Source organism: Aulostomus chinensis, chromosome 2, assembly GCF_037954235.1.
Source record: "Aulostomus chinensis isolate RoL2024-O1b breed Wild chromosome 2, RoL_Achi_v1.0, whole genome shotgun sequence".
Lineage (NCBI taxonomy): Eukaryota > Metazoa > Chordata > Actinopteri > Syngnathiformes > Aulostomidae > Aulostomus > Aulostomus chinensis.
In genome coordinates, this window is record NC_141321.1 from 26,768,279 (window position 1) to 26,878,351 (window position 110,073).

Sequence of the window (110,073 nt, forward strand, 5' to 3'; positions counted from 1 at the left end):
CCTATTTCTGGATATTTGGCTCAAGTTAAGTTTGTTCAGGTCTTTATGGGTTAAAAAGATGTGGCTGTGGAGACTCGTGGTGCCATCATGGAGGTCTTCTGTCACCTCTCCTGTGTTGTATCTCGTCTGTTTGAGTTTTTAACGATTCCCTCTACAGAGTTAGTGACAGCTACATTTGAACATCATCTAATCATAATGGTGTACTATCAAGGTAGAAATTTTTTTTTCTTGTGATCCAAGTATCGCAGTAGACGTGCATCCACAAAGCAAAGACCTCCGCCAAGGTCTGTGTGATATTTCTGGAAGAAATAAAGCGATATTGTTTTTGGCCAAAATTGTATTTTTTTGCCTTCTGTAACACTTCCAGAAGTCAGAAAGAGCCAGCCACAGTATTTAATTTGAAGCTGATGGCAAGCGACTGCTGACAGCAGCAATACGGCTGATAATGTCAATTTACAAACTAGTTTGTGTTCTTTATCCAGCTGTATGCTCAGTAACCCACAAACACTTTGACTTTGAGCAAATGAGATGATGAGCAAACGAGGGCGAGTGAGTTGGTTCCACTGAATGCGCCAGCTGGTTGCGTTTGATGCTCGTTCAGATGTGGATTGTACCTGATGATGCAATTAAGAGTTTGTAAATGGACCTTTTGGAGCAGTTTTCCTGTTGTCAGTAGTTGGCCCCTATTAGTTTGAGCTACCGGTAAATGTATGAAGCTGGCTCTCTCTGCGTTCTGGCGTAACTAAGAAGTGGTGCAGGGAGGGAAAAAATCCAAATCCCGATTCAGAAGTGATATTACAACTAGAACTACTGCACAATCTAAGCAAGTGTGTACCCTAGAGTTTTTTGGGGAATACACAGAAGTAAAATCATGTTAGGCAGCAAATAGGTGACGGACAAGATGGCGGGCCTGATGATTGGCAGTGTGCCAGACTGAGTTAATGTAGACTAACTGATATTTTGTACATAGCCGATGCTTTTAGAATCAATTTGCATAAAAGTTGGCATTTACACAAATTCATGACTTGTGTTCTGCTTGTCCATATGCATCAAAAGATTGTGCTCGTTCACCCCTTTCAGGCCTGAGAGGTTCAATGCATTTTTAAAGAGCACTTTTAAAGCGCTGATGTAACACTGGTTATCTTCTGATGGCTGGAGCTTTCAGTGCACTCAGGCCCCGAACAATTCATCAAGCAACAATCCAGTGCAGAGGAGCCCTCTTTAGAGTGCAGACCTCCAGCAAGGTCATGTTAATATGTACTGAACTTAATGAAAATGTCCAGACACAAGAGTCCCTAATGCTTTTTTATCAAAATCCTCACTGATTGATTGACACCTACATATACTATACCAGAGCTGCAGAAATGTCCTCATATGCAGGGTTGACTGGTCCCAGCATTGAAATGAACACGAGAGGCAGAAATCCAGCTACAAAACTAAAACATGATGAAATATCAGAAGAGAAGTTAGACTGACAGAAATGTCAGGCAGGAGTTTGGAAAACACCAGAGGCATCAGCAGAGTAATCCGCTTATAAACTTTTCCTTTGACTGAAATACATATTTGATTTCTTATTTGTATTGATGTACACTCCGGAGGTCTGTATGTTCATGTATCTTTTACACTCGGTGGTACGACATTTGTATTGTTGCTTTTTCTATGTATTTTACTGAACGACTGAAATGTGCTGAGTCACACTGGACGTTGGTTTGAGCGGTGCGCGACACATCCACCATGTCAGCCTATCAGGATGTAGCGTGTTCTTATTTTTCAGTGTTGCTAATTTCACCTAAGAACCCTTGTGATACTGTACAGTTTGCCTCTCTAGTGAAGACGTTGTGATTTGATGCGTCGTGTTCAGCTGGCAGCTTGCATGAGAGCGAGCAATCTTATTCACCTGGGTGAGAAAGAGGATCCACTCAGGTCGTGAGAGTCAATCCGGCTGTAGCACAAAGCTTAGATACAAACCTTGTGATTCGGTGGATGTGAGGATGTAAGCTGCACACCTGTTAGTGGTCTCTCCCTCAATCCTCGAAAAAGAGAGTGTTATATAGCCCGAGGTGAGTGGCAAACACAGGTGCTGCCTGTGTTTGATATGGACACCCTGACGGTGAAATCCACCCACCTGTATCCAAGTGGGTTTTACAGTACCTCTGATAAAAAGGCCGAGTCTTGAATAGAGTGAGACTGTTCAGAAAGATGAAAAAGATGTTAACCTGAGGCTTTCTTACCATCATAGCTTATATTATTCCCAGGTCAAGGAGGTTGTGTGATTGGTTCTGGTTGTCCTTATACCTGCAGGACTACGTAAAACGTTAAAGACTGGCCCTTTGATTGTGATACGTATCCAGTAATTTATTTTATTATTCCTTCACTGGGAATAACGTTATATTTTGTTCCATAGTCATACATTTCTTCATCAATATTACATGGGTCTTGATCCAAAAAAAAACCACTGACATATTTCTACTATTTTTGGAAACATTTTATGTTTTATGCAATGGCTTGTGGATTTGCATTTGTTTAACATTTGAAGCGTTGTGACTTTTTCATTCATTTCTGTCAGGATTTACAAATCTCGGTTTGTGAGCAGGGATCCCACACCTGGAGCTTGACTCAGGACTTGAGGCTTCAAGAAACCTCAAGCGTCCTCAAGTGTATCACTTTGTTGTTCATGCATTGACCAGGACAGCAAAGCTCATTTCCAATTGTTTGCATTCGTCTTATTGCCAGTCATGTTTTCAACTTTTACATTTTTCACGTTTCCCTTTTTTTTGGTGTATTCCTCCAACATTGTGTTGTTTTAGTTTTTGCACAATCAAGCTGACCAGCATGTTCTTTCGTCAAAGGAAATCTCCTCACCATTAAAACCCTTTAAATTAGAACAGGAGATTCTTTAACGTTGCGATCACATCAGCAAAATACACATACACATTAAAGTCTGACACTGACCTCTCATTTGCCACTGTGACCGATTCCTGTGAGACTGTTTCACACATGCTTTCAGTGTATCCTTTAAATCGGATCTGCCGAAGGTTATCCAATATCTTGTGGGTCAAAGGATGAGCCTGGTTTGATGCATCAGCACTTCCTGTTACCTCTGAGTCACTTTTACACTGAAAGACCAGTTGTATTCTTGAAAGAGAAGCCCTCGTTGATCACGTCTCCCTTAATCGTGGGTAGTAATGGCTTATTACTCATCTCCCCTTTCAAAGACTTACCTCCCACTTGTCATGTTGAGTTTTTATGGCCCTTAAACTGTGACTTCAGCTGAAGTGTTTGATTTTCTTGCGACATATGGAGTTAAACCAAAGGTAACTGAACACTGACTTACAGAACAAGGCTGGTACCAGTGATTAGTGAGCCTTCTTATCATTGACTAAAGTGTGTTTTAACTGAAATGTATCTTAATATGCTGTGGTTGTGAGTGAAACAGGCTATCTGGACTGCCATAAAATTGAAAATTCAGGTCCACAATCCCTTTCTGACTAAACAAGACCTGTCAGAATTGACGCATTAAACACAACGCAAATATTGTCTGAGCGTACGCCTTGATTTTTTTAATCGTGTGCTGTTTTCCTTCTTCTGCACACCTTTTGTTGACTTCTCAAGTACCCTCTTTTGGAATAAGAAGAGAGGAATACCACTGTTATTGTTTAACTACCACTGTTTGCGCACTTCTTAAGAATTCTTTAGGCAAGTACTTAGGTGTTTCAACGTCAAGTCTACGGCCATTTTATCACGTTAAATCCCACTGTTTGCTATCTAAATTATGGCCGTTAAATTCATAGATTGATCCAGATCAGATAAATTAACGGTTTAGAACTTTAGACTAAACTATTGATGCTCCCATCAGCTCTAACTTCCCATTGTTTTTAGTCCTAATTAGCAAATGTTAGTATGCTAAGGTGAAACTAAGGTGGTGGTCATAACAAAAATAGGTTATCTATAATATGGACACCTGATCATGACAATATTAACATTAGTTAGATGGTCAAAACCTACAACATAGTACTTTTAAATTCAAACTGTCTCAATAACATGAAATCTCTTACTTCTCTTCACTCTTTTAGTGTAATTAAACATCAACCAAGCTATTATAATATTATAAAAATATATATATAACAAGCAAACATGATAGGGTCTTCGCCTGAAGTACCTTCAGGCTCAGGCCCTAATAAAATACATAAATTGTGATGTTTATCCAAACACACTGTAAGGCATAAAGACATAAATAATAGAAATTGATTGTCAGTCTGACAATAATGCACAGGATAAGACAAACCTTTCTGGAAAATGAGTGTCAGCGAACATGTCATATGTTGAATCATCCCTCTCCCTTCCGGGCTGACTGGATTTATATGTGCTGGGATGGGCTTGGCTGGGCTGGACAGCAATGACGCTTCCCAGCAAGGTCAGAGCTCAATGGTGTTAAGAGTGTGTTTTCTCTGCTCTCCTTCTGTCTCTCTTCTCAGATGTGTCAGTCTATCAATGATTGATGCCTCATCCCCCCTGAGGACTTGACTCATCTTTCACCTGCAGCCTGCCTCACAGCTGCTCAGTGAGCTCAGTACTAGCCCACTACACTGAGTATGCTGCTCTGCACACTGGAATATAAGCTCCTCGGAGGGCATGCGGTTTTTGGAGAGTCCAATGTCTGATGTATCATGTACCCCTGTCTCTCTATGAATCACCTAAAATCCAACATTTCTCTCCCCCCACAGTTTTCTCCTCTTCCTTTTAGATGCAGGGTTGATAGATCAGCGCTGATGCAATACCTTTACTAATTGCTGCCATTGCATGTTTGCCTGAGAGTCCGTGCTTTCATGCAATATCCCACCCCTATTTGCCAGTCCCTGGAGCACAGAAATAAAAAGCCACTTTTCAGTTGCAGAGGCTGTAATTCCATGTTGTCAGAGCCCATTGTACTGCAGAAGCGGCATCTGTTCCTGTCTTGTATTGTCTATTGATGGTGTGAGAGCGGCAGACGGGAGCGCCTCAACGGGCACAATTATGCTGCTTCACAAACCAGCGAAACTGCATTTCCTTACACATGGATCAGCATTTTCCTGAAGCCAAAGGTTTGGAATGGCTGAATAAATATGTTTATCCTCCTCGGCAACGGACCTCAAAGCCTTATGCTAATGCTCAGATCTATGGTAACATATTCAATGTCATGCAAATATGATGGGCAGGTCATATACCCTCAGCACTGGTTTAGCTCCTCTGTTTGTTTGGCCAGAGATTATAATTCCTGTAAATTTACCAAGAATTTCTTATTTTAACAGACAGACCTGTTTGGAAAGAGGTAACCACGTCCCTCAAAGACGTGACAAGAAGCCTTTATTAGTATAATGTGTAATGCCCAATGATGATTTCTCCAAAAAGCCTCTTAAACATGCTTATTTGTCACTGCAGGATTTTAAAGACAGACAGACTGTTTTTTTGACTCTGCGACAACACTCAAGATATTTCTGTGCTTCACTGGATGTCTGTGGCAGGTTACCTGGTTGCATTGTGCGGTTACACATGCGGTAATACAACACAAATGTTGCAAAGTGTTAACCCAGTAGAGCAGAAAAAGCTGATATACAAACACAAAGCAAATCCGTTTTCTGTAACTAAATAACAACAAACATACAAAAAATTGTGCTCCCTTTAATATAATCAAACTGTGATTGATTGATTTATGGACTGTGACATGACTCTTCCCTATTTTTCGTGACATACAACACCACAACTCTCAAACTGACACGTTTCAGAGGTTTTACATCTTTTATATGTGTTTTTTTTTTTCTTTGTCTTAAAATGTTGCGGTGGATATTCCACAACTATGCAACTGTAGTTTACTGTCTAATTTCATTTTATTATGATTCCCTTTGTAACCACGTCTTGGAACGACATTCCCTCTTGTAAGAAACAAAAAAAAAGTTTGATGATGTACAGCTCAGATTAAGTTTTAGGGACAAAAAAACCCACTTGGTTAAGGTAAACACATTGCCCGTTAATATTGTAAAACACTGTATTGTGAGCGGGAATCAAATGCCCGTCTCCAGCCACCATCCCACATGCCTTTGAAGCAGACTGCTTCTTGTGTTGTAACAGGTTGTTCAGTAACCATCAACCGTTGTGTGACATTGTTAAACTTGGATATCTGTGTGCTGCCATGCAAGGAGGTGTTACAAGGATGTGGTCATGCCATAGATTTTCTGGGCAGGAAATATACTTCCATTTTAAATGTATTATGTGGGAAGTCATGCTGAGTGTCATGGGAAATCTGTGTCCATGTACACAGTACAGTCACTAAAAAATTTCGTGACTGTTACATAAACTGTAGCGAAACTGGGCTGGACATCCACAATAACAGCACTGCTCTCCAGTTGATATGAAACAGGACACCAACCTCCTTCATGTTTATTCCAGCTCTTTCTGCTCAAGCTTCCTTCTCTGTGTTGAACAAACGAGGGTTCGAAGATGGGAAAACTGAGATAATTTTGAAGGCATCGAGTTACCTTCACAATAACATGTAACTTAAGCTACAATCAAATCAGAATTGCTTTATTGGAGACAAAAAACAAACAAACAAAGCTCGCGAATTGAGTTACTGTTCTCGATGGTGGGGTCCTGACTCAATTGTTTCCTAGAAAACTGACACAACCCTCTCGTCCAGCAGGGAGGATCTGTGACCACTGTGCTCAGCCTCTCGTCTGAGAGCCAAATGAAGCAAAGCTTCACATTCCCACTGTCCATCTCATTTCACGTCTATGTTCCCATTAATCCTTTGAACCCAAAGACTGACGTATGTTCATCAACATGCTCCATTTGCATTGCCTGTATGCGAATATGGAAGTCAAACTAATTTCTCAGAGTCTATATATGGACTCTGAAAAACAGTTTTGTGGGGGCAATTCAGCAGACAAAATGCATTAGCATTTACTTCATCTACTAGATAATTTTGCTCATTACACAGTGAGGAAAAATAATGAGATTATTCATGCAGCTCTAAAGTCTTACAATTCTTTACGTGTCACAGATATCTTGTTCATAATTTGTGTGGCACATGGTAATTCTAGTCTGATGCAAGTGTCATCATTTATCTGTGTTAATGTTATTCAGCTGACATAATCTGTTTGCGGGGATTTCGTCACCTCATCCGTAATGCAACGTGATGATCACAAGCTTGAACATTTGTCTGTTGGAGTTGCTGTCACAGGCAAGTGGATCATACCAGGACACACTGAATCCTGAGCTGAGACACCCCAGAGACCAGCTGACAATGGGCTATCTTAGCACAGGAAGCGGCAGTGGCAGTGACTGGGAAGGTTAGCATTACCTCTACCAAAAGTCATAATCCACTTTTCTTTCTGATGTGATGGGTTGTAAATAATATTTGTAATTAAATCATTTTAAATTATGATATATTATCATTTTGGAATCTGACAAAATTAGGAACTACTTTCTTACCAAAGACTTTGGGTGCTGTGAATTCACACAGCACCTCAAAAGCCCCCTTGTACACCTAGACTGCTACTAATCATGGCCAAAGAGAGGATGAGGATGTTTACTTTTGGACAAACCAAGATCCTGAAGCTTATCTATCTGAAGCAGATTACACAGAGGAGGTCTTGGAGGCTCAACAGGCAGGATGAGGGTGTGCTAACCTGCCCACCCACCACCATTCTTTGTGCTAAGTTAACTAGCAGTCAGCTGATATCTGTGGGTCTCAGAACTCGACTGCATGCACAGAGGAGATAAGGGTATCAGTTGTCTTGTCTGCCTCTGGGGACGATGGCAAAGATGCGTAAATCCTAAAAACTTTGTGTCTTCCTTTAACCAAAGGAGGTCGGCTTTATCACACAAGCAGCCAATGAAGTCACCCGCCATCGGAAGTATTTTTGTGATTTGTTCATTGGTTTTATGTTGTAGACATTGTAGCCTCTTTATATTGGAAAAAATAACAGATGGATTACTTACAAATATTTATTTTGATGGTTTTATTCTGACTGTAATGCTCACTCCTAGATAAGATGATTGCTTTCAAATGTGTTTCCATTCCACAAAGTGAATACCAGAACAAGAGAGATTGTCTTTTGTGTGTTTTTCCATGTGAAATGAAGATGTGTTTGTGAGTTTGGGGGTTGGTGATGGGGGTGTAATAAATGCTTGGATTGTGTACTCTGGGGCGCGGGGGGGGGGGGGGGTGGGGGGGGAGTTCAGCAGGGAGACAGCTGCAGTGAGAAAACTACTCCTGAGTCTGCTGGTCCTGAGGCAGGGGCCTGTGCAGTGCCTCCTTGGAGGGACAAGGACAAACAGTCCATGGCTGGAACATGAGTTGTCAGTAACAGCAAGAGCATTTCGGTGATCTTTATGGCAATTTCAATGAATATATTAATTATATTAAATATATTCATTCTTGTAACATTATACTATATCAATATATTTAACTGATAAAAGGTACAGCTGCTGCAGAACTCCATTCTGTTACAGTATCAATGTAGTCAAAAGATTATCTGCAAAGGCAAACAAAACACAGCCAAAAACAGCCAGAATCTGTTCCCATTTATCCAGGAGGAAGTTGACCTCATCAACATGAGAATCGTCAGAAGGCTGACATCATGGGGAACCAATCCACCGCATTAATAATCCCCTTGTCACATCTCAAAGAGTTTCCTTTCCCTTTAGTCAGTGTGTAGCCCTGCTGTTTAGTTGGACAGTTGCAGAATATGTGTGTATTCATTCCTGGACTCCCTCTTGCACAAAATACTATTGAGCTGCATCCACCTCAGGCTTCCCTTGACGTCGCTTTGGTCACAATAAGACAATTGGTTACCAGGCCTTCCTCTACGGTGCTGTGAATGGATGTCTGCCACTGCTTGACAGGTCCTTTTGGTTCCAGGGAGTTTAATACCTTTAGCATTTAACTGGGCTCAGTGTGGCGGAGCTGACATTTGCTCATGACTCTGATGGATTATACACAACCAATCAGAGAGGAGTTTTCATGGTGCAATTCCAATTGACTGGAAGACGTATGATATAAGATCTCTCTTAGCTGGGGAGTTGTTTTTGACATGTACTAAGAGCGTGACCTCCCAGGTTGTCCAGTCTGAGGAAAGTACGGTAGCAAAAGCATCATATCAGCCACCATGATAGAAATTCACTTCTTTCTATTCTCTCTTTAACATTTTAGCTAAAAAGAACCCATCAACAAGTTTACATTAATCAGCATTTATCCCTATTAGAACCTATCAGCTCTGAATAACAGATCCTTGGGCAACGGAAACATTTTGAGGGCCTCCAGTGTAGACGGCACATATTCAGACGCAAACTTCCACTTTGTCACAAAAGTAGAGAGGCTGCAAAAAAAAAACAACATCAAAAAAACAACTCATTTCAAACATTGTGTTTCGGATCCTTTGCTCTCAATGCCGACTGCTCATCTGTATGGAATAACTGGTCAGTATCACTTAGCATACAAACATAAACCAGAATGCCTCCCAAAATCTTGCTCAGTTGGTCATTTACATTCAGCCTACTGCTTCCTCTCTGTAAATCCTCCTGAAATGTGTCAAGTTCTCCACATTTATGACAATATTTGTCCTCACTGTAGGAAAGTCTTCCGTCAGCTTTTTTCCTCTTTCCCTTATGTTCCCACTATATCATCAGTCTCGTGGATGACTTGCTGCCAAGCTCAATAATTGTCTGGCTGGGTGCTTTTCAGGCTGAGCAATAATGAGATCGTGTGACTGAAACATTAAGAACTGTGACTTACAGATGTCAGATTTAGTCAAATGATAAGGCTTTTTTATTATTATTATTATTATTATTATTATTATTATTATTATTATTATACATTTTAGATATTATGATCTCATCAGAATACCAAAACCAGCAATGCTTTAGTCTCCCTGCCTAGAGCCCACTGAGTCCTATAGAAGGTAAATTAAATCTAATGAATATTTAACATATTTGAAGAGGGTTCCTTATGAAACGCGCCCTGTGATACCAACCTGGGGAGATCTTCCCCTACCAAAGACTGGGATTTCTAAATGCCAGCTTGTTGATGCTCAACCCCTCCACACTGGAACAATCCAGGGACGTAGCAAACCACTCTGTAACAGAGGAAGCCTGTTAAACTATTAAAAATTGATGTCTCCAGAAAAGTTAGTTTTAGTTTTGGTAAACATTTAATTTTATTTAATTGTGAGAGATGAATATATTCTTCTGTAAATGCAACCCCCCCCCCCAAAAAAACCCAACTTTGAATAGTTTTTTTTTTTTTTTTTATTGAATCACCTGGGGCATCCCATAATGCCCATGATGCTGGTAGGACAGTGTTCACCGGTAAGCAACTTTTGAGTGTCATTGAAAAGTTTCCCAAAAGACTTAAACATTGTTCTATGATGCAGAGTTATTTTATTTTCAAACTCTCAGATGGCTTCCACCCATTTCTAGCAACAAAGCCTCAGAGAATGTCACTTGTTACCCTCAGGTCTATCGCCAAACCAGCACCTCTGCAGACTGCTGCAGACTTCAAGAGACTTCTTTCAGCTGCGTATGAATCCACATCTGACTATAGAGAGCATTTGGTGTATGTAGCAATCATCATAAAAAAAAGAAAAAAAAGAAATGTCACCCAGTTCAGCAGTGCGGTTTCTTATGTTTTTATTTGGGACAACAATGGAGCTGCATGACTCATATTCATGGGTCCATAAATACGAGAAAGCTCGGTGGGATCATTTTATCGTGGGTCTTTTCGAATGAAATTTGTTGACAGCAACAAAAATATAGAACATCTCCATGGTCCTTATGATTTAAATTATTATGTGTCTTCATATAAGGGCAACTGAGTGCAACCAAGTAGAATATGTTATGTAAGAATCAACCATGAAGTCCCAGAATCCCTTATAAGGTTGAGTTATATCCTGCTTTGGACCTTAAGTTAAGCCTGGGAGTTCTCAGTTGTTGTTAAAGAGCTGTCAAACTGATTGAGGCTGATGAAAGAGGTCAGGGGGGTACGGATGATCTTGTTCTCATCAAGCCTTTACTCATTGTTCACATCCACGACTGAATAATTATGGCATTAAGTTACTTAAGTGGTTTGTGTCTTTCATTGCCAGTGTCCACAAAACAAGCTGTTCCAGGAGATCTAGCTGTCACCCCGGGATGGTCAACAGCCACGGATCTTTCTAAGAAAACTCCATATTTGTCCTTTAGCTGCCTGGAAAGAGATTGGAGATATCATGTTTCTCTCTTCCTTCCTGTCTCTGTTGCACGCTTCACCAATAAAGGGCGTTATCTGTTTTGACTATCTGGAAACTAATAGATAGCAACTAATTGTCCAAAGTATCTGCAACTCAAGTTGATATCATAGATCCGCCAGGATAAATTCTTCAGTTCCTGAAAAGTACACAGGATAAACCTGAGGCTGCTTCTGCTCCTTTGTTACCTTAAACCCTGAAAGGCCCTTGACCACAGCCCTAAATGCTAGAAGATCATGTTCAGAACATAACAGTTTGTTACACCAAAGGGAGATAAACACCAGCGAGTAAATGTTCCCAAGAACACAAAAAAACAAGCAATTAAACTGATGGGTTACAGCTGAGGAGAGAAAGCGGTAACTGTTCTCCTGACACTTCATTAAATCACGGGGAACACAACATGTGAAGGAGCCCCCCACGTCAGTACGGGTTATCTTGAGATAGTATGAGACACGACACAACCGCTGCCCCGCAGCTATCAGCCTTGCATCTGGATTTCTCTCGTTGATGTGAGTGTGGAGCTTGTGAAAAGGGGCATGATTGGTGTTTTGTTCCAAAATGCAATTTTTTTTTTCTCTCAGCAATACCAATTCTGATAACAGATATCAGCTGATACAGAGTACTAATTTGATTAGTGTATCCAAGATATGATGTCATAATTGTTGTGAGGCCTTGCCAGGGAGAATAAAAGTCTAAGAGGGAAAACTCCGTTTTTTAAAACAACAGTGCTGCTGTCATTTTGGACCGAGTGAATCGATGGAAACTGCACTAACATCTGCAGAACAACAGGCAGATGAAAGTAGAACACGTGTAGTCAAAAGTGATATTATTATGTTCCTTAACAAGTCTCCACATTTCTGCTCAATTGTCCAGTAAGTTTTTCAGTGCAAAATGGCAGAGGGCACTGCACATCGGCGCTGCATTGGACCTCTCATGAGCTTTCCCAGTTCTCTGACCCAACTCAGCTTCAATTAGTTGTAAAACATTAACAAATACATCCAGAGAATAAAGCAATATAACATTGTTTTATCCCCTCCAAACTACAGCTTTGATCCTGTACACTTTTTTTACTGTTTGTATTATTTTATTGGTGGGACTCAAAAAAATATAAAATATTGCTGTATTGTCAACTAATGTTCAGTTCTTCTTTGCTGCTCTGAAAGCACAGAGTTGTCAAGAAGAATGTAATATTCATAAATTACTGAGCAAAGTGGGAAGTAGCAGAGTCAAAGTCCTGAAGTATACTGGATCAGTGCGGCGACTATATACTCATCCCTCATTTTAACTAGTGGCACAAATAATCTTTGAGTTTTTGAACCTTTTGAACTTTGAATAAGGTGTCAAATGAAGCAGTCTTTGTTGGCATTTGTTGATGTCACTTTTAAATTTTGCTCACCGTTGCATTTCCCACAATTCCTGCCGACTAGCGTTAGGAGATCTTGTTATGGTCTACAGCGCAGAACCTGGCGTGTCTGAACATGGAGACGTAATATATATTTATCCCTCAATTTCAAGCGTTAGATCCGGTCCTGAGTGTATCTGTGGAGTAAGGAACAGGAGTCAGGAGGTTACTAAGCAATAGGTTTGCTATGCTAAGAAATATATACTTAGAAGCACCTCTAAATTCTAATTATCAATACTATGAGTAATGGCTGTTTCATGTACAATAACTGAATCCTGTATGAACCATTATTTAAGGACTAACAATTTGTCCGTCCACACAGCAGCATGTCTGGGAAGCATCTCTGGCTGCATGGCAACACTCACAACAAGACCCTGCACCCTACAGATGTTTGCCAAAAAATAGCTCCAGCACATAACTCCCTTTAAATTCCAGAATATTAGTTTTATATATCTGTTTTCACTGGGTTCAGTAAAGAATGCAACATAACAGCGTGACTGGTCGTAAATACTCTTACATAAGACTGGCATTTGTCTTTCCATTTTTCTCAAGGAAAGCAAATATTTCCCAGAACGTTGAACTACTACACTCTTGTGCACCACACATGCGAAATGAAGTGAAACTAGAAGCAGTTATGTACAGTCTTTTTTTTGTAATATTTACACTGGAAAACACATCACTGTGTGTATTCATGATACATTTGATGCAGTTTTACCACAGTGTTTTCAACGGAGCAGTAGTTGACCTTTGCATTCGGGTTATAAACTCACTTGCCAACAGTTCCGTCTCATTCATATCAATTGCTGTTGACAAAATATTGGGAACTCCTCTAAGTATAGTGCACTTCAACAGCAACACAAATTACAGCCTCCAAAATGACCATTAAAATAAATCTGCTCCTCTCGAAAAGATTCAGTCAAAGGAGGCCTGTTTCTTATTCTGCACCAGCTTTTACCGTCGTGTACTGTACAAATTGGCAAGCAATTGTATAAGCAGTGCAATTTTCAGCATCACATAATGTATAAAAAAAAAAGCTTTATGCAGCTGAGTGGAGTTATTTCTCTGTTTGTGTTCATATAAGTGTCTCACTGGGAGCAGAAGAAAAGGACAAGCACATACCCTTTTCTTAGCAAACCTTAGCGAGTCCTTCAGCTGCTTGGGGGCGAGAACAGAAGTCACTGTGTACCCAGAGAGAGAGAGAGAGAGAGAGCGAGAGAGAGAGAGAGAGAGAGAGAGGCCTGGCTAGCTGTAAGGTTGCCAAGGCAACAGGGAACAGTGCAGGCATGGTGGTGAAAGAAGACGGGGCCTGGACTGATAGGGATAGCTGGAGACGCCAGGGGACACCTTTGTGTATTCAAGATCCTCCACGCTCCCTTCTGAGGAAGAAAAAGTGACAATTTTTTAAACCAAACTGAATTAAACTATAAATGCTGCTGGTTAGGCAGTGTCTGAAATTGAGGAGCGTATTATCAAGAACTGTACCTCACGGGCAGACACAGAGCATTTTACGGTATCCAGAGCAGGATGGATGAGTACTTTGATCTACGTCTGCTTTATTAGATACATGGTCAGCAGCATACTGAAAATGGACACACTTGAAATTGTGTGACGTTATTCAAATCATTAAAGTAAAATGCACCCTCAATACACTTTACGCTGTGTGTTACACTGCACCACAGAAGTTAGTGTCAGTCTACTCCTGGTTTCTGCTGTACACATGGGGTAGAGATCTGAGGTATTTCACCTACAACTTGCAGATGGCACCCCAGGGGCCATCACTGAGACCCAGCCACATTCTAAAAACCCAAACTTGTTTCCTAAAACTTTCAGAGGTCCAAAGCATATCTATGTATTAATTACACTGTGCCAACAGCAGGCAGTATTCAGGCTGTTGCCCTGCGTGCTTGGCATATTTAATTTAGATGCACATATATTTCATTCTACATTCCTGGCATACAGACAGGAAGCACTTATGTTTTGTGTTCATGCGTGAAAAATATCAGCATTTACAACTTTTCTATGAATACAAATGAAATCACGAGTCAGGCACGTAGCAGTGGAATATATTTTCATTCTCATGTCAGTGGTCTGCAGAGCCTGGGAACCCTGCCACCATGTTGACGTTGGATGTCCCCACAAACGGAGCATTGTTTCTTTATTCTGAGGTGAGGGAGATACAGCGCCCTTACACATGACGAGCTGACCACAATCAGCAAGATAATGAAGAAATGTAACAGCTTCAGGCGGCTCTTTATCTTTTAATTAAAGCCTCACCTCAACAACTTGAAACTTTGCCAAACACTGAATTCTCATGAATCCTGTTTGTTTCATCCAAAGCTCTGACACCATCTACTCTGATAAAACAAAAAACAAAAAAAAAACATGATATTCCACCACATTGTATCATTTACATTTAATTCTATCTGGGCTACACCAAAAGACGGTCTTCTTCTCCAGCGAGGAGGCCGTGGAGAGTGACATTTTCCAGATAGACACTCGCTTTATTGCACTCTTGTGATGAAAGTATAGCCGAACCGGAAGGAAAAGCTCTCAGTCTACCGCTGAGGCTTCGTTCCTACTTTCATACACGGTCATCATATGTGAGTCATGACCAAACAAGATCACGACTAGCCAAATGACGTCTCCCTCAGGGGTAAGGTGATAAGGCGCTTGTGCACTCGCTGTAGAGCTGCAGCTCCATTGAGTTGGCTGGCCTTTGCCACGTTTCATGGTGAGTCAAGAAAATTTCGTGGCTCATGATATAAAAATAGACTGACTCACCTCAGAGAAGTTAAACTGAGTTAAACTGATAACATGTGGAATTACAGGGCACTCAGAGAGTTCGTTCCTCCGCCAAGTCATCCTGCTGACAGACTGACGCTTGGAGAATAAAGACCCCAGCCAAACCAAATGTAAAAAAAAAAGAAAAAAAGACAAATTTCACAACAATGCCTCTGCACCAAAACTGAATGGGCTCTTCCTCGGCACATGCTATACACCTCCACCAAGTTTGGGTCATTCCGCTAAAAGACAGACAAAGAAGCAGATGCCCCCGATCACGTGACCTCCTTGGTAGAGGTAAAAATGGTTGATATTACTATAAACGCACAATGGGGAAAATAGTTTAAATAGCACCTCAGTTGCAATCTTTTGAAATCTGGCAAACTCCCTCACAGAAGATGGATGGAGCGTGCCCAGTCAGCAGTTCTTACGTGAGGGTTGAGAGGACATGACAGGAGGTCATTCTTTAACCATTTCCTGACCGAGGCAAAAAAAAAACCTTTAACTTGAAATCTGTGGCAAGAATCATGTAATTGTGTGTGTGTGTGTGTGTGTGTGTGTGTGTGTGTGTGTGTGTGTGTGTGTGTGTGTGTGTGTAAGTAAACATTCAGTGCCTCTATAAAACTGCATTGGCTGGAGAGGTAAAAGTAACAGTTCCTCTATGAACTTTACAGTAAATGTGCCAAAAAATTGTAATTTTTTTTTTTTTTTACAAGCAGAAAAAAGGTCATCCACCATTTTAAATTGACGTTTTACTTTGGAACTGCAAAAGGGAAGTTCTGCTATTTTTCAGTCAGAGCCCTGTGTGAATGAAATTATTGATTGGACAGGAGAAATTATTTGAATTGTTCACATATTGACCAGGAACGTTACTGTCTGACAACTGCAGAACAACTGCAACTAGCACACATGTCATGGTGCTATTGTTTGAGTCAGAGACTGTGCACTAAAAGGGTGTGTTTTTTGCCCCTGATAGATTCTTATCATCGGTGACATCATCATTGATTGCATCCCCACAGAGAGTGTCTAACATGTAACTAAAGTCCTGCTCTACAATCTCACTTACTCGATGGATAGTTTCCCGTGATCCCTCTGGTCTCAGCTGTCTGTCCCAGTTTATTTTGGCCACATGAAAGATTTTCTCAAGCGCAGTGATTAGAGGGATGAAATGCATTGATGCGGTCACACAGTGTTGTGCCGTGTCTCATCACTGCTGGACTGCAGAATACTCGTATAATAACAGGTTGAGCAGGTTCCTCTATGTTGCAGGTGCCTAAATGCACAATTACAACTTAACTTCTCCTATACCCATCAAACACATGCAAGTACAAGGAAAGTGTAAAAAGAGGGAGGAACATCAATCATTTTTAAAGCAAACAAAACACTCCTTCCAAAATGTGTCCCTTGTTAAGAATTCACACTCTCACACTTCGCATTGTCTCTAGAAAGCAGAGGGAGACACCATACCTATGTAGCTTGATGCTAGTTAACAAATGAGAACAAAAACGAAACAAATTATAAACAACAGAAAAACTCTCCAATAATGTTTGTTTACAAGTGTGTCATCTGATATAATTCACATTGGCTGTATCCAGCATATGCCTAGCAAGCTACAAACACTTTGATTTGAACCAAAAGCAAACAGGCGATAAGAATTCTACAGTGAAGGATTTCGAACGAGCAGGAGCTCAACACCACCAGGATGGAGCGCTGAACCGCAACTGTTTGTTTCTTTTATGCTCACATCAAACCTTTTGTGAATTACTGAGCATATGGCTGAATAAAGAAGATGTGTATTACACCAGATGATGCTCTGAATACTTTTTAACTGACATTTTTGGATCGTTTTGTTGTTGTTAGCCGCTAGTCGGCGTTAGCTTCAGGCTAAATGTATGTGACTGGCTCTTTCTGCATTCTGGAGTTATGAAGAAGTGATGCAGCTGTGCAAAAAAATATCCTTGTGAGCTCAAAACAGGTATTTGTGAATACTTGAAAAGTAAATTACAGTTTTTGGTGGGGAATTGCTTTAATGATGTTGTCAGACACTAAGTAACAATCTGAGCCTGTCAGAGGGAAAAAAAATCAACGTCTTCAGTGAACAGATTTGGACACTGATGATGTCCAGATATAACTTTCTTACTAAATATTGGAACAAATCAAATAAAATATGTTACTAATGCTCAATTTGATCAGGTTGAATGAATACCAGAATATGTCTTTAATCCAAAATACTGCTGATCTTTTATCTTTAGTGTTTGCATCATCTACAATCAAAATGTATTTGTTCAGGCATCTCTAAGGGAAGAGACAGGAGGTGGATACATCTTCATCTACATCCTGAATGAACAAAACAACTTGATATGCGTTCTCACAGGCCTGCAGGGCTAAACACAGACACCAGTGAACTCAATTCATAAAGAGGCCTGGTAGAAGCGACTTCCTTATCTTCGTGTTTCTGCCACCTGCTATCTGGTTTTCTGCGTGTCTTGTGTCACATCGGTACAGACAGAGCAGAGGTGCTAGGATGACCCTGAGCTGTCATTGTTCTCCTCCTAACACCCTTTTCCCTCCTTCTTTCTCTCCTCTCTGTTCTGACTCTGTTCCTTTTTAGGGATGGCAGGCTGCACAGACACAGTTGATAGATGCTGTTTAAAAAGAAAAAAAAGTGTGTTATTTTCTCTTTGGTTTAGAAATCTGGTTAATCAATGCTTGTGTTTTGAAATACCTTAAATTTACAAGAAGGCTATTAACCAGAAGCTGCCCTAAATGTCCATCTGCTGAAAACTATTAGCCTGAATGACATTAGTGGGACAGACAAAGGGATGGGCTAACAGCATCTGTGCAAGAAAGCTGTGAGGAGACTTATTTATAGGTTTCATGAGACTTACACCGTCAATGAAATGTGATGCATCCAGTTGTGTTTTTTTATACCTTCTTGATTATGTTCAGCTCATTTGTGCACAAAAGTAAAACTGCCATGACGAGACTGAAACATCGACGCTATCTTTAATCATCCTCTGGTTGGCAGCAGAAGGAAATATACACTGATGGTGATGCAGACGCACAAAACAAGGGCGCGCGCGCACACACACACACACACACACACACACACACACCTTCCCCCACCCGCAGCCCACCCCCTGCAAACCTACCATTCCCTAGTCCATGATGTAATGCTATCAGACCCCTCCTCTGCTGTCTCTCCCTCCCTCCTTCTCTCACACACTCCTCTCTCTCCCTGCATCTGCTGGATCAACTCTCACTCCCTGCACACACACACACTTACACACACACATACACACATACATGTACACACATGCACTCACACACATTTACACATACACTACCAGGGGGATTCCTCCGCCACTGCAGCCTCTGCTCACTCCACCTGGATCTGGCATTGGGGGAAAGCACGGTGAGTCCCTCCTTTCTGAGATATGACAGCAGGCGATGTGGCTCACAACAAGACAAAAGGATGAAGGGACGGGGCTTTTTGTGCAGAGAGTGGCGTAAAAACACCGGGAGGCATTGCTGCTACTGCAGCCTGGAAGGAGAGGCTCGCAGCTGAGTTTGTGCTTGGATTAATGAAGTGATGTGGTTGCTCAGTTACTACAGATAACAGTCGTCCTGGCGCTGGGTGTCGTGGCAATAGATCACATTCAGTCAGGTTCTTGGCTCATTCTGTGTGTGTCTGTGTCCTGGGAGGCTGCGCTGAGGTGCACGTGTGTAGAAATCTGCCTGTTGTTCACAAGTGTGTGTGTGTGTGTGTGTGTGTGTGTGTGTGTGTGTATGTGTGTGTGTGTGTGTGTCACTTTCCACACTGAATAAGGAGGCTCACATTCGCTTCAGGATGTTGTGCTGTGTTCACTTTGACGAACGCCAGTCACCTTGTTGTGAGATAACAGAGATGGATGTACAGCCAGAGCTTCTGATGAGGCTTTGAGAGTGAGGGTGTAGTTTGCTGTGACTCCTGCCAGCAGCACAATGAGGATATATTGGCTACAATAAAGCCCTGACAGTCTCATTATGAACATATAGATTGTTCCTGTTGTGTCACTGACAAAACAGGGTGTGTGTCCCAGTGATGCGAACTCCTGCTTGTGACATCTGGATACTTGCGATGTGTCTGCTCCTCCTCTCTTATGTGCGCTGGGCTCTTTCACTATGAGGCTCTTCAATGAGTCTAATAGGAAACGTAATTCTATTATTGCCTCAGCTTTCGCCTGCTAAATGACACATTCATGATAATGGAACCGAGGAATGAAGTCACTGGTGCATTTTTCTTCCAGGAGGTTGACCAAATTGCATTTTGTGTAGCAATGCACTGCAGCCCAACCTCTAACATCCACTGTGTTAAAATGTTAATATTTTATATGGTTGTCTGCTTCACATGTGGACACTCTCATAACTATTTCATCCAGCCGTTGTTCCATTTTATTTCACATGGAGCTGACAGACAGGATTCACTGCTGTTCCGTTTCTGTATAAATGCCTAAAATTTGTATGGAATAATATTTTACTTGTTTAATTTGACTCCTTTTGTACATTTTTTATTTGCCCACACATGGAATGCACACAAATCCAGTTGAAGCCAGTTGTTTCTTCTTTCAAGTACTCACAAATAGGTGTCTTGAGCTCAGAGAGAAGTTTTTCCCTTCTGCAATGTATCTTATATTTCATGCCAGTTACATATATTTAGCTAGAAGCTAATTGCCTACAATCCACAAAAAACAACAACAACAACAACAACAACAGTAACTCTTCAAAAATGTCCATTTATAAACTCTGGGGTACATCACCTGGTATGATCCACATCACCATTATCCAGCTGTTTACTCAGTTACAACACTTTACACTCTACACTTTAATTTGAGCCGAGAGCTACTGCAGCTATTGTTACCACTCTTGTTCACAGTACATCTGCATGTGAACTAACTACTTGCATTCATTCACGGCTGCAGCAAACAGGACATTTTGGACAGTTTTGCTGTTGTTTGGAGCTGATTGCTGTGGGCTGCCATGAGTTTCAAGCTAAATAGCCATGGTTGGCTCTTTCTCCAGCGGGAAAACATCTTTGTGAGCCCACAACACAAATTTCTTTCGCTCCTGAAAGACAAAATAGACATTTTGGGTGAAGTATCACTTTAGGAGATGTGGGAAGAGTGGTCCAGGAGCGTCAGGCTTATACGGAAGACCACTCTCATATTTAAGAAGAAAAGCAAAACAGCTTTAATTAAATAACAATGGTGAGGGAGATTTGATGTATCTGCATCCTGTTTAGCTATTTATGCTTTGGTTGCCAGAGGCAGGATTCATAAGTCAAACACACATCAAATAATATGGAAGCCAGCGCAATCCATCAGAGGCCAGCAGCTCAGTGGCAGCAAACCAAATAATATATTTTCCATCCTAGATTATCTGTATGCTGGTCTTCAATTAACCCACAAATCACTTAGTTTCATTATGCCTCACAACCAGCACATAATTAACAGTGATTGCAGCTGTAACCACACATAAAAGAAGAAAACCTAAGAAGATATTTCAGAGGTCGTCGGCTGTTTAACTCCCATACACTCTGAAATGGAGACTGATTAGGATGGCGGTTCAACCACAGTCTATCAGACCAATAAACAACTGTGTACACTGCATAGTCATTGTCTGCTCAGCCTATTTGGCTCCTTTCTGACACCTCCTGTGACGCAGGGATGTCACTGGGGTATCTACTCTGATGCCATAATAATGAGCTGGCTCCTCTGTGTTGTGGGCAGTGTTTGTGTTTTGCACCCAGGGGCTTGGGTTCAAGACCAGGGCAGAGTGGCAACACTCTGTCTTTTCTTCAGCTCCTAAACAGCTTTATGTATGGTCATACTGAGGTACTTTATTGATTTCTTGCCGCTGGAATTCCGTTATAGCTGACAACAGACACAGCGGCTCCTCACTGCCCCAAAGATCTTTAAAGGTAAGACCAAGAACTACTGTTGCTGTCATATACTGCTCTTCTGGGACCAGGACAGAGATTCTAAGCCTTCTTCCTGTGAAGTTTACAGATATTTGATGTAGCTTTGGATGTGCAACAAATTAAGGTGGACAAATTCTGAATCCTCTGAGTATCCTGATGTCAAACCTGCCAATATAACTAAAGAATTGTTGACTCAAGGTAGAACAGTGACAGACCAGCTGTGGAATCAATTTGTATCTTTAATACAAAACAAAAACAACAACTACATGCCATCTTGTGGAGGGCTGGTGTTGGCTTTCAGTCAGTTGTATTGATTTTAATGGATTACTTCCATAGACAGAATACATCACTTACTTGTTGAGTTGACTCGTCTGTAGATTCAGATCAGGCTGTTGGATGATAAAGTGAAGGTGAGCGGAAGTGTGTGTGGGTGTGTGTTGTGCCTGTAGGTGGAATTCAAACAGTTCAGTGTGCAAAACAATATGGATTCAGCCTCCTGGGCCTTTAGTGGAGGTAAAATGGCTTCTACAATATTTGTTTCTTGTGGTTGAAATCGCTTTATTTTTATTTTTTTGACCCTCTGACACTACAATTATTCCCCAAAACATTGCGAAAAACAAAAACATGATGTTATGGGCCTACAAGGAAAAGCTCCACTAAAGAGGAAATAATCCTGAATAATATGACGCTGCAGACTGATGTAGCATCAAAATATTTTCATTTTTTTACAAGGATACTTGGTATCGTACTGTGGTTCGACTGAAGAGACTAAACACTGAAGAGAAGGTAACTCACAAGGCAAAACATGTCTAATTTGTCTGCTTCTGTATGGCAACTGTGATAAAATGTCCACTTCCCCAAATCTTTCCTACTGGGTCCTTCAAGTATGAGATTACTTCTTATTTTCTAAAGCATTAAGAGCCCTCCTATTTTGCACTGCTATCCAAACAGCTGATAATAACTCAAGTCTTTTCTTGAGTGCTGTTTTTCTTTAAATTCTTCAAACCTCTAAAGAGTTGCACTCAAAATGAAGCAGGTCCAGATTGTGATTCTCTGGACTGAAATTAAAAGAAGGTATCACAAAGAAAAAAAAAAGAAAAAAAACTGACTGGATAAACCTGCCATCTGACCTTAGAAATATAATTTCTTAAACTTAATGGCTTTCTCCTACTGCTGTGCCATATTTAATGTCAAGAGTAATAAAGTAATTTGCCCTGAAAAACTCATAAAAATCAAAAGCTCATTAATTCACAGTCGGCGCCTGGAGGCTTGCTTTCCTTAGCCGCCCAACCCCCCCCCCCCCCCCCCCCCTTCCCACTGTGCAGCTGTGCAGGACCTTCACCTATGCCCTCTAACTGCACCATCCACAGCTTCAAAACCCACAAAGAAAGAGCCAGATAAAGGAAATCTATAGGTCTTGAGTAAACATATACATCAGCGTCTTCATTTAAATTGCACTGGGCGTCATCTCCAAGCGCTCACAGAACAAACTAACCACGTATAAAGCTGTATTTATCTGCTAATATCCTATCTTAGAACAAGCTTAAACTCTATTTATGTGCTTTGTGGTATTTCTATTCAATTTTACATGTCGTAGTCAAGGAGTTACTGAATTGATTCTCTTTATAGGATCATTGCTATTATGGTTTTAGCCACTGTGTAGAAGAAGAAAAAAAATTGTCCCAGATCATGCAAACAGATCTGGGAGCTGCTGAGTCATTATTGATTTATTTTGGGTATTTTTTTCAGGTAAACCAGGCCTCAAGCACCGTCAGGGCTTGTGAGGTTAAAAAGACCCCACAAGACAAGGCTGTTCATTAGTAATCACTGTGCAGTCAGACATTACGATCTGTTCTCTACGATGAGTTTTATAGAGGGTGTGTTTGCTGACGTCACTTTTATTACCGGAATACGCCTCCTTTGTTGAGCTGAGCGGAAAAAAAACATGCTGCCAGCAACATCAGCACCATCAGAACAGGAGACAATAGAGATCTTTTACACCTTAGGAAAGAATCATTGGTGCAAGAGTTACGGACGCTCAGTGCTGATACAGCCTCTAAAATGAACAAATGATTCGCTGTCACAATTATGGTTTGGTGATTTGTTTTTTGTAATAATTGTTACCACTTAAAACATCTGGAAACACTTACATTTTATTTTAGAGCCACATTAGTTACATAAGTTTACACAGGCCTTGGGAAATAGAAGTTCCTCTCCATATTTACAAGACAAGGGAGGAACTTGTCACAGATTGATTGCTGTTTGTTTTTGTTTTTTAACCAATAGCACAAGGAGACTGGGAGACCATTTACTTGGGGAAGACTAAGATATATGTTGCTGTAAGAAGAAACCACATTTCATTAAACCTTCAATGTAATTTGCACTTCTGTGGATCCAAAATATGTCACAGGTTGAGCAACAGTGGGTCAGACAAGAGGAGCGGCTCGCAAGCTAAAAATAGTACGCAGCTTTTAGTAGGTAAGTGCTGTTGGGTTTTAGCGAAATTGACAGCAGTAGAACAAAAATCGAAATAATAAACACGCCATCTGGTCCAAGAGACGGTGCTAAACATGAGGAAAATATATGGTGAGAGGTCACAGGTATCAGAGTATCTGGCAGGCGTCTCTGTCTGTGATATACGACCAGCGTCACAACAAACTGCCTCCAGATCGTTTACAGAGGAAGCAATTTGGGAAACTGGAGCGCTGCATCCATTGAATAGTCGTGAATCATCAGCGCAGAGAGACGGCTTCCTGATAGGGATGAGTGAAACGTGGGGACGTTTAGTGGGACAGTTGGAGCAGGATGAGGAGAGGATGACTCACCTGCTCTCATGGGGATAAATGGACTTTTTGATCTTGTTCAGGTTCTTATTTTCGTCGTCAGCCTTGTTCACCGAAGAATAACAACTCCCCCAGCTTGACTCTGTTTTTAGCTGTTGCTATTTAGTATTTGTTGAGTAGGTAAATCCACAAAACATTCATTAAATCTAGTGTTGGGTATTACCGGAAGAGTTGGTCACATACTTAACCCCAATAAAGGCTCCACGGGTGCCTCTGACCTTAATATGAATGGTGGCGCGTTCGCGTGCCATGACAGGGGGATGTTATTTAAGTGCAGATTAAGTGAGATGTGGTCAACAATTGAGCTTTTGTGAAATTCAACCTCCGCGACCTTAAAGTGCCTGAAGCGATTAGCAGTTCTGTTTTATTGGAGCTGTATCTCCAAACTAGATATCATGTCCTCTAAGTGTGAAAGAGTCCAGACAAACTCCGTCTTGCTCACCAGGAGGCCTCTTAGTTCTTATCAGTGATTTAAATGAGTCCACACACCTACTCAGTGTCTTGTTGTTGCATCTTCACTTTGAGGGCTCATACTTTCATCCTTTTTTTTTTTTCTTTTAAATAAAAGCTAATTTGCTCTTATATTTTCTGTAAGATGAATGAGTTCATATGTCATCACAGCCCATATTTAGAGAAATTCACAGTCTGGAGTGTCCCCCCCATCTTGCTGCAAACCATTTTCATAGGGTGGAAGATTTTAATCTTCCCAGAAGTAATCCTTGACTCAATTTGAGGGATTACCGAGGGCTCAGCTGATAAAAGGGAGCAACTTTGATCTGGCGTCTGTCTGTCATAGAAAATGACAGAGAGGAACATGCATGAAGTCAAACCGAAAGAAAGACAAGGACAGAGGCTCCTAGCACAGAATCTTCTAGAGGTTCTGGAACACTCGCCTTTGCTCAGCCTTGGCTGTCATCACACTTGTTGGTGTGAATACTCAAAATATCTGATACACTCTGTCATTGTTGCATATCAGTGGAGGCACGGAGCTGCAGATTAATTATCATTATGCATGAAGTGGTTTGTGAGATGGTGATCATTTTGGTGATCTGACTGGATGTCCTGAGCGGAGCTGGGGGGGGGGGGGGGGGCAGCGGTGGCCACCACCACCACCTCGCTTGTCTGTTGATGTGACACAGTTCATCTCTGACCAGACTTTTTGCTCCTTTCCAGGGGCAGAGAGAGATTACATGAATGGCTGAGTTTGGTCGTGTTCAAGTCTTTGCCTATGCACATAATCCCTTGTAATTCTTTTTGTGGTTGTCAGTCTTTGTTCGAAGGCTGCAGAGTCGCCCCTCGAAGAAACAGAGAGGCTCACTGATACACAGGACAACAGAGCCGGAAAAGTTTCTCTCAGGAAAGAAGGCCTGAGCCGTGGAGGCTCACGGAGAGACAAAATATGTTGTGTTCACAAGACAAATGTGGTTCCCACACTTAAATTAATTTGTGGCCACAAGATCAGACTCGGGACTACGAGATATAACATTCTTACAATATTATTTTGTGGCAACAATATGTAAATTGTACCAATTTCTCAATTTTTGACGGTGATATAACTCACTGCTACGACTTGATGAAGTAATGACTGAAATCCAACTTGGTCTGACGAAGTGATTCATTTGTGGCCCTGAGATGTGACTTGTTGCCTCATTTTGATGAATTCATAGCTGATGCTGTACAGATTAATTTGCCTGCATGCAAATTCCATGTCAGTTTTTTTTGTTTTTGGCCAGATTCTCTCATGATCTGATCAGTCAGACGCCCCCAGACCTCCTCTTCAGACCAGAAGCAGAAACAAAAGGGAAAATGGTCTCGTAGACTGCGTCTGATGTAATAAGTCCACAATATTTTGGATGGCAGTGAGGGGTTTTGTGGAGGATGTGGGGGTCGAGGCTCCTGTGCAGGTCTCAGATTGCAGGCAGAGGCAGCGCGTGCTGTGGGAGGAGCTAAAGTTTGCAGGCTTGAGAGGAGCAGCGGCGTCACTCTGCAGCGGAGAAGGCTCGTCCGCTCCGCAGTTGTACGCTGGCCGGATTTCACGTTCATGGATTCAAGCTTGAGCGCTTTTGCTGGATTTATCTGATATTCCCAGCGATCTCCGATATTTTTCAACACCAGTGAAGACTTGGACTGTGAGTGTGTGTTTGTTTTGGTTTTTGGGGTTTTTTTTTGCGCCGCAGTTTTTCATTCTCAGCTCGAGATGGTGAGTTCGAGTCTTTTCTGCCTACTCGGGGGTGTAAAGTGTGTGTGTGTGTGTGTGGGGGGGGGGGTTACCTGGCATTGACGTAGGCACATTTTTGTGCGTTTTTTTTAAATAAAACAATCTTTTTTTTTGTTTTTACGCTGGCAGAGCTTTGCTCTATTTGTGCTGTCGATATTATCTTAATATATAACCCTTCATATAGTTTGTGGGCTTTCACCTCGTTCGCATCATGGATGTGCTGTGTCATGTTGATTGAACTGAAACCTCATCGGGATTTAAAAAAAACTGAATTGAAATGCGCAGTTTTGTGGGGGAAAAAACGCCTTCTTAAGTTAGAGGATGTTTTCTATTTGCTCCCATGTGTGAAAACCTGCATCCAAGCCAAAGAAACAGCAGAGTAGTGTGAACACATGTGTGGCGGCCGAGTCCAACAGGTCTGTTAACACCATGTGGAGCCTTTTTAGAAATGATTCTGTGCAACTTTGCACTTGCTGAATGACACCTCACATGTTTCCTGTTACCTCTCTAATCGCTGCTTGGGTGCTGTAGTGGGTGTTGACATGCCTCCCACAGCAAGCTGCGTTTCCATCAAAATCCCTAGATTCTGCTGTTTGTGGTCAGTATCTGTGGAAAAAGTCTGCAAATGACCAGCGGTCCTGCTCCGTGACTGTAAATAAAACTAGTAACAATTCCTTGAAGCCCTTGTAAAGCATCTCCTGTGTTTCCCCTCCCTCTTTGAAAAAAGACACACACACACACACACACACACACATGCCCTTACAGACCCCCAGACACAATCACACACTCATTCAAACACTCAAAACAAACACACAGGCTCCACCCAGCATCACTCCACCCACAACTACAAAGGAGTGGTCAGCATGTGGAGAGGCTGTGGTGGTGGAGAGTACATGATGAGGTGAGACTCCAACCCCCAGAGAGGTTAATGATATCCCAGAGTCTCCTGGGGGACTCAGCTTGCTCCACTGATGGGAACTAGTGAGTCCCTGTGCAGCCTCTTGTTTACCACTGAGATGTGGGAAACCAGTCATCTAACTGGGATGGAGCCAGGATAGAGCAGGAATGGAGCCAGCTAGCTGCTTTGACATCAGCTTTGAGTTTGTGCAGATGAGTTAAGCACACGTCATTTTTTCTCAGCTAAGAAAATGAGTTGATTGCGTGCGTGAAATGTTCTTTTTTCCCCAAGATTTTCCTGCAGAACATTTTGCTTGTCAGTTTCAAGAATTTGAGGAACTTAAACTGTGAAAATTTACACTTCACACATGGGCCTTTAGGTCTCAAGGTTCACATTTGCATTCACTAAAAACCTGGCTGGAGCCCCGTCTGCTCTGCTGTCCCTGCGGAGCCTGTGCATAGCTTTGTCTGCCAGTTGTAAGGCTATTCATATTCAACATGACCTGCAGGGCTTGTAGGGTGCCTGTTCGGGCCCAGCAGGGGTTACGATTTTGAGCTCTGGATGCAGGGGGATGTTCCACTGAAAATACACTGTAGATGTCTTTACCTTCTGTCTGTCTTTCAAAACAAAATTCAATATAATTGGTTGCAGAAAAATCAAAGGCATAAGAAATTGTCACAATCATGAAGTGGATTCATATGCACAGCACACCTTTTTTATGCAAGTTTCTCCCGCGGACTTCTGTCAGGATGCGACTCACCACTGAGTCGTTACCGAGCACCTGGCTTTCCAGGGTTTGGTGGACTTTTGGTTCAGATTACTAATTGAAAAAGGTCCTTCAGATAAATTTCTCCCCCAAGAGTCAGTAAATCCCAGTTATACTCGATGTAATATTATAATAAAGATAATAAAACATTTTATTTATACGCGCCTTTCGGAGCTCTCAAGGTAACCATACAATAAAAGAAAATTAAAACAGGCCTGCCTGCTGAGGATGAACCTGATTTTTTGGGCTCTGAGAGGGTCTCTCATCACTCAAACATCTCTCTCACAAACTGAGCTCTTCTTCTTGATCGTGAAAGCGCGGAGCAGATTTCCCTGTCAATGAGATGAGGAACTGTAACCGTAAAATGTTTGTCATTTTTAGGCGCGATCAAAATAGTTGTCAGTTTGCTTTGTGTTGCTCAACTAATTTTCTACATTCAACCCATGAATGGCAGATTGTAAGACATTCGGTGAAACAGTGACTGTGTATTTTGTCACTGATTGAAAAGTGATGAGTCTGAGATTGAGAAGAGAACAGTTGCTGCTTGAGAAGATGGCGGTATCTACATCTGTTGGAGCACTGAAACTCGTCATTAATCCTATACGTGTGTGGGACTGTGCGTGTGTCCTTTTATAATAAAGCTGGGTGTTGACATATCACATTAAAATCACAGATTTATGGTAAATGCGGTTTATATCTCAACACCGTGGAGGTCTGACGGAGGTGTAAGTTTGTCAGAAGTGCCATGTGCATCAGTTCGAATGAGGCTTTATCTGAAGCGCCTGTCTCGAGATGGAAATTTATTATGCAACATGTTCCTCTCCAGAGACAAATTAATGTCTCGTCCATTTTCCTTCTCTTGTTTTCAGACTAATGCAGAGAAAAGATAAACTGTTACTTTGTAATGGAAAACAGACTTTCTGTGGGTCTGGAATGTGTTTCTTTGTGAATCTGCTGATCTCGCTCCAAGATCGTAGTGGGCTACGATATTTCCACGACAAATGAAACTCTTATTATTGCGCGACGTTAGTGCAAGTTGCAGGAGGTGAAAGGTTATCACATACCTAACAAGTGCAGAAGGTGTCTCATTTCAAAGACGCCTAAACAAACATCTGTGTGTTCTGTGCTACCTCTGTCTATGTGGCCCTTCCCTCTTTAATACACTCAAATCAATCCAAAATCAATGAAAGGAGACCAGATGGTGCGTCTGCTCTCCATATTATATTAAAATAGATTTTTTGATGTGGTATAAGTCTACACGCATGTATTCATGAAAGCTCTTAGTAGAAAAGACCCATATACCTAAATTGATTTAATAATATTGCAGATTATTTGTACCAGAATCCCTTTTATAGATGCTTGAATTCATCGTATTAGAGATCCCTGTCAGTGGCGTGTATCCGCTGTTATCAGCAGGCCTGTTGCCAGGAGGGGCCACTCGGTCGACTTCTTACTTCCTGTATTGGCAGCGAAGACAAAGACAGAGCCCCTACCTGACAGTAAACAAAGCTGAAGTGCTTCAGCTGTTCCTTTTGAAGATGACATGCTTACTCAGAGTAAACAGCCAACTGCCTCGCTGCAGCCTGCCAGCCTCATGACTCAGACCGAGGCCCCGTCCAGACCTGGTGTGAAGGCGTGTCCCGGGGGGCAGACGGCTCTGGTGCAGGTGTAAAGCACTGAGACTTCCATAGGTGGTCCAGGACGCATTTTATTAGCGGCTAATGTGTCCTGGGCGACATTGAAGGTCTGGGTCATCTACTGATGTCCTTTGTTTAAGCAGAAATGCACATGGATTCACAAACCAACTGCAGAATATTGATATTAGTATTATTATTGCTGATATTATCATTATTAATAATAATAAATAACATCTGATCTTTTGATCAAAGAGACTGTGAGTTGTCGAACATCTTGGCCAGTTTGGCTGCCCAGGAACACGCCGAGGAACAGACCCAGCACGCATTCTTATGATTTCTCTCCCTCTGCTTTGAATTTGCGACTAATAGACTTGTTTAAGTGTCGCTGCGCCGCTCGCTCTCACTAAAAGTCAGTCTAACTCAGCAGCTGATTGTTTCCCCACCTTTTTTTTCTATTGACTTCATAAAATAACAAATAATAAAGCAGCTGGATCATCCAAACTATGTTAAACAAAATTAAAAGTGCTGAACTGAATTGATATGTTAGGTTGTGCACATGAAGATAAACACAAAATGGATGTTTAATTTCTGCACATTTTGAACAAAGCCTCTCGGATGTGTCACTTGTAATAATTACCAACTGTAACACACCGATTAACCCCAGCGTGCATCATGTAGTGATGTAATGTGGGCGTGTCTTCGTGTAAACGTAACCATTGTTGCCTCCCACCAGTTAAAAACAACAGGGTAAGTGACGTAATGTGTTTGCAAATAGAGCGAAGGAGTGACGGTTTTGTAAAGAATTTTATTTTGTTTCGTGTTTTTTTTTTTTTGAAGAGTTTGGAGGCTTTTGTGCTCCTCCTACCTGAACACACACACAAGGAGTTGCGGTGTCCATCTTGACAAGGTGAAGCAGAGGCCAGAAACAGAATATCCTCATCTGATACGCTCTGAAATCCTATTGCCCCGCTTGTCAAATCAGGTAAAGAAATGAGTCCTCACATCGGTTTAACTACATGGATTAATGGTGCCCCCCCACACACACACACACACACACACACACTTCTACAACTTGATGTTTAAGTCATGAGATGAATAGCCGGCTATGGACAGCCAAGTCTTTGGGTTTGATGGTGTAATTAGCAGATGAACTGTGATGCTAACCCAGCATGGTCCAGACCTCACAAAGACCTCTACTATGTAATTGCATGACTATAAATCTTTGGACTCTTCCCCCGCGGCCATGCTACACAGTTTGCTCACAGGCTTGACTGACATCATCATCAACACATGAATGCAGTGCTGTACTGTGTTGCAGCCTTTGTTTTAAATTAGCATGGAGACCAGAGTGACATGGAAAAAAAACCCGGAATGCATCATCTTTGGGCAACCGTTAAATTGCATTCTGTCGAGGCGGACAGTTTTAAGCAGGTATTAAAGTTTAAAATAAAGGGACTATTTTGTGTGTCTGATGTTCCCACCCCAAATAAAAGGCTCGGATCATTCGGATTTCCTGATTTTTTTTTTCTTTTTTTTCCTTCACAAGTTGAAATAGGTCATCAGGTCAAATGTGGAGAGTGGTTTTCAACCCCGAGGCACAGCGTAAACAAAAGGAGATTCATTTATTCTACTTCCACTGAGTTTCAAGTCTAATCATAATCATTTTTGAAGTGTCATTTCCACGTAAGTGTGCAGCCCTAAAGGTTTGTATAGTTTGTGTAACAGGTTCTGTGATCAAGTGGGAAATTGTGCCTCCTATCGCTGCGTGCTGACTGACACGCACGGCTCATTATTGACGCTTTGCAAGTTTTCCAAAAACCGATCTCCCACTGTTCCCCGTCAGGCTTGAATAATTTGAGGCAAGGGCAACTCTCTATCAGAGGGAATAAGATGACCCCAACTCTCCTTTAAGCATTTATCTCCTCTGCCAGTTCTGCTTCAGTCACTCGTTTGAAAAGATTATTGCTGCGCTCTTTCCTGGCTGGCAAAGCTGAGCCGTATGTACACTAATGAAAAAGAGAGTCGGAATATTCCTCAGAGCCTGTTCAAGATGAAAGTGATGCTCTTTGCTCTTCATTTCAATGCTGTGTGTGGGGACAGATGTCACAGTGGGACGAGTCCCATCACCAACCGAAAGATGGTGCCCATCTAAGATGTAAAGTGTATGCATCTGTAATTGAGCTGTGACTATTGAGTCATGGATACGATGAGATCATGGAAACGGTACATGTCATTCACATAGATCAGGCTGCTGCTTGAGGGCGGTGCAAACTAAGGACACGTTCATTGCCCTGCATGTGTTTCTTTAATTGAAGACGACAGCTTTGAATATGTAAAATTTAAAGTTGTCCGTAGCTTGTCTGGGAGTTCAGCTGTGCAACTTTGAAAAATATCTTATTGCCATTTATTTTATATTGATTTTGCAATCGTGATATCCTGTTTGTAACATTAGAGGTAGTGCTAAATCACAAATCTCATTTACTATGAAACCCCCCATGTAGTTTATTGCACATTTTCACACTAGAAAACGTTGATGAAATGCGAATATTTGCAAAATAGCTTTTAGGTTTTTGCATTTTCATTGTTTCCTGGAAATATCTTTGTTGAATAAGATCTGATGGAGCGACTCTTTAACTCTGGTGACTGACCATCTTAAATCACCATCTTCTGACCAACATGTACATTTAAGCTTTGCTCCAAACCTATCGACAGAAACACACTCGAGTCACATTTCCTTTCTGTAAAATTCACCTTTCAAATAATAGAAACATGGCAACTACAACTAAAAGCGATGTCCTGATGGGTTGTTGGACGACTGTCCTCTTGCAGAGCCCGTTGTCCTTGGAAGCCTGACTCATCTTGGTCTTTGACCTGGCGAGTCCCCATCATAGATCCTCCAACTGTCTCAGCCAGTAGCCAGCTGCTCCCGCCCTCCGACATCAATGGCTGCTGCCTGCAGATCTCTCTTACAGAAGTGTAGATGCGGAGGTCCGTGCACTCTCTTGCCTGTAGCCAGTTCACCATATAGCAGGTCCTCAGGGATCCCTCCATCTGGCATGTGGTGCATGCTGGGTGAACAGGATCTGGACTCCAGCTGGAGCAAGGACCTCACACTAATAATACACCAGTATCCCCATTATGAGCAGATCAGGACATATTCAGATTATTGTCCCCCTCTGAAACAGGTTTACTCACATAAGGATTATCTGAACATTACTGTTTATATTATATATATACACAGTATAACTGGGAACAAGCTTTCATGTTTATATTGGATTAGTCGACCTCAGGTTATTTGACTCTATATAATAAGATGATTGTTCTGTTTGTTCTGGTGCAAATTCAGATTAAATGGCAGATGGGTTATATTTCTATATTTTAGTCAATTTTCTCGACTATCAGCGGCTCATTTTAGGGTCATGAGAAGTTGATTTTATCTTGAATAAAATCCCAGTTACATCATCCTGTTATTTGGCTGTCGGACTTCCAGTCAGTCGTCATCGTGAAGTATTTGAACGCATCAGAGACGAACGCAGCAGGAAGCATTACAGCCAGTGATCAGCGGAAAGATGATTCTATGAATAATTAACAACATGCGCAGGAAAAGTAATTCCCTCCTATCACCTCTGGGGTTTCACACACATAAACACACGTCACAAATGTTGTTGATTTAAATTCTTAAAGATGTTCATGTTATGACTCTCACTCTGTAAGAGTCCTTTTTGAGGCACAAGTATCAAACTCCATACAAGGCGGCTTGGTGTTGTTCTTTATTAAAAAATTGGTGATGTGATGTGTTTTTCAATTGGCACTGAACTTTTTGTCAGTAACTGTGGGAAGAGGAGCTAAATGTGAGTGTCTGTGGTTTACTTTACCATTGTACCATATACTTCAGATATCTGCTGTTTACTCAGCCTTTTACCCTCTGGAGGTCATCAGTTGTCCTCAAGTGCTGCTGAAGCTCTTTTCTACAACAGCGAGATTTTTCTAACTGTTGCGCACGTGTTGTCAAATTGATGATGTCGTCAGTCTGTTTTCTGAAGTTACGCTGCATTGAGCTTTCAGTGCTGCTGTAGATTTCATCTAAGAAGCAAAAGTAAATAAATAGATCAAATAAAACCCAAACAGTATCTGAGCTGTTTTTTCAGGGCCTGCATTGTGTTCGGCGGGTTATGAGTTATGACGAAGTTTCCTTTAATAAAATCTGCTGGAAGGCTTCTTTGTGACAGGATATCCTGGAGATTTGTTTCTGATAGACGCATTACGCACAAGCTCCACTACGTTCTCAAGAAAAGCAGCAGGCCATTTTAGCAGCAACGCTGTAAGGATTTTAGTCATATCTTACTGTCGACTTCCTGTTTTTAAAATTCCACAGGCCATTCGAAAGGTTGGCTGGATGGTTTACAGTTAGTCAAGACGTTAGGGTTGATATAGGGATGTTGATGAAAGCCGCCCTGCGTGACTGCCCCTCTTCAGTCAGGCAGAAGGTTAAATACAGGTCAGACTCAACTACTTAAAATTTTTCAAGCTGCGGAACAACATTAAATTAATTATCCTATGTGAACGAGTCAAAACAAGTCGAAGATATCCTGCAGATCCGCTAGCTTACATGTATCCAGGTGTGTGAAGTCCATACCTGGCTGCACGTTATCTGCTTCGCATCATCTTTATCACCGAGCTCGTTCCTCCAGACATGCTGATTCATGCTTTGACATTGAGTTGAGCCACGTGCCTCAGTGATGCTGCCTTTACTATGAGCTCCGTCAGCCAGGAAACAATTGCTGCTGCCTTGACTGCTGCAAAGTGAGGTGATAGTTTATTTTTAACCCAGTCATGATTTATTTAGAAGTCTGCTTTCTAAATGCTGTGAGTTCAGCCGAAACTCTTCTCTTTACACCTCCCCCTCGTCCCACTCCCAAGTGGATAAGATGAAATGAGATATCCCATCCCCATTTTCATGCAGAGTTGTGTCCTTCATGCAGCAACTTCCCTATTTGTATCAAAGGCTGTACTTCTACGCACTTTGATTTTGAATCTTAAATGATTTCCAACCACAAAAGCAGTTGAGGGCCTCTTCAGAATGAATCACCGTCCAACACACCTGAGGATGTTTGGCTACGCTGGGCATTTACGTCACCGATCGTGCTTTCATGTCTTTTGAAAGTCCGGTTTAGTGGAAATAACACAAGGGAACAACTTTCTAACGTCATCTTCGGCATAGCCGGTGTTAAAACCTTTACTATGTGCTCTGCCTGCTTTTCTCTTGCCGACGTGTGAAAAAGAAGATGATAACAGAGGGCATTTCTCCCACATGACAGATTGGTTTGGTATGGTGTGTCACACAGATGCATTTTCACATAAGTAATTAATAGATTTCATGCTGTATAGCCTTTATGGTTCATTAAGGAGCTAATTTCCTCCATCCTGTTGCATTTGATTTTGCACACACCTGTGAGGCCAAATTTCCCTTTCCAGAGAAATAAAGTCTTCCTTTTGAAAAACTAAAAAGCAGAACAGTAGGTTTATCTAAAATATCTGTTGGTTTTTGAACAATCCACCATTGATTTTTGAGATATTATACCTCCTCTTCCTCCTTCTCTTCCTCCCCTCCCCCTGCCACAGCCTAGCAGGCTGGTCTAAGTGTGAGTTATACTGATAGACAAAGCAAGCTCACCTACTGAGCTCTTTTTTTTCCCAACATAATGGCTCCATAAATCTCTCTGAATAGTTACTGGAACCCTAGGTGCCATGTTGTTTTTAAGGTCACACTCAGGGGGGAAAAAAACAAACATCAGCAATATTGCAAGGCAAGGAAAAGTCATTTGGCCCCACGAAAACAATCAAAGTGTCTTTATATTGTCACTGATTTGCAATTTTACAAAGGCTCCTTTAAACCTGAGAAAACCTCTTGTGGTTCTGCAGTTGAATTCGAAAGCTTTTATAATTCTCTTTCAGCATGGATGTGGATGTACTCATGATACTGTTAATGGATTGGACAGTGGCCTAATCTAGCCTCATGTCAAACTCTGTGATGGAGCTCCCATCACGGGGTCCTGCCCGGCAGCTTATTATCTCCGTTAGTGCCTCGGTCCGTGCCAGAGACTAAATGAGAGACAAGTCACTTTGTAGAGATGAGTTATTGGGAGCACAAAGCACATTTATACAAATCTAGCCAAATGGTTAGCTTCCATGCTGCTCCCTAAACTCGCTGTGACCCAGCCAAGTGTGCATCGCCCAGTGTGTCTGTCACTTCCTTTCTTCTTCTCAACAGATGCAGGTACTAATACGAAGCCTCCGGGGTGGTTCGAAAGGTTAATGAATCTGTAGCCTTAAGCAATATGGCAGCAGATTCAGCCTTCGTAGATACAAGGAGCAGCAGACCCTCTCCTAGATGAGCAGATGGGTTCCGTGGCACTGAGCATCGTGGGTCGCCCGCAACAGCTCCAGTTTAATAGAGCTCTAATCCTATAAGTCCTATAGTTGTTGCCTCTAATACATCGCTTTCTTTGGTCTCGCTCTTGCTGTCAAATATGATTTAATGCTTATTAATATTCAATTCCCTTTCATAGCCATGCTACAATGTTCTTGAGAATGGATTTGGACGCTTCATGATTAATTTGACTAAAGTGCTTGTAGATGTGACATTGTAGACCCACACACACACACACACACACACACACAAAGCTGTGCGAAAGATGTCAGTTTACTTACCCTTCATGACCTTGCTAAGCTGCAACGAATCTTCCTCTGACGTGTATCCAGCTTGTCGTCCTCAGGTGCAAACCTCAGTTATATAGACATTAAAGGCATCGCATCCATGAGTCATTGTGTATTTTGGATTCTCCAGATACCTTATGTTCCCTCAGGCTGTTGCACGGGCCTCTTCTTATCGCCTCATTCATGAATAAACATTCCCATTTTTGTTTTTTTTTAATATTTTTTTTTCAAAGCTGATCCTGCATAAATCCTGCAAGTATGATTCGGTTTAGAAAACTCTATAGTTTCTTCCATCTTCATTTTTGGAAATACCTTTTAGATATTTTGACACACTAAAATTAAATAAATGGTCAGAGTAATTCATATGAAAATGTTTGACCAAATAAATCAAGTTTTCCCACCATTCAGGTTTTTTCCACGTGAAGTAACACACAACTTGTCACCTCCTTTGTGTTTATTTGAGGTGTTTCCTGTCTTTTTGTGCTCTTAAAGCTCTGTTTTGAGACATCTCTTTATGTATTAGAACCTACAAAATATAATCACCAGGAATAGCTCCCAATAACCCCCCCCCCTCCTTTTTTCTCATTTAAGGGATACTTCACCCAAAAATGAAAAGTTTCATTGTATTGCTGAAATATCCAAAACCATGTAAGTAAATGTGACTTATTTAAAAAGACAAAAAGACCAATAAAACCATAAGTTACTGCTGGACTGAAGTAATCCAAGTTGTTCTGAGAAACTTCTTTGTCTAAACATACAGTGTCAGTTATGTTGCATGTGTCAACACAACTTGCCACTAATTGATCTCCATCGACTTCAGTCGTCTGGAAGATTCGTGCGACGCTTTTCCCTGGGGAACTCCAGCTGTGTGTTGTGGAATAAAAAAGTTCACCCAACCTTCTATCGGCTTGAGCGTGAGAAGACAACGACCGAATATCCATTTTTGGTTGACCTTTCCCTTTAAAGTTGCGATCGCATGAGAAAACGCCTGGAGGAACTACGGTGCTGCCGTACTTGTTGCTGTCTCCACAGACCCGAGAGTGGTCGGCTAGATTTAGTGGAGTATTAGGAGCCATGCATGCTGGGAGTGAACTGGAAAGCGATACAGCCATATTGGCTTACTGCTTGAGACCCAGGGGATGGATGGAGACAAGGGTGTGATGGTGAGAAACAGATGCTGAGTTGAAGGAAATAAGTGGAGGTCAATGTTTTATTCAGTAAGCTAATGTGTAACTCTGCGTGGGGCAGACGACCTTAAAATATCCTCCACCTACCTGTAACAATCCAAGTCATTATACAAGACTGACAGCTTGCCATTCAGCTTGCTGACTGTCTGCTACCAACCAGACAGTCAGCAAGCTGATAATTCTGCTTGGTGTTGGTCTGAAAGTCTGATAACAGGTAGCAGGGAGGAAGGCTTGTTGATCTTATTCCGCTGTATCTTCAGGTTCGTTTGAAGTTGAAAGAGCTGGTCTACCTGAGGGCCCTTGCTATCTCACCAGACAACCTGGGGCCACTCAGTAACCCCCCCCCCCCCCCCCCCCCCCCGCCCGGCCGTATTGCACTGTTGTTGAATTTATTAGCTACCGTAAATATTTGAATGAGGTCTTGAGGGAGCTTTTCGCATCGATGGAAGCAGAGCCGACGTGTGCTCTCCAGTGTTTACTCTCTAAACGTCACCACCTATGTGGGGACCCCCGCCCGCGGAGACAGACTGTGTGTGCAGCAAGAGTTTATTTTGAATAACTTTCATTTCATTGATTTATTATTTTGTTATTTAGACTCTCCTCTTAAGAAAATAATTGAATTTGTGGCCAAATTTGAGCTAGTAACTGGCTCTGAGTGGGGAGGAGTCCTGGTATTGTTTTGAGCAATATGTTTTTTTAACCTTGCACTGAAGGGAACTGTTATTTATATTTTACTTTGTGTCAGTTGCTAATGTGGTAGGGGGCGGGGAGTCGTGTTCTAACATTCATAATTGACATGTTTAATAAATGACAGTGCAGAATGCTTTAAGCTGTCTTGGGAAATTTTGCTCTTATGCAATTATCTCAGCGATGATTCATGTTTGTCCTCAGTGTCATGGTTATACTGGGGGTTTGTAGCTTGCACACTGACACTACATCAACTCAAGCTCAAGACTTTGCTGTATTTTTCCTCATCTGCAAGTTTATCTGGGGGCAGGGACTTGGATGACGCTTTTGAGAGATTTTAAACTGACATTCTGGACCGTTTTCTTACTGCTTGTATGTACATGTAATCATTTGAAAAAGGCAAAAACCACCTCAAGTGAGCCCTTAAAGTATTTTTGTTAAATGTGTAGTTTTTTTAAATTATTTTGCTGTGTTGTCAACCTTTTCTAATGTGATGCTTGCTCAAATTAACCTCAAAATATGTTGATGGAAACACGCCCATGGAGTCGCATGTTAATGGGCAACTGTTTGCAAAAAGAAATAGTCAGTCAAATTTAAAAGCTCTTAATTTATCAATATTTTGTTGACCCACTCTTTCTTAGTGCAAAGGTAAAAAACAACAACATTTTGAACGCGTGTTTATGTGTTTCATGCTTTTATTAAAAAAGCCATCATCTAGAGAAAACAGTAATAAATCTCCACGTATATCTGCATAACTGTAACTTTATCTGAGCAGTCAGACTGAAGCCAGTGAAATTCAGAAAGCAGATGTGTTCATTGCGCCTCTTTGAGACAAATTAAAGAGTTGTCTCAGGAGTTGCTGCTCTTTCATTTATTTCTCCACATAGCCACAAAATTAGAGCCAAGTTCCCATATTATCTTGATCTCTCACCGATTGTTGATGACAGTGTAATTAACTACAGGGTTTAAAAGAAATCAAACAAACGTTTAATCTCGCAGGAAAACTTGGTGGGCATCAATGCAAAAAGAGCAAATTGGACATTCACTTCAACTTAAAAGTTGGGTGAAGCTCTCGTAGCTTTCACGTGTGTGTTGGTGCCAGCTGGTTGGTGGTCTCAAAGGCCTCTTTAGTTGGGTCTTTGGAAGTGCGGTGAGGGAGTAAAGAGAAGAAGCATAAATATGGGCCCAAGAAATCAGTGTTAATTTTTTCCAGATCCTGTTTTGCTTTTTTCATGCAATTTCTTATGATTTAAGAACATTGAATCATCAGACTGAAAGGAGTATATAATTGTGTGGTAGATACCGCAGTAAATAAATAAATAAAAAACTATTTAATAAGAAAGTACTCAAAGTCGAATCCCACATTGACTGAAACTGAAGTATATCAATAAATGCAACAAATGTTTTCAGAGGTTGTTCGTTTTAGTGGTCGCGGCCTCACCTGATAGACACGTAGAGAGAGAGAGAGAGAGAGAGAGAGAATCGTTGTTGACGATTCCGCTGTTTATGCTCAAGATTAATAAACAGAATCTCCTGAAATCATATTTTTATGTTCCTGCACCACCATCAAGAGTGAACTTCAGCCAAATGGATCCGCCCTTTTTGCATTTGTACTCCTAACGTAACAAGTTGGACATGGATCTGTTGATCTGGCTTGTGTTTCATCTTTATTTTAATGTTTACATGCTCTTGGCTCAGACATAAAGAAAGCGTCTCTCTCTGCTCTCTCCACAGATCCAAAATGACTTACTAAATGACCGTCGGTTGGCGCTTAGTGCTGATCCATCCACGAGCATCATGAGTAGATAAAGAGAAGCAGCCTTTAATCCAGAAAGGATTCCTCCTGTCTGTGTGAAGAGTCTCCTCACGGTGTGGGACGGCCTCTGGAACGACAAGAAACAAGTCAAGGACACGTTCACCCCCCTCAGCCTGCAGGAAGATGGGAATGAGAAAATAAAGCTCAGCGGTGTCGAGAGGAGCTTAATGAATTCTGGGGAATCTTAAAACAAACACGGTTGATTTGTGTGAGAGGATCAGACGGCCATGTGGACATCAGTTGCAATCATGCACCATCTCCTGGCTGCTGCCCTCCTATTGGCCAGCTGCCTCCAGTCAATGATGACCACGGCGGAGGATGTCACGCCGCGCATCAGCTTCCCCTATAGTAAGTAGAAATGACCATGCACGTTTGTACAGTCGCCATCATTCAAACTATTGTCAAAAACATTTCATTCCAATACTATCAAGCTTTTCTAAAAAAATGATTTACAACAGCAGTGACACAGTCAAAGAAGCTTTTTACATCTCCAAGGTCGACTCATCCTGGTTACATGCTTGATAGGGAAGGCTGATAAATGACTAGGGGTGTTTAGTGCCTTTGCTACGGTGATATGACATCATTAGATCCGGCTCTGGTTGGTTGATTTCCAAAAATCAAATCCATTGTTCCATAATCTGAATTCTGTCATCTAAATTCAATCAAAGTCATCCACAGATTTTTGAGTTATCCAACTTGCAGACAGACCAATGCTGGTGATCACATGACCTTGTTTTCAGTGTAGTTCATGAAAAAAAAAAAACATGGTTTACGAAAGCGATTATTCTCTATGTTAAATGGATCTGTTAGCCAGGTAGTTTTTGTGTAATCCTGCTAACAGACAATCTAACTGCACTCAAAACATGAATTCCACCAAAAAATGAAAGTAGTGGCTAAAGAGCCAACATGCTAATAAGTGGCATTAGTCTCAAGTTTCATCTCGATCTCATTCAACATTGATGCTTTTCAGCAGGCTACACCAAAGACAGAAGTTTGATATCAAAGTCTGCAGTCAGTAAGAAAATAATGAGACGAACTGATAAACAACCTGTTATGTTGTGTTTCACCCTAATGAAGGGAAGGTATCTGCAGTGGTATCCGTCTCCTCTCGTGGTGGCAGCTAACCACATCCTCAAAAGATAACTTCTGTGTTTCCAGGGTCCTAGTTTCTCAGGGTCCCAGATTTTTATGGGAACTTTGGGATATAAATATGCTCTTCCAGCCCAAAACTTCCACCTGAGGTACCTGAACAAAGATGCCAGGTTCTCACCTCTATTAAACTCTGAAAATGCTAACTTCCTGATTGGTCTACAAAATTATATCCTCTGTAGTATAACTGGAACAAATCTCTCTAAAGTACTTGAAGAACACTACTTTTTAGAGCGAGTTCGAATGTTCATGGCTGCTCAGGATCCATCCTCTGAGTGACAACAATTCTTATCTGAGATTGTTCTATTTTAGTTTCGTTCTACAGTCAAAAGCCTTTTGTCTTGTAACTTCATAAGTGAAACATGAACAATACCATCAGTATGAAATTTTAACTAATCTAACCAGTGCAGAACTGTTTGACAGAACAGTCATTTTCACACCAAATGACATTATCAGGGCTGATATTCAACCAACCCAGCAAAGACATCTGCAGTAAATGTGAGGCAGCCTCTGCAACAGTGTGTTCAGAGACGATCGGAAGCCTGTAAGTGCCTGTGGGCCTGCATGCACGCATGCAACTCGCCGGAGCCGGCACACATCTCAGAAATACACACAATTATAACTATGTTCCCCGAGGGCAGTTTGCAGGTTAGATGTCACACCGTGTGACTCCTCAGAGCTATTAGCAAATAAAGTGAAAACAATTAGAGCTTTAAAGTCTTTAGACCCTCGAAAGAGTCCACAATTTATCTTGCAGATACACCTAATGTCTCTTCCGGCGAGTTCACTGATTGAATGGAAGTGCTTTTTTATGCACCTGACTTTATCATTGCATGTAATTACTCCACTCACACACGACAGCGTTCTCATTACTGTGGATTAAACTTTCATAATTTAAAAACACTGCGCTGTTTTTCACTTTTTGTTCAGCTGACAGCTTTTGCTAATAGACTGATACATTATGGAAGCTTATGACAAATGAGGAGAGGAGAATTAAGGTAGCTGCTTGGTTGCAGCTCACAGGGGATGTTTCACTAACCATCTTGTGTTGCAGCTGTTGTCAAAGGACAGTTGGTTCTCCTCCTGTCCGTATGTCTGTTTTTGTAAAGCTGCTCATACAGGCAAGTACATGGATCCAGCTGAAGTAGCTTGCAGGGAGGTGAAGAGGTGACCTGTCTGAATTTGAAGTTCCTCGCACTGAAAACCACAATCTGATGCCTGTCCTCTTCACTTCTGAGCCTATACAGCGAGGCATTACGGCATTGTTCACCTCTCAAAACGGCATAACCCAAGAACAACCTTTTCACATACTTGAGCCATTCAATTTGTTTCTCAAATGGATCACGTCGGCCAATGGCTGGTTCCCAGCAAGCAGGTGGCAATTTTTTTTTCCTCCCACCTTCACTTTCCTCCACTCGGCATTCATACTCTTAATTTCATGGATTCAGCGGTTGGTGATTGAGATTCTCTCAACTGGAGAACTTAAGTAGAATGAAAGACGACGTGCTTTTCATTTGATAACATGGTGTGGAAACTTGTATTTGAGTGTCACCAACACTGCTTGTAAGCTATTCATTAGCAGTGCAGCTTTAAGGAAGCAGGAGATGACATGCTAAACATTTTGTAAATAACTAAAGCTCAGTTCAACTATTGAAACAAATCGTGTAAAACAGGTTGTAGTCTGAATTCTCTCTACGAAAAGGGGTGCAGGAGCTGTTTTATAGAGAAAGGACCCTTCCCTCAAAATGGCCCTTTTTCCAGGAAAGGCATCTCTTTTCTTTTTGTCCTTCTTCCATCTCCCTTCGCTCTTTCCTTCTCTCCTAATGAGCAGGCTAATCTCTTATGTGTAGTGAGTGGAGTTTTTTGTGGTTGCTGCAGTGAGAGAGCACGTCTGTTTTTCATTACCGAGAGGCAGCACAAAGGATCACGGGACATGAAGCAGTAAGCATCGGTTAGGCATGCTGCATGGATCACTGTTAGCTATCAGAAACATCTCAGGCAGGATGTTACTGTCTTTCTCCAGAGATACACACACAAGAAGATTTATTTTTCACTTGGAACAAGAAGGCCTAATTCAAGTTTTGAACTCAGAATAGTTTACATTAATGAGCAGGTTTGGGCTTTTGGAAGTTTTTAACTGTAGTTCATGAACTGTATGCTGGATTGTTTTTCACCCTGCTGCCGTCAATCTGATTTCTTGCAAGTAATTTTTTTCATATAAGGCCCTTTGCACACTGGATGTGACAAGTCGTAGATGTTCGATGCACAATTTTATTTAATTAGATGACTTTTTTTTTTTTTTTGTTCTACTTCTGGTTCTCTCTTGTTTCACTTGATGATAATTTCAGAGTCCCAGTCCTCTTCGTGACTGTTGTCATATAAGACAGCGTGTTAGGTAACCATCCCCTCATCTTGATGGCTTTTTTCCTGCATGCTCTTCCATTGTGATTTCAATTAAAGATAAACATTTGCAATTGAAAATGAGACCGTACCCGTAGCAGGTCAGCATGCCACAGTGCAGAGAGACTCAGTGGAACCCTTTGATCGGTCAGGTGACCATTTTTATGTGTGCTATCAAGCAAAAACAAGATTCTTGATGTGTAAAGACAAATATAAACCTGATGTAATGACCTGTCTGTAATGACCTACTAGGCTGAGCATTTCTCCACATCACAAATGAACAGGTTAGCTGTTAAAAATGTGTTTTTTGGAGGTTATGTTCCTGACTATTTCTTCGCAGCGTGCACCATCTTGTAGAATGGAGGGAGTTCAGCTCATGAGCACTGGTTTAAGGGTTGATCTAATCTGCAATGCTGTAGAGTCGGACACAGCCACTTACACCTTCACTCTCACCTAAAATAATCAGATGAATAAAGTCTGATATTAAACCGACCAGTACTAAAGAGCTGGAAATCTTTTCATCAAACGTACTGTAGTCAATGTCAAGCCTTTAACTCGAATATGAAAGTAATTTTAGTTAAGTAATAAGTTGTGATCAGTAAATCGTATGTATTTGTAACTCTAGTAATATCTGGAGCGAACCGCACAGCTCGACATCAGCCGGAGCGAACCGCACAGCTCGACATCAGCCGGAGCGAACCGCACAGCTCGACAACAGCCGGAGCTCTGCCCTCTTCTTGCAATCTGCAGTTCAACTCATATTAGGATCATATCAGCGATTTAATGTTATAGCCTTTGATATTCTTGAACCGATTTAATCAATATTTAAGTCAACGTTAACATCATAGTTGTTATTATAGGATTCCTCCTTTAGGGACACGTGTCAGCTTTGCGCCATATTGGGAGTAATTTTGCTTTTAATCAGAAATTTAATTGCTGCTGTTGTTTAATGATTGTTGACGTGACATGTACAAAGATAAAAATCGGAACTATCAAAGCCGCAGCATCACACACTCTGTTAGAGGTTTGTAATGGTGTGGATCTTTGTAAGAAGAGAGGGAACATTTTCTCACAAGCTGCTAGTGCCAGAGAGGGCCCATTACAATCGATGCCCTCTTAAACAGAACAGCCAAACCATCGAGCGCGCTGTGTATGCTCAGTGTACACTGTGTCCTTTCCCGCTTATGTTTGGTTTATGTTCGGCGAATATTGTGCGCTTTCTCTCATGCATGCTAATCCAATGACCTTGGCAGTGTGTGGATCGCAGTGCAGAGACCGAAGAGAGGCAGCGAGAGGGGGGTCAGGCCAAATACTAGTGAGGTTTTAGACATGCTCCGATGCCCACCTAAACCCAGCAAGGACACGCCCACTGATCCTGGACAGGAAAAAAAAAGTGGCTTCCAGCAGAGGTGGCTCTCAGAAGTGCCTGCATGTAACGCCGTAACAGGCGCAACAATGGAGTATAATTACAGCACATCATCTCCGTCTGGTTGCGACGTTTTAATGGCCTCATCACTTGCACGCTCCAGGGAATGTACAGAAAAGTTCAGTCCTTACAGATTTCAATCATGAACATTTGATTTGAAGAAAATGGCAAGTCAGCGGGAAATGACCGTGGAGCTGTTAATTGAGATGGACAAAGTGGAATGTGAGGGTAACGGGAGTCATTGGGTGTTCTCTTTCATCGCTGTGATTTAGTGTCTAAAATAGAAATGTGGTTAGACTCTATTAACATATCGCAACATTGATTTTTCATACTTTAACAGTTGCTTGGACACACACAAGGCCTATTTTATCCTGGACTGAATGAAACTTTTCATTGCATGATAGCATTTATTATCTGTGTGGCTTCTGTGGTGCTGGCTGGGAATGCTTCAGGCAGCCCTGGAAAGAAATTCACACGTCTTTAGATTTGAATTTGTGACACAAACAAATGCTTCCAAATACACAGCTTTTATCACACAGTCCTTTGAAGCATCTCTGAGTTACTGTCATTCAGCACATGTGCGCACATACAATTTTATCCAGATTTGCTGGATTAACATCAGTGAGTTGTTCAACTCCCTAAAAGCTGCTGTAGCAAAACAAGATCTCATCCACTGTTTCAATGTTTTTACCATAAAGTTGGAACAGAAACCCATCTAAATCTGCCACTGTTTACAGAATAGAGAAGAGATGTGTTACCAAAAAAGGTTTTTTGGAATCAGTTTCCATCCATTGTTACTAGAATACCTTGTTATTATGCTGGATCCCATAATGCTGTAAAAAAACAGGTACCTAGTTGCATTTTTTTCTGCATTTCAATTTCCCCTGATTGAGAAGTGATAACAGGAGTAGCATTAAAAACTAATTCTATTAAATGTTTTGAATAACTGCCAACTTCCCTGTTAACATATGATTGTCAGGAAATGCTGTCAGTGCGTAGCTTAATTTCTATTTTAACCTGATCAGTGGCGTCCCTTCCCGGGACAGAGGAAGCATGTGCTGGTCCGTGGTGCTCCTGAGAGAGCTGACCAGTAATGGCATCAGTTCTTGTGCTGGACTTGCTTGTGTGCTGCTCATAGATTCTCAGACTGTTGACAAAACTCCTGGTTTGGGTTAAAATGCCCACTTGGATCAAAATTAGTTAGGACTTCTGTTTCCGTGGTTACAATAATAACCACATAGTTAAGGTGATCAGAGGGTCCCACCTGCCGGTCCCACCCAGGTAGCAGACGATGAACCAGCTCCAGAGTTATCTTGGGTGGGTGTTGTGTACCTTTCCAAAATCATAATTCATCATGTTTCCACCACCAGTGGGTGTGACAGACATGTGGAGTGCAATACCAACAACTGTTACCAGACATAGTGGGTGAGTCCAGGTTAATCTGTTTTTTTGTTGTTGTTGTTGTTGTTATTTTTTGTTTTGTCGCACAAATTAAGAAAATATTTGTGGCTTTCTGCTGCTTGACTGTACAAGAAGTACAGTTTTATGAAAAGACCACAGTCCTGGCAGTCTTAAAACTATGTCAGAGCAGAATTCAATTAATGACCCACAATACAGAGACTGAAGCAGCTCTTGAGCCCAACATGGCTGCAGGAAATGAACGTGGCAGAACAGTAAGAGCTTACAGCTGTTCCACTGAGGAGGAGTGTGGAGGAAAAGTCATTAGCAGGCAACCAGTGTGCTTGACCACATCTTGTGGGTTACTTTGTGGTGGATGAGCAAAGAGCAGGAGACTCTGTACCACTACAGCCTGCTCTTCTCATGAAGTACCTCCACACACACACACACACACACACATACAGAGTAGAGTGTTGTATGCTGTGGTTGCTCATAAGTGTACTTAGTAAACTGCAAGTAGTTCCTCTGGTGCCCTAAAAATTGACAAGTGTGCAAACCAAAAAATGGCAGAAGAGGAGATGGAGCTACTTAGATTACATTCTTGTGAGTGTGACTGCAAGCATGTGCAGGCCAGCTGGATTTAGCTGATGCATTGTCAACACACATGACATTTTTCAGTCAAATTTTTTGGGATTAAGCCAGTATTTCTTGGTGTGTGTCTGTGAGGAAACCCATCCTGTTACTTTATCTTTGCTTTTGTTTTGGCCATCACCTCCAACAATCAGCCAGAGGGATTGGAGAGGCTTCCCACAAATGACACGCTCAGGCACGTCTGTTTTACATTGTGACTGAGGAAATTATATCAACACTCTCTCTCGCTCTCTCCGAATGTTTTGAATAGCTCACTCAGATACCACAAAGTGTGTGCCTCACCAAGCTTATATTCAGGATTCTGAAAGCTTTCAGCTCTGATAGACCACTGCACTCCATCGCTCTGCTGCCCTGAGTGCTGGGAGGGTTCATGCCGACCCAGAGTGCACCAGATTGACACCTAAGAGCCAATAATTATAGCGCCGTGCATCATGTTTGTGTCAGTGCCTTGTTCTGTGCTTTTGGAGGTATGCATGCAGCCTTTTATGTACTTACCTCATCTTTAGTGTATGTGTTGTGTTGTGTTGTTTTTTTCTGTTAGGGGAAGGCTGCAGACTCCAAAATTCCAAGGCCTCTGGAGTACACATTTGACATTTGGCAAATCTCAGTTATTTCATGGTTCCCTGCCCTGATGTGTCTCTATACATGTAAACCATGTGACACCTTACTGCTGCATAATCCTCACACACATCGGACCCTTGCACTGCCAAGTTCTGGTTATTATCTGCAAGGTGCAGCTGTCTCTCAGAATGGGGAGTAAACAAGTAAATATGAGCACAATACACGGGCGCACACACACACACACACACACACACGCATGCACGCACCCACGCATGCACACACACAGACAATTGTACCATCTCATTCAAACTCCTAGATATCGCTGGTGTCACACTCTTTTTCTGAAGCTGCTTCAGAGCTGCCAGTTCAGTAAAGATTTCTGCTTTCAGTTTTTTCATCTGTAACAGGCCAAAGCTGTCAACTAGCAGTATTTAGAATCTAGATACATGTCAATGTTAGGAATGTTAAAACCTGTGAGTAATCTTGGGACAGTAATGTGTGAATTTTACATGAATGCGTATTAATCACATGACAAAAGGCAGATGGTAACCAACAGGTGAGAAGCACACAGGAGAACCTCCCTCCAGGGTCCCTGTGTTGTACACATTCTACGGAGAGTTTTGTGTGTTTCTCCATGACAGCAAGTTTGGCAGCACTTTAGTTAAGTGCTGTAAAATAGTCAAACATTTCAGACCCAGTCCTGCAAACACAGCTGAGCTAAAAGTTCAGCAAACCTCTCATGGACAAGCAGAGGAGTCACTCATCCAGGACGTAACCACCCACGCTGGAATGCCAAGCACTCCTTCAGACTTTTTTTATTCAGCTAATTAGGAGATTTTGACAGAAGAGTCATCGAAGCTGAGCTGTCATTTATAAAGTTAAAAAATTGATTTCTCAAACTACTTTTTGTGTATTTTTGGTTCCAATAGCACATATGTATTTGCTTAATTCCCCCCCCAAAAAAATACAACATAATACTAATAGATTTAATCTTTTGCTTAATCAAGATGAATCCCAGGATATTAATGTAATTAACTTGATTACATTTTTAATTGATTCCCAGCACTAATAAATACACCCATCTGTTTCCTCATCAGAGGTCCATGTCCTCAGACTGTGCAGACTACCAGCATGTCTGTGCTGACTTGGCAGACATACTGCAGCTGCTTGAGCTTGCCAGCAATCACTAACAATAAAATAGCCTCCGTTTAGCCCAAATATTCTGAGGAGCGAAGCTGGGATGACCTTGAGGTGACCTCTGTTGGCTTCTGTCAGGAGCCACAGCGATCATTGTCAAATCACGTCAAAAAGAGAGCATCGAGGCTGCACGCTGTTGTGTAGCTTCATCTGGCAGAGGGCAGATAGTGTTTTGATAAATGTGTGTTGCATGTGAAGATAAGCAGATCCCAATGTGAGATTAATATCAACTGTGTTGCACTTTCTGTTACTTTGAGTTTTCTCAGGCCGAGTACCAGCGAACCCCTTTTGTCCTCGTTGCCCCCGTTGCCTTGTGACTTGGCTCATGCTGCTTTAGCAAATCTGGGGCATGTTTACAGTTGGGCCATTTAGGAGTGTCTTGGCAGGCATACACCTACCAAGCAGTCAGTCAATAGCCCCACCCCTGGAGTACTACTAAACTTTTTTTTTGTGTGTGAAAATGGCTGATTTTTTAAATATGATGCTGGCTAACATGCTGGATTGTATGTATTTGAGTTCTGAGCAACACTGTGTCCAAACTGGCATCTTCTGAACAATATTTTAATCCAAGCAGGCTTCCCTTCCTTAAAAGACATTGATACAAGACTCTTCCTCATCTGTTTGTTTTGAATAAAGACATTTGTAGATTTGTGTGTGCACACACAAAGATTTCTCTCATCATAGAGCAAACAGTGCTGTGATCACAGAGCAGCTGCTCTCTTAAGTCCTCGCTGATTCGATTTACTCCCGCTATCTTCTACCTCCACTGATTTTACTTTTTTTTTCATTGTGAAATGACTGCCAAAATTTAATTTCACCTAATTAATTGCTGAGAGGTTTTTCTGTTCCTGTGGAGAACAGACATTAAGCTCTTGAATGCTGTTTAAACGGCACAAAGACCCTGTTATCAAATGATGTACCTTTTTCAACCAACAAATTTGGGGCCAATAAACCAGAGTCACGCAGCTCCGAGGCTTTAACCACTCGGAAGAATATTAAGCACATATACTAAGAGATACACTGATATACCTCAAAACAATAAATAATGATAATTCACATCCAATTCTAATGCCTGAATTCTTAGGAAATGTGTTGAAACTGATATGGATCTTTTTACCCCCATAGAGGAGGTAATGTGACTGTTAGCAGGATTAAAGTTGATGAAATTTGGCTGGATGATTGAACTTAAATTGAGAAAAATGGATTACGTTTTGGAATTGATACGGATCCGATGATGTCATATGGCCTTGTTAGAGGTGTGCTCTCTCTGAGTGCCTGGTAATGTTTGTGTATTTTTTTTATACATAATTATTTTTTGTTTGTTTGTTGTCTGTTATTTTGGTTGAATGAATGAAATTTGTACTTTTGTGTCATACCAACACTGTAGGTACACGTAGCTAAATATTCTACGCCAGCCTCCGAACACGTCTAACCACGTCAGCTTCCTCGCATCACATTTCCTAAGGCTCATTTCTAACGGTCTCCTCAGCTCTTTCAGCCATTATATTCGTTTCAGCTCACCTGCACACAAACATAACAGCTTCATACTGTAGGGCAGGTGGGTAGGCTTGGTGTCGACCCGATGCACAAGAATATAATCAGCCTCCGTATCACAGCACCATGATTTGCTGATGTAAACAGCCAAGTCGCCCCTTCATTGGTTGTTGCTAATGACGCTACACTGTCAAGAGTGTCAGCCGTGTGTTGAGTGGACGTGTCTGAGGTGTTCTTATTTTACCGTAATATAAATGCAGCAGTCCATCACAGCGGGCGGAGAAGCTCTGAGAATACTAATGCAGTCTGTTCAGGTGACCAGATGAAATAGCTGCTTTCCTGCTTTAGCGTGGCTTCCCAGCCCTCTCGCTTCGCTTCGGATGATTCTGATTCATTTAATTCACATATATAAAACCCCAAATCATAGCAGAAGTTACATCCAGGCACATTTACTCTCTGCAAATGTATACATCACATAGCTTCAGGCAACACTGTAGATCTGAGCTACCATTTTACATTATCAGACTCCAGAATCTAGATCTGCACGTGGGTCTGCAACGTCATAACTGATAGTAAATTACATTGCTATTAACACCTGGTACAATATGAGATCTAATCAGTCCCGTCTCATTTTACCTCCAGGCTGACACACAAGTCCTCCCCTAATAACTAATTCAGCATGTTAGCACTGGTAATAAAGCAGCCATATTGAAGGAAGATGCGATGCAGTGAGGGTTAGCAGAGGTTGAGTGCTCAGGTTGTCGACAGCCAGCTGATTAAACAGGTGGGTGATGAATGAAGCTGGAGCCTGGCTGTGAAATAAATGTTGCTGCTGCTCTCCGTGGATGCCTGGAACTCTGCTGCGAGCATGTCAAAAGAAACTGCCGCAAAAAGGGCAGAAATCTCCTGAAAACTGTCTGTATAGATGATTAGAATAAAAAGGAATACTGCAGCCGGACAGAGAACTGATGTTTCTTACTGCCTGACCCTCTGCTCTTATCAAAAATCCATCTTTATGTACTTCGAGAAGAGTTGTTTGTTTTCGTCTGTGTGTTTCTTCATAGGTCAACATCTCAATCCAGTCTTCCTGGTTACCACAACTCCCACTCAGTGCCCCGACCTCAGCAACCCCTCCTGCTGTGGAGCTCTCAGAGTAAAAGTTTCATGAGTTTGCTCTCCTCTGCTCATTATTTCATTGTCTGCCTAAGAGGATGTCACTCTGATTTATGTCAGTTTTAATATGCTGAGGAAAGGCTGTTTTCAGTTCCAGAGAATGGCCCAAACCCTGGGGAGCTGTGACATTCAGGCTATGATATGTCCCCCTGTTGAGAGGGGAGATGGCACTCCTTTGTCTGCCAGCTACAGGGTCCGTTGGGACCCAGTATCACTCTTCATGAGCTTTTCAGAAAATCTTAAAGGATTTAATATACCTTGAAATAAACCCAGTTTTCCTTTTTGACACAGGGAAACTTCTATGTTTTCCTGTCTTGGTTGACCTTACGATGACAATAGGAAGTCTTTTTATGTCCAATCCCCTGATTTTAATGACAGGCCCCCTCTTCATTGACTCCAGATGTCATAATGTTTTAAACAGAATGAGGGCTGTTCATCTGGAAAGAGCCTAGATTTGATTTTGGACAAGATGAGGCTTGTGCAGCTGGGTTTCACTCCCATAAGGGGAAGATGATCATGTGCCAAAGCGCCTTGAGTGTTAGATGAAGCATTTGTTTGCGAGCATATTGGAAAGTTTAAGTCGTGGGTTGTAAACATTTATTGCAGTTTACTGGCTTTACTTGGCATTATTCTCCCATGCAGTACTTGGAGATAAAAATGTACTGCTGTCTAAGATTTGAAGTCAGTTTGCTGGTTCTACATGAAGGCTGTAAAAGCTTTAACTGAAGTAAATATTAGTGTTTACGACCTCAGATAGAGGCCAGTAATCGTATTTGGACAAGCAAATGGAGCCTCTGACCGCTAGCGTTTTGGCTTTGGGAGCTTAATGAGTTTATTTAATGTTTTTGCTTAGGAGGCAAAAGATAAACATTTACAAAGATGTACAAAAACTGAGAAGGATATGATGTAAGCGATTCATAAATGTTTAACTGAATTTATTACATTTCTTTGGAAATCCCTTGAGCCACGATAGAAGGTTTTTGACCATTTGATAATATTGACGCAACCAATGACAGTTGGGTCAAAACATGTCTGCCTCTCCAGGGTCGTGAATCCTCTGTTACAGTGTTAAGTCAAAGTGTAACAAGACCAATTTTCAGATTCATTGACCTTTTATTGAGAGTAGTCAGTTTTCAATCAGTCTTTTGCCACTGTTCAGTTCAGTTTAGTTTATTGTCATTCAAACCGATTAATAATGTGAAAGAATGAAATTCATTACCCAGGTCCTGCAGTGTGCAAAAAAAAAAAATCACATTTTGCTGTGCAATTGCTAAGATAGACCTATAATAAATAAATATTGATGTGCATTTGCAGGTATTGCATTAGAACAGTTGATAGACACAGCAAGATTCAAAAGTCCCTCAATTTTGCACATTTTTTTTTGAATCCTTGTGGTGTTTTCCTGGAAAAAGAGTAAATGTGCAAACGGGAGGTGACTCTCAAATCCACTTGACCGACCAGCTGCTTTCACCTCCGTTGTCCTCCAGGATATTTCCAAACCTCGTCTTGATCTCTGCCTTCTTTATTTACTTTTAAGCCTGTTGATAGAAACACACCTCATGTGTTGTGTGCAGTTTTCGTAATGTGACAATTGAACGGAAAAACAACAACGGCCTGCAAAGATCCCAACCAAAGGAAGCACTACTTTATGAAAAGCAGTAAAACGCTGCTGGAACTGTAGTGTCGCTTGTGATGCCAAGGATGTACATAAAATCTGTACTTCATCACAAGAATTATTTGAAGCTAGAGAGAGGGAGTGATGTGGGAAAAAGTAGCTCATTTGACTTATGGCCCACTGCTAAATAGATCTGTTTGAAGAGAGCTGGCAAGCAGCAGAATGAAGGAGATTTAGATTGGTGTTGAGTAGAAGAGGCTTTTACCCTGCTGCCAGTACAGATCTGAGTAGAGAGAGACAGAGAGAGAGCGCGCCAGCACAGAAAAGTGTTGATGTGGCACATTGGCACACATATGCCATGTTTTCACGGCGCTACAGTAGCTGCTGGATGCCACTGTGCAAGCAGAATAAATCAAGAGGACAGTGGCCACCAGGAGTCAGGGATATGGGAATGAAAACAAAGCCATGAGAGTTTTCCACTTCCACTAGCCTACATGTACTTGGCCGAACCTCATCGCTGTGGGTTGTAGTTTGATCATATCGGCTGATGTCTCGTTTTCTGTCGGACCTGTAAAGCCTTGACAGATAGATGGCATTATTCATCGCCGCCCTCAGCCGTCCAACAATGCAGCGTTGATTTGTATTTCCATTAAAGGTTAAAATGCACTGAATTGTTCAGGCTGAATCTTGCCCAACCCGACCCCAAGTCATCTTGACGGCCACGGCCGACTTTCAACGAGCCCCCTTTTCCCTCAAGCTTGTGTCAACTCATGCCTGTGAAGGAAAATCAGTTGAGGTCTTAGTACTTAACCAGTTTCTTATGATGGTTTAACGTCTTGTCTGATAGCTGCAGCATGGGTGTGTCATTACGTGACACATTTGCACGACTTAAAGTCTGTGAACAGTAATCAGAGTAGCAGTGTCATGCACCAAAAAGCCGTTTGTTAACCACCATTAAACAATGAATTAGAGGAAGATTTTCAGCTTCTGACACAAACCCTGTCCTCTATCCGGAGCAGAGTTTTTCAGCCTGGGTGTCACAGCAGTGATTAGTCTCTCTTCCATCTTCTCTGTTGCTCAGGAAACAGCAGATTGCTATAATGCTACATGGTAACCCATAATAAAGTGCTTCCTCCCGTGTGCGTCTTCTCGTCTGATTTCTGGTTTACAGGATTGGCTGCAGCAGCGTCACATCAGATTGCGGTTCTTCCATTCTGGTTGATTTTTTTTTTTCTGCTACAGCCCCCCCAAAACTCTCATTACTAAAACCTGACAAGGTGTGAAAGCAGCCAAGCAGATTGTCACACAATTTGTGTAATCACCATTTTACAGCTGTTCCACTTTTCCACATCATCCTGCTTCTTATTAGCGTCTCCTGCTCAAGACAAGGACAACATTCGTTAAAGACACACCTTCAAACAAGTGGCTAGTAATGAAGATGCAAATCCCTGCTGGGTTGGACTGATGCAGCATGTCCAACCAGTTCAGCAAAGCCAGCACACGTACAGAAAAAGCCTAACAGTAATCCTCGACTGGAGACGCTGCAAGTAAACTTAAGACTTTTTCAATTATTTCTAATTAAGAAGTCTTTTCTGGTTTGGAATGAAACCTGAGAGTGTAAAAACAATGAAAAAACTCACAAAAAATAATCAGGGTGTAGTGTTGTTGGCTCGCTGATACAGGATCCAGCTGAGGTTTGGAGCTTGAGTTGATTACTTCCATGTATTAACAAGTTGTTTTATGAACCTTCCAGCTTGTTGCTACCTTGATTCAACATGCCGTGATCAAGTTAAGCCCGTTAATGAACACATCTGAACACTCAGAAATAGCAGGTTGTATAAATCTAGTGACTCCATGTCCAGAGCTCCCTCTGGGTGTTAGAGTTGCATCTCTGAGGCTTTGATTAATCCCAAATGACAAAAAGAAGATAAGTCCCTACCTCAGGGAACAGTATCTCGCTTGCATACGTCTACATGTCAAAGTGTTTTGAACTTCAGATTTCACCTGTTGTGTGGATTTGGGTGAAATAATTCCAAGTCACCTTGAACAAAAGTAACTGGCGTATGAATGTGATGTATAATTGTAGTAGAACAAATAATCCAAGGGCTCACACACAGTTTCATACCTGTGAACCACATAATTCCTAACATTGATTATATTTCGCTTATCTGCCAGATGAGTCTGACCCACAGAACTCTGTATAAACCTCCGGTGGTATCAGCGGAATCTCATCGTTGAAATAAGATGGTGGTGGGGGGTCATCAAGGCGAGCAAAACTACAGCTAAAATGATGTGAGGAGGCAAATGTTATGCCATCTCAATTTATTGACAAAAAAGGTGAACTCTTCCAGATGCGGGCGCACGCACGTCTGCGGATGAATCAATTCTCCCACGTTCATGTTTACTGGGAAAATGAGTTCAATTAAATGACCTAGTCGAGCTGTAACTAGAGCTGGACTTCAACTGTGCATGGAAAACCTCTCACTGCTCAAAGTGCTTTTCTTTCCATCATACCTTCAAACAAGTGAATATAAACTCCCTCAAAAGGCCAAAATCTGGGTCATCACAAATTGGCAGGACTGTGACCGCAGTGATTTATCACCACTTTAAGAGCGTGTTTGTGAGCTCTTTTGTGTTCTTGTGCTTAAAGCAGCGGGTCATGTTCTGTACCACCGTTCCTCTCTGTGCTGCTCTGCTTGTAATAATGTTTTGTGTCTGTGTGTGTTCCAGATGCGAGGGAGAGATCGGCCAAGAGATTCTCTGTGGACGGCGTCTTCAATTACACCTCTCTGCTGCTCAGTCAGGAGGACGACATGCTATACGTCGGAGCCAGGGAGGCACTGTTTGCCCTCAGCCTCTCTGACATCAGCAAGACCAAGCTGCAAAAGAACGTGAGCACACAGCAGTTCTTTTTATCCATTTTTTTATATCCACTATCTCTCTTTTGAGATGTATCAACTGGGATCCCTGTGTTTGATTCATTCCTTCAGCTGACATGGGGCACTCCGGCAGGAAAGAGAGAGGAGTGCAGTTTCAAAGGAAAGAACCTGGAGGTGAGAGGCTGCATTACTCCCCAAGTCAAACATCCACTGATGGCAAAACCTCAGAAAAACATTCCTTAATAGTAATATCAAAAACAATTTTTTTCTGAGACGGGGTGGTGTTGGGGAATTACGAGGCAAAGATGAAATCAGATGTTCAGTTACAAGCCAAGTACATTTCACACAGCTGCTCAGTAGAGAGGAAATCAAGGTGCTACGCTACAGCAACAGAGACCTTTGGTTAATAGATATTCTCATTTAAGCTTTATGATTAGATCAGTTTCCATCCATAGTTTTAAATTATTTTCTATTTAACTTATTATATTTGTTACATTTCCATTTTAGTTTTGTTATACACTTGATTGAAATGTGCCAAAAAAGCTATTAATGACAGGAGCAAAGTTAACAAATATGATTTTTTTTTCATTAATTTGTTGTACAGAATCCTGAATAAAACAAGAAATGGGCCCTTCCATTCAGTGACATTTTATACTTTTTGAATTTGCAAAAATATGCTATGATGGGGATACACATCGTTATCTGGATATGAGTGGATCGGCATTGGATGTGAGATTCTGGTCATATTGTGCAGCCCTAAGCCCTGTTTTTTTTTTTTTTTTCAAATCTTATGACGTAGAAAAAGTGAGACAGCGTAAAATGGCACTAGCTAGTTAGCAAACGCACATATATTACCTTGAGTTAAGAGTGACGGGTGTCTGTGTAAGACGTCTGGTGAGTCTGAGTTACTTCCTCAGGGTTGTGATATCGAGTTCTGCTGTGATGACAAACCCCCCCCCCACCGGTAACAAATAGATCAAGTCATCCAGCGTGCAGGGAATATCTTTTCCTCTCTTTTTTCTGCAACGTACCTCACTGTCTTGCCTGCTGTTGTATCCCTGGGCGACAAGCCCCGCTAATCTGTGTGCTGCAGTGTACAACTCTGGTCTGTGTAATACAGAAGCTCAGCAGGCAACAGTTGTGTGATGATGGGAGGTTTTCCCTGAGAAGAAGGTTCCTTCCTGTTTTGTGTGGTTTCTATCGAGTGATTTCTTAAGAATATGTTGGTTTTGCTCTGAGAGATTTATTTGATGGATTTTATAACGCACGCACACATTTTATTTCAGGCAGAAAGAAAGAGCTCTCAAGAAAAATCCTGGTCCTCATGTTATATTCTTGTTCCCCATCTAGACTGATTGCTTCAATTACATCAAAATTCTTCTGCGGCTGAATAGCACTCACCTCTATGTCTGCGGCACCTATGCCTTCAGTCCAATCTGTGGCTACATAGTAAGTGTTCTTGTTCATTTTCTGTTGCTGTTAAAAAAAAAAAAAAATCATATTTCTCTCAACTTCTCTTCACCAGAGCAACCTTGAATTTTTATACATTTTCAGATTTAGAATCAAGCTCTTTTATCCACCATGTCAGTATTGGATCTGTTGTGAAGCATAACTGAGTCCTGCTGAGGCAATTTAGCCAGACAAGTCAACAGGGGGTACAAGAGCTGTGTGGTTTCCAGCAGTAGATCTGTTTATCTAGCGGAGGAACACATCGGGAGCGATAACCAACAGCAGGATGACATTGATTTCAGTGATGGGGGGGCAATTGAGCTTGGCGATATCTCAGCTCCTAAAACAGGGCATTAAACTTTCCCCTTTGACGTCAGACAGAAAGAATAACACAGGACGTATCACACTGAACATGACTTGGCAGGACTCAAGGGTCTGAACTCGGATTCCAGGCAGCTCTTGGCCCACTTGGTCCGAGTGAACCCTCATCATGTTGACACAGTGTAGAACTCAGTGCGTGGGTGTGTTTGCGTGTGTGTCACCCAGTCCATTCCTAGCTGGCCTTTCTCAGAGATAAATATTATTAACATTATTAAATGTTTTTGTAGAGCTCTTCTCAAAACAGTCAGAAGGGGTTTTACAAAATCAGAATCCTGAAGCCAAGATGAAGATACATTAAACAATCAAAGGACAGACTTAAAAGAAAAAGCTCTTGTGAACTCTAAAACAGTCATCGCTAACAATGAAGCATGGGAAGCCATCCGCTACGCTTCTGTTGTTTAATTAGGTGATAGGAAAATGATGCAGGGAGTTACAACTTGCCCTGATTCACTACAGAACAGCTGACAATGTTTCAGATTTATCATATGAACCTCTCACATTTTAAAATGCACAATGAAAAATTTCCGGCTGGTTGCTAAAAAAGCCTTGGAGCCTCTTGAAATTTATTTACGATAGTAGGAGGAAAAAAAACCCCATGACCCTCAACTCAAGAAAAAAAGTTAAAAGTTATATATAAAAAAGATGATGCACTCTGAGGCATTTCGGGAACCAGCCTTCTTCAGGGAGTTCATTGGCTGCTGTTTTCACTGTTGAGTCAATCATAGATGTGAACAAAAGAGGGTTTTGAATGGACAAAAGAAGGTTACACTCAGCGTTGTTCATGTCTATAATTCCGTGGTTCATCTGCCACAAAATGCTGACCGCTCACTCTCCTACGAGACAATAAATAGGTCCAGCACGAGCCACATTATTTCTGCTTTAATCACTGGCATTCAGATTTAGACATCTGTTAACCATGTAATTCAAATACAAACATTTGCTGGTTGTAGTTTCTCAAATGCAAACATTTGCCATGTTTCTCCATTTTGTATTATTGTAGACTGAGTATCCTCAGTCGAAACAAGTGAAGGCATCACCTCAGCTTCCCACATTGCATCACAGTTTAGTTTGACACTCCCTGACTACGACAACATCCGTCAAACTCCCTGGCCGGCGTTTGTAACACACCAGGACACACTGCACTGATGTCATTTTATATTTTCTCAGGCTGGATGAAGCTCCTCCAGAGCAAAACAGACATTCTTTTCCACTGGCTGTGTACATGTTAAATGTTCTATAACCTTCCGAGTGACAGTGTCTGATAATCAGTGAAGATTTTGTCTCTTTCATTCAAGGTGATAGCTTGACAAGATCAAACGTAACTTCTAACCAGCTCAATAACTGTCTAGGTCTTTATACAAACACTGACTTCTTTCACTATTTCAGTCGTGTCCATACCCACCGTGCACAACAGTGCATTCACCAGACAGAACTATTGCATGCACAAATGGCAAAACTCCCCAAACATCAGACCTGTCTTTGTATTTAAATGACAAAAATAGAGAGTGACTTTGCTTAGCTAACGTTGGCTCACCGTTTCTGTAAGTAGGATGTAATAGGGCTGTGCCTCAGGGACATTTGCTGTTTACGTCTGTCTCCAGAACACGTCAACATTCACACTGGAAAAAGACGAAGTGGGCGAGGTTGTAATGGAAGATGGGCGAAGCCGCTGTCCCTTTAATCCAGAGTACAAGTCCACTGCCATCATTGTTGGTATGTAGTCTTAAAAGACTTTTGTCTTTCCTCTGACATGCCATTTCAAACATTTAACCACCAAAGAACAAGGTGTCATTATTGTCTTGTGAAAACAGGCTCAGCTGCCCCTGAAGTGACTTTGATGTCACTCACAACTTTGATTCAGTAATGAGTCACGATGTGCCTGCTGATGATGTTTGTCTGCGTCAGTCCGTCTGGTAAATGGCCAACAGAGGCTGTTTGTGTTCAGCTTCTTTAACAAGCAATCAGTAAATAATTAGCTAGTTGTGAGTGGAAGAAATGATTTGTGTAATCCCCCATTCAGACTTTGTTGTTAGGGTGCCAACTGTACACTGTAGGATAGAAAGCCCTCCGATGATGATTTATTTATAATGGATTATGTGTGATCATTAGCTAATTAATTATTTCTCTTTCTTCAGATGGTGAATTGTACACTGGTACTGTCAGCAACTTCCAGGGGAATGAACCAGTCATTTACAAGAGTTTGGGTCAGGGGACTGCACTGAAGACAGAGAACTCCTTAAAATGGCTGCAAGGTAAACTTCACCCCATCAGTTGGTGCTGTGTTTTTCTTCTCTTACGTACAGCTCTGAAAGGTAGGGATCATTTGTGAGTCACAGTCGCTCAAACATGCTGTCCCAGTGTGTTCCCTGCCGTAGCTCCCCGTCGCAGAGAAAAACAAGCTACAAGCTCAGTAAAAAGCAGAACTGTGAGCGGTTCATCAGTTTTAATGCTTCTGGGCGAGTGAGGTTGGGTTTTAGCTCGCCTGGCAGTAGCATGAGACTGTAGCCAAACACTCATTGCCACACCATCAATACAACACACAGGTAGCAACACAGGTTGCCGGACATCGGCCTTCTAAGCCTGGTTGTATGGTCCCATCTGACCGTACGTTAAAAAACATTCATGTCCAGCTTGTTGTTTCACTCTCAAACTCTGCATTGTGCTGCTCTGTGGCTTGGATCAGGGCCACATAGAAATGTTTAAAGGAGCATTGCACCCTTTCATATCCTCCACTTCACAGGAAGATGACAACTTAGACTACTCAGCAGTCATTGCGCCTTACAGGAGCAACAAATCCCCACAGGAAATGACATATTTTAAGGTTAATGATGTTATCACCATAAAAAGCAATACCTTTTGTTATTAATCAGTTGCTCTAATATCTCTTGGAAGTTGGTGATTCATAGCCGCATGAATACAATAAACAAGCTTGACTTTGGTTCTCAATGCTAATGTTAGTTAAAAACACAACCAAACAGTTAAGTTTAGTTTTATTTGTCAGGGAACATGTACAAAATACTTAAATCTCAGTTATGGACAAATGGTGCGTTGCACCAGACACTACGAGCTGTTTTCCATCTGCGGCACATTGCTTATTATGCTTGCGGCAGCCTGTTGGTGAGGTCCAAGGTGTTAAGATCACCAGAGGAACAGAAGGAAGAAGTGATGTCTATGTTACGGATGTTGTAGGGGGTTTCAAATTGAGGGATTTGGTCGAGGTAAGTTCCCACAGCCTGTAAAAAAACAAACAAAAACACAACTGCACACTGCAACAAGGTGACATTTAAAGCAAATTGCTTTTCATCAGACTTACAGCAATACAAGATACCATCTCAATATACTTGTGATGGGGTCACAAGATTCACTGACTAATTTTTTAACTTTATTAAATTGTTTAGTTGAAATATTTGAGTCTGTATTGTACAAAGTTGTTGCTGACATATACAGTAGGCTCAGGCTCAGGCTGCATTCCACCATCAACGGGAAACTGTTAATGCACGCTGTTGATTGAAATGCAGCTCATGAGCAAAGACAAGCCCTCTTAGATTGCGAGAGCTCAAATTAATTGCAACACATGGACATCAAAACGGCCTCAGCCAGCTGGTTTGCCACAGTGTGCTGCACGTGGCACATGGTAAAGACCTCTTTTGTCTCCAGATCTCTAGGTAATTCATGCAGAGTGCCCCTGATGAGATCTCTGAGTATGGCTGCTGAATGCTGCTTCCTCTATTCCTGCAGGACTGTATGTCACAGCTCTACTGGGAAATTTTATACAGTGGTGATATTTTGTAGTTTGATGAAATGGCTGAAAAAGTAGTTCCCTTGCATGAATTATTAAAGCAAAACATGATGGACACTGAATGTTTCCTTTTGTCTCTCTCTCTCTCTACAGATCCAGTCTTTGTCGGCTCGGCTTTTATCGAGGAGAGTCAGCCGATGGGTAACCCTGTGGGAGACGACGACAAGATTTACTTCTTCTTTAGCGAGGCGGGGAAGGAATTTGACTTCTTTGACAACACCATTGTGTCGAGGATCGCTCGTGTGTGCAAGGTAAGGCACCTGGGTCATTTCACAAGACTGTCATGCACAAGTAAGAGGCACAGCAGCTTTCTGTCCTTAATCCTGATACAGTTTCCTCAAAACAAAACGGGGCATTCGCATGTCAAGGCGTGCCAGAATGCTTGTCACGCCGCCCGTGTTGATGCAGTGGAAATACTGTACGTCTGGTGCATTTGAGCTTTTTCTGTTTGACTGTACAAACATGTTTGCACAGTTTTGGTTTGCCCTAGCCTGAATCATCCTCCCCTACTCCCTCCCTTCCTTTTTCTCTGCAATGTCACCCCCCACCCCCTCCTCCTTCCATCTCTCACAATGTCAGCTGCACCCGTCCGTCCCTCTGGCTCGTTGCCTTTCTCCACCAACACTTTGAGCTTTGCAGGCATTATTAGTATTCAAGGGTGCTTTGCAGCAATATGAAATGCTTTTTCCACTCAACTGCGTGGGCTTTTTTTTTTTTTTTTTTAATTCTGCAAGCAAAGCATGCAGCGGCTACTTGTCTTTTAATTTGTCGATCCCCAGCTCCATTCTTGAGGCTTTAGTTTATCCGATCACCCCGAATAATCAGTGTCAGCCCTTTTCACCTGTCATCAGATCAATTAAATGGCAATGAAGCCGCTTGATATACATGCATTCAGCATCCCTCCCTGACTGATGCCTCCTGTTCATGGAGGCAGTAATGTGAATAATTGTGGGGACAGCATGTAATCTTAACTGACAGCTTAATGACTTAGTCCTGCTAGGCTTTGGCTCTCGCTGCTGCGACACCTCTTGCAGCCAGCGGAGCACCTCCTAGGTTCTATATATGGAAATCACTGACAGAATGGCCCCCAAACTGTGGCAACTTGCTGCAGACGAGCCGAATGGCATTCTCTGCTCTCTAAAGTGCTTTTATTTCACTGTGAGGCAGCAGACTGCTTTTTTTATTGACTGACATCTTTTCAGATGCTGTCGTGAGGTAGCACAGTCGTGCTGCGGGCAGTTTGCTCTCCTGTTTGTTCGGTTAATGCCTAGAAAATACATGCATTGAAACAAGTCACAGCGTGTTATTCAATTTCTTGATACATTTTATCTGATTTTATACAAACTACTGTACGACAAATTACAGGATTTAAAGCTCAAGATGTTGTAATGTCACCCAGGTTATAAAAGCACTTGGAATTCTTCGCATTGGAGGCTCTATTGAAGAGAGATTTATGAGAAAGTTCCCACTCTGCCAAGGAGGCAACGTGGATGCAGAAAATGAACTAAGTATCATTAAAATCTGTTCACGCATTTGTTCCCAACCAACCGCCAAAGATGGGTCTTTGAGATCACGATCCAGAACCCAGCTGAAAACCGGGGCTGTGCAATAAAATCAATACCACAATATACTGCAATATTTTTTTCACTATACTGTATGGATATTCCAGCCCATAGTATCAATATGTTATCTCTGTATATCGTAATAAAGTAGTACCTTGACATGCATCATTAAAGTACTCGTTAAAATCCATGGCCTTTCATAAAATATGCTTAGATTTTTTGGGGGAGGATATTGTTATTATATCAGAAAATTGTTTATCTGGGTCACACATCCAGAACAATAAGGATGATTCCTGGGATCATTTTTCATCCAACCATTTTAAAATTTGATTGGAATTTTTCAGTGACAAGTCCAGAAGTACCGCTAAAAGCTACTTCCTGCCAATGACCTAGAACAGTCTCCAGGATCCACAAGTTGATCTAGACTTCTTCCAAAAATTAATCAATTGTTCCTCCCAATATTATCTGTCACTCCACCAAATGTCATCCAAGTCTGTCCGTTAGTTTATGTACACTCCATACTGCATTTTCATTTTCAATGTACGTGTGCTGCTCCTCTGTCTGGCTCGGGTCTGCAATGCTGCAGGCTTTTACCAAATCCACATGTTTTTTTTTCTTCTCTGAAAAGTGGATCACATGTGAGCACACGCCCCGTGTACTCGTCCAGTGAAGAGAAACTCTTGAACTTGAACTGAGTTAAGTAACAGCGAGGTATTAAGTCTCCTCCCTGTTAGCTGGTATCTATAACACCCTGACAGAAAGCATGTGCACCTTCCCAAAGCCCCCCAAAAAAAAGTGTTTTTTTTTTTTTTGAAATATTTGAGACCGTTGGGGTGTGTTGGTTAATCTTGGGAGACACCTCAGAGAGAGTGTGCTAGATAAGATAAATGTGAGTGTCTTGAGTTTTTTTCATTATGCTAACTACTGTTTACTTGGGTTTGCCAAGTAATTCTGCTTCCGACTTGTTTTTCCTCCCTCTGTTCCTCTATGTCCTCCTCCCTACGCTCACTCCCTCTTGTCTTTTGTTTATTCAGGTGTGCACACTGAGGGGCTGTGCAAAGCAGGCAGATTATACACAATGTGGAACCGCTCTTCTTTACCTCCGTCTTTTTAAAAAGCAAGGAGTCTAGAATGTAAAGTTTAGACGTGATATAAAAGAGCGGTGTAATACAGCACAAAGCATGCCAGTCACCGAGGGAGTGGTCCATGTGTTTTGAAAGAACGAGCTGCCCAGCGGAGCACAGCAATAGACAGCTGAGAGGGCAGGAATGTGGTCTCCTCATTACGTGGACAGGCTACTACCACATCCTAGTAATTGGCTTCCAGGCCCTGCATCGGTCCCACGAGGGATTGTTTGTGTGGAAGAGTACATAGACGAGGACACAGAGGTAGTTATAGTTTTGCATTTTATTATCTCCTCAAGGGTGATTCACTCCCTGTGCTGTTACGGGGGAGTTGTTCAGGGTTTTAGAGACCGTCCTGCTGCTGCGGTGAACTGTCCTGAGACTGGGTGAGACCAGTTGTTTTGGTCGTGTTCTTCCTCCTCCTCCTCCTCCTCCTCATCCTCCTGTGTTTTCTAACTTGCTAGCTGTACTTGAGAGGAGTTTCCTTTGGTGTGTTTACGAGCTCTTTGATAATAACTAGCCTTGGCAAAGTCATCAGATTACTGTTTTTGTGACAGTTTGGTGGCCTCCAAATGCCTCCACGATATCTCAGAAGAGAAGTGATTTCAAAGAGTGAGTTCAAAAAGTTTAAATTGCCTTTCATTGACTCACCACTGGGGTCTCTTGAAGTCACAAAGAAGTTTCCATCCCTTTTGCGTGACTTTTTGGTGACTCCAGAATTCAGAAAGCGCAAACCACACATTTTTTAGCTTGATGCTACAGGGAGAAACAAATTTCACACACACACACATTTAGTTTCATGCAGTGTTTTACTAAATTAAGTGTACGTTTTTGTCTACACAACCTACATCAGAGCAATCAAGACTGAAAGATGGACAGGCAGGTGAATTAGGTGCACCATTATTGGCAGTATGCATAAGAAAACAGCCGAACTGTTCAAAACAACCATTTACAAACTCTGAAGTCTTCTTTATCGTCTGTGTGTGCAATACTGCACAAGCATTTTGTGTCCTAGGGTTGTTTTTTTATTCAGCTTAAATCCAAGTTTTTGCAGATTGCTGAGCTTAAGGAAAGATAACGACAACTTGGGTTAGACTGGACGAATCATGTGAGAGTTTTATCACTGACGTTTTTGGTTACGCACCTATGTATAAATATAGATATGAATTTCTAGAAATGTTCGTTTACCTTGTCCAACCTGTCAGCGAAAGCATTGGAGTCAGATTCCATGATTTGTACATCTACTTGCCCAATTAAATTATATTGGATCACGCTCTGATTCTGTTCTTATTTTTTCATACTTCATGTAAATAATTTTGGTAATTGTCTAATATAAAATTTTGTCTAATATTTTATTTTTGTTTTTTTTCATATTTCATAAATATTTTTTCTTTTTAAATTTATATTATCCTTCCTTCTTCTGTCTGTAAAGGCTGCTGAAACTATTTAATTTTCCCCAGTGTGGGATAAATAAGATATTCTTATTCTTATTCAGATGCATGTGGAGAGCTGCATTCTCCTCATGGTCAGGTTTAACTTTGACACTCAATATAAATACACCACACATAGTTTATGTTCCTCCAGAACAAATGATTCTAACACTTCAGCAGGACTTGGAATTCCTGCTTTTTGAGATTACACATCTTCAAAATCAGTAGACACTCTCATTTGCCTTCCTCCGGATTCCTGTTTGACCTCAACAGCACCCTCTAAAGAACAAAGAAGGGACTGCAGCTACGATGCAGAACGTTGCAAACCTGTTTTAACTGTTTTTAGCTGATTGTATTAAAGCTGGTCTGTTACCAGGTCAGAATCTTAATAGTGCTCCGACTTACTGATAGTTGGAGCAGTAAGCCATCAATCCTCTGGTGTGAGCAGTGTTGCACACTCATCTGTTTAATTTGGACATCCTTTGTTCATCCCCAGTAAAGATCATTCTCCAGCATTTCATGGTATTGATATTCATGCAGAGCCTCAATCCCCAGAGGATGATGCCTAGTTGCGTGTGGCCCACATTTCCTTCTCTTAAAGGAGACAAATGTCCCAGCATCCTCTTGTAGTTCACCTTCCTCGTCACAGCATCGCCGCCTGTCAGACACCCACTGACCTCAGTGTTTGCTCCCTCGGCACCGCCTCTCCTCTCATATCACCTCGTGCACCTTAACCAATGTTCAGTTCTGTGTGTTTATTTCGGTGTCTGATCTGTCAATGAATAACTTAGGTGACGTATCTGTGTGCAGGGTGATAAGGGAGGCGAGCGGGTACTGCAGAAGAAATGGACCACCTTCCTGAAGGCGCAGCTCTTGTGTTCCCTCCCTGACGATGGCTTCCCCTTCAACATCATCCAGGACATGTTTGTCCTGAAGCCCATGGGAGACAGCTGGGAGAGCACTGTCTTTTATGGCGTCTTCACATCCCAGTGGTAAGATAGCTGTGACAGTACTACTCACTTGGAAACAAAAAAATGACACAGTGGCTGAGAATAATAAAACACTTCCATCCGTCACACCGACTCCTTTATCTCAGACATGAAACAGTAAATGGTTTGCTAGGAGCTGATGTTCCCTGAATGTGTGAGCAGTTCACATATTGGCATACAAAGCCATTGCTTCTGCATGAACTTACTGTCTGTCTTTGTCATCAAATGTGATGATTCATTTATTTTATTTTCTTGGAGGCTTGAATGAACCTTTATTGGAATATATTTTGTGTTTTTTTTAACAAGTTTTATTGGTTTTCAACAGAAACACAAAAAATATTGCATTTTGCCATCATATCAATAACAGAGATAGATACAAAATAAAATGAAATATTGCCGTCCATCTATCAGTGAATTCAGTGCTTTAGTGGTATCTAAGCCATAGCATCAGTCATTTTTTACATCTTAATTACTAAATTCTAAGGGTAATTTGCAGAGTAAATGTGTTTTGTTCACTAACTGCTGCTGGCTCTGCAAAAGTAAAGAAATCAAAATATGCATTTTTTTTCAACTCTTGGTGAATTTGCGTGACCCTGGGTCACGACAGCCATTCAGGGCTGATATTCTCCAAACGTCCTGGTGGAGACGGGACTTCTCTGTCTTGTTCTGGGGCGGTTGGTGATCAGGAAGAGGACGGACGGTCGCCTGACTTGTCCTTCCCGGCCGATAGAGGCAAGCCCGCGCTACCGGAGGAACCGTTTGCCCGAAACGCCAACTGTACTGGACAACCGGGGCCAGCAGGGACCCTCAAATGGTGGGTCACCTGGTTAGGACCAGGTCTCTAGGACCTGGTGGGCAGGCTTGGTTGAATTACTAGAACCTGACAAAAAATAAATAAACTTACCAGTAAACATACAAGCTGTCCACTTGACGGTGTCTTGATGGAAGGCACAGCATCCGGCTTCCAATTGAACTTGCTGGTGAAGCCCATTTTTTTTCTCCTGCCAGTTGGTGAAACAGTCTTGTGTGAAGCATTGACTGCAAACCAATGTGTGGTTCATTATGTTGCTCTGACCAAGAAACCCCATCCATTGTTCTCTCACAGCAGTGTAGATCCATCCATCCATCCATTTTCTACCATTTATCCTGTTAAGGGTCGCGGGGGGCTGGAGCCTATCCCAGCAGCCTTTGGGTGAGGGGCGGGGTTCACCCTGGACGGGTCACCAGTCCATCTCAGGACCAACACATAGAGACAGACAACATTCACACTCACAGTCACACCTACGGTTAATTTAGAGTATCAATCAGCCTCGTCCCCTCTTGCATGTTCCGCTAGTACCCAGAGAGAACCCACGCAGACACAGGGAGAACATGCAAACTCACACAGAAAGTCCACACGCTCAAGCCGGGGCTCAAACCTGGAACCTTCTTGCTGTGAGGGGACAGGGCTAACCACTGCACCACCGTCCCGCCTGTTTCAGTAGATTGTGAAAGTTAATGTCATTATCTTTCTTCTTAGCATTGCAACCCGCTACAGCATCTGAGCGGACGGAGCAGGGCAGGAGCTTGTGGCCCGCCCAGTGGCTTTGTGACATGTGAAAGCCAGTCTGCCTTAGCCTGCCTTCAATGGTTCACAGTGATTTGAATGCAGAAATACTCAGAAATGCAATTTTGAACTTAGTTTCCTCAAGATATGTCCTCTAGCATCAGAAACACGGCACATGAACATGAGAACAACATGAAAAACATGATTTTCATTGGAGCGAGTCTTTAAAGGCCCCACACACAGCATTTGCAAGGCGGTCCCCTGTGCCCTCAGTCCCATTCATCGTGTATTTGTTGAGTGATGCAAGACCCAATTTGCGCCAGGAAAAGGGTCTCGATTGCGCCTGTGCACATCTCAACTTGGGGGCAGTGCTCTGTGACGATACGTTGGCCGGCATGTTCAGCCTGAAATAAACCTGGAAGCAACCGGGTTTGTTTTGATGTCTCAGTTATGACCACGCTGACGTTTATTCACTTGATGGAGTTTGATTTATGGGACTGGTGCAGTTTATACACACTCGCACACACAACAAACTTTGAATCCTCCCGCATTCCTACATGGAGACACACTCGCACAGCTTACACAAACCATCGAGAGCAAGCTTTGCCTTTTTAATATCCGCACTCAAACTTGGCGAGCCGCTTTATCTTGCTTGGCTCCTCTGAGTTTCAAGCAGACGTAATGAGCTTAAACACTAACAGGCTCATGTAACCCCAATAACTAATTAATGTATCAACAAAATAAGGGTTTTATTATGCAAACTAGTGAAGTGGCCACACTACAGCTGAGAGGTTGCTGCTCCAGTTTCCTTATTAAATGACTAAAAAAGCAGGAAAGATGGATGGTAAATAAAAAAATCATTTGACACTGTAAAGAAGATGTAAGACCTTTTTAACCTGCATTCTCTCTGAAGGTCAGCATGGGGCAAATCTGCTGGGAGCAAAACAGATGTGTGATTGGCTTCTTAAATACAGCTTGGTGTTAATTTTGTACATTGAGGATTAGAATAAACAATGAAGCAGGGTATGCTTCAGGGCATGACTAATTTTTGATTGACAAGTTGCTATTAAGGCAAGTCCTTCCCTCTCAGCCAAATATGGTCACCTCCCACTGGCATTTTCAAGTTATCAGTTTTGAGCCCCCAAAACAGCTGTGGTCATGCTGGCTATGTCCACTCATTTTACACAGTTTTGGTAAAAAAAATTGTAACATCCTGTAAGAAAACAGGAAGGAGTGTGTAGCCCATATTTTCATTTCAAGAATGTATGCTTATTCCTATTCATGATCACACCGTGTACAATACACAAACAGCTAGATTTGGCTGCCGTTCACATTTGATCCGACATCCATTCTGATTCCTTTGCATGGAATCCCGATCAACAATTAATTTTTGGGGTATTTTAATTTCCCAGTATTAACAAGAAAATCTAGTGGTTTGCTAATGTTAGCAAATAAAATGTGGCACACTTTTTCTGCATGAAGTTTTGAGGTGTAACGGTACTTAAAGCAGCTTTTGGTTTGCCATTGTGCTGACTGTGAATTAGGCTTGAATGCTTTGTTGGGGTGGCCTCACACACTCTTTGTCTAATATGCACTTTACTCACCCAAAGGTACCAAAATTTGGCACCAATTGATGTATCATTTTTCAGTATACATTAGCACAGACATAATTTGGTCAGTACCTTCTAAAAAAAAAAAAACAACAACACCCCACCCCCAAACAATCCTTCAAATTCTAGAAGGTTACAGAATTTAAAACAAAGATGCATTTTTTTCATACGCAGGTATAAAGGAGCATCGGGCAGCTCGGCTGTGTGTGCCTTCACCATGGCTCAAGTGGAGAGAGCTTTCAGTGGGCGCTACAGGGAGGTCAACCGGGAGACACAGCAGTGGTACACTTACAATCACCCGGTACCAGAACCCCGGCCCGGGGCGGTAAGTGGATGTACAGTAAAATTTATCACACTTAAAATACCTTTTAATCATGCAATTCTTGGCTAAATGATAGACCTCAAGTAAAGCATCAACAGTAGACTGATGCAGCTGTTGTATCTTGAGGTTTTACCTGTGATTAACATTTCATATTGCGGAGTAAAAGAAGGGTGGAGGCCTCAGTTTTAACAGATTTGACACGCACAAATTAGAGACTGATATCTGTTCTGCTCGCATGCGATGATAGCCGACTCTTAGTTTAATGTACATCAAAGTGACTTGGTGTATTCATGGTGTCTGTATATTTCTAGTTCTACTTGAATAAGCATAGATTTAATTTTTCATGTCTAATTTACTCTTGCACAGTGTGTGACCAACCACGCCAGGCAAATGGGAATCCAGTCATCCTTGCACATGCCTGATAAAGTGCTTAACTTTGTCAAGGATCATTTCCTGATGGACAGTGTGATCCGCAGTGCTCCCCTGCTGCTGAAACGCAGCGTGCGCTACACACAGATTGCCGTGCACAAGATTCAGGGCATGGAGAGGGCCTACGATGTTCTCTTCATTGGAACAGGTAAAGTTTTAGATTTGAATAGAGTAGACCAAACAAACAGGTGTGATTTTTTTTTTTTAATAAATAAATAGTCCGAGTTGTTTTACACTCATTCTGCGTGTCTTCCAGATGACGGAAAGCTTCACAAAGCCATCAACGCCAATGACAAAATGCACATCATCGAGGAGATGGTTCTGTTTCCTGACCCCCAGCCTGTGCAGCACATCGAACTTGATCCTCAGAGGGTAAATCATAGCTCTGTTGTTATTATGTCAGTTCTTACTTGCATCACGTCTTCTCATTTCAAATTCAAATTCATGTATAGGAAAAAAATGTGGAGGAGCTAAATTTACTGCACAAACACAAACTTGCTGTCCTCAGGGGCCATTCCATTGAGTTTTCCTCTGACTTATATTACCGTCTGGAACAGAGTTTATGATCCTCTCTGGCATTTTGCTCAGAGCTAAATTTCATTACCTTTCTCTCTTTATGACATAATAGACTCTCCCAGGGCTAGCAGCCAAACTGCAACCTTATCTAAGATTATGTAATTCTAATAAAGTCCTAGATACATTCTGTGAATGTATTTTGGGTTCCAAATAGGGATATGAAAGACTAACAAAACATCCACATGATTATTCCTGTAATATACGGCTGGATTAGAGGTCTAAATATAGACTCTATTTGGATAACAAAGGCATCAACGTTATATTAACCTCCTCTACACAATAATGAGATATAGGGTGTGTGTGTGTGTGTGTGTGTGTGTGTGTGTGTATGTATATATATATATATATATGTGTGTATATATGTGTGTATATATGTGTGTATATATATATATGTGTGTGTGTATATATATATATATGTGTGTGTGTGTGTGTGTATATATATATATATATATATATATATGACATTCATTGAGGTAAAGGATTCCCTAGCCCCTCACCCTAAACCTAACCATCTTAACTGACTTCCGAACCATAAACCTAACCATAACTCTATTCTAACCTCGACCCTCAAACAAGTCTTGACCTTCACATGACCCTTTGAAGATGTGAGGACCAGCTAAAATGTCCTCACTCTGTTGGTTACACACACACATTTATGTCAGCCTCAGCCTTTGTGAACATGGTTGCCATCTGTCTTTGACCAAAATCACTCAGCTGGTACAAGGAAAGGCACATCTGGCCTTCGTCAGTCCTGTGTTTAGGTTACAGTGTTCTCTTGATCTGATTGTTTTTCTCCTTCTGGGATTAAAATTTAAGCAAAAGCAGGGCTGAGCTCATCTTTTGGCTGAAAAGTTGGTATCACACGTGTTTCTCCCTTACAGGGCCTGTTGTTCGTGTCGTCCTACTCCGGGCTGGTGGAGGTTCCTGTGGCCAACTGTTCCAACTATCTGAGCTGTGGAGAGTGTGTGTTGTCCAGAGACCCCTACTGCGCCTGGACCGGCCGGCAGTGTCAGGACGTCAGGATGGCCCCACCTGACAGGTAGATAGCATAATTTGCAAACCATGAGGCAAAGTTTGCAAACCCTGATACTTGTATGTACATTGTTTATGTTTCTGTGTAGCACAATTGACCCAGCTGTATTTAACATGAGTTAAATACATTATTACCTGTTGCTTCCCAAACAAAAGAATGATATGAAAATAATGAAAGACATGTAAATGAGCAAAAGAAAATTAATAGATCATTTCATTCATTCATTCATTCATTCATTCATTCGCGATGACCAGTCTACCTGCAAAATATCATGGGTTCCTTCTTGGGCCTTTATTCACCCGTCTGGCATATGTATTGAAAATCAGCCTCATAGCTTTTGTGTAATCCTGCTCAAACACAAACAGGCAAACCAAAGAAAACACGACCTCCTCGGCCGAGGTTTTAAACAAAAACAAAGGTGCCATAAACATAGCGTCCGCTCACGCACTTGCACAACTAGCTGTTAAAAGAAGGCAGGTCATTCAGTCATGATGATGAGGCTGTTTTTATTGCTTCTAAATGAAAGACTTGGGGGGGGGGGGGATAAATGACTGTGTCCACACAAGGTGTTTTATTACAGCTTAAAAAACAACATTGTTATTTTGTTTGTAATGTTTTGTTCTCAGTCACTGGCAGCAGGACGTGGAGGAGGCTGATACTTCAGCGATTTGTAACAGGACATTTACCAGCCCCAGATCTGCCAGACCAGCAGCTTCCCGTGAGTGGGTCTTCTCTGTGTAGCAGTCTTTAATTAAAGTTTTGTCAGCCACCTCTTCAATAGCCCAACAACTCGCACATAAAGTTGTCAGGAAAAGAAGCTGTTGTGGCAGGTTCCTGTAATGCCAAATAACTCAAGGGTTGTTGTGTCTATAAAAGTTTAAAGCTAAAAACTGCAGTTCATGTAAATTATATCACACAAAGCTGCCCACAATACCTGTAATTCACTCCTTGTTGCTTTTCTTCACCTTTGTACTATTAAATAAAGAAGCTGTAACACGTTATTTAAAGATTTTGATGCTGGGCACACACTACAGGATAATCAGGGGGGGTTTTGACTCGAGGCTGGTCTGATCTGCTCAGATGATCTGGTAGTGTGAGCTGGTAACAGATCGATCCTTCAGCCCCTCATCTGCTCACACCCATCGGGCTGCCCCAAAAGAGTTAGAAACGTGTTTTATGTCTTGAATTTTATATCTGGATTATTACGTCAGCACTTCCCTTTCTGAACCACAACAGCCAATGAGAAAGAAGTAGCTGAAAGTGTCACCAAGCAACAGTAAACTTTGTAGCATTTGAGGCTAATGTTACCTGGTACTTTATGCTGCTGCTCGGTGCTATCAGTAAAACTGACGCTGTCTTCAGAATCCATGTTGACCCCATCTCCCTTAATATTTTACCTCCCGACTCATTTGGCAATCTGCTTTTTTTTCCCCTCCTCTTGCTTGGGAGCGCGACCACAGCGACTTATTCCGCTGCATCAGTCTCTGTTTAGTTCACGTCTGCTTCCTCGTGACATCACGTGAACTACATCACGTGAGCCTTTACGCTACTCCCTCCAGTACGATAATCTCAATAAAATGTGTGCATGTTTGAGATTAGAGAGAACATCTTCCAAGATTCTCTACAACTGTGTGTTGCAGTCAGATTAAAGAATTTGACAGGATTTAAACCCCTGTAGCGTGGGCCCAGCTTTAGAGGTGCTGCTAGGTGAAATTGTCTTCCTTTGCACAGAGCCATGCAAGCTGTTGCTTATTGCCTCCCCTCTAATCTGACAGGCTGCAAGCTTTATCTTCATATTTAATGGACTTTCTGTTTGAAAGCGGTCACACACTTTTCATTCAATTATCAGCATGTAGGCAAATTGGCATGAGTCCCCAAATGCTCCTCAGTATTGGGCTTAATTCATATGTGTTTTACGTATGTGTATATATTTTCTTGACTGTGTAATAGGTGGCTCCCACTGCCAGCTCATCACCATCCCAGCCAACACGTTCCGAGTCCTGCCCTGCAAGCTGCGCTCCAACCTGGCACAAAGAAGATGGCGCTACAGCGCCAGCGCCAGCCAGTTCCTCTACGCGACTCCTGAAGGCAACTTAGTAGTGGTGGCACAGGCTGACAAGATTGAGACGTACGAGTGCTGGTCAGAGGAGGAGAGCTTCCACCAGCTGTTGGCCAACTACTGTGTGAGAGCAGAGCCCCACCAGGAAAGCACCACCATGATTGGTCACTCCCGTACACCACACATAAGGCGAGAGGAGACAATCATCCTGCCCGGCGAGTCCCGTTCTGAGCAGGTCCACACAAAGACATACTGGAACGAACTGATTGTGGTGTGCGCCTTGTTGGCATTCTCCCTCGTGGTGTTTTCCTTGTTCGTCATCTACAGGAACCGTGATCATATGAAGTCCATGCTGAAGCAGGGTGAGTGCCCCAACATGCAGCAGAAGAAGCCGAGGATAGTGGGAAAGCCCGCAGAGAGCTTACCTCTTAATGGTAACACTATCCCTGTTTCCACCTCCGACCACAAGGGCTACCAGACATTAAATGACAACTACATCTGCAGCACACCCACCCACGAGTCCTCGCCAGACAACAGCAAGAGCTTCTCAGAGGCGTCCGACAGGCGGCCTCTTAATTTGAAGGAGAGCCACGTGGAATACTCCCCGACCTGCCCTCGGCCCAGAGTGCGGTTAGGCTCGGAGATTAAAGACTCAATTGTATGAGAGCATAGTGCAGGCGATATGGCGCCACCCTGTATCTCCATGAAAGATACAGTCGAGCAAAGGAAAGGAGACCCTGACATCCTGCTACGTTGCAGCACATCTTTCATTTCGGTCATCTTTGTTCTGTGATCCATGCGGAGGTCATTTCGTTTATCCATTTCCACTCCAAAGCCAGAGGTTGGTCCAAGTTCCTTTGGGAGTCAAGAAGAAGCAACACAACACTCTAGTTTCAACCAACCACGAATCATGGCAGCTGCTAAGGAGTTATACGTCTTTTGTTCGTGTCATTCTCATACAGTAGCTCGTGTGTGTGTGTGTGTGTGTGTGTGTGTGAGTGTGTGAGAGAGAGAGAGAGAGAGAGAGAGTACGCTGGACAATGCGTGGGAAGAAAATACACAATATCTCCCAACATCAGTATTTATCACAGAATCTCCTTCAATATGCAAGACGCTCCACTAGTTGATGTCCACCACGTGACACAAACAGACGATAACTTATGAATATTGATATACTGCCCGGCCTCATGTAGGTATGTGTGTCCTCTCTCACACTAAATATGCTTCTGTTGTCATGCAGGCACCATACTAGAACGCATGTCGCTCACCAAGAGTTCAGGTTTAGGAGAATAAAATGCATGCGATGCATACGCAAGCCAGAAGCACATTTGTTCCCTTTTGCCTGGTAAATGTCGTGACTGTGAGAAGATGGGAGACGAGGAGAGAAGAGGACAATGGAACTGCAACTGAACGACAGATGAAAGTTCCTTCAGTGGGCACGAACGATGCTCCTCCTGAATTTATGCTGTTGTCGTTCACCTGTAACTGCACTCTGGACCATTAGTGCAGGTGGGTGGGTGGGTGGGTGGGGGCTGTTCCTCTAAATCTTTGCTCATGTGAGACTGACTTGCAGGTACCATGATTTGGTTCTAAATGGACACACATGCAGTGTTTATGAAAGAGACCTGACATTTTTATGCTGAACAAAGAGGACAACAAAAACACAAGAGCCAAGAAAAAAAAAGGGGGAGGGGGGGTGTCAACATCTCTCTCATGTTCAGGGCAGCACCAAATCATCATGTGCACTGTGCCAAAAAACAAAACAAAAAAAACTAACTTGATTGTCTTATCTAAATGCAATAGTGCCATTCTGTATGAAGACCACTCCCATCTCATGCCTTGTGTTGATCACTGTCAAAGAGAACATTATGATGGAATCAGAGGTGGGTTTCACTAAAGATCCACGGCACCAATAATAAATAAATGTGAAGTGCAAGGTTGGAGTGTTCTCTGAGACTATTGGAACTTTTCAAGCTGGGATGACTTTCTCAGAAAAGCGAAGGTTATCATAAGATGGTCATTTGAGACAACATTCTGCAGTTTTCCTCCAACCACTGGCGTCAGTATTTTCACTGAAATCCACAACTTCTTTGATTGAGCTTGCTGAGCGCTGACATTACAAACATGGCATCTTTTTAGGTCAATTTAACCGCTAATAAGCCCACTCAACATGAAAAGGTCACAGAACAACTGTGTGTATTTTGTGGTCTTGTATCCAGACTGCATCAGCACTGTGTAGTGAAGTAGACGCGCACAGCTCTGTATTAGCTCAATAATAATCCCCCGCAGCTTACATGGCGTACATACATGGCATTCTTCTCACTCAGTCAGACGTTAATGTGAAAGCACAAGTAATCAGGGTGTTGAATACTTACAGGTTTGCACACATTTCAATAAAAACCAGAGCATATTCCAAGAAATGCGACTACTGAGGCAAAGTGTGGCTGCTAAGGAACATGATTTTTTATTTTAGAAAACAGGGACCAGTGCAGCCATTATGAACACTCTTGCACCCACATTGCTTAGACTTTTGAGACTTAAAGCAGAATTTTCCAAAGATGTAGGGAGCTGGTAGTGTGTAAATCAGAAATTTAAAAAAAAAAAAAACATTTAGGAATAATATGGCACCACCTGTCTTAGAACACACCATTGATCCATATATTTCAGTATAATGCAGAATCTGCTATTTTGAACACTGAGCAAATGACGACATGCTATGTAACAAGTTGACAACGTAATTGCACAGCATAGAGCGCAACAGCGGTCAGTGTTTCTCTTTATTTTTTGTTGAGTATACAGTATCTGTGCTTAATATTGTGTGTTTTTAAGGGACCTTGTGCAAGATGTGTTGTAGAGCTAGTCTTGAACCTAGAGAGTGAACACTGCTGACCTTTTTTCACAATATTTCACTGCCTACAGTTCTCCTCTTGTACACAATACTGCAATTTTCCCCATGCTGGTAACTCAGCACCTGGGCTGCATCAAGCATGTGAGAGCAGGAGTGGTTTTATTTTCAAGCTATAGACTGACTGGGAAATATGCCTTTATAGAGCGAATGTTAGATGAGAAGATTTTTCTGCAGCTTGACAGTACAGTTCTTAAAAATTGTATGTGTTTGTTGTGCTGCTACTTAGATTCGGTTACTTTGGGCTAAGCTAAGTTTAGCTTAAAGGAACAAGCCAACTTTTTTAGAAAATACATTCATTTACATCCTCCTCAGAGGCAAAAAAAAACAAAACATGTTGGATACCTTTCCTTCCCCAGTACTTGCAGTAGCAAGCTGAGCCCCACAGAGATCTGCCGACCACTAGTTAGCTTTGCGCAATGAAGAGTAGTGGATGGGCAGGTTAGCATATATGTCTTCCCCACTCAGCTTCCAAAACCTATAGATCCAACTCTCTGAATTCTGGTTCAGACAAATGATATCTTGATATGTAAACATTCTAATCCTCTTCTACAAAATCTGTCATGATTAGTACCAGCGGTTACTCTTCTAGTTATCAGCAAATGTTTAATTTTGCTAGCCAAGATTTCGAGGTGTTGCATCAAATCTTTGCACCCTGTCAGGAGGTAGTTCCGGCTATGTATGTTGTTATGAGCAATCCTAGTTCTGTTCGTGCAGATAAAGACTGTTCGGGAGAAATATATATCTTAGATTTTTCTCTGACTGAGGTATGCTAACATTTCCCACCCACTTCCCATTTCATTACGCCAAGCTAATTAGCAGTAAGCAGGTCCATGTTGCACCCACAGGAGAGAAGAGCATATACTTTCTTGTCTCACTCTGGGGAGGAAAGCAAAAAGCATATTTCCCAAAATAGGCGCCGTGTTCTTTTCATCTTCTGTCCTTAAATGTAATGTCTGTTACATTTGGTTACTCCTTGACAGAGCCAAGCTAGCAGTCTTGTGCTAAGCTGATATGAGCGACATCAATCTTGTCATCTAACTCTAAGAAAGAGAACAAATGAACCTAAATTGAATGGATAAATTAACTCCTATTCTGAAGCCTTCAGTGTAGATTGTTCTCTTCATAATGGGTTCTCTCCTGTGTTCCCTTGATGGATATGGCACATAATGGGAAAATGACTTGTGGTCCTGTGTTCCCCACATCTAACATAGGACCCTGGGAGAGCTTGGATGTAGAGACAGATTAAATGCAGATGTTAAGTTTTGTTGTCATCTTTACAATAACAATGAAAACGTTCCTCTTCTTCTTACCCAGGTCAGTGTAGGCTATAAAATGGTTTAAAGACTTTAGGTAAATAGACGTGCTCCCTTTGTAACCACATCTAAGAAAGAATTTCTATAAATAATGTTTCTGGAGCTTCTTGGCAGCCTGCTTTCAGATGCTTGATGGATAACATCACAACATACATTCAAAATGCCTTTACAGTAAGTCGTTCTGCCTTTAGCCATGTGCCGCATCGTACCACCCAGCAGTGACCTCGCCAACAGAAATGTGGTGAATGGTGTGATTGTAGCCCTCTGTGGGCACGCTTAAATCCACAACACAACACGGGTCAACAGTAGTACAGGTTCACACAAACCACCATACCTGCAAACCACAAACACTGGGAGCCGCTCAAAATAAATTAGTAATTTAATCTCACAAGGAAAGCACTTCAATCAAAAGAAAAATCATCATCGTTCCTACAGTCTGAAAAGCAAAAGTACATTTCCATTCGACCTCAATTGTCCATGACGCTAAAAAGTAAATACTCTTCACGTCAAGAATATTAATTAATGACGAGCTTTTCGTTAAAAAGCAAATAACATTGTGATCGATGCTTCGTTTTGAGTGGCTCCTCAGTAATGCAACAATACTGTACTGGACATGAATGTAGCCAAATATATCACACTTGCAATATCTTTGATGATATGACCGTCTATTTTCCTAAGCTGGCTTCGGTAGGCCATCGCAACTTCTTTTCAGTATTAAACTGTCCTTCTAGCACAATAGAAGTAATGAATCGTCTGTGCTACATGATGCAGAGCTGCAGAAACACAGCTCCATATGCTCCATACCGGCTCAACCGTGAGACTCAGCAGCAGCTTTGCCTCAGCATACTGAACACCATCAACTTAGTTGACTGAATATTAGACAAATGTGGTCTTGCCTGCATGATTTCATTTTTATTTGTTGTGTACAAATAATTGTGAACTGTATTTTTTGTACCATTGAGATTGTGACTGTTGTTTTTATTATATTGTACATAAAAAGCACTTTATTTTAATTTTTTAAGATAAATGAATAAAATAAATGTTTTGACAGATGTATGTGTGAGTCCACTTTATGCTGTAAGGTGCTGTGTTTGTCTTAGCATCAATGATGACCAGAGCTAAGAGAGAGTAGCGGTAGCTGGTTTACTGTAGTGCCACTTTTGAATATAATGTAAAAGAACATTTCCCATAAACCTCATTTGATGAAACTGCACTTTTGAACCTTATTTTCCCAACCAGCGTCTTGCATTTTGCCCCCTTGACCAGCAGAGGTCTCTTTTGCATAGAACAATGCTACTTAAAATTTCGTTATTTGAAGCAAAACACACGCGCATGATCTTTTTGACGGACATCGAGTAATCTTGACCACATCTGTTGCACACATTAATTCCTAACATTCCTCCTCACTAGAATTTCATTGACTGTCACTTGACATCTGCAAACATTCACTTTGTTTGGATGATTCACAGCTTACAGTATTACAATGAGGCCACGTTGCAGATGGTGTCTCCTGAGAGACAAATGCTTTGCTGCAATGGCAGACGCATGTTTTGAGTTTCTGACACTGCTGTAAGCGGGTTTAATACTCATCTTTCATGCAGTGTAGACAGAGATGCAACACGCGAGGTTCTTACACTGCTTCCTGGAGCAACTTGTGTGGATGCCTGGTTATACAGCTTACGTATCTTTAAAGAAGAAAAATGTGTATCCTTTTATATTTCACTTTTCGAAGGGACAGGTGTCAATAAAAACTTCAGCTGTGGTGATTATCCATCAGATGTGAGTCTCAAACCACTGATTTAAACTTATTCCAACCAGTCACCACATTTCAGATCACCACTTTTCTGTTCTGCAAAATACAATGAGTCTGAGTGTTTGATACAGAATTCTTTATAATCAGACAATACAGTAATCTTCTGATATATACTGTTAGTCAAAAGCTGTGTCCTACCTTCTTTCCAAATGTAAGTGGCGCGATACTAAACATTTGTTTTTTGCTCCTGAATTTGTCCTGCTCTCCAAGTTCACGTTGACACACTCCCTTTATTTTCATTCCCTTCCAATAATGGATCGGGACCAGATGGTTTCAGAAACATCAAAAGGGGCCTCGACAGTCTGGTCTTGTTTGAAACATTCTAGGACATGTGGGCACGTCGAGGTTGGAGATGATAATACAGGAGGTGAGTACACAAGCACAATCGCTGCAGTGACTAAAGAAGAGACTGTTGAGGAAGTGGGAGATAAAACAGATGACATTCAAAGCCATAAATTCTGTACAGCCTGAGGCTTGCAGGATTGGAGCAAGACTGTGGTAACTTCAGGTTCAACCAGGGGTTTTTCTCCATTACTAAGGTGGCGCACTTTTTTTGGAGAAACTTATGCTGTGAACCCAACCTTCTCCTTAGCAGGGTGACAGTTGATGGTTACTCAAGTTTAGAGTTTTGTAATACCGGTATATTCATTAAGGGCATCTGTTTCACCCCTAGAAATAAAAAGAGGCACACATTTAAGTTGAAGTTACTGTTAAACATTTTGGGAGTTCAAATCTGTATACATTACATTTTAGTGCAAGGGATGTTTTTCTCTCTATATGTATCATAAAGCCCTGTGATGCAAAAGGGTGAATTCAAGCTCACAGGGGGAAAAGAAACAACCACTTTTCTTATTCCAGCTCCGTCTTCCTCCCTTCCAGCTGTGCATTGTCTATATACTTTTCTATATATTTTATGTAGAGCTGGAGCTGTCACTTGGAACTTGGATATCTTCGGTCATGTCCTGCAAGAACTGTTCACCAAACATTATCACTTACACCAAGAGAGTGTGAATTGAAAGTAGCAGCCGTTCTGTTCTTTGACTCCCAATCAGCTCCATCCCTCCCTCGTGTTCTCCCACGTTTCTTCAGGTGAGCAGCATTTTAGTTTGGCTTTCTGTTTCAGCCATTGCCATGTCATCTGTTCAGTTTTCTTCTTGTTCTTTGTGCCGCTCACCTGCTTGCCAATCACTCTTATTTGTTAGTTTGCAAGTTTGGTTCGTTCATTTTGATTATTAAACATATTCACTCGGTTCTAAAAAGCCTGCCTCATCTCTGCATTCAGGTCTTTCCGCACCACCGACCCTGACAGCTTCAGGGGGAGTAAACCTCCTTGTATCTGTTAAATCATCAAGAGGGGTAAGAGGGTTTGCACATTTGCACACAAACAGCATGGGGCACTGAGACAGGAGACACATTCATTTTCAGCTGTCTCACCACGATCATGATCACACCAGCTTTGTTTGTTAAAAGTCCTCTTGGATGCATCCGGATCATTGAGGTAACTGTACATTCACCAAATTTGGAGGTTGGTTCAGCTAATGCAGTATCCCACAAGCCAACATGAGGGTTTTAATGTTCAGTCTGTGCTGATTCTTTGACAAAGGTGTTGATTGTAATGGTTGTTTTAAAGGCTGTATTTTGTGGGGCTGTTGAACCGTAATGAGTCACTGAGAGCTGTTCCTGTTATATTCAGCCTCACACATGAGGCAGATTCTGTTTCCACAATGATTAAAATTGCAATGTCCCCATGAATTAACTGTGACCCACCCCGTGTACGCCAAAGTCCTGGGTGTATCTCCCAGGTCCAGCAGGGTCACAGACTACCCCACCCTACATGTCTTAAGCAGGGGAGCCCTCTCCTGTCACTCTCTTGTTTTTTTCTCCTCTTGTGGTAAACAATTTTACAGTCACTCCTGTGTTCGCTACACATAACTCTGAAGCTCTTGTTGTTCCTCCCTTGCTCCCCAGTGCGTGATCAGATCTGCCCAAAGTGACACAGTGATACTGCAAAGTCAGGTGCATTCAGAGAGTTGGCAGGTTTTTTTATAAGCTTTTCTTTCTTTCTTTCTTTGACTGCAGCAACTGTGTTTCTTTTAGCCTGTGGAGGGTTATTACTTGTTCTGAGGTAACCCAGCAGCTCTAGACTGTCGCCAAGTGTCAATTTATGGATGTGTGCAGGTTTACAGTTACCATAGCTTTAAATTACCAGGAAAAATGTGTAAAGTGTTGGTTTCATAAATGTGGTTTTAGAGGAGCAAGAAAGCAAATGCAGATTCTTGGAAAGGCAGGAAACGGTTTAGAGGTGTATTAGTTAAAGAAAATAAACCTGGGCTTTCTCAGAGTAACCTGCTTGAGTCCAAACAGAAGTGGAGAGTCCATGCTGAGAACGTCCAAACACATAGGCAATCATGCCGGAACTGGCAGACGGAAGAAAGTGAAGCCCCCAGACTAAATACACCGGGAAGGTAATGAGAAGCAGGTGAAACCAGTCAGAGCTAGGCAGGAAACACACAAGGACAGGAAGTAAATCACCACATACACCCAAAAAACATGCTTTTAAAATAAAACAAGGAAGTTAAAGGGTTTCTTAAATGAATTTCTGAAACACTGAAGGCTCTAAAGAAGTTTAAAAAAAAATCCAAAACAAAGGATTCTCCTCCAAAAAATTAACTTAAGTTGTGGCTCTGTTTTTGATGTTGCTTTTGTCAGTTTGATTTTGCGTCTCTTCTCAGCAGGAGTGGTCTTTTTTCTGCCAGGATACAATGAAAACAGAGGTATGTGGTGAAATGTTTTACAAAAGATTCTTTATTTTCTCTGACAAAAATGCAGCATATCCTTAGATTTACAAGCCTTGACCAAACAAATATTTGCCAATTTTTTCTTGAAATGATAAATGGAAGTTAAAATCATCAATATTCTTTCAGTCGATTCATTGATTTAACTAATTGTTTCAGCTCTCGTCTGGAGTTGGATGATCTTTTTGCATTCCTCTTTTAATAATAGCCTTGAATCCAGCGATCTTCATGACTGAGTCTGTTAGGGTACAGCAGATGGAAAATGATTTCAGGGTTTACAGTATATTGTTTACAGTAGCTTGATGTTAGCTTCTTGAGGTATATGAGCAAGTCTCAGGGAGCAGAGTCCAGTGACACATCCATCAGGCTGGCTAGCAGATAAACAGCACCTTATTGATGTCCTGGTGCCCCTGCTGAGATCAGCTGTCAGCAGGAATGATCGGCCTCCTTCCTCACACGCATGCGTGCGTGTATGCACGCATGCATGTGTGTGTGTGTGTGTGAGAGAGAGAGAGAGAGAGAGAGAGAGACGGTTCTGATCAATATAAAAAAGGATGTTCAGAGCTGAGAGCTTTAATCCAATTCCCTCTCAATGACACCTTAAACAAATATAAATGCGTCAAAATCTTATTTTTTCTAACCTTTATTCTTCATCTCCAAATCCCTCAGATATCATTTTGACGGCTTGTGACAAATAACATTCACTTCCAGTGCCGGTAGCTCATCCGTCACCTCACCAGCCATCTGATGAGGAGCAAAGACTGTAATTTGCTCTTCATTATTAACAAATCACTGCACTGTGAAAAGTGCCCTTTGTTTGCCTCAGCCTGGAAAACAATTACAGCCAGCTTGCATCTCAGCTGTGATTGCATTGCATATTTAATGGCAACGGTTCGCTGATGAAAGTGAAAAGCAGATATACATGAAATGGAAGGAATGAGGAGATCTGTGACATGAAACATCTCATATTACACACCATCCTGTTACATGAAAACTGAGCTGAGTTCACATTCTGTAAAACTGGAATTCTTGATGATTTTAATTCGTATGTTTTATGTTGTGTGAAATTTGCATGTTTTTTGCTCATTTTTTTCATTTGGATGTTTAGCTGAAACGGCCAATAAAAACATACAGTTTATAGAGGCAGTTTTGTGTGTTTGTGTGTGTGTGTGTGTGTGTGTGTGTGTGTGTGTGTGTGTGTGTGTGTGTGTGTGTGTGTGCATGGTTTGAAATGTTCAGCACCATTAAACAAGAGTGAGGTAGAGGGAAAATGTTCTCCATATGCATTGATGGGCGCATGGTAGCGTTCAGAGATCATTATCATCCTGAGAGTGTTTCACGAGTGTTTCCCCACAGTTCTGTATCACATTCAACAGCTTCATAGAATCATGTCGTGCCATGATATTGGAATTATAATTGCATCATGAAATATTTACAAACATGTGAAATCTCATTAACACCGAGTGTGGATCGGACCGATTCTTGGTTGAGGAGATTGGATGTATGTACCTCCTCTCCTCATTATTTAAGGCAGTATAATCAGGAGACAGTTTCCATGACAATGCATTGTGTTAGAACCAGACATATTCTAAACAGTTTGAAATATTTATTCATAATGTGATAGCAAAGTATCGCACCACACCACCCAGAACCTACTGAGACAGGAGGAGTGCCTGACTGTGGCTGCGTGAATCGGCCACATCGTGAATGGGGGAGTCATGTTTTTCAAAAGGAATTTTTGAGAAATGTATTCATTGTCCATCCTCCCCAGGGCCAGATACCTGTCTCTCATCTAACAGTGCAGTGGGGAGCTGAGACCCACTGACACCAGCTGAATGCTAGTTAGCTTAGTCCAGTGAACTGTTTTGTATGGACTGTGTAGCATCCTCTGTGTTGCCTGCTCAGCTTCCACTGCGCACGGGTTGTGTGGATTCAGTCCTGTTTCAAGTTGTCCCTGTAGAGGACAGCTCATGCAGGCCCGAACCCCGTCAGTGGCCCTGCGGAACTCACTGAGACATCTTAGCTGTCAGTATGTACCAAATAGTCACACAGCTTTATTGTTGTCAAGCAGGTTTTCTTTCTTTGAATTTCTTTGGTTCGCTTTTGGGTGGTACATTTTCATCATGAGCTGAGGATGACTGACTTGCAAATGAGAGAGTGCAGTAGTCTTGTCTTTGGTTGGAATGTGTTTATGTGTCTGTCTGGCTTATGTCTGCAGTTTGAATACATTTAATAAATGTAGGTAAATGCGACAGAATGTTATTGTCCATCATTCATACTTGTGCATTTACACATTATTGAATGCTGATTGTAAATAGAATAAATGAGGTATTTCAGGCTTATTGCAACAGCTCTGCTACCATTATGCATATGTCATCCAGTGCGTCCATATCTCAACAAATTCAGCAGAGAAAGCATAAAGAAATGAGGATTCTTGTATGAATTTAATTAGATTAGACCGGCTGACGCTGTCTTTTCTTCGCATTCTGGATCTCTCATTACTGCCAAGCCCCTCTCTTGGTCTGTTTTAAAGTCTCAAAAATGTGCCTCTCATATCGTTATATTAGGCTGCCGGTTCCACATTAGCCTTGTGAAGGGGAAAAGTTTCTCTGTGACCACAGAAAACTTTAATCAAACCGTGTAGCAAAGAGTAGGATTCGTGACATCACGACTAGATTAGAGCCAGCATGCATCTTATATCCTCCACCATGTTTTCAGTGGGGCTTGCTTGACTTTCTGTTACTAGGATTACACAAAAACTACATGACCTAATTTCACCATACCAGGTGGAAGAGTGTGGTCAGGGTCAATGACGAATTCATTCAATTTTGGGGCAGATCTTTTCAGCACATTGTAGAGAATTTATACCAAGTGTGTGTGTGTGTGTGTGTGTGTGTGTGTGTGTGTGTGTGTGTGTGTGTGTGTGTGTGTGTGTGTGTGTGTGTGTATACTACACACTTATATACTACTCATATACTTACAAAAAAATATATATATATATACACACTTGGTTTGGCTTAGTGGAGTTATGTGCAGAGGTGCCCACAGGTTTGTTGGTTTTTTCCTGCAAGGCCAAGTCAAATCTCAAGTGCTTGGTCTCAAGACCAAATCAATTCAAATGAATCTTTCAAGGGGCAAGTTCAAGTCAAGTCCCCAGCTTCTTGCTCCTCTTACCCATTTCTCCAAATGTAGTAGTAGTAGAAGTAATATCCTACAAACTCCTTCAACCCGCTTTCCGCTCAGTTTATCATTAGCCAGCAGGTGGTGGCACAGGAATGTGGATGAATTACAGTCATGGTGGCAAAGCCAGCACTGGGAAAACACTCAACACCAATCACATCAAGTGAGCCTCCACCAAAGCTAGCAGCAAGCTAATGTGTCGTCCTTGGAGCTGAGATAATGTGTTTGCTAAACCTCAATATGTGATTTTCACATTACTGAGTGACGTGACGCGGTCAATCCAGCATCAGTTATTTTAACTTCACAAGCATTGCATACGGTAGAGCCTTTGTTTGTATGTCACGTGAAAGTGAAATAGACAAAATGTGTGACACGGACACAGGTGTGGGGGTGCTGCAGTGTCTCTGTGGCCATGTCCACCACACCGATGAGTAAGGATGTGCATTAGGGGAGGGAATGTCATGTCATTTAGCATGTCAGATACTTCCTTGATTCACATTGTTCATGAGTCTGAGGAAGTCAGGTGCTGGCACACGTACGTGCAACTTGTAGGCAATGAATGGACTTGGCAGTAAAGAGGCAGAAATCTTCCAACAGATGAAAGTTCGAAATGAAAAATATTTGCATTTAAATAGATTCTAGAGAGGGATATTTTTTGGTCAGTTGATCCGGTGGACCAGTATTCATCCTCCTTTACATCAGTGTTTTATCTCGGTTCCTTAGGAATATTTGGCTCTTTTGCTGCCAAATGTTCCACTTTGTTCACCAGCTCGTGCTGATCATGTAATACACACAGGCTTTGGGAGATTTTCTCGGAAAACCAACTGCCTGCTGTGGCCGAAAAACAACATTAAGAGAGCTTTGAGAGTGAATCACTACGGACGGTGAGGTTGCAGCCAGATAGCTGACAATAAACTGACAGTCACTATAAATCTCCATGAAGTCCAGGGGAGCTGCAGAGTCTGGGGATCATTCTCCGACGACCATCACCATGAGCAGATTGTCAGTTGGTACAGTTAAAAAAAAAAAACTTTGAGAAGTCACTTTAGCAATAAAATGACAGAATCCAGGTTATTCTGTTGTGCGTTTTGCTACAGTTTAAATGTGACCTACTCAAAGCTGAAAGAAGAATATCGCTGATGGTAGCAGATAAGGTTTACATTTACTCAAATATGAGTAAGTTGCTGATCCTGCAGTTGTTTCTCATCACTATTCAGCTCCTGAGCTTCTTTGCTGCTGTCTGAGATAGAAAATGCTACACTGGTGAATTAATTATACGCTCTGTAATCTGAGAACTGCGGATACACACTCTGGATTTCAGGTAGACACTAAATTAGCTTCATGTGCTTTGTGTCTGTCATGACATCCAGCAGGACCGGGGCCTGGCCAGGGTATGCGTGTTTGCTTCAGGGAAATGTTGTGAATGAGATGTCCATCCAACGACCTGAAATATCATTGCATTTGAAAAGACCTGATTCGACAGAATACTGGCTCAAGCACACCTCTTCAGTTCACCATGACGTCGCTAGAAGCCCCTTTTAAGATTAGGTGGTGTTTGCTGCCACCTAGTGGTCAAAACATCACACCCAGGCCTTTGGCAAACTGAGCTACTGTAAATTTGACTGACTTCTGTGTCACACAGCTGCCAAATTAGACAGTTTGTTACTTTTGGAATCAAACAATGGCCTTTTATATTATTGTTTGCATGAATTTGAATCATTTCAATTATCTACTGACTGCACACACCTCAATTCAATTTCCCTGCAGAGGTGGGTGTGTGTTTGAGTGACGACTGATTTTGACACAATTTCTGGGATACAGACACGGTAGAGCCTGATGAACCACCTGTGACGGATCAGTGGACAAATTGAGCGGCAGTGGTTCCAAAAGTTTTCAATACGCCAGCTGAGGTTTTGACCTTCCACTGTCCCTGAAGGTGATTCAGACAAATGTTGCATACACACACACTAAAAGACCTATGAAAGCACACACACAATTCATCTATTTTTAGCGTTCATAAGAAAAAGCTTTGCACTGTAATTGTATTCAATATCTGGACGGTTACAGAGCATCGGAACACAGAAGCTGTGGATGAGCAGCATTAACATAAATCGTCATACATTTCCAAGATCACAAATTTATTTTGTAAAAAACTGCAAAACAAAGATCAGATTACGTCAGCGGATTCTCATTTCATGTTACGCCTGATACCACGGACACACTGAGGCGGGAACTACGTATCAAGTTCAACGCGGTTTACCTGTCAAACCAGTGTTTGTCTGGGTGAAACTTGTTATATTCCTTCAACTGAATAATACATGAGCATGTATTGCACCAGTATGGTTTGGGTTTTATTCAATTTCTGACTAACTGAGCCAAAAAATTAAATCAAATTATTCAGATACACTTAGAAAATTTTTATTTCCTTATTTTTCAATTCCTGCTGCCATGTTCACAATGTGATACCTCTGAGAAGAAAACGGCTAATCTATTTGTCCCCTGACGAATAAATTCAGTGAGCATGAACTAAAAAGATACACTTTATTTGAAACCAGCAGGGGCCATTTTTGTACAAAAATACACAACAGTTATGTTGATGCCTTGTGTCAATTGTTCATCTTTCTCCTACTTCGAACACCACTGATGCTCCTCTGCATGCAGCATCAACATGGGAAAATGGTTAATTTTTTTTTTTTTACCCGGACAATTTCACCAAGTAAAACAACAATTCCAACAAGCCATGTCATTTGCCATAGGAAAGAATGTAGGATCCTAGATTGTTGAGTCTGGACAAAAATGACAGATTCGTTCTCATAAATATCAGGAAGAACGCTGAAGACGGGATGTTCTTGAGACATCGAGTTGAATTCATCTTTGACTTCATCCTTTACTTGGACTTTGTGCTTCCCGATTTTCCGGCTTCCTCTGCCTTCTTCTGCTTCTGTTTCATGATCTCGGCATCCCTGAGAAGGAACATCAGGATGGAGAGGAGGCTTGTTAGGACAGAACCAACTGGAACATCTGTGTACATAACATGTTTGGAGCACCTCATCGGCACACAATCAAAATGTACACTCACAACATGAGTGATAATTTCAGTGACAAAAATTCACACTCTTTCAACAACGAAATTATTGAATTGACTAGAAGAGTCAGGAATGCAGGATAACATCAGCTCATCATCAGATTCCGCAGACGCTGGTCGGTTTTTAATACACTGGTCCAAATCTTTTTGCTCCTCATCTATTGTTTAATAACGAGGAAATAATGTTAAACATTGAGGATTTACGGGCTTTTACAAATGAAATATATTACGTTATCAAGTGCACAAGGTTTAATAATATTGTGCTTCTCTGTGTGTGCAAAATGTAAATATCAAACTGGTGCTGCGACATTAACTGAACTGAAATTGCAACGTTAACAGCACAAACAAAGAAAACTAAATACTGCATTGAACAAAACGCAGAAAAAGCTTTATTTTTCAAAATCAATGAACACATGTTTGATTTGGGGTTATATTAATAAAATCTGATTAAATTGATATATTTTGGTACTGCTATTCATTTCATTTGTTAAAACACCCCGATTTGAAAACAGTACTGCACAAAAATTAGTTTCTGTAATTTCTATTCAAGTTTTAAAAGAGCTGAGAAACACACATTAAAGTGCTATTTGTGAAAATATTAAATAACTAAGCAAATAGACTCCTGATACCGTTTCCTTATTACGACTTGATATTGTACACAATCATCGCAATATGCCATATTCACCAAACTTTGCCAAAAAGCTGCACAATTAATCCAACTCGCAATACAGCCGGATGTTATTTTCAAATCTCAGAGAGGTGCAATATGTTAATAAAGCCCAAAATTTTGTGCTAGAATACAATTTTTACATAAAATGTGGCACGACAGGGATGTCCTGTCTCTTTGCTATATGCTACAAAAAACATCTGTGTATAATGCCCCCCAAATTACACCCTGATCTTATAAAAAAAATCTTCAATGAGAATATCCATCATGAAAAAAACGACCATATCCACTGATCATAATCAGTCAAAATAATCACTTTTTTTAAACTTTTCCCCAGAGCACTAATATAAACTTGTTTTTACACAGTACATACCAACAAAATCCATTGTAAAAACAGCACATTGGATAACAAATGTAGTACTTTTCATCCCTACAACTCTTATATCACACTGCAACAGCTGAGGTACTACAAAGCTGCACAAACTGCTCAAGACTGAACGCCTCCGAGCTCTTGCTTCCTCGTGTAAACACCTCCTTACCTCTCCTTCCGGGCAGCAGCTGACAGCCCATCATCGCCCCTCTTCCCTTTGCCCATCTCGGACTGCTTCTTGGCATTCTTTTGACGAGCAAGCTCACGTTGGTTTCCTCCTGTGAGTCAAACGAAAGAAGAGGGACGCGATGTAACCTATGTCAGAACACACCAATGGCAACATATAAAACCGTGTGTGTGTATGTGTATGTGTGTGTGTGAGAACGATAGAGAGCTGCACAACCCTTAACTCTCATACAGCAACACCAAAGGAAGCACGTTCATTATCGCAGGCTTTGGTGGCTGTGAAATACATCATGACGCGCCAAACAATCAATTAAATTCGGCTGTTAAATCGGCAAAAAAATAAAAACAAAAATGGTGCAAAACATGAGAGCAGGCGACGTGGCAGAGAGCCGCTCCACGTCCCGAAATACAACACAGAGGGCAGCAAAACACCGACGTAAGAAGCACTAGCAATGTACAAACAAAAGATTTAATGAGAAGAAGAAAAAGACAGACGATGAAGGCTGAATGAGGGGCTGGGACATAAATGAACATGTATCGGTGATCAATTTATCATCCTGCCAAGTGGAGCAGCTTCAGCAGACTGGTGTCCGCGTTCTGTCCCTCTAGCTTCCCATCGGGCCGAGGACTCGACTAACAACTGGAGCACAGAGCTAACCAGGCTACCGGACTTAAATCCCACATATGCCGATTGGTTGACGCTACGCACATTTACGAACACACACATTGAGTGTTGGGTGTAATTCCTGGACCAAGACGACTATCCTTCACTAGCAAAAAGACGGAACCGAGATCGACGGTGTTCGAGGTGCGACAACAACAACGCGCAAAGACGACATGCAGGCGAGTAAAGTGCATATTGCCTTACAGTCCATATATGTGTCGATACCCACTGGTCATTTTTTTGTAATAGACGCTTTCCTCCTCCAAAAATCCAAATAAGCTCAGCCTCAGGGCCGCAGGCTCCCTCCGCCTCGCTGACACTGGTTCTCCGTTCGTTGCGCCTCACAGTGGCTGCTAAACCAAGCGCGAGATCTAGGGACGAGAACATTCCGAGCTTTCCATCGCGCATGCGCTGTCCGCAGCATCGCCGTCACGATCCCTCTCCTGCAGGAGCGTTTCCAATTCAAGAATCAGGACGAATAACTCATCTCCTCCACGCGAGTGGACGGTTAACTCTCGATCAGTTTAAGTTGAATTACCAAGCGTTTTTATTTTGCTCTTCATTTTTGCATATTTTTGTGCTGGTAATCATTTTGAAATTTTTTTTCTCAAACTTTGATCAACTTGTATGTGTCTAGTCATATATCTATATCTATCTATATAGATATAGATATATATCTATATCTATATAGATACATATCTATATCTATATCTATATATATATATATATATATATATATATATATGAGTATACACATACAAGTTGATCAAAGTTTGTATCTCTCTCTCTCTCTCTCTCTCTCTCTCTCTCTCTCTATATATATATCCCAAACCTGACTGTGTCCCAGTGAGCTTTCTCCTGTTCCCCATCCTCGTCCCTATGGACTACTGTTACTACAGACATGCTGACTTGCTGTTTATTGGGTATTTTTGCAGTCACTAATTGAGGCTGTACTTTTTAAACAGCTGAGATTTAATTTTCCAATTAGCAAACCTGCCTAATATAGCTAGATAAGCTCAGAGCCGCCCAGCAGAGGAGTGTTTGTTGGTCTGTCAGTAGGATCATACAAACAAAATTTGAATTCAGTTGAATTGTACGAAACTCGGTGGACGGTGAGGCATGGGTCAAGGTGGCAAGCAGTCACTACATTTTGTGGCAGATCTGGACATTTTCATCAATTTATTCAGACATTTTTTTCACAGAAAATTGTTTTTGCAATTTACTTATCACATTTTAATTTATTGCCCCTCCACCCACTTTTGCATCTCTCCTCCCCTGGTCGGTAGCAGCAGTCCTCTGACCTTGGCTTGATCATGACTCACAAGCTGCCACAGAGAACCCCGAGGCCTCGTGCTGGATGAAACGTGCAGAGGTAAACACAAATTCGACCTTGAACTGCGCGCACAAACAATTTTAGAAGAAGTTGTACCATGTGCTTGTTGACCACTCATAAGCCAACACGCACAAATGCCTGCTTGTAATTTTTGTTGTGAAATCCTTCCATACATCCATTTTCTATACTGCTTATCCCTTAAGGGTCGCAGGGGGCTGGAGCCTATCCCAGCTGATATTGGGCGAGAGGCGGGGTTCACCCTGGACGGCTTGGTGTTCTGAAATATTAATGTCAGGAGGATATAAAAGTAAATTAATTAACAAAAACATGTTATTGTGATACAATACAGCATACACCTTTTTTCTGAATGTAAACCCTCATCTGTCAAATGTCTCCTTTGTGTGGTTTTAATGAGGCGTTTCCTTGTGGTAATTGCACACTTAATGGCTTTTGAATCAATTCAAAATTAAATAGACCACAATTGGTGTTTATGAGCAGACTTGGCTGTCAGCGCACATTTCAGGAGTGGCACATTGTATTTTCTTAAGTTATTGCTTTGTGCAAGATTGACTTTAAGGGGAAAAATAAAAATATGAATTCACAAACCCATAATTTCCCCTCTGAAACCCAGCTGTAATGATATTTTTAAACGTTTGTCATTAAGTAGACAGCAGGGGGCAGTCTGCACTAAAATATATGTAGAAATGAAGGCACTTGAATCAAATGCATAATTTTGATTGTTACAAAATAAAGTCACCTATCCTTTGAATCGTGTTTGTAAAAGTGCAAACGTGTCAGTTCTATCGTCATAAATGTAAAAATACTCACGATCAAACTGCATACATAGAGAACTAAAATTAAACAAACGTGGTAGTTATTTAATTTCACAACAATAATGACGCATATTTTTCTTGCAGTTTTGGTTTGAGGATTTTTTTGTCTTACGACTGTGTGGTGGTGAAGCTAAAGGACTGAGTCACGTCTGACTAAAACTAAACTTGTACCCAGACGGCCGCCACTATGAATAGAAGAGGACAAATGATGTGGCCACCGCGTCATAGGTGATGCCACCGAGCAGAACGGCAGGGATGTTTTCACACATCTGATTCATTTAGAAGAACCATCTGATTGTCTGCAATTACGTTTAATTAAACAAATAGCTTGACACTCATTAGAGCCTTTTATGGGATGCTGTGGTTGGCCAGATAACTCCACAGCCTGCATCCTGAAAAAGAAATCATCAGACGCCACCAGAGAGAGGAGAGTGAGCTGTAGGATGCTGTCTGAAGACAGAGCTGGTTTATAGAGAACATTTGACAACATAATTAGTGTTTTGATACATTAAACTACCGCTGTGATCGTCTAGGCAAACGGTGTGTTTGGTGTCGTGGTCTGCACATTTTCTCCAATGGATGTTCAGCTAAAACTTTTTAATTATGTTTGTAAATCTTGTGTACGCCGCAACAAATGCAATATTTAATCGATGAGAAATGTCCTCGTCACAGGTCATACATCACCGGCTCAAAATAATTATTATTACACTGTCAGTAAAGAGAGATGCCGTTTCACTTTCTTGATCATTGTGCACTTGCGTGATTTAAGAGCCGTGAGTCGAGTCGGGCAACCGCTCTGAAGCATTTGCCCTCATTTATTTATATTTGAAATATGATAGCGAACTATTTCATCTGTTGTTAAATGCTTTAATACAACACATTTCTCTTCAAATACAATCCATGACGTAAAAAGCCCCACTTTTGACCTGCAGAATGGGATATAGAGGTGAAATAATGGTTTTGTTTTCTGTCCCAGGATTGTGAGGAGAACTTAACCATGAATTTACTTCTGTGTCAAGACTACAACAGACATGACGCCACTCGCTGGTTTATGGATTACCATTTTGAGGCTCCAAAGTTTGGCAGATTGGCCGTCGTCATCTTGTTTTTTGGAAGCAGCAGTGACAATATTTAGACAAAAGGGTGGAGGAGTGGAGGAGTGAGGGGTGGAAAGCTAATTGTTTTTCAGCATATTTAAAATCTTTCCAGCCTTGGACACAGAGGAAAAGAGTCATTTTCTGTCCAGGGTTAGGAGTGTTGATGGATCAGCCCATGGAAGTGGTGTTCTTTCGAGCCTCCCCACATATTCTGACATCTTATTCATGTATACGCTCTGGAGAATCTGACAAAATAATGAAACCTAGAGAGGATCGAGTCGATGGTTTCGCATGCCATGTGCATGCTGGAGCATGAAGACTTTAAGAGCGTGTAGAACAACATGTCGAACACTGTGGTCAGTTTATTGGGCTGGTGGCGACACAGGACAGCCCAGGATGTCTGCCTTGGACTTGTTTTCCCCACAGCTGCTTGCAGTGACAGCACCCTGCTTTAACCAAACTATTTTTGTCTCCCAGTGCAATTATCACCACCTGGTAATTTTGACAATGTTGACTGCTTCGACTTTACAAAGCCTCTAAATGTTGATGCATGTCTGCCTGCTGCTGCGCTGCTCCTCCTGTTCTTGTCTCCACTTTCATCAAAGGGAGATGATGGAGAGGAAAAAACTTTTCCATTTGTTTTCTTTTCTTTCTATATTTAACTTTAAAGTGTCCATTCCCTCTCATTACTCCTGGCATATTTCCATGTTTGACTAGAGACACACACAGTCTTTCACAAAAGTGTTTAGTACATGTCATGACGTGGGTGGGTGTCTCTGTCTGTGCATAGATGTTCATATATGACTGCGCATGTGTCCTGAGAGATGATCAAGTTGAAAATCTATCTTGTGCTTTTATGTGTGTGAGATGAGCAACTAGAACTGGTCGTGTGCACAAGACCTAGGCAGTGGAAGGACAAATACCTCAGAAGGCTACACGGTACACGGTACTATTACACAGTTATCATCAGCTGACTCTTAAAGGAACTTTTAGGGGAACTGTGTTTAAAAAAAAAAAAAGTTCCTTTGAAAGTTGAAGTTGATGAGGAAGGGAGTTGTCAGGACAATCTCACAGGAAACTAGTGTTGCCAGTAAAATCAATACAGAAACTTACAGTATGAGCTCTGTTCTTTATTATGCTATACTGTATCACAATAACATTATCATGTCAGTTCCATTGTGCATTGTGACAGAAGTTAATGTGTAAAGTTACAAACATATTTTTGATCAACTGGAATAGAAATGTAATTATTTTTGTCTCAGTTTATCCATCCAGGTTCCTGAACGGTGGGATTTACCCAGGTCGTTCACCCCAAGATGTTGTTTTAAGCTCTCGTTTGAAATTGCCTGCAAATTTCGCAATATCGCATTATCACAATATTTTGTGACAAAAACATATCGTGAAACATGTATGGTGGTGACACACCACAAGGTTTTTGTCAGCACCCTGGCAAAAATATGCAAAATAAATATGACACGTTAACGCTGCATTGTGTGTGTGTGTGTGTGTGTGTGTGTGTGTGTGTGTGTGTGTGTTTTAATACTTTAGATGAGGAAATTGACACAACGACATATAATACTAGCTGTCAATGTTCGCACCAAGGTGTGGAGTGAAATTGATGTATCGCTACAACCCAAAGTGTGATATACCGTTTCTTTCTCCTGCAACCTGTCTCCATGCACAGGCCTCACTGTTTAGCACGTTTTGTTTTGTTTTTTTAACGCTGATTATGAAGTGGCGGGTGCACTGATGTGTAGCGGTATAAACTTGGTGTGACAAGCGGGTGGTATGGTGCATTCTTCTCTGTCTCATTTCACCGCTGTCATCCATCACGCTGCCAGAGTCCTGCCTGCTGTCGTGAATGATTGATGGCCCTTGCTGATCCCATCTTCTGCATCGTTTTAATGTCCCTGGCGTCCTTGTTGTTGGAGCTAATTTTGACATGAGTCTGTGGAATTATTGTGTTGTTTATGTACTGTTATTGTATCTCTACCCTCGTATGTAAGCATCCGCTCTCTGACAGTTAGGACATTATTTCACAAAACACAGTTTAAATCCAGTGGGCTTGATTTTTTTATTGTGCTTGTATTCAAAGTCGTAACATCATTATTGCTACATTTGGTTTGGACTTGTGTTTATGCGCTCCTTTCCAAACATTGTTTTTAGATCTTTTTAACTTGAAATCCAAGTCTGACTTTAATAATGAACTTCTTATTTCAAAATATAAGTCCATCCATCCATTTTTGACCACTTATCCCATTGAGGGTTGCGGGGGGGGGCTGGAGCCTGTCCCAGGAGCCTTTTGGCAAGAGGCAGGGTTCACCCTGGACAGGTCACCAGTCCATTGCAGGACCAACACATACAGACAGACAACCATTCACTCTCACAGTCACACCTACGGTCAGTTTAGAGTATCAATCAGCCTCGTCCCCTCTTGGTGTCTTTGGACTGTGGGAGGAAGCTGGAGTACCAGAGAGAACCCACACAGGAACAGGGAGAACATGCAGACTCCACACAGAAAGATCCCATTCTGGAGCCGGGGTTCGAACCCAGAACCTTCTTGCTGTGTGGTGACAGTGCTGACCACTGCACCACCGTGCTGCTTATTTCAAAATCTGTTATTTTGGTTTTTTTTAATTTTCCTGATTCATTATGCCCAACACTAATATTTTCTGTAATGTATTGATCTAAAATGTAGAATACAGCTGACAGTACTTAGTTGGACCTACTCTGCACAAAAAAAGTAGCTACTGCCTCTCGATGTTATATGTATGATGCCAAAGCATTTACTCCAAAACTTAAGATTTTAGCCGAGGTGAAGTAATCAAGTCCAGGTTTTGCAGCTTCATCAGACTCTTGTATGTCAGGCTGCTGGTGTTCACGTCTCCTCGGGTTTTTCTTTCAATGATCAATAAAGAGTTGATTTGACTTTTGACCAACAAAGTCACTACAGTTCACCCTCAAATCCCTATGGAAATTTGTGCCAAATTTAAAGAAATTCCTTAAAGGCGTGACTGACCTACTGCGTCTGTCAGAATGGGACGGATAAACAACCCCAAAAAGATGATGCGTTGGGCTGTCGCTAGCGTGGCAGCAAAAAAAGTAACCCTCTTGAATCAGGTGGATCACTTGAAAGAGGTTTGCAAACATGCTGTTACAAGTAGAAGAGTTCTGAGCTCCCATGAGTATCACCATCTCTATATTATGCAATGCACTGATTTATTTCTGTCAGCCTTTGTTGTCATCTGCAGAGAACATAAAGGTTGGAACAATATTAGCACAGCTTTCATTGTGTAAAGTGGGGCGGTGTGTTCGAGTGTTGGGGAAGTAGGGCACGTTTGCATGTTTTCTGGCGAGGGAAATACTTTGGGACATGCATGTGGAAAGAGCCTGGGGCACAGTGAAACTTTGAATGCCTCATGCTGGTCATTTGGATAAAAGCGGTGTCCTAGAGGGTCTTCTAAAGGGGGCTTCAGCAAAACAAGCAATAGTTTTAACGCCACTGATTAGATCTATAATTTTGATATTAATATATGTTGTTGCCAAATAGAATTCAATCATTCATTCGTTTTTTTGACGGGGGGGGCAAGAATGCAATTTATCCCCAGCAATTAGCAAAATAATCAAATACATGAAATACCTTTTTAACAACAAAATAATATTCTAGCTATTTTTTAATGGGTATTTTTGAGGTTTTGATCAGCAATGCAGGAAAAGATTTAATGTGTTTAGATGCTTGTGAAACAAATGCAGAGTCAACCAAATGACCTATCGATATAAGAATCTATGTCAAGCAAAACTATTTGAAATGAATGTCTCTATCTTATAATGAGTCAACACGGGGTTCCGGAACAGAGCCAGAAAAACTTGGAGAACATCTGTTAAAAATGAATCACATTAACAAGATGTTTTCCTTTCCTTTTTCATTCTGGCATATCGGCATCGCTGAAACCACAATTTGGTCTCTAAATAAATACATTTGAAAACTTTTTGTTTTTACGTGAGAACTGGAAAGAAGCTTTAGAGTCCACCTGCCACTAAACTGATGATAATCAGACTTTTCTGTCTTGAGTGGATGGATTCAGACAAACTGACCTTCTCCCAATAGTCCTTTTCACTCTCGTCTCCTGATGATTTAGTCAGAACAATAGTTTAACCTTTTATCTGAGGTTTAAAAGCCCGAGGGGAAGTAAACTACTGAAAAGTTATTTGAGGACTCCAGAAGACATGTGAGCATCAAGGTAATTTCTCCTGGAGTGCAGATGTTGCACCGACTGACCCTGCACCTTGGAAACACTAGGCACAATCCAGCAGGGGTGGAGATTAAGCTGGCTTGAATTTCACTGACAGAACTGTTGATCTAGGTTTCCTGAAAGTGCGGAGCAAAATGATTTTTTTTTTTAAATCATTGACTTAAGAATTCCTTCTAGTCAAATAAAATCCACAAAAAGAACAAACATGAGACGAGCTCTTGCTTTTAAAACCAGCAATTGGTTTCTGCCTAGAAATAAAAGCACATATTTGCACGTTTGATCAGCTTTAAAGTGGAAAAAGAGGAAAGGACGCAACACAAACAAGCCAGACTTTTTAGACCACAACTAAAAAGAGCCCCAAATATGTACTATTCGCTGATTCTCTGAAGAAAAGAAATGTTGCCACATGCGCAATGGCTCTAATCAGAGCTGTGAACAAGTGTGATTATCGGGAAAAAATTTCGTTTGATCTCCTGATTCACAAACGAGCTTCCTCTCGTGCAAATTTTTTCACACACGTCCCCGTGTGCAGTGAAATGTGACAGTCTGTCTCTGATACAACTTAATTGAATGTTCTCTCACATGGCGCGGAACAAAAGCGTTCATTTGAGGAGAAAATTGCGGCTTTATTTTTCTAAATTTGCACCAGACGTACACAATGTCCTGTACTGTGTTTGTCTTGCGTATGTACCCTGGATCGCTTGTGTCGTTTGTAACCCACTTTTGACAACACAAAATGTAGAAGTGAATCACATCCACTGTAATCTGAACAGACTGTTGTTATAAAGTCCTCGAAGTCCTTTTTTTCCCACAATATTAGAACAAAGGCTGACAAATAATCCTAAATGCTGTTTTAAGAGTTTCATTGCCGACATTGTCAATATGTGGAGCAAATGGTCTTACATCAAGCCTGGGCTCATTACGATAATGTAATGAAATCCTGATATTGTCCAGATGATGCGTTTTCAAATGGTTGCCAAGGTAACAGCCATTTCTCAGCTAATGCATGATGTCCAGAACATAGGGATGACTAGATAACAGTGGATAGTGGGTTGGATCAAACCAAGTGCCTCTGACAAGGTTGGCTGGTCCAACATCAAATTGATTTTGGAAGCAGGATAATGACATCAGAACTGCAGTCTCACGCACACACACACACACACACACACACACACACACACACACACACGCATTCAACTGCTGAAGGTTCATTAACTTTCAAAATATGGATCAATTCCTCTTTCACTTTTGCAAACATATTAACTAATATTTTCCACTCGTGCTGCTGGCCTCTTCGTCCTCCTGCTGTGGATGAGCTCACTGTCTCCTGGATGACTCATCTCAGTTGGTTTCAGCAGCTGAGTGACGGCTCTTGATTCCGCATGTAAAATGAGGAGAATTGTTCCATCGCTGGAATCAAGAGGACACGCAGCGCCGACTGAAAACACTTTGTACGCGTGAGGTGTTTATTCTCACGACAAAGCGTAGACACTGTCCAACATATACATGGATGTGATTCGACTTGTCATGTGAAGCCGTGACAGTCAGCCACGTTCGTGCTTGGCAGCTTCATTTAAAACAGCTGATATAACTTTCACTTTCTGTTGATTTTGCCGGCTCCTTCGGCTGAAAGCAGCAGCACCTCAGCGCCTGTTGATGTAAAGATCTGATGGTTCTGCAGTTACTTGACATTTGAAATTCCCACCTCAAAATGTTTTGATGTTTCTTACTGCTACATAGTGGTATGGAGGGCAGCGACCATCAACGATACCCTTTATTGGAAATTATTATCACCCCTGATTGATGTCCTCCCTTTGCTTCTAATCAGATTAACACGGCCTGGTCATTTGCAGTGCACTTGTTGCTGGTGCAGTCTGTACCAGTGCACATCTATTGCATTTCCATGATTTTGGTTGGTTCCACAATGCAGATTTTTTCCAAACACTCTAGATGACGGTGTTTTCGTGTGCAGGAATTATCCGCTATCACATAGAAAATAACTATACTCCAAATTTTATTGGGGTTAAGTGAAACAGTTTGGGAATCTGGCTTTATCCAGATTTTCAATTTTACAATGAAAATGTGGATATGTTGATGAGTCAGGGTTTAAGTCGGGGGGAGGGGGTACCTCGTAATTGCAGTTAGAAGTCCTGATGGGTTGGTTTGCACCCGGTATGGCATCACTGTCACTGAGGTGGAAAGTTTGCATATAAATAAAACACATTTAGAATTTCAGTGAGATTAAACCTTTTTTGCGATTATATTAGAAAAAATAAGTAATGTGACAATAGTGTAAACCTTTCAGAGGGTAAATGTTTATGTACTCTTACACTGCATGAAACATATCACTAAAAGTATTGTAATGGCTGAGCTTTTTATTATTCGTGATTTTTTTTTATTTTGCAGGGAAACTGACGAGCACATGACAAATAGGAACTCTGCTGTCTGACCATCTTGTTTGCCTTGGTCAGTCATAGAGAGCTGTCAGTATTGAATAAACACGACTGCAAAATCAAGTCAAAGAAATCATAGCAGCTGTTTTAAACACCGTAAATCTGTCTCAAATTATAACACTAACATATCCTGTCTTCTGTGTACAAAATAAATTAATGTTAGCCAGAATCTTCAGATTCTCCCAAAAGACTTTCACTATAAGTAGCATCCCATATGTGGGAGTCTCCTCCATGGCAACTTGCCTCAATTAGCAGAGCAGGAAGACACATGGGAAGCCTTCACCCATCTTGAGATAGAGCTGGGAGCAGAGGGAACCAGTAGAGCCGACTGTTCTACAGTCAGTAAAGCTTATGATTGTCGGTCTAAGGAGTAACAACTATCCACGGTGCCTTTTCCCCCGAGGACTCACACAGACAAATATTATGAAGGTTGGAATTAGCTCCTTTAGTCTTGTTACAGCTCCCAAGGCTCTTCGGCTATAAAAGCTAGTATAGTGTGGATGATCGTGAAACACAGCCTGTATAGTGAGGGAACACTAAACTACTGGTTTTTAACCTATTTAACTCCAATTAGACATGCCTAACTGCATTAAAGCACACTTGATTTTATTCTTTTTTTTCTAGCATTAAATTAAAAACGTATATAAATCCACTACAGAGAAAATGTGACAAAAACAGTGTTCTACTGTATCAAAATGTGTGTCTTTTCTGTGTAAAACCACTTTGGTGTCAGTTTACTGCTCCCAGTAAAAGTTCCTCCTGTCAGGATGCTTGCCTGGGCCCTTTGTCCCCGTGTTCTTGAAGCTAACTTAGCTTTTGTTCTCTTTGTCACACCTGGGGTCAGATTGACCAGATTCATAAAACTTTAGTCATGTATTTATGGCTGAAACTGTAGGAACACATTTTCTTGTTGTTTGTTTGTTTTAGATTTATAAAACCTTGCATATGCTTGGTCCTCTTATAAATCTCTGTCTCGGTGGAATAATACCAAAGCCTCTTCCCATCCTTTACCGTCAATTGGGCAATCAACTGTTTAAGTCCAGAGTAAACGACCCCGTTGGTTTTTTCTGGTGTTATTTTCACCGGTTTTCTATGTGTTTTTTCTTCTTGAAGTTTCTGTGTTTGATCAGTCTGCTATTCTCCCTCAAAAACTAGCGCAAAGTGTTTAGTTTTGTTTTTAAAAGACGCCATCCTTCACCACTCAACTGATCTTTTCAATGCTAAATGAAGTTTTTCTTCATGCTACAAATGTACCCAGTGTGTGATGCCCAGAGATGTTAAGCGGTACATCGACTGAAAGGCTCCACTGATCTGCAGCATGAGTTTCATTGGTAACAATCCAGAAAAAAAGCCAAAAATAATTCCAACATGTCCTCAGTGACATTCAATCAAGTGTTCTTTATTTCTGTCTTCATTTCTCTCTTCCTTGCCCATATTTGGCAAACTGAATGCTGTGCAGCTGTGGCGGTAGAACAACACCTGCCCTGAATAAGATGACGTCTGTGGCCTAAATGACTCATCTCGACTCTTGATAGCTGCCCCCAGAAGCTCTGAATGGAGCAGCGCCGATCATCCAGCTGAACAACAGGCAGCAAATGGGTGGTAATAAACTCAGACATGAGACACTGCGCAACTCTTTTTTACGTCTCCACTCCTTTGACTTTCAAGTATGATTACCTGTCCTGATACATAATGGAGCTCTTGACAAGGTGACGACTTTAATCAGGCTTCATAGGCAAATTCATCACGTGTTGGTAACACACGCAAAACAAAGTGGTGTAAAATTTGTGAGTAATAACGTTACATGTCTGTAAAAATCATGACATGACATGGTTCAGGAGGGCTTGACGATAATAACCGAAATATTGTGATCTGGTATCTGAGAGGTTAAAATTGTAATAATCTGACATTGGTGTTTTGGTTTATAATCTTTATACTTGAGCCGGCAGCCACCTACCATGCTGGTAACATTATTCAGAACACTGTTGCTTGTTTTTTGTTGGTAATTGTCATAGTCTTGGTGAGGGACTGTTATATTTCCCGCCACAGTGTTGTTAACGATGCAGTCTGTGTGCTGCTGGGTAAACTATGGGATAACATCACTTACCGCAATCATCTCTCATAGCATCATGAGCTACAAAAAAAAAAAAAGTGTCGGTGCACATTGGAAGACAGTATATACAGAAATGCCTATGTGAGGTGGATATCAACAGGTAACATTGATACTATATATTTCAGCAACTTACTCTGACATCCTTGGCGTTTCAGGTAATCACAAGTCCAGAATTGTTCATCAGATGGTGCCTGAGTCAAGACTGAATCAATAAAGAGAGACTGAACTGGCTCACAGGCTCAGTGAGTACTGAAATAATATCTATTTGACAGTGTGCACGAGACATACATGAGCGGTCTTAAAGCTGCCGTCATTTTAACAGGTTAGTCATGCCGTTAACTGTAGAGAAATGTCATCCAGGAACGGGCTGATGCTGGCAGTGGTGAAGAGGTGAGAGAAGTAGCTGAAGATCCGGATGTGATTGGCTCACAGACCTCACATCAAAGTCTCAAAGGGTAAACTTCACCTGTAAACAGAGGCAGAAACAGCATGTTTGAAACACTGGGCCCTGTTTATGCAAATGATGGCGGATGGTGCTAGGTGTGCAACGTGCGCTCATGCGTGTTCAGCTTCATTTTGGTATTTACAGGACACGTAATCTGATCGGAAACCACAGCGCAAAGAGGCAGTCATTAGACACTCAATTATTGTGTGTGTGTTTCAGGCGTGACATCACTCAAACCAATAAGAGTGCCTCATGTCATTCCCTTCAAAGCCCAGGGTGTTCCAAGATTTGGTGTGTTGCAGTTTCAGTGGGGCACGCTTTTCACCACTGGAGGAGTGAGCAGTTCTCATCTGAAGAAATGGCTGTCCTGGTGCACCAGGTGAACGTGCACATCTTATGGTAATATGAGGGAGCAGGAGGCCGAAGCCATCAGGGTCGAAGCAAGGCTGGGAGGAGGTGCGGGCCGGTGTTTCCACATTTGGAAGCATCAGCAGAACCACATGGCAATGCTGCGTATCCGCTCATGTGATTGATGTGCCCCAGAGTAGCACTTCATGCCACTGACCAAAGACCAGCCTGTTCTTGGTCGATTGCAAAAACGTTCTCTGGAGTTCCAGACCACGCCTCATTAACATATTTAAGCGCCTGCCAGTTAAAGGGTGAGGGTGCTTGGTGTGAAAAGCTCAAAACTAGCAATGACGCTTGTGCTTGACCGAGTGTCAGCTTGCGCCATGCTTCAAATAGGACCCCCCGCATATCTTAGCCGTATTATAATAATACATAAGAGCAAACCGAGGATGAATAGTTATGGAGACAAGTGAGACCGTCTCCTGTCACATAGGAATCCCTAATCAGACTATTTATAAACCTTCAAAAACATATGAGCAGAAAATTGTATGTGGGGGGGGGGGGGGGGGCGACATTATACACTGTATGTGCTCTGCTGCTTGGCACTGTTTCAGTCCTCCACTTCACTAGGTGGTGCTGTAATGACAAACCATCCATCTATTTTCTACTGTTTATCCTGTTAAGGGTCGCGGGCTGGTGCCTAACCCAGGCCTTCAGGTTCACCCTGGACAGGTCACCAGTCCATCACAGGACCAACACATAGAGACAGACAACCATTCACAGTCACATTCACACCTACGGTCAATTTAGAGTATCAATCAGCCTCGTCCCCTCTTGATGTCTTTGGACTGTGGGAGGAAGCTGGAATACCTGGAGAGAACCCACACAGGGAGAACATGCAGAGTCCACATAGAGAGACCCGTGCCAGAGCCGGGGCTTGAATCCGGAACCTTCTTGCTGTGAGGCGACAGTGCTGACCACTGCACCACTGTGCCGCCCTCATGAGAAACCAGCATCCTAGACGTGCAGTCCTGGGAAGTGGCCTCAGGGTCTGCAGGCACAAAGTAGTGGCATGGAATAATTCCCCTGACTAAACTTTAAACTTCATTAATTATAAGAAACAATAATGAAATATAATCAAATCCTAAATTTAAGGCATTATTGCATCGTTGGTGCTATTAGGTGGGACCATCTGGTCAAAACATGCTGTCAGAGACTCAACTCCTGTCTGATCCTTTGATATAGATGCTTCATTCGCCAAGTGTTTCCCATTTATTGTCATGTGTTTATGGGAAATCCGCAACTGCTCCCAATTACCTATCCTGTTACAGCAGCAGACACTGTTTGTTGTTTTCTGTTGCATGTGGGGTAAAAAAAAGCTGGACTGGACTAAATATTTGACCCCAAACCTGTCCACTCGTACAGTAAAAACACAAAAAGCCCTCCAGAAACGGCTGCAAACAGAAAACTTGAAGTTTATTAAAACCGGGATTCTAGAATAACATCATAGAAGAATAATCACTCATATCCTTTTCTCACTTTTAAAGAGTTGGCATCATGGAGGCAGACTGACGCGGCTATGGCACACTGGCGCACACACACACACACACACACACACACACACACACACACACACACACACACACACACACACACACACACAAAGCATCTCTTGTCTGACTGCTGCCTCTTTTCATGCGTGGAATGATCCGCCACACCTGTAGTCACTGTAAAAGTGGAGGTTGTAAAGGGCCTGCAATCTCAATAAAACACCAGACACCTGGGTCTGCTTAGCAACCTGTGTGTGTGTGTGTGTGTGTGTGTGTGTGTGTGTGTGTGTGTGTGTGTGTGTGTGTGCGTGTGTGCGTGTGTGTGTGCGTGTGTCTGTCTGTCTGTCTGTCTGTCTGTCAGTGTGTATGAGGGAATACAAGTCTCTGTTTGTGCTGCTTTGCAGGACGGTTTGTGCATCTTCGTTTTGAAGACAGTAAAAACAAATGTGCTAATCTCAGAGGTGAACCTAATCCATCAGATTGCTGAATAAAGTGTTTCTCTGTGATTACAGTAGCCTATTAATGTTTTTTTAATTACCTCAATATATTTGGAGGGAGGTTAGCACAAGATAAGCCACCACACTTGACTGCCTGTGGAATCATCAGGTAGATTGATTTGACTCCATCAGTGTGACAGCTGCTGTGACCACTGACGTCGTTTCTATTGTAGCTTTGAGTCTCACACGCTGGCAGCAGTCTTTGTTTGGTTTAAAGTGATACTTCACACACAAATGACCATCTGTTTACTATTAACTCACTCTTAAATGTCTTGAATTTGTAAAGATTTTTCTTCCGTCTTTGATTTCTTGGCAAATCCGGAGTTCAGAGTGTGCCAGTCTCATCGCTGGAAGCGAATGGAGATCCAAGATTAACCTCATATGTTGACAATGATAAAATGCATCCTATACTTCGGGTCTTTTTTTTTATCCAGTCAATACTCCACAAATGCTTTGATTTGAGTTAAAAAAAACAAACAAAACAAAAACAAAAATACCTTAAGTCCCTGTTGAGACTGCCAGCCCAAATCAGTTTTTATATATCCAGATTTTGTCCAGACAGATTTTAGGCAGTCTAACAGAAAAAACTACATGAAGTCTGATCCAAAGTGTCTTTTGCGTCACTCCCAACACGTTCCTCTACCAGTATGACCACCTTAAGTTTGCCTGATATCTGATCTCAAGACTCAAAACAAAACAAAAAACAGTGTGGACAAAAATAAAAAGATCCAATTTGAGATCTAGGGCAAACAAATCAGATTTGTGCGCCATCCGAAGGCCCAAGGCAGTTACAGTTCTACACTCCACAATCAGTATTAGTTAGAGAGTTTCTGCATAAATCAAAGGTGGGTTTTTTTTTTGGGGGGGGGGGGGGTCGTACTAGGCATATGACAGAATAAAGAAGACCTGGATTCTAAAAGATTATGTATTTTAGGATTTACAAAAGGGTGGTTGTTGTTTTGTTGTTGTCGTCTTTACTCTTGGGTCCCTATTTGCTTCCTGTATAAAAGCCGGCCTTTTCTGACTTGCTGGATTCCCCAAGACTTCATGCAGGGTGAAAAACTTCATAAACTCAAGTTATGCAATGATGAGTAATTGATTAACACGTACTTCTTTTAAGTGTAGTACCACATTCACAAAACAGAAGGTAAGTCTTCATCAAATTTCCCAAGGCAGCTACTGCTTAACCTGAATGTGTTTCTTAGGTGGATTGTAACAAATCACTGAGAAAGACGCTCAGACTAACAGAGGGATTTCAGAGAGAAATAGCTGCTGCCAAGATGCCTTGCAAGTATCATGCAGCCTTGAAATTCTTCCACTTCCCACACAGAAGCCTTGAGTGTGTCTAGATGCAGCAACGTTAGTTACTCCCATGGTTTACTCAAATGAACCCGGTCCACATACCTGCTGGTAAATTGTTATAAAGTAATAAAACATTCATTTGTTTGGGAGGTGGGGTTATAAAAGGGTCGGCCAACCAACGATTTCAGGATATTAAAACTTAAAAGTGACAGCAGCTGATAACTGTGAATGTTAGTGGAATTTTGCAAAGAGAGGGGAGTCGTAAATTAGATATTTTATATTTACTGGGCATAAATCAGAACAGGATCTGGTAGACGAGGATCCAGGGTGGTGATCCCGACTTTGCAGCAGTTTTTTTGCACAGTGTGAATGCCGATCACGAGTGCGTAGGTATTTAATGAATAAATAATCTTCGCATACCTTGTCTTATGGTGAAATTGAAGACAAAGTTTTTGTATCGTATTAATATTCTTTTTCATATAAATATTTGTAGTTTCTTTGATTAATTACGCTTAAAAAAAATTGACTAATGTACATCGCAAAGCAACAAAACTAAGTTGAAACAAAGCTCAGGAGAAAACTTCCCATGTGTGAAATGTATTTGTTGGCTGCCACAGCGCAGTGATACAACTGGTCGTAGACTTTTAAGAAAGTTATATTTTTAAAAAGTAAAGTCTTATTCTTATTATCAAAAATATAAATAAAATAGTAACAGTTTCATTTGTCATGAATATACTTAGTTGCAGTAATCGCAGCACATCTGAACTACAGATGTCAATCTATGCTTTAACTTTACAGCTGTGTTGTTGTTGTATACACAGTACATAAATCAGTGTATCTTGAAACAGTCGATACTGGCCAAGGCAACATTTATGCAGTACTTAGTGGAGGAGAGGCATTCGTCTCACACAGAAGGTGTTGGAGTTTCTAACCCGAGCTTTCTCACTCTGCCAGACACCCCATCACTACCAGCTGTAACAACACATCACACAGCCTTTCTCCATCTCAGCCTTTGAGTCATTTGCTCTGCCTTTGAAAATCCATCCATACATCTATTTTCTATACTGCCTCTGCGTTAAGGGTTGCGGGGGTGGGGGGGGGGGGGGGGAGTGTTGGACACTGAAGGGGTCGCCAGTCCGTCACAGAGCCATCAAGAGCAAGTAGGGGTTCAGTATCTTGCTCAAGGACATGGTCACCAGGGGAAGTGAGGCTAGAACCAGCGACCTGCCGGTTGCTAGACGGCCACTCTACCTCTGAGCCATGCTGGCCCCCACTGCAGTGAATTATAAAGTTAATGGTCACACTGCACACGATAAAGATACCACTGCATGAAGTGCAACTGGGTTTAACAGTTTATTAACTTTGAACAGTCGCGTATAAATTGTTGTCCATGAGTTTTATATTTGTGTGTAGTAGTACATTCAATACAGGGGCGGAATGGCTCAGAGGTAGAGTGGCTGTCTAGCAACCGGCAGGTCGCTGGTTCAATCCTCACTTCCCCCGATGACCATGTCCAAATGTCCTTGAGCAAGATACTGAACCCCTAATCGCTCCTGATGGCCTTGTGACGGACTGGTGACCCGTCCAGGGTGAACCCGCCTCTCGCTCAATGTCAGCTGGGATAGACTCCAGCCCCTCCCATGGCTCTTAATGGACAAATAGCATAGAAAATGGGTGCATGGATGGAAGGATAGTACACTCAATGCATATTTAGGCCCATATTTCTAGGATTTTGAAGTTTTTACATTCCTCCATAGCCAAGACGTCCAGACGGAAACGTCACATTTTGTTCAGGTATCCACAATTCTCATGGTACATCTGAATCACCTTTGGGGTGGAGCTGGAGGAAAATCTCTCGACAACTCCTGGTTGGATTACCATGAAGTTTGGTTCCCCTGGGACGACGTGATACAGTTAGACTTTTCCATATAGCTGCATCATCTACGGCCAGATGTGAGTTGCTATCTCTGGGAAAATTATAGAAGTGTAGGCGAGTCCATCCTCTTTTTTTCTTTTTCTTTTTTTAATCTAGGACATCATCAGGTCAAGCACTTTAAGTTTATGGTGTAGCAGATAACTAATGACATGAGATGTTACTGTAACTCTTCCTAATTTATTGTGCGTTTTCTTCTTTCCTCCTCTGGAGTTTTCACAATCGAGCCGTATATGGACACATATGTCATGTTTCATTATGTAATGTGTATTGTTTAACTTCTGGAAGTGACAGATTACAGTTTTTTTGTTTTTTTTGTTTTTTTTTTAAATCATACTTGAGTTGGGCTGTACAAAATGAACAAAACGTACTTGTTGCCAGCTGCAGGTGTCCTGGGTGTTGCTGACCTCAGGTGTGAAACATCACTCCCAGGGGGTCGGGTGTGCTGAGCTGTTTCCCATGCAGCAGATGGCAAACCAGAGACAATGAGTGGATGAGACAGACAAGCCAGGTA

General features: G+C 41.7%; 2 protein-coding genes and 1 long non-coding RNA gene across 7 annotated transcripts; 2 read left to right on the plus strand and 1 right to left on the minus strand.

Annotated features, from left to right (window-relative positions):
- Window positions 1-18,640: 18,640 nt before the first annotated feature.
- On the plus strand, window positions 18,641-75,928 carry LOC147269620 (semaphorin-4B-like). Of its 4 annotated transcripts, XM_086187971.1 has the most exons (16): window positions 26,242-26,443; window positions 30,600-30,744; window positions 40,088-40,517; window positions 55,964-56,124; window positions 56,224-56,286; window positions 57,463-57,561; window positions 59,544-59,655; window positions 60,078-60,194; window positions 61,835-61,992; window positions 66,668-66,849; window positions 70,177-70,327; window positions 70,691-70,901; window positions 71,010-71,125; window positions 72,211-72,368; window positions 72,989-73,080; window positions 74,313-75,928. In XM_086187971.1, exons 3-16 carry the CDS (start codon window positions 40,397-40,399, stop codon window positions 75,083-75,085), a joined length of 2,514 nt encoding a protein of 837 aa, XP_086044097.1. In that variant the 5' UTR covers window positions 26,242-26,443; window positions 30,600-30,744; window positions 40,088-40,396; the 3' UTR covers window positions 75,086-75,928. The 4 variants fall into 4 exon arrangements, with proteins under 4 accessions (XP_086044105.1, XP_086044097.1, XP_086044088.1 ...); XM_086187979.1 differs by lacking the exons at window positions 26,242-26,443; window positions 30,600-30,744 and adding an exon at window positions 18,641-18,856; XM_086187962.1 differs by lacking the exon at window positions 30,600-30,744.
- Window positions 75,929-88,957: 13,029 nt separating this feature from the next.
- On the minus strand, window positions 88,958-91,796 carry LOC147269621 (small EDRK-rich factor 2-like). Its single transcript, XM_086188014.1, has 3 exons — window positions 91,632-91,796; window positions 90,722-90,830; window positions 88,958-89,393 (listed from the first exon to the last, which is right to left on the minus strand). The coding sequence occupies exons 1-3, from the start codon at window positions 91,636-91,638 to the stop codon at window positions 89,318-89,320; spliced, it is 192 nt and encodes a 63-aa protein (XP_086044140.1). The 5' UTR covers window positions 91,639-91,796; the 3' UTR covers window positions 88,958-89,317.
- Window positions 91,119-103,994, plus strand: LOC147269622 (uncharacterized). Of its 2 annotated transcripts, XR_015110458.1 has the most exons (4): window positions 91,119-91,581; window positions 92,692-92,774; window positions 102,831-102,973; window positions 103,640-103,994. It is a non-coding gene; the product is annotated as an uncharacterized LOC147269622 (long non-coding RNA). The 2 variants fall into 2 exon arrangements; XR_015110457.1 differs by lacking the exons at window positions 102,831-102,973; window positions 103,640-103,994 and adding an exon at window positions 94,545-96,147 and having other exon boundaries at window positions 91,132-91,581.
- Window positions 103,995-110,073: the final 6,079 nt, after the last annotated feature.

Bases quoted from the DNA above. Each gene is read 5' to 3' on its own strand.
- LOC147269620 (XM_086187979.1), top strand. From the start codon at position 40,397: ATGTGGACATCAGTTGCAATCATGCACCATCTCCTGGCTGCTGCCCTC. The intron at 66,850-70,176 runs GTAAGATAGCTG...TTTCATACGCAG, and splicing joins GGCGTCTTCACATCCCAGTG to GTATAAAGGAGCATCGGGCA. The intron at 70,902-71,009 runs GTAAAGTTTTAG...CGTGTCTTCCAG, and splicing joins TGTTCTCTTCATTGGAACAG to ATGACGGAAAGCTTCACAAA.
- LOC147269621 (XM_086188014.1), bottom strand. The intron at 89,394-90,721 runs GTAAGGAGGTGT...GTTCCTTCTCAG, and splicing joins GCTGCTGCCCGGAAGGAGAG to GGATGCCGAGATCATGAAAC.